This window comes from Homalodisca vitripennis, chromosome 7 (assembly GCF_021130785.1).
Source record: "Homalodisca vitripennis isolate AUS2020 chromosome 7, UT_GWSS_2.1, whole genome shotgun sequence".
Classification (NCBI taxonomy): domain Eukaryota; kingdom Metazoa; phylum Arthropoda; class Insecta; order Hemiptera; family Cicadellidae; genus Homalodisca; species Homalodisca vitripennis.
In genome coordinates this window covers 120,781,532-120,925,710 of record NC_060213.1, presented here as the reverse complement: position 1 = coordinate 120,925,710, position 144,179 = coordinate 120,781,532, and the positions used below count along the sequence as shown (strand labels likewise).

The 144,179-nt window shown below is 32.9% G+C and overlaps 2 protein-coding genes across 2 annotated transcripts; both read right to left on the bottom strand.

Annotated features, from left to right (window-relative positions):
* Positions 1-40,856: 40,856 nt before the first annotated feature.
* On the bottom strand, positions 40,857-41,465 carry LOC124366864. Its single transcript, XM_046823465.1, has one exon. The coding sequence runs from the start codon at positions 41,463-41,465 to the stop codon at positions 40,857-40,859; it is 609 nt and encodes a 202-aa protein (XP_046679421.1).
* A 40,894-nt stretch (positions 41,466-82,359) lies between these two features.
* On the bottom strand, positions 82,360-138,926 carry LOC124366863 (metabotropic glutamate receptor 2-like). The gene is given in 16 exon segments (XM_046823464.1): positions 82,360-82,680; positions 83,677-83,827; positions 84,354-84,505; positions 84,766-84,979; positions 85,466-85,628; positions 85,724-85,898; positions 86,044-86,194; positions 87,114-87,247; positions 92,882-93,036; positions 94,136-94,225; positions 99,617-99,803; positions 103,789-104,011; positions 104,013-104,041; positions 105,269-105,413; positions 107,405-107,604; positions 138,551-138,926. Coding segments are annotated over 16 exon segments (2,751 nt in total). The 3' UTR covers positions 82,360-82,474.
* Positions 138,927-144,179: the final 5,253 nt, after the last annotated feature.

Sequence of the window (144,179 nt, the reverse complement as noted above, 5' to 3'; positions counted from 1 at the left end):
GTTGATTGGAAGGTAGGGCCCACGATATTAACACTAAAACACCGTGCCGGTTCGTCGAGGGAGCGGGCAGCCCAGCTTTGATTTTAGAACTCCGACCACAGAAACTCTAAGACGTCCTCGCCCTACGGAAAGCCTGAAGAGAAGAGGGGCAAGAAACCTTAATTCCAGATATCTTAGAAAACCTGAAAAACTAAAACCAATCAAACAGGCAGAATTCCACAGGAAAACGTCTAGAAAGAGATAAACCATCAGGAAAAACAGACGACTCGACCAGCTGTAGGGAAACAGCTCCCGGCCCGTCCAAAGGCCAACAAAAATAAAGTGGCAAACGCCACAGGTGAATATAGTTACGTCATTGATTTCAGTTAGTGGACTTCATGATCGCGTGACAGAAACCGTCCTTATTACATTCATTATTGGTAATATGTTACTGTCAAGCTTCTTTCGGTTCTTCAAGTATAGAAAATATACAGTTAGATACGAGAAAAGAAATGGGTGTTTTATTATCTCTTGAAGTGATTATCGAGTGAAATGTTAAAGATAACGTTCTATTTGAGTGTCACTCGTTTCACAGTTTTCGTTTTATCTCTCCATAAAGATTGTAATGATTCTTTATGCCTCGTAACGTTTTACGCCGGTATTTGGCGAGTGCGGCAAGTGACGAGCTGGGAGTGATGTAGTGGGTTATGTATTATTTATAACAGTTGCATTCTAAATGTTTACGTTTCTTTAGATGTAACTGTCTTTTGGTTATAAATTGGCTTAAATGGACCGTTTTATCATCGCCCATCATCCGCACTCAGCTATAACCGCAGAGACATTGTTGTAAGTTATTGGGACTTCTTTATGTAATTTTATGTTAAGGGAATGTTTATATTTTCCAGACCAACAGTTTAAAGTTTATAGCTTCCTGAAGCATAATATTGAAGTTTTGCTAGGCAATTCTAGGAATCCTTCTTTATGTAATTGTTCATTTATATCTCACCTTTTAATAAAAAAACTTAGAATTTTTTAGGTTATTTTCCCTAACTCTAACACTAATGTTTAGACTTTACTGGCATAATATAATCATGTTTTCCCCTACTTTTATAAAACTCGTCGTACATAATTTTCGAGAGAGATGTTTGCACGAAACATATGTTTCCATTTCCACCCACGTTTGTCTTCTAGTCATTTACCATAGATCATTCCTTTATCATTCACATTCTAGCTCCAGTACATAATTTACCTACCATGAAATTCATCACCACTCCTACGTTTAAATAGTCGTTGGGGTAGATTTAAGGTTTGACATTGATTGTAAAAAGTTTTCAGAGGGAATCAATGTGCTGTTTGAGCAATGGAAAGGATTTGCAAGAGCAAATAGCGGTGTAGCCTACGAGAGTCTGTGAACTTTTTCTTTTAGCACGTTGCTGCCTGTGTTTCTGTAAAATTTTAAAAACAGAGTAAGTGATATTATGCAAGCAGTGAAAGTAATGATACATTTAATACTGTGATCAAAGTTAAAATGGCAAGACATTTCTCCAAGAAATTATCGCCATCGTAAGTGCGCATGATTGGATTTTATGAAAAAATAGATTATAAAAACATGGAAATAAAGAAGTACACTCGGATCCAAAAAGAAATTAAAACTAAATCAGACTCATGTGTGGTAAAGAAGAAGTAATGATGGTGCAAGAGGAAAAGTAATCTTCAAGAAAGTTCGAAACGTGACGGAAATTCTAAAAAAACTCGCTCCTAAATGTGTCAGTTGAAATAGGAATTTCGAGGCAAAGTTAATAGAATATAGTCAGTGGTGGATATCGGTTTGCGATCGTGTATTCTAACGTTTTAAATGCAGAATATATGACAATAAACTGCAAATTTCATGAAAAAGAGAACTTATTTGAGGAAAGTCGTGACAGGCGGAATTGAAAACTGAACTATGTGCTGTTACAAGGAGAAACAAAGGAAATTTTATAATAGCATGGCAGATATTGAGCAGGAAAATATCGACAGAAATAAAGTATAAACAAAAATGAAAAAGTAAAGTTACTAATCATATAATTGACAAAAAAAATAAAACACAGGATGAAGGAAAAAGTTAAAGAAAGTACGAAACTCTAAATATGACCTGAAATAAATTTCCATTATGAGGGGAGGGAAACACTTAGAGTACATTAGAAATATACTAGAACATATGAAATATAAAAGTTAATAAAACTCCATCGGAACAGATGTATTAAATTTGAATCTTGTCACATTCTTTGGGAAGAAATTATACAGATTCTTATTTTCTGCTAATCACTCCTATATGAAATATTAATTAGCCTTACTATTGTAAAGTATAAAATCTTTTAGATTGTAAACACCTAAGGCTACCACGTTTATTTAAAATATGTTTAAAAATTTTGAGATGTCATCCAGCATAAAAAGTAGTTTAACCAGAGTAACCGCTGAAACAAATGTAATGGATCGCAAGGAAGTATCTGAGTTTATGTCACTGGATTTTACTACAGCTTTTGATATTGTCAGCCATAAACTTTTACTGTCAATATTCGAGTCGTATAATTTTAGTTGAGGCAGTTGCACGTTTTAATGCCTCACTGAGTGGTAAGTATCAGTGATTAAACATGGCTGATTGTAAATTTAGTAGTAAATTGTATCTCCTGATTCTACTAGTTTTCATACATACATTACTACATTACAATACATATGTGATTTTACATTTTTTTATATTGAAGGAATAGAGGATGTCATAATGTTGCGGGAGCCAATACCTAACATGCATTGTATAAGCACACAACCTTTTCGTTATTGATGGAAGAATATCCACCATAATACAGGAAATGTATTTAGTATAATAGTGATTGAAAGTTGTCTTGTTATGGAAGTATAATATTATGACTATTATAAATTCATAGTACGGTGTTAATACTCATGCGACATCAAGTTAGCTGCATGGAGTAATATATAAGTCGAAAAGTTCGATCAGACAATCTCTTGACTTCGTTATGTTTTACTTTTAAGGCACACATAAGGCAATTATCCACCTAAAACTTAGATATATTGCAGATTTTGTATTACATTTTCTATTTATCTGCTATGTAATAGTCCATAAAATGATATTCCGTACACTATCATTTAGTTCCTCTAGTGTGGTGTTATTTTCAATTCTGAAGACCATAAACTACCGTAACGTTACGATAGAAAGAGTCGTTGCTTTACTGAACAAAAAGTTTATATTTTATATTTTAATCTTAAAACCTCCCTCAAAAATTCGCAAAGAAATGAGCATTTCTGGAGATATAAATAGTACTTCATTGTTTTGGTCTTTTTCTTTCAGTATTTTAATAAGTAGAAACTATAGCAAAAACATAATATGAAAGTTTAACAATAGTTCTAGCGTTGAAGTGATAGATTGTACCTTGTATGAGTTAGAATATAAGCATACTCTTTTACCCCTGTAAAGTTCAAAGCTTGTCATCTGGACTATAGGACAAGAATTTTCTAGCTTACCTAACACAAAACAATATTAAGGCTGTCATAGCTTCGTCAGTAAACAAGCACATGCAGCCATCTGAGTAACATGAATAAAAAACAATTTATTGTAACATAGTATTAAATGCCCCAATTGCATTCCAGAACAAAGCCCACGAGAATTTTTGTGACAAATTTTTAATGATTAGTGTAATTTTAAAATTAAATCCAGTGACATTCATTTCATTTTAGAAAACCTTTGAGTTCGTTAAGGTACATAACAGATTACAAAATGCTTTTGAAACATTTAATGTAGTAGGCAGTGATACTTTAGTAATTAGCAAGGGATTAGTATAAGTAGCTCTCTTCCACTAAAGAAGGCTCACAGTTAACATTTAATGGGAAGATGTAAAGGGCTCAATTATTTCTCATCGCTAATTATTTTACTTCGCTTTCAGAACACTATGAATTGGTCTAATTAAAACATTGTATCTCCGTAATAAACATCTTTCATTTCCTTTACAATGTTTTCATGTATAAAGTACTTTTAGGTACTAAGTTTACAAGTTCATAAAATATGGAAAAAGGTGTACTTTGTTCATACATTGCACCATTTCAATCTAATCAGTATGATACATTTTAATTGAATATTGTTCTTTATCTACATTAAAACTGAAGAATTCTTTTATGAGTCATCAATAAGTACGTAGTAAACTTGGATATCTCAATGAATAGAACAGCTCAATGAGAAACAAGCCACATACTATTACTTCGCTCACAATAATAAAAAATATGGTCTTAGTAACAGTTTAATAATTTCTCGATCAATAAAATATCTTATTGGTGCAATAATTCTTTTCCCTTGTTGTAGAATACCAAGGAATATCAGTAAATCAGTTCATTTTAAGGGTAGTAGAACCAGCATGGTTGGTGATGTCCGAAACGTAATACACATTAGCCTCCTTCATATGCCAACTGCACTAAGGAGGATTGAGCCTTGCTCTCTGTCATCACGTAGTATTTTCTTTGAAAATGTTGGATCTGGGATTTTTCCTTGCAAACCGTCAAACTCTTAGTTTGTATACTTAGGGGCCAGAAATGTTTCTTTTGAAATCATTTTTCTACTTCACTGTATTAATGTGCTCACCTTGAAACTCCTTAAGATAAATCTGATTTTATAAAATATAACAGACTGTGTACGACTTATAGTCCAAGGTCTGATGGAATAAAGTTTCCTATTCTTTGGGATGTCACGTTCTTTGTTTGCAGTTACGAAATTTTGAAACCATAAGACCTCTGTTGTCAGAATGTTCTAGGTTACATGTTTACACAGTTGACTTCTGCACTGGCGTTTTTACGTAGTATTCTCGTTAGACAATAAGAGGATATCTGTGGGAGGTCTCGGTTCAGTTAGAGAGGTAGATTCTCACAACGATGGGTACTTTTACTTTCCATTTGGAACTATTTGAGTTTACACCGTTACCTTATATCATACAAATCGGTGTAGCTTTTAAATCCGTGAATATTACGTCTACGAGGGATATAATACACATGTGACAACAGTACTTATATACATAACTTACGAGTATATAATATATACGTATGCAAGCGTAACAATGTACACACATTCATTCTGAAACATCATTCGATCAGCTATTTTTATTACTAATTCATAACCACAAGAAAACTAATTTAGTTTTCCAAGACAAAAGAATAGTGCAATTTTGAATTTCCGAATACAATCCAATTTTAAAACCAACATTTAGTGTTACGGTGTAATTTGGCTTTGTTACGTAAACATCACAAAGGGGACGGAGTTTAGATTAATAAATATTTATATATTCTTTTCTACAGTAAAATACTCGTATTATAACATTGTAAACTTTGTAAGAAACCAAACACTATAAAACTGTTTGAGGACCATTTATTATATTAATTGCTTAAAAGAAATCAACGATCCTGTTTAAAAATTTATTTTTATTTTGACTTCAACTGCTTAAAAAATAATTGATTTTAAACACCCATTTCTCTTGGCTGTCCACAAATTTTTGGCTATTTAGAATTCATGTGCGGAGTAAGTTGAATAAGTGTAAAAAAATTAAATTAACTATACTTAAAACCTTACTTTGGTGTAATGTAATATGGTATAATAATTAAATATTTTATCTTAAATTTCCAATGTGTTTGTATAGAGTTATATATCATAAATATAAAAAACACTTCAATAAATTACTCCTGACATAATCTATTTCAAGGTATATTCTAACAATGATTTTACAAAATAAATGAGATGAAACGACATAAAAGCGTTCAACATTGGCAAAAGAGAACCAATAAGTTTCCTCTCTATTTTAAATACTAATATGTTATTGCAATTTTCTCATTTATTGTTAAGTATTACAATTATCAATTTCAAATTAAAGTGGCTCATTAAGTTTAGTAACAGTTTAACCTCTCTATAATGCATGCTACCAATTATATTACTGTTTTATTATTATGGCAGAAATTTTAGATTTATAAATGTAGAACCAACCTAAGCTATGTTAAAATATTATTTCGACAGCTAAGATTGAAGTGGGGTCGGATGTAACGTCGAATGTATCGCTTCAAACAGCGGCGTTCAATGTAATATACAGTGCAACGACAGGATTGGTGGCCTGATGGATTGTTCGGTGGCCGCAGCCAATCACGTGGGGGATTAGTGGCGACCACACGTATGTCTGTCTGTCTGTACTCAGTTGATATCCCCGGATTTACTGTCAGAGCTAGACGTAGCGCATAGTTTATTCTTGTCCTGCAGTATTTATACCAGTTTCCAAGAATAACAGTAGTTCAGATTGGAATAAAAACAAATAGTGACAATACTAAAAAGTTTTAATTCTAAATTTGATAGCAAAATAAATGAAAAAGTTTCTGTCCAAAAATGTATATGACACTTAGTTTTAAAAGTTATTATATCTTATTATATGATCAATACAAATTAATAACCTTACTACCTTTTTATTGATATTCACTGCTGATGCTCCTATTGGATAAAATTGACAATTATTCTTATCCTTACCTCCATAACATAAAAAAACATTTTAATTGTTTCGGTCCCGATCTGCTGTTCGCCTTGTATATCTAAGCCTACAAATTGTAATATGTCTTTGTGCATTAAGTATATGTTGTATTATGTGTGCTGTGCGGTCTCAACTTCGAATTAGACGGATGTAATGTTAAGATATACTCTGGTGACAGAGTGTTATTTCCAAAACATGTAGCAGTTACCCGCTGCTTCTCATGCTTTTCTACTAAAATGACAGGGACATTATAGACATGCACTAGTTAAATGGCATACTAAACATTTATAAGTGATGGATATGAGTTTCGGAGAAATTAGAGAGAGCAAACAACACACAGTTTGTAAAAACACCAAGAATATAATTCCGATTCCTATGTAAAATTTCATTACATTTGATTAATTAACTCAAACGATATAAGTAACAAATAACAGTGGTGAATAATAGTCCTAATACGTAGTTTTCATATTGAAAGCACTTATGATTAAATGATGTAGTTCCATTGTAATTTGAAAATGAAATAGGCATATTTTATGTACACATTATTTTATTTCTGTGTTCATGAAAAACTTCAACTGAATATTACATATAAATTTTTAACTGTATGATTGAGATGGGGAGATCCCTCTATAATATTTAAGATTGAGTTTAATCCTTAAAAGGACGAATATGTCTGCATCGCTTTAATATATTTTACTAGAAACAATACTACTCCAATTTCTTTATTAATAAAACAACGTTAAATATTATAGCCTTGATATAGTAATAACTATTGGTGATATCGTCAACTTTTCTAAACATTCCTAATTATAATATTATTACTATTAATTGATATAATTTAATTTAAATGCTACTAAAAATTATGTTATTATAAATATCATTATGGTAATTTTTATATCCTCAGCTACATTATTGGCCAACAAATAGTGACTGTATCCTTATTTTCATAATTTTACATAGCATTTTAACTTTGTATGTGTGATTACACTATTTTTAGTTACTTAAAGTTATACAAAATACATTTATTGCACATTAAAAAATGTATTACGTATTATCATAGTTTTGTTACTGTAAACGACTTCTTATAATAATTATCGATGAGAGTCATTAATAATTAATAATTATCGTGCAATTTCTATGTGCAAGAAATAACATACTCGAAATTAACATGTACCTGGTCAGCCTATATATACGCAAAAGTCCATTATCTCTTGTGTACCATATGTTCTCTTACAGCAAAGATGTATGATGTGTTTGGTAACATTCTTGTATAATCTTTGTTTAAAGTTTGTTATTGACGATAGAAGGTTTGAAAGGATAATATCATTTCGGACGTTGGCCATCGTTATATGTTATAATTTGTGTAAGACAACTTATTGAGGATTAAAATCTATCCTCTTCATTTGGTGGGAAAGTAAATAATACGTTATAAAAGAAAGAAAAGAACAGAAGAAAAAGTGGTGAAACACACCGGAAACCTGTTTGGATTTTAAATAACTAAAAAACGTTTAATTAATAAAACAAACAAAATTCTTACAGTCACATAGGGCCGGAAATGGGTGCATTTACCCTTCCCTTCCCGAGTACTACCTTTTTGTATCACTGTTCCAGATCACAAGCCGTGATACTGCAGGAAATGCCACAATTTATTGTTAGTTAGTATTACACTTTCTATTCAGTTACTGTGACGTGTGATTGTGACTTATATCCTGAGCAGTGACAATGTTGCCTTCATATTCGCCCTTCTGGACTCCAATCAGGTTTCGGGGTTATATTACTACTTTTCCTTTTCTTTTTTTTTTCTGATAACGTATTAAGACCTTCCCACCTGATGAAGATGATAGGTTTTTCAATCCTCGTAACATTGTGTTACATATTTCGTAACACATAACGATAAGAAATGTCCAAAATCATACTAATCCTCTTAGTCTTGTATAGTTTTAAGTGTAAATAATATGACTTAAAATTATTAAGTCATTAAGACCTAATACAGAAGGTCAGGCTGGACGTGCACAAAGTCTATTATCTCCTGCGTATTCTCTTATAGCAAAGATGTATGACATGTTTTGTGATTGTTTATACTTTTACGTGTACGTGATATGACTTAATATTATTATGCATCTTATACAGAAGATTAGCCTGGATATAGATACAATTCGATTAAAGTAAATATGAAGACATGCTGTGTTCTTTGCTTGTTTTTTCCTCATAGGAAAGATATTTATAGATAATCTTCAGAATTAACATATTTTTAACTTAACGAGTAATGTTTTATATTTTCCATTGAGGATTAATTTAATATAAATGCTCCTAAAAATAAGAAAACACCCTTAAAAAATATATCTATATATATATATATATATATAAATATAAGTAGATATGAATATGCCGGTTCTAGACCACTTTTGGGACACACAGAAAATCAAGGGAAAATACTGTTTAAAGGACAATAAACGAATCTGTAAAATCAAACAGTAAGGGGTTTCCTAGACCACTTTTGGGACAGTCAGAAAATCAATGTAAAATACTGTCCATTGAAAACCATAAACAAATCTAAGAAATCTAACAGGAAAGCACGAATGTTAAATAACCGAATCTTTAGCTGTTTTACTGTTCAATGTTTGCTTCTACATTTATAAGCTGTTTTAATGAAAAAATCCAGAAATCTTAATAAAAAATCTTTATTCTACAAAGTTAATTGTAACACAGTCTTTATCTTTAATAGTCTTTTTTCCAGTAACAATCAAGTGTAATTTTTCATTTTTGTTTAATTCTTTAATCTTTTTCTCATCCAAAACAGTCAAAAATCTGTTCGGCAAGTGTACTTTACAATCTTCCAACTCGGCAATTATTGTAAACCCGAATTTATCTTTCATTTTCTCCAAATTCAAGATTCTATGTTTCTTCCTTTCTTCCAATTCATTCAACTTCTTATACTCTTTAAACTTACATTCTCCAATATCATTTAACTCTTTTCAAGAACTCCATTGAAATAGAAAAATTTTAAAGACGGAAAAAATGAAATTTGCTAACAATCACTCGAGAAGTCGGGGAGAATGTGAGTAAAAACCTCATTCTTTTCACGAGGTTCTTCGTTTAATTTCTCCAAATGTACTATAAAATCATCAAAGATTTCAGGCTTAAAATCGTAGACAAATTCAACATCCAGATAATGAAAAAATACAGGTAATATCTTTTCATAATAAACGTGTGTATCGATACCTACAAACCTAATGTATTCTTTGAAAAGGAAAATAATTTTGTCAATGGTTCCAAGAGATAAGTAAAAATTTTTATTCTGTTTTCTAAATTCTGTAACAAATTTTGTTTGCTTCTTGTCTCCATATTGCAATTTTGTAAGCAGGTTATTCAAATGTGTTAATTTATTTCGAAATTTCTTAGGTTTAGGTCTTTCGTACAAAATTAAATTACAATCTCTACAAACGAAATATTTTTTATCAATAATTTCTCCTCTATTAGAACACTTGTAACAGTTGGCATTATACTCTTCCATTTAAACAAAAAGATTTTTTTATAAATGGAGATTATGGAACTAAGTCTGCCGAGATATAAATTTTTCAGCGCAAATGTTTATGTTTACATTTCTACAACAGAGATAAATAGAAATAATTTCATTCTACTGTACAACTATTTAGGATATTTTGTCAAAGATTATTCCGGAAGAAATCGAGATTTTTCATCAGCGAAAGAGTATATTTTTGAAGTTTTAGAAGGAATGAAAGAGAATAATATGAACATCATCAATTATTGTTAAAGACATACAAAATGAGTGTTGTTAGTGTGCGTGTTTTTGCGATATCTACTTAACTTCTAAGAAATTGGGAATGGGAGAAGAAGAAAGGTATCATATATTTTATTTCAATCAACTGTAGATTTGTGACGTCTGCTGTGAGCGTTTGTACCACTAACGCTTGACCTCGAATCTCATTTTATTGAAACATGTGAGAGGCGTTTGTGTCACTAACGCTTGACCTTGCTTTGCACACGCCGTGTGTGGTACAAGGACAGTAGTGACACCAAACAATGACCTTGCTTTTCTCACGCCGTGTGAGACAATGAAATCACTGTAAAAACACTTAATTCTGTATTACAAATGAACACTTTACATCACTATTTTCACACAATGTTTTATCACAGTTTAGAATGTCTACACAAATTCACAATCTTCTTGCAATTTTTCCTTTTCTTCGAGTCCCAAATATAAAAGTAACTTATAAAATATAATAACACTATGAATGGCAACGCCCAGTGGAACACTTCACTTCACTTTTAACAAGAAACACAGAACATCACACAATCTTCTTACTTCATATAAAGTCTATATCTTCTTTCTTCAACTTGCAAATACATTAGAATCTTCTAATTGATGATATATCTTGTTTAAAATTTCGTTAAAAATAGAGGAGGATCAAGCATGACTGACTATACGTGTCCAACGCCCATGATGAAAATTTTTTCCGTGCGATATAAACGATTATGAATATCGAAGTTTTATCGATAATAAAAATCGATGGTTACAATCGATATTAGAACTGTTATAGTTTCCAATGTATATTAAATAAGTATATATCAATATTTCTTTCAAACCTTGTTGTTCAAAAACCACTCAACCGATTTTAATGAAATTTGGTACACATATAGTAAATACTTAACTCTTTCGACTTAACTTATCCATAAGGGTGAAATCATCCCCTATTTCTTAATATTCAAAGAAAAATAAAAAATTTTATCGGAAAAATCTGAAACTTCAAAAACAAGCGAGTTCAACTTAAAATTTCATGAAAATAACAAAATTTTCAAAATCTACCCCAATCATCCCTTATCTTTAAACTCTTATATCTCGAGAACTATTGGAGCTTTTTTGATGAAATTTGGTATATAGGATCAGTAAGTATTAAAGTATTTTTTTAAAATCAACACTTCCGGTCCATGACCTTGAAATAGTTTTTTTCCTAATATCATCCCTATTTTTCAAAATTTTTTAATGCAATTTAAAATGTAAACTTTTATCAATGTCTTTAACAATTCTGTAAAGTTTTAAAACTATACGACGAATAACGCGATTTTTACTGAATTTCTCTAATATCGTTCTTAATCACATCATAGGCTAAAAATTTCTCAGAAACCACAACCACATAACATGTCGAGTTTGTAACAGCTTTTTGAAAAATCCATATTGACAATTATATCGTTCTTTGAACCAGAAATATTTGTCAAACTCTTTGTTGTATCAATGACATAAATAGGTCTATTCGCTAAAAATTCTTTAGGATTGTAATACATTTCCTTATTATTACAGTAAACTTTCTTAAAATCTTGATACATCTGATACATGATTCTGAAAAGACCTCCGGAAATGTTTAAATTTTGTAATTCATCTGGATAATAAGAACCGTTCAATTTTACTCTGATATTTTTTACATCCAAACTATCAAACTTTGAAGGATTTTTTTCTTGATTATTCTGTCTATCTGTTTGAAAACCTATAATAACGAACTTGGGATTGAAGATATTTCTATAAATGTTTGTAATATCGAACGAATAAGTTGTTCCGGAAATACCTTTTTGTTCAATACATTGCCAATCTAGAAAATTAAACATAATGTTTTGACTTTTTGTAATTTCATCAATCAATCTAATTTTACTCGTGGTTTTATAATCAATCATTGGAACTCTAATAAAAAAATCTGTAATTGTTATTTTTCCATCAACAGGCATAACATTTCCAGTTGCAGTCTTCAGAATCACATCATCGTCTTCTGCTCTTATAAAACTTAGATAAAATCCTCCTTTATAGATCGGAATAGTAACATTTTCAAAAAAATCCTAATCCAAAATGAGATAAATTTCCAGCTGCTTCAAAAACACCAAATTTAAAATCTGATTCAAAGCCATTAGAAGTTTGAGAAATAACATCACTTTTTGAATACGAAATAGTTCCTTTAATTGTGCTTAATTGGCCACAGTTTTCGACTTCTTCTATCAATTTATTGTGTTTTCTTACTTCAATCTTAGAAAATAAAAACGGTATAAAATTATCGATTAATCTAACATTATCAGTTCCAAGATATGCTTGACCATCTTGTTTTGTTAAAGTTCCAGAAATATAAAACTGGAAGTTAGACGAGCAAAAGTTATCTCCAAAATCAATATTAAACTCAGTTCTTTTATTCGGTTCATTCAAATGTTGTTTACTAATTGGATAGAAATTTTTAAACTCCGCCCTTTCAATATCACTAGCATATTTTCTGTAGTCCGCCATTTAATAAGAGAAAATTTAGAAATTTTAAACATCGTGTATCATTTTTTCATCGATCTAATGTACGTTTTTATAAGAAAAGATATAAATTTTAGTAAAATAATTAAAAAGATTAGAGTCATTTTTAATGATCTACTTCGTCATATTCAGGATTCTCTTCCTTAAATTTTGCGATCTCGGTCACATATTTCAATAAAATCTGCACAGGATAGTAACCGCTATCTATAATATTATTCCAATCAACTGTATCTTTATTTTCATCCAAAAACTTTATACTCAAGTGTTGATAGAGACAAAGAACAGACATATGATCTTTTAATTGATAATGTATATTTTCTTGAATGAACTCTGATGATAAAGTTTGATATTTAGCAATGTTATACCAATTCAATTTGTTTACGTATAATCTCATCATATCTTCGGATAATTCATATTTTTGAGAATTATCATCCCAATGTTCTTTTTTCAAATCTCTTTCGTGTTGCATGATAAAAAGATCGAAAGCACTGTAATGTCCCGCCATCTCTATTTATTAAGAAAAAATTTCAAAATCAAGTTTTTATAAATTGACTCTTTTTTGAGTTACATTCAGCACATTTTCCAGATATTCTCTTAACTCCATTGATGTTTGCATAGTATTTTATATCATTTGTTTCAGTTTTTGCCTTACACCTCACACAGTATATGAGCGCCATTTATATAAGGAAAATTAGTCATCGTAACCACCTACTCCATTAAATCTGTTGTCGATATTTTCAAAAGTTTTATCGACATCTTCTTTAAATTTATTAAAGTTTTTCTTCTAGTTTATTTACTTTATCGAGATATAAAGAGTATCGATCATCTATACTTTTAAGTAATTCATTATTATGTGTTATTTGCTCATTTAAACGTGTACCAAAATCTTCAAAAAAGTTTATTTTCTCATTAAAACTTGAATCAAAATTTTTCAGAATTTTGTTAATTACTTCACCAACTAATACATTAACACTATTTTTATATGTATTAAAGTTTTCTTCTAGTTTATTTACTTTATCAAGTAATTCACCAACATCGTCTACTGATCTTCTATTTCTGGCTTCTAACTTGTCATAGACTTCTGTTGTAAAATCTTTAACATGCTGTTTATGATTCTCGTAATTTTTGTTTAGTTCATTAAACATTTTAATATGATCTTCTAATTGAATCATTACAACAACATCAAATGGATTAATTCCTTTACTAACACTGCTAATTCTTTTTCCTTTAAAATCTAAGGCATTTTTAAAATTCGGATCATGTAAATCAACAATATCGATGTTTTCTGATAATTTTAGAGGTTTTAAAATTTGTTCTTTAACAACAACATCATGTTTGTCAATACCAGGTCGAACACCGACAATTATTTTCTTATTAGCCAAACTAACATAATTCTTTTCAACTTTGATCGCTTCAGTAATTTTCATCAGCTTTTTCGATATGAGACATTAAATTGGTAAATAATTTTTTTACACCATCATCAACTTCTTTTTCCAATGTTTTTATTTTATCAGCAACTTCATTTGAACTCATGAAATTTGCAAGTTTGTTATCATATTCTGCTTTAAAATCTTCAATCTCGACAGCAAACATATCTGAATCTGGAAGGTTTTGTAATAAATTTTCTAACTTGTTATCAAACTCATTTCTCAAACTATCAAAATTCAAACTATTATCTACATTTTGAATAATTTGTGTTCCAAATACGTCAAAAATATTTTGTGAATCCATATTTATTAAGCAATAATTTGTTAACAACTTCTTTAAAATCTTTACCAGTACTCAGTTCATTCAAAACAAAAACACATAAATGACCACAAATTGGGGGATCTTTATAGTCTTGAATCTGAGAATCATTGTAGTAGACGCTTGATTTTTTCAAATATTGGATCAATTCTTTCGGTGGTTTGTCCTCAATTCTTCCATACGAATCAAAATAATATGCATTCTTATCATTTTTATAATAACAAATCCAATGTGTTCCACTTCCCATAATCGAGTCTAAATTCACAATTCCACATTCAAATTTCTTAACTTTTTCAGGTAATGTATCTCTCATGAAGATTCCTCTAAAATGTTTAATATTTTTGCAGATTTCTTCCAATTCCCCGAATGTTAAAGGTTTAAATTTTTTTTTCAATGTTTGATTTCACGTAATTCAAAGTTTTTTCATCTAATCCAGATCCTGTAACATCTTCCAACTCTTTATCTAACCAATTTAAAATGTTTCGAACAATAGGAATCACATCCTTTTTAACGATTGGAGCAGCTTTACGAACATAAGGAACAACATTTTTAACAACTGGAATATTTTCTCCAAAATCTAATAAATCTTTCAAAAGTCCACCATTTTTAAGTTCTTTCAACTGATTATAAGAAAATTCTTTTCTGGTTCCTTTATTGTTTTTCTTATGTTTTTCGAGTTTTATTGTATTGTCTATTTGTTAAAAAATATCTTATCTTCACCATTTTTTAGTTGATCTATTTTAAATTGAATACTAACGGGTATTTTCTTCTTAAAAGCGGATTTTATTTTTTCTTTCTGATTTTTGCTGAAATTTACATTCACCTCCATTTATATAGTTAAAATTTCAAGTTCTCTTCGATTCCCATTCCTAGTTTTCTCTTCAAAAACATTGCTCCAGCTGTTGGAAGCGCAACAAATCTTTCACCTAAACTAGCATCTTTTGATAAAAATCTATCCATTGCCTTATCTTGCAAAACTTTATCTGCGATATGTCTGGAATTTGTGTCTCTATGTTTTGCATAAAAAATATCGTGTTCCATAGCAGCTTGATCTAATTTATTTATACCAGGATCTCCTCTTTTTAGTCTTTTTTCGAGTTTTGTGCCAGGCCCCAGATACTGATAAGTTGGTACGTGTAATTCAAAAGGTAAATTGTTGATAAAATCATTCAAAAGTCCACTACCCTCAATCATAGATGAACTTATTGCCGGCAAAACTCGTTTTAAATATTTAATTCCATCAGGTTTTTTCAATCATTTCATCAAGTTTGTTCGAAATAAAATCTTTAATCGCTTTCTTTTCGTTCAAAAAATTGTTGTTTCCAGCCTTTTCTTGAGCATAAATATAATTAATAATTCCATCGAGTTTTGTCAAATCGTCGATATATCTGTATTCAATCTTATTATCACTGTATTTTCTTATACCAGATCCTTCGATTCGTTTTTCCCAAATTGGTTTAATCAAATTGAGATATTTTTTACCTTTACTTGACTTTGGTTTCTTAGTTGATGGATCATTATTTTTGTAAATTGAATCAGATTTCCATAAAATTTCAGTATACTTTTTCAAGTCTTCTTCAGAATATAAACCGTCTTTTGGAACATCAGTGCCTGTTAATAATCTCCATAAACCTTGAGTTCCTTCATATGTTTTTTCATTAATAATGATATCATTATGCTCAAAATTCACGGGCAAATTTCCAATCATAAAACTTTTCTTTTTTCTGTCCCAATACAAACCAAATTTATCATCCTTTGCTCTAGGAAGAAATTTTTTACCAATTTCACCAATTATTATATCCGTTGTTCCAGGACTTATTGGTTCAACTATGGTAGAGTCTTCAATGATTCGAGGTCTAAATGGTGTTGAAGATGGTAATTTTGGCAATGCAAACTCAGATTCTGGTATCGAAATATCAGCAAATTGTCGTACAACTGGAACCAAATTCATTAAATTTTGATTATCGCTTAAAACATTTTCAATTTTGCCCTCAACATTTTTTATTGCAGATGTTACAGGTTGATTAATTTTTTGAATAAATTCTTGTTCTTTTTCATCAATTCGAATCTGTTCTTTAAATTCTTTGATTAATTTCTTTTCTATTTGATCAAGTTTTTTTGCTTCTTCTGAAGTTACGTTCGCCATTTATTTAGGAAAATTTTGAAACGTAAACGTGGAACGTGGAAACGTGAACACGAAACGAGAACACGAAACGTGGAACGTAAAACGTGAACACGGAACGTAAAACGTGAACGTGGAACGTGGAAACGTGAACACGAAACGAGAACACGAAACGTGGAAACGTGAACACAAAACGTGAAAACGAGAACACGAAACGTGAACACGGAACGTAAAACGTGAACGTGGAACGTGGAAACGTGAACACGAAACGAGAACACGAAACGTGGAACGTAAAACGTGAACGTGAAACATGAACGTGAAACATGAACGTGAACGTGGAACAACGTGAACGTAAAAACATGAAAACAACTAGATTATCACACGTTTATATTGGAAAATTTATTCAAATATTTGCCATTTTTAGGCTTCAAAGTTAGATTAATAGTTAAAAATCCGTAGTCTTCCTTCCAAATTTTATCACATAACTCAATAAAGTGGTTTTTAAAACTCATATCAGATCCCACATAATTGTTATAAATCTTTCTCGAATAGTGATCATCTTGCTTAAAAATACACAACATATTCAGGTTATTTCTTATAACTTGTTTATCAACCTTTGAAAAGCATTGGGAAAGATAGATACAAGATATGTTTTTGTGACGAGACATTACGAAATATTCCTTAATAACGTCTTGATTTTCTAAAATACAGTCATCGAAAACGATTAAAGAATTTGGTTTACATTCACTTAATGGAACTATGTCCTCAGAGGCATTATAAAAATGTGATACCTTTTTGCTTAAGTTTTTCTCAATATTTTCAAATCTTTCTTGCATTTTTTGTATACGTCTTGTTCTAAAGATTTACTAAAAACATACAAATTGGAATAAGGAATCAACCTATTGTAGATAAAATTCAATAATAAAGTTGTTTTTCCACATCCACTTGAACCAACAATTAACAATCTGATTGGTTGATCTTTCTTATTTTCTTCAAACGTTTGAAGTTTTATCTGATCTTTTTGCTTTAAAAATTTCTCCATTTAAATAGAAGATTTTCATCTTGAAGCAACGCTTGCGAAAATGAAGCTGTTCAAGTTGACTTCAGAAAGCTCTAAATTAGTTTTAAACTTGGAACATCCTATTCATTTAGAGGAAGAATCAAATTATTTTATCGGTTTAAGCGGTTTTTATTCTGACAATTTTGTAATAAATATTAGTGAAAGTTCTCCTTATTGCATAGGATTTAGTGAGAAGAACATAACAAAATACTTTGGTTTAAACAAAGGATATTATACTTTCGATCAAATAAAAAATTCCCTTAAAAATTATCTGAAAACATTCAAACAATCAGATAAATCTTTAAACTTTGACGAAAACAAGTTTGAAATGCAAAAAAATTATCTCTCTAATAAAATTCAAATAAAATCACCAGTAAGAATAATGTTTTCAGCAATTATTGTAGAATTGTTAGGGTTTGTTCAAGAAAACTATTGAGCCAAATCAGGTATATTTAGGAAATAAAACGCCAAAATTTAGACCGTTTGATGTAATTGAAGTGCACTGCAATCTCGTTGAACCTAGTTTTGAAAATCATACCGAACATTTTACACAAAGAATCTGAAATTTTGTACACTTTTTTCCCAAATGTTGCTTATGGATCGAAAATCAGTGAAAAACCGAATGAAATCGATTATATTCCAATTAGAAAAAATATTAAAAGAATTCAAAAAATCGTTCTAACTATACAAGACTCTGAGGGAAATTTATTAAATAATGAGAGTAAAACAAACAATTTATTTAAGATTGATGAGAGGCGATTAGATTAAAATGACGATAATGACGAGAAAATAGCCCTTAAATGTATAAATCACTGGAGTCTATCCCATAGACCCCGAGAAAATATTCAAAAACATACGTTCTGACAAGGGTATCGAATCGCGACTCTTACAAACATTACATCCTAGTTCAATTTTTATTAATGAATCTGGACTTTACACTCAAATAATTGCTTGTTAAATTTTTTCTATCTAAATGGAGTCAGTCGTAGATCTAAGAAATAATCAACTAAAATTCAATAATAAAGAAATTTTAACAATTGTTGACGAAAATAATGAATTTTGGTTTAAGGCTAAAGATGTTGCAGAAATATTGGAATATAACAATACAGAAAAAGCGATTAGAAATAATGTCGATGAAGGTGACAAATCTCAATACTTTTATCTAAAAGATAAGGTAGCCCTCGAGGGCCACCTCGCAAATATTCACAAAGATACTATTTTCATTAATGAATCAGGACTTTATTCGTTAATTTTAAGATCTCATAAAATAGAAGCAAAAAGCTTTCAACAATGGGTTACGAGAGATGTTTTACCAAGCATTCGTAAATTTGGTGTGTACAAACTTGAAAACAAGATTAAATATTTAGAGGACAAAGTTAAGCACTTGCAAATTAAAGATGAAATAAAAACGGAAATAATTGCAAAACAAAGTGTAAAAATTGACTTAATGAAACCAGATCTTGTTTGTAAAGATTTTGATAAGAAAAAACACCATGTTTTTGTGTTAATTAAGAAGAATCACATGTGGGAATATCCTTATTACGTTATCAGAGCTCAAAAGAGAGAAATACCGAAAAGATTGAAAGAACTTGAAATTGATTACCCAGAAATGGAAATTTTATTAAGACAAGGAGATCCAAATAGTATAAATCTCTACAACCAAATGAAAGAATCTTTGAATATTTTATACAACGGAAATCATTTTACTACAAATATGGCAGAATCTCGACTGATTTATAGAATATCTAAATTACACGATGAAAATGTTTCTAAATTTTACTAAAAACTCTCGATTTATTATATTTTGTTTGTAAATGTTTAGCATAACTAGGTAACCATTGTAGAATTCTTTTTTCATATTCACAAGGCATTTCGTTTTTATAACTTTCGCTGAAAATTTTTTTAGCACAATCTTTGCAAAAAGCATCTTTTCTATCTTTACTATACTGCCAGTTATTAAATTCAGAAATATTTTTAATTTCTTTACAAAAGTAACACTTTTTTCTCTTCTAAAGTTAATTTGTTCATTTTAATCATATAATTCCTTACAATAACAGTCTTTTCTATTCTCTTCTTGACACTTTGTACATTTCTTTTGAGACTCCATTTATATAGAACAAATTATTACACGATGAAAATGTTAAACTCTTGAATTATGATATTTTGTTTGTAAATGTTTTTGATAATTATTTAACCATTTTATAGTTCTTCCACATTCACATTGAGTATCTTCATAATATAATCTATGGTGATTCTTCTTTACACAATCTTTACAATATGAGTCTTTCTTATCTCTACTATAGTGATCACTATTAAACTCTGAAATTTTTTTAGTTTCTTTACATTTAAGACATTCTTTCTCTTCCAAAGTTTAATTTTTCTATTTTATCATACAGCTCTTTATGATACTTCCTATAACAATCTTTACAATTATAAATAATTCCATCTTTTCTACTCTTATCTTTATAAAATTCTTCAAAACCTTTTAATTCTTTGCACATTGAACATTTCTTTTGGGCCTCCATTTATATAGAAAAAATCTTTGACTTTCTCAATTCATATTCATAAAACTTTCCGGTTATTTCTTCATTATTTAAATCTTTTATACTATAAGTTACAGGATCTGTGTTATTAATTTGATAAATCACAAAGATTTCTCTTGACCAATTGTTCTTATATTTGTTCGAAAATGTTTGTTTTTTACTAACAATTCTTACATGATCATTGACTTTAAATTTAGTTTTCGTGTGAATTTCTGGTGGAACATACTTAAAAACCGACTCTAATAACTCTTTTTCTGCATCTTTATCTACGTCTTTAGGCTTCATTTTGATTGTGCTATGAACAGTATCGTTATATTTCTTTACGATTTTTTGAAGAATATCGATCCATTTAAAGTTTTTTATTAATCTCAAAAATTACTTTCATTCTCTCATTTTGAGTTCTGTTATATCTCTCTACAATACTTGATTTCTCTTCGTTTTCAGTATGATAAATCTTAATGTTGTATTTTCTCAAAACATCGTTAAATTCTTTATTTTTAAACTCTAAACCCTTATCTGTATGAAGTAAGTTTGGAGGTTTGTGATTGATCCTTATGGCATCTTTTACTATATCTTCGAAAGCTTTTGAAATATCCTTGCCGTTTTTTCTTTTGATAGCTCTTGACCAAGCATATTTTGAGAAAGTATCAATAACATTTAACATATACTTAAATCCATCATTTTGATCTGAATAGTTAGACATTATAACTAAATCTGCTGCCCATAAATCGTCAATTCCTAATGTTATAATTTTTCTCTTTTTAAACTTTTTTCGTACCGGTGCATGAATTTCTCTAGCTTCAATCTCGATTTCTTCCTTATTCTTAGATTCTTTCTTTACTTGTTTTTCATTTGGATTCTTTATAAATTTACTCTTATTTGTCTTACATTTTGAACATTTTGCTGCAATTCTATACAACCCGTTTTGAGTTTGAACGATTTTAGAATCTATATTTTTCGTTTTTTTCTTGCATTTGTGGCAGTGAATCAAATCATCTTCCATTTACATGTCAAAGTTTCCAAGTTTATTTAACTCATCTAATATATCAGATTTTGCTTCATTTTTATAGCCATAAGGTACTGTATCGATCTTATTTTCTAGAACGATTCTCTTATCATCTTTAGCGTTCAGTGCCAGCTTGTTTATGGTAACTGTGTACAATTCATGTTTATAGCTTTTTATTACAGTCATCTCCCTAAATTCTTCTTTATCTTCGAACAAACATCTCCTCAAGTTTTAGATATTTATTGTTTTATTTACAACGCTTCTCTTAATTCCTTTACACCTAACTGGATTTTTGTCTAGATATTTGTACGAGTACATCTTTGATCTTAAACCACAAAATTCTTCTAAAACTTCGCTATTTAACTCATCTTTGAATTTCCCTATTACCTTCTTATTTTTAGTAGTGAAACATTCATGATCTTTTGGATAATCACTTGTATCAAAGTCATCTATATTTTCTTTAATAATTTTAAAAGGATCTCGTTTCAATTCTAGAAAATAACTGTCTGTATCCATGTAACACAGATTTAAATCTGGATCAAACTTCTTTAATTTGTTGTAATAAAACTCGTACATTAGCAATTTTGAGAGGTCGAGAACTGAAAATCCTATGTAAATCGGTTTGTTAAATTTAACCTTTTGTTTGTACATGTGACTCGCTATACAGTTGTCGTCAAAGATGTTAAAGCATTTGAAATTTGTTTTCTTAGCTTGTTTCATTGAAAATTCTTCATTTCCAAGCTTAATATCACATCTGTTTCTCACATTTTCCATAGATTTTCCAAAAACTGAGTTGTTCATCAGCTTATAAAAGTCCTTTTCAAAGTCGCTTGTAGCTTTGGTTCTCATGTTTGTGTTAAAATCAATGTATTCTTTCATAAAAGGCTTCTGATCGAATGCAATAACTCTATTCACATGTTTCAAAATCATACCTTGTTCCAAAATAGAACTTCAAATTTCTCGAATGAACAACGTATTCAGTTTTATCCAGTAGAGTTGTGCAAAGTTTGTTTTTATAATGTTCGGGAGCAAGAGGTAAATCCTTGTGATGTTCGTGTAAATTTGTTGGATATCCAAGATCGACTTCGAGAATATAACCATAATCTTCGTCGCCAGTGAGTTCTAAAATTGTTTCTTGCCACTCTTCTTTTGTATACGTTTTAGGATCCATCCACTTGATATCACTAAACGGCAGTTTTTGCATAAGTCCATACCCATAAAGGTTGTTTGCATCGAGATAGAGTAAATAGTTTTCGGGCTTTGTCTTATCAAAATCTTTTAAATATTTGTTATTTGCTTTCACGTATCGTTTAATACACTGAGAAATGCCTCCGCGAATACCTTTTTCGATCATCAAATACATATTATAATCACTAATTAATTGTAATTCTATCTTCGTTAATTTTAACATAGCATCCCATGCAAGACTGGGAGCTGTTAGATAGTGTGCTGGATCAAGCTTATAGCAATTCAAACAAATATTCCTAAAATTGTCAAAGATATCAGCGAGCAATAGAACATCTTGAATGTTATAGAGATCAGAGTAATTTCCTAGATTTTTCTCTTTTAATTTGTTCCAAACATTTACTTTGTAGAATAAAGATTTTTTATTAAGATTTTTTGATTTTTTCATTAAAACAGCTTATAAATGTAGAAGCAAACATTGAACAGTAAAACAGCTAAAGATTCGGTTATTTAACATTCGTGCTTTCCTGTTAGATTTTTATTAGATTTGTTTATGGTTCAATGGACAGTATTTTACATTGATTTTCTGTCTGTCCCAAAAGTGGTCTAGGAACCCCTTACTGTTTGATTTTACAGATTCGTTTATTGTCCTTTAAACAATATTTTCCCTTGATTTTCTGTGTGTCCCAAAAGTGGTCTAGAACCGGCATATTACTATCTACTAATATATTTTCATTTAAAAATTTACTTAAAAGTTGTTGTTGAAAGAAACACTATGAAAGAAAACAATCACTTGTATTTTAAAAAAAGAGAATCAATGAAACCAAATCAAAACAATGACAGTCTTCAGACACAGCAACAAACTGACAGAAAGAGAACAAAATATTAGTACTGTAACAGATATCAGTGGTGCCAACATAAACCTGAGTCAGATCACAAGCAATAACAAAAGTAGTATGTATGATGAAACACGGTTGACGCTGTTTCAAGTTTCAAAGATTTGCTATGCAGGCGCTTACTAAATAATTTATTAGATATAGTTATAATGGCCAGAATTCAATAAATTATACATAATATTAATCACAAAAGAACAAAGAATTTAAAAATACTTTTTACCTAACATTGAAAAAATTTTCGAAAAACGTCATCCGACTCCCCTAATGTTTTACATGTGACGATGTTACTCTTACTGTAGTGTAAAAAAAACACGCCAGTGCAAAACACATACAAAACTAACAAGTATCGTAGTAAGTAACAAGTGTCGTAGCTACATCTAAAATACAAGCGCAGGGCAACACGTGTTAGTTACATTACAATTGTGTCTAACTGACGAGAACTGCCCAACAACTAAAACTTTGTGACATTTACGTCAATGACACAATGGTGTGGTGACGTCACGTGTTATGTTTGTGGTGCTGATATTACGTTCTTACTCCTAATATCTGTATCGACCTAATACAAGTACAACAGTATAATAAATATCTTTCAATCTAGATTTTGGGTATATATGGGTTGTCAATAAAGTGTACAATCTAAAGTTAATTTAATTATATGGGTTAATAAACTGGTTATTTAGTTGGTAGAAACCATTCTAAATAGAAGGAAAAAGTTATGGGCTATCAAGGTTTTGTGTTTGTTTCAGATGGTGTAGTCGCAGGAAGACAGTGTGAACACGGAACCAATGGATTTAACCGGACAGTTCGTCCTAGTGTTGCTCTATCAGGGGACAGTTGTGGCAGATTTGTCTGAGCTGTCGCATCCACAAGCTCTCGCCAATTACGATAGTGGGGAAGCCACCGTCGACTTTGCTGTGGGCAACGGCTTTGGAATCACAGAACCGTCTGCGGTCTTTAATCTCAGCAGGTGGGATTTGGATTGTAACCCGCACCAAAATATTGATTTGTCCCTCAAAGCCTCTTCACCTTCTGACAGTGGGCCCCAGCTTAAGCCGGGTATTTTAGGGTCGATTAAAAATGAGGAAACTTATTCTCCTCGAGTGAATCGAATAAATATAGATGATACTGGAAAAGATATTTCAACTAGTAAATTACTAATTAATAGTACTAATATAGATAAATCGAGAAAATAATCAAAATACACTAATGGCTTACTAAAATCATTAGACCTAGTTCTAAATGAAATTCATTATTAAGAGTCTAGGCTAGATACAGAACATAGAAATCCAGGCTGATGTTTTAACGAGGCCCTTCAGTAAATCCACCATTAGTTCGAGAAATATTTAAATCTAGCCAGTCATCATTTAGTCTTTTAAAAAACGCTCTGCATAAAAGTGTGGTGTCAAAGGAAAACAAAACATCGGCGTTAGACCACTCGAGGCGCTTTCGTGAACCCACAAAAAGGAGGAAGTACTCTATGAACTTTGTAAAGAGGGAGAACATTAACGGCTCGAACAAGTTATTGACCTAACCGCATCTAACATTACTTATGGAATAAATGAGTTACAAGAAAATATATCTCTTGGTTTTATTAGAAACAGTAAAATTTCGTTCGTTGATATTTTTGAGATATCTTTCATAAATAATTACACAAATCTTTCTCAATAACAAACGGCCCATCAGTTTGACGATGAAGATCTACTTAAAACGTTACATTACTTTGGTTTCAAATAATAACGTGCTCCTCTGATGCATAATAATTCCCAGAACTATATTTTTAAAACATATACATAATTCTAATCCACCATAACACGTTTGAAAATTTCATGTTCCATAGATAGTTTAAATAAGACTCTTTCCTCTCCATTTTTTAATTATTTGAACTTATCTTCTAGGGCTGAAAAGCTCTAATCAAGCGATTAAAGAATCCACATTGTTGAGCATTGGCAGCACAACCAGAATCACTTTATACGGGCAGAATCACAAGGATACTCACGGGCTAGAAATTGCAGTTGACTTCATCAAGTGTGGTCAGCCTCTTCTTAAATTACTTTGAATATTCATTTTATTGTAATAAGTTTTATGAGAATATTTGTTTTTATTTAAAATGTTTTACGTAAGTATTATTTTGTGAATAATTTTTGTAAATATTAATTATTAACGTAAGTTATAAAAACAATTCAGTTTTGGAATTTTGGTGATTAAAGCCGGAATGGAATTGTCCATGTTTAATTCTTATAGTGAAACAGCTTTATTTCATTAGTTAATGCTTCGGTATGAAGCAAATTAAGTGGGGGTTGTCTTAGGTGGGTTCGTGGTAATCATCCTTACTTCGTGGTAGTAAGTGGTCACTATTCCGTGGTCACCAAGTTTCGCGGCATTCATTCTCACTTCGTGGAGCCAATATTATTGTCGTCCAGTTAAAAGGAAGTATACAAATACATATATATATATATTATATATATATATATATATATATATATATAGGGATTTTTGAGATGCCTAACAGGATTAGGAACCTAGGATCTTAGGTTTTCTAAAAACCTATGTAAATTTCACAAAGTTATTCAGCGGTAAAAGTTTTCCAAGACAAGAGATCAGTGCCGTAATCCACAGTGTAATATTAATTTTGCAGTGTCAGCATTGAAAGGCTATGATTTACTTATTAGTGTACAACTCTTTGTAGAAAGATATGAGTTATAACCGTCAACAGAAATGATCTTGAAGAATTCTTCTTGTTATTTACCGATGTCTAAAATACAAAACGTCTTTCTTACTTACTTCTAGGACTTAGTTACTCGTGTGAATAAGACATTAATTACGAAAATACCTCAATTAAACTCACCTTTCAACATAAAACAGCTTTTCAGAAACTAAATAATATAATTATCGTCGGTTTAATTAAAAAAATAGTTTACAATTGAGGTTAGTAGTAGGAAACGTACTTGTTTACGATAAAAACTAGCAGTCCCGTTTTATTACGTAAACTACACTTAAAACATCGTTTAAAACAACACGGTTGCCCCAGAAACCCTTGTTCTCGTCGACAAAATTATTTCGTATTTCACACTCATTATAAAATATTTGTAGAGCTTCGCTTTATTTAGAGGCAGTACTGAAATCGCCCTTGATTCAACTGTAGTATAATGCACCTTACATTCCATTTATTTTATTGAATAGCTCCAACGATTTTAGTAACACTGGAATTATTTTTATATACCAATGTGAAAAAGCCCCATGTGATGGAGTCAAAAATGGGCTCAATGTCCTTCAACGATTTTATGTAATTTAAAAATTCCATTTAGTATATGGTGTATTAATTTGTAATCCCACTTGCAGTAACCGTGGCCTCACACGTAATTTCTTAGCATTTTCACGTATACGAGCACTTCTGGTCCTAGTTAATTATATTTCCGTAGCCAATGTTGAGTTCACCCTGTTACCACGATGAAGAAAATCTGTCAAAAAGTGTATATTTTTGTTCATTGTAATTTTACTCCAGCCTTAGTATTATTTTGTTCCATGGTTGATTTTTGCCCTGTTTCCCAATCAAGAAAGTGCATATACGGTCTATAAATTTATAGATAATGTTTAATACTTAGTATTCGCTAAAAGTGTACAGTTAAAAGTATATTTCAAATAAAAATCTTATTTTTTGTTTACATATTTTATTACTCTGTGTTCAACATTGAAAAGGTAGAAATAAGACAGGTAGAAGTAAAGTTTCATTACCATCAATCTTACTCTTTGCTTTCACATGATAATTGTAAACATATTTAAAATACGGATTAAATTAATTTTAAATATTGTTATGCCGATATAATGCAACACCTTCATTTTAATTTCATCAATTTCATTAATGTAGCAATTAATTTTCATACGTGGACCTGTTTTTGTTTGTTAGACAAGTTGCTTGTAATAGTTGTAATCGTTTTTTTCAAAGTTGTTAGTATTTTAGGTTATACTTTTAACGAAATTTTATTTTTATTCTATCATACATTAATACAGCTTTTATGTAATTTTATGTAAATATAAGATAGAATTCTTCCCAGCACTCTGACCTGTAGCCTTGCTGGGAATTTTCCATACGAGTAACCTTTGTTTTCTTGTATATATTAAGTATGTGGAATATAAAGTTATTTGATTTGATTTGAATGTTTACAAAACTGTTGATTATATATAACAGGTTTTTTTAATGAATATTTCCCAACTGTAGAGATCAAAATGGTATCTTTCGCAACTTGTAATACCAGTAGGCATAGACTGAAGGGATTTTCGAAATAAGAATAGGCCTATATAAACGGGACCCAAAGAATGTCCAATTAAAATGTCAGTATAATCGGTTGAATAGTTCACGCTTGAAGCATAACAAGCTGACAAAGCCACTTTGGCTATTATTCAATTTTTGTATGTTTGCACTTACGTATAGGGAGGGATCTTCTGGTTGAAGTGAATTATATTCCTGACGCCAATGTTTACCTTGTATTTTTGCCACAATCAAGAAAATATGTTAAAATTGTATATTTATAGCAATTACAATTTATTCAGGTTCTTAGTATAATTTGTTTCATAGTTGATTTATCTAAGCTAATTAAATTACCTTTGTAATATTGTCTTTTAAATCTAATTTTTAATATTCGATAAACACTTCACAGTTAAAAGTACATTAACAATGACGCTATTTACGTGTTTGTTTTCTTTATAAACAGAAAAAATGTAGTGGGCTTAAGGATAAAAAAGAGGAATGATCACCGACATGACGAAAAGAGAAAATATTGCTTGAACCTTGTAAGGATTTTTCCACTCCCTCCCTTTATACAAAACGTAGATTGTATACGCAGTAAGTAGACACATTTTGACTAAAGTATGCTTCTTAGACCTATAACTAAACATATAAAATCCATACACCATTTATTGATTAACTGTTCACATTCTGTCCAGAACCAAGGTTTAGGACCATGAAATCTTGGCACAAGTATATTTTAGAAGTTATATAATAAACACTTGCCTCATGTCCTCAACAGATAAATAAAAGATTTAACATACAGATCAACGACCCATAGGGCCCTGAAATAGGGTTGCATTTCCTAGAAGAACTATATTATTTCAAACTTTTCACTGTCATAGAAAGGTAAATTGTCAGTGTCACGCGCCACTATGCTCTCAACAGACCACCGGCACCGAAATACCTTAGATCGCAAGCAGATTGCAATGGCCGGAAATGGTGGTTTCTTGCCCGAAGAAGTATACTGTAAACATCCCACTACATAACAAATTTCAGATTTGTATCGTTGTCTTAGAAGGTTTTATGAAGTGTATTTTAACAGGTGGCATTAAGGATGCATACAGGAGAATGAAAATAAACACTTACGATAATCAGTGGTTATTAATCTTGAATATAAGTGCAATGCTTACTAGACACAAGTTATAGGCAACAATAAAACTAATGTACAATTTTTCATCATCAATGTTGTGTAAAACTCTTTACGTAGAAATTATTAAAAACTATTTTGAACGTACTTCACTGCAGCCCACTCGCGCTCAAGTGAAGAGGGAGAAGATGGATGGAGACCACAACGTAAGCGATTGATGGATTCACTAATCTGCTGAGATCACCGCTATCGATTATTGGACGTCACTGCCATCAGATTGAGTTTTTACATTTACCCAACTGAAACTTTATGTTCAAGCCAATTCTCTTTTGGGGATGATGGGTTGTTTCCTTCTTGTAATGAACATAGAAAATCCAACCCCATATTTGTTTAAAAGTATATTTTGCTTAAAATATTTGCATCATTGCTATCAATGATAGCGATCAACGTTTAACTACAATCAACTATAATGATATTATTAACGCAACAGTTACAAACGAATTTAATCTAAATAAAGCGATAGATTGTATTATCGCAAGACCTGACGGAACGCAGCGAAAGAGAGAGCTTCCGAACGGACTTTAGACGTACTGACTGCCCTTTTACTGTTTAACCCTAAACTCAGTAGACATCTTTCCTTAGGGGAATGTGTAGGATTCAAGTCCATAAAAACCCCTTAAAAAAAATCTTTTAATTCAAAAGTGTGTATTATATTCAGCCCGTGAAAAAGAAGCTCTTGTGCAGTTGTGGTTGTAGACCATAGCTTGTTATAGCTATGTATAATATATTAGTCGTATCGGTAGTATTATGTACAAAACTCGTTTAAAAACTGTTTATAAAAATGACGCTATATCGAAGTCCAACAGCGATCACAGGAACTAAGCGACAAACCCCTGAGAAATATAACAATCCTGAGTTCCTGCAACTATTCCCGAAACATTGATACTTCAGCGTGCATTCCTTACCTTGCTTCTGTGATAATTATAGCATTTTAAAACTCTTTAATATATTGTATGCCTTTTTATAAATACAACACATAAATGTGTGTGTAGTTATATTCTGTGGGGTATAAATTTTATTACACGTGTTTGGTTCTACTAGCATAGATAAAGAAGTCCATATATGTAGTAGGTTGAGCCTCCTATGTGACCTTACTGAGGCAAGTCCTGACCATCCATGAAAGCATTTGAAGAGATTTAAGCAAGAAACGATAAACAGGAGAAAACGTATGAATGTTATTCACGCAAAAAATGCTGATATTATGAATCGTATTTCTGAACATAATTAAATAGATCCCAATCATAAGTTATAATCTTTTAAAGAAAAACCAATAAAATTACTTTACTTCTACGTACTTTATTATTTAAATTTCTAAAGTTTCATCCAAGTGTATCACAGAGAGACAAAATAAAGTTTAAAAGATCGGTACAAAAGGAACCGTGTTGGCGCCACAACGCGACGCATAAAAACATCGTAAAGTATGAACCTGTGTGTCCGGTGACCAAAACATTCTTCTCTCGTCCTCCACCCACTTTCCTCCACTGTCCTACTGTTTAGCTCATAACTTTTCCAGATTTGCCACATTCCTTTCTTTTCAGAACTGACAGGAAGTAGATACCTGTTCCCCACGTGTTGCAGTAAATAAATTTCTTTCCAAATTTTCTTCTTTGGACACAATGTAAATCTAGTTATTTCATGTAAATAAATTACGTTTATTAAAATGTACTGATATCCAAATCATCAGTATATATAATATATTACACAATGGAAAAATATTTATTTTAAATGTGGGGGGGGGGGGGGGTGGGGGGGGGGGGGGGTGGGGGGGGGGGGGGGTGGGGGGGGGGGGGGGTGGGGGGGGGGGGGGGTGGGGGGGGGGGGGGGTGGTATCTATGTTAGTACTATTAATTATTAAACTTACTAGTTGAAATATCTTTTCCAGTATCCTCTATATTTATTCGCTTCACTCGAGGAGAGTAAGTTTCCTCATTTTCAATCGTCCCAAAAATATCCGGCTCAAGCTGGGGCCAACTGGCAGAAGGTGAAGAGGCTTTGAGGGAGAAATTAATATTTTTGGTGCGGGTTATAATCCCAATCCCACCTGCTGACATGAAAGACCGCAGACAGTTCTGTGATTCCAAAGCCGTTGCTCACAGCAAAGTCGACGGTGGCTTCCCCAGTATCGTAATTGGCGAGAGGTTGTGGATGCGAAAGCTCAGACAAATCTGCCAAAATTTGCCCCCTGATAGAGCAACACTAGGACGAACTGTCCGGTTAAATCCATTGATTCCGTGTTCTCTCTTGTCTTCCTGCGACTACACCATCTGAAACAAAAATACAACCTTGAAAGCCTGCAACATTGTCCATTTATTTTGAATGGTTTCTATGAAATTAATAACCAGTTTATTAACTCATATACTTGAATTAACTTTTGGATTGTACGCATTATTGACAAACTATATATATACATATACACACACACACACACACATATATATATATATATATATATATATGTATGTGTGTGTGTGTGTGCGTGCGCGCGTGTGTGCGCGCGCGTGTGTGGTGCGTGAGTGAGTGAGTGAGTGTGTTGTGTTGTGTGTGTGTGTGTGTGTGTGTGTTTTGTCAATAATGCGTAACTTCAATAAACTTCAATTTCAACTTCAATAAATAGAATTAACTATTTAAAGCATAAGATATATAAAAAATAAATCAAATATCTCAAAGGAAGGAACTGGGTTCCAACATGAAACTATGTCCAATTTTATATAACTAAGTCTAATGCATTATCTAGATATTTCGTGTGCAGGTGTAATATAAATCCAGTTTTTCTGAGTTCAGTTCAGTAAGACCCCTATAAAGTCAGGAAATATCATTTAAATCCGATTATGTGAGAGGAAGGCCTAGCCAAGTCCACTGTATTGGCTAGATTATATATATTTAGTAAGCAGGTGTAATATAAATACAATCTTTTAGGACTTTTTAGTAAGCCCCTTATAACGGCTGGAAATGAAATACAAATCCGATATGTCAGAAGAAAGATCAAAGTGCCAATAGAACAAGCTGATGGAGTAGGAAAATTGTTCCTTTGCGATAGAGGGATGACATAATTTTCCAGGAATACTTCTAGGAAATATTAAACGTTTTGGATTTGAGAGATTTTCTCTGGGTTTTCTAATACCATAAGAAACGTGTGATGACTACGAAAATAAAATGTATTTGTATTTTTAATTTGGTTATATTATGCGTATATTTCTACCATTATTTTGTTGTATAATTTATTTACATTCACTTACTTTCTTTAATATATGTACTGTTATATGTATTTATTATCAATACTCATATGTATTATTTTATGTATATATTAAAAAGGCAATGAAGAAGGCCACTATTTGAACCAAAAATTATCCGACGGATTGTGAAAGCTATGGACACAAATCCTTAAACATCAGCCAACATAAAACTACGCGCAGAAGTTAAGAACAAACATGATTGTGTATGATAGGACTTGTTGGTCACTGAGTTGAAAGTTACTGATATTATATATATATCCAGATTTTGGATATATATCCAAAATATCGATTGAAAGATATTTATCACACTGCTGTATATTTAGGGGTCGAAACCGATATTAGGAGAAAAAACGTAATATCAGCACCAAAAAATAACTTGTGACGTCACCAGACCATTGTGTCATTGGCGGAAATGTCAAAAATTTTTAGTTTTCGGACAGTTCGCGTCAGTTGCCAAGTAACTAACAAGTGTCGCTTGTAGTTCACATTAATAACGACAGTAATACTGGTTATTTATGTATTTGTGTGCAATGGCGTGTGTGTACACTATGTAAAGTATGAAGTGTCATAGATTCCGAAGATAAGTCTTTCTTTGAAGAACAGGTGAAGCGATTTTTTAAATGAAATAAAATATTTTGTAAAGACGATTAATTTTTCATTAGTAGTTAAATTAGATTAATCCTTCATGTCAAATATAAACAAATACCAGTAACTAGAAAAAATTTTACTTTTGAATATTGTCAATAAATATATTCATCTTGCCTATAAGGAAAAAACGAGCAAAGAACACACAGGTTTTCATATTTGCTGTAATAGTCCTTATGTTTAAGTCCATGCTAACCTTCTGTATAAGGTAGGATAGTAATAAAAATAAAATAATATAAATGAAGATGATAATAAAAGTAAATTTAAAAAGATAAAAAATATATAACGCAACGCTACGAGGATCGAAATCTATTTTCTTCACCATTTGGGAAGATAATTTTATGAATGCATCATAAAAGAAAGAAAATGCGCACCTGTCGGGACATTAAGAAACGAAATTTCTGTGCAAGATTCCACGATATTTATTGATTAGCTTTAAGTGTTTAAGCAATACTTCGTCTATTTTAGGACAGCTGAAATTACGTAGAGGTTTGCAGGTAGCTTTCTTAGTAGGAGCATATAACATTTATTGAGCACTAACACGCTTTCTACACAGTAAAAGGCATTTCGTGTTTAATTCAAATTTAAAGACACTGAATACACACAGGAGCGTTTTTAAATTATTCCAACTGTCATATGTATAAAATTTATGATGACGTAAAATCGATAAAAGAACATATCTACCATACAGGACACCCGGCTCGCAATTCTCGTTTGCGTGAAACGCGGAAAACGTGATATAACACAATTTACATCCTTGTTTTTCAAAACACTGTACGCTGTTTTATCCTGTTTTCTCGGTTTATTAAGGAATCACATTGTGTGTGTGTGTGTGTGTGTGTGTGTGTGTGTGTGTGTGTGTGTTGTGTGTGTGTGTGTGTGTGTGGTGTGTGTGTGTGTGTGTGTGTGTGTGTGTGTGTGTGTGCAGATTTGTACTAAAACGTTGTATTAAAACAAGTACTCAAATTTTTTACGGATTTGTATTTTTAAAACGTAGCATTAAATAACTTTCAGGAAATTAACATAATGATAAAGAAAGCTGTTATTATCAAAACAGCAATTCAGCTGCTTTTAAATTACAGTGGTCACTTAAATAGATTTTAAAACCAGTTTGTGATCTTTAAAGGAGACAGTTATTAGAACGTGCTATATAAGGCAGTAGATAATATTTAAGTGAACGGCTCATAACGTATCACGTCACGCACTATCACGTACCTCCTTGAAGTTACGTCACTCGCCCAGGCACATGCTGTAGCTTACTTTACCACGTAGCGTTATAGCTAGCACAACATAACATTTGCATAAGCTATAGCACTATGTATACTGTACACTATAACGCATAATAATGCATAACTACAGTTTAACAGCGGGTACAGTAATGTACAGAACTATCATGGCAAGCTGTTTACAGATAAGTTACAGTTACCTAGTACCATTGCTACATATACGTTCAGGATATTTAATCTAATCGATAGTTAATCTGTTTACAGGAACGACTATTGACATTAGGAAGTTTGTACTAAGAAACTGTTTAAGTATTATGTATAACCTTAAACATTGATTTCGTAACACTCGTAACACTTATAAAGTAGCTGGAAAGGTATTAATCGTACTGATGATTTAAATTGAATATCGCAAATAAAAGATAGAGTTTCAGAAACCACAAATGAATAGGTCACCTGTCAGTGTCTTATCAATTTGCCACATTACCACACATTGCCGCACATCTCGACAGATTTTGTGTAAAAGTAATAATCAAACGTAAATAGTACTCCTTAAGGAACGCTAGTTGACAATTACTCCGTAGGGAGCTATATTTGGCTACTACTCCGTAAGGAGATAAAGTAGACTACTACTCCGTAAGGAGCTGAAGTTGGTTACTTCTCCGTAAGGAGCTCAAGTTGGTTACTTCTCCGTAAGCAGCTCAAGTTGAGTACTACTTCGTAAGAAGCAAAAGTTGGTTACTACTCTGTAAGGAGCTCAAATTGGCTACTTCTCCGTAAGGAGCTTAAGTTGGAAAATACTCCTTGAGGAGCTCAAGTTGGGTACTACTCCGTAATGAGCTCAAGTTTGCTACTTCTCTGTAAGGAGCTCTAGTTTGCAAATACTCCGTAAGGTGCTAAAGTTGGCTACTACTCCGTAAGGAGCTCAAGTTGGCTACTACTTCATAAGGGTCTCAAGTTGTCTGCTTAACCAAAAGGAGCTCTAGTTGGCAAATACTTCGTAAGAATCTCAAGTTGCCTACTTCTTCGTAAGGAGCTCTACTTGGCTACTACTCCGTAAGGAGCTCAAGTTGGTTACTTCTCCGTAAGAAGCTCAAGTTGGCTACTACTGCGTAAGGAGCTATAGTTGGCTACTACTAGAAGATGCATCACGTATGGGTTCATACTGCAATACTTATATACAAATATTGGTGGAGTTTTACATAATTCCATATTCCATACATAATTTTGAATGGAGTTTTTCTTTCTAACGTTCTTTACTGTTGATGTTGTAGCATGATTATATTGATAACTCTATTTTTGTACTCCTAGACTCAGTTTTCTTAGTTCTTTCTACTTATTAAGAATTTGTTTATGTTTTACGTGAATTAATTTTGTATGTCTATGATGCATTTAAATCTAAAACAGTTGAACTAATGGAGCGAAATATTTACAAAACAAAGTCATCCAAATTATTTTTTATTAGTTTTGTTTAGTGTCATTATGGTATTATTTTCGCCACGTGTATGGAGCAGAAAACTAGGGCGGGTATTACAACACAAAAGCTATCTCTTCATCGACGTTTAATATTAGCTTTACACTCCAATACCTTTTATTTTATACTCTATGTGTCATTACCACTAAATTTTCCTCCATCACAAGAAAAATGCGTAGAAGGTGATAAGGAAAATACAGAAAACAATTGATGATTGCAGAAAGCCAAAATATTAACATCAACCTTGAAAAGGACCTTACAACTAACGAGCTTACAGCAATCCCTCGGGAATTAACATAATGTGGCGGTGAACGAAAAATATATACCATAATTATCAGTAAAATGTAAAAATTGTAGAGGGTCTGAGATTTTATTTTCTAGGATTAAGGAATCAGTGAAAATGTGGTTGAAGTAACTTAAGGAAATTTTTTCAAAACATATACATGTTTTATACATATGACAATGTCAAGAGAACATGCAATAGATAAAATACCTTTGAGTTGTGGTAGTTAGGAATAATAAGTTCAACAAGTTTAAAATTATTTGTGATTAAATCTGTTTATAATTAGGTATATACAAGTAGGACTAAACTGTATATTGACTGTAAGTATAAGGAAAAACGATCTAAGCTAATTACATGTTTGCTATCAAATGTTTATGACACACAGTAGAGAACACGTTTTTTTCAACTTGTTTTTTATTTATCTAAAAGACGGAAATTTTGCTTCTTACACAATTACAAAACATTTTTACCCACGTACCCAATATAATGTAGCGGGAAATTGATTTGAAATTACCGAAACTGGAACACAATTTACAAGTAAATTTATCATATCAGGTAAAAACACTTTTATTTTTTAAATATATGTGTTTATATATATAGTTTCGACATTATAATTGGTATTAAATCGTTTTAAAAATTGATTCTGTAGTGTGACGTCAGAGTATTGTACGACAAAGTCACTGACAGAGATCTCAGACTACTTGTGCATTACTGATATATACATTAACTTTTGTGAAGTGTGGCAAGACTTCTCGTCGCTAGTCGACTTGTCTTTCTTGTAGACTTGTACCGTAGTTGTAATTATTTATTCTGAATCACGGTAGGAAGTAGGCTCTTTTGTTAACTAGAAGCGGTGCGTGGACATTGTTTGTTGGTTCGAGACAAGACATCAGCTGATCGAGATGACTACGGTGATACGTTCCGAGCCGGTTCCCGGTGAGAGGGGGACAAGTCTTGAAGTTTCGACGACAGGGTGCAGACCTCAGTAGAGAAGCAGTATTTCTTCCTCTAATCCTATAGTTTGGGATCTAATTCTTTTAATCGGGTGTAAATTCAAATCAAGTTTTAATTTTCTTTAGTGCGTTTTTAGTTTCCTATCAGCCTCCATAGTCTTCAAAGTAGTAAGTCCCGTACCAGCGTTTAGTTAATATCTTTTATTTTATACTGTTGTGATTAAATTTGTAAAATTTCCCATATTACAGTCTGAGAATTAATTCAATTTTTGAAGTATTGTGAATTAAATTTTGGTCGTAAAGTTAATATCACGTTTTGTGTTATTTTCATTTTGAATATTTTGAGAAGAGAACCTTTTATTTTATTTTGTTAATTTAAACCCTTTTGGAGAAGTATACATTTTTAGTTTCATTTTAATTTTAATTCTTTTTTTGATCAGACTCTTAATTAGATTTGATCGATTATGAGGATTTTTTTAAGAAAATCAAATCTAAAGTTTGTAAACTTTGTTAAAATTTTGGTAAACTCTAATTATAAGAATAAGAATAAGAATATTTTTATTCATAAAAGTATTCCGTACATATTTTTAAACAAGTACAAGAATTGTATACTAATAACTTAAGAAATCAATTTAACAATATGTAGTACTTAGCACACATTTAAATATACCACTTGCATGATGACTCTTACATCAAAATAAACTAAAAGTAAAAAAAGGAAACACTTCAGTTATATGATTATACTAACAAATATTTTAATGAAACATACTTTTATGAATATATAGGGCCTCTAAAGGCAAAGCCTGTGCAGAGGTTCCTTCATGCTAAATTAAATTCATGATAGCTCAGATAGAATGTTGACAATTAATTTTGATTAGAAAAACTCCTGTTTATCAAATATCTATGTTAATTCTAAATGTATACTTATGTGCAACTTTGATCCGAATAAAACTTTTTAACTTATGGTATGCAGAAGACAATTTATATTTTGTTTACTTAATAACCATAATTTCAATAGTTTTGAAAAAATATGTATATTTTTTGAATTACTTATATCTTTTGGTATTTTATTAAACATTTTAGGTCCTAAAAAACAATAGCTTTTTCTAAAAATAGTTAAATTAGGTTTTGGAACTGCTATTTTGTCTGTGTGCCTTAATTTATTTTTGTATATATTAATTAATACAGGCAAATTACCACTAGTGACATAAAATATTTTTAAAACCTTATACACAAACAAATATGTAATTGGAAAAATGTTTAAACTTATAAATAATGGATGAGATGGCTCGTACCTACATTTTCTTTTAACTAATCGAATGAATTTCTTTTGTTGCATTAAAAGAGGCTTTAAATTGGTTTCATAGGTTCCACCCCAGCAAAATATTCCGTATTCTAATCTACTATTTACTAATGAAAAATATAACATTCTCATAACTTCCTCTGTACACATATTTTGTAGAAAATAAAAGGTTCTTAAAATACCATTAAGTTTTTTCTTTACCATGTCTATGTGTTTTTTCCAGTTTATTTCCCTATCCAGCAAGATTCCCAGGTATTTCAAATTGTCAGCCTGAGACACAATTGCACACTCAGGACACTCTTTGTTTGTACACAAACAACTCACACAATTGTATAAAATTTGTTTGGTAAAATGTTGTGGATCTTTTTTCAGGCTAAAATTTAAGTACTTTGTTTTTTCGGGACTTAATAACATATTGTTCTTTGAGAACCACCATTGAAGGGCTTTTAAATCTATACTCATTGCTTCTTCTATATCATTCCAGTCATCCTTTATGTAAGTTAATGCTGTGTCGTCAGCAAATGATGTTATTCTACCATATAAATTTGAATTACAGAGATCATTAATATATACTATAAACAATATTGCACCTAATACTGACCCTTGGGGTACTCCACTTTTTATTATACCAAAGTCACTGAAAGTATTGCTAATTTTTACACATTGTCTCCTATTATTTAAGTAACTTGAAAACCAGGAAAGAACGTTTCCTCTGATACCGCAACAGTATAATTTATTTAAAAGAATGTCATGATCTACAGTATCGAAAGCTTTCTTTATGTCCAAAAATAATCCACTAACTTTGCGTCCTGAATTTATCGCTTCAAGTACGTCATCCATAAAGTTTTTTAACGCAGTTTCAGTACTCAAGCCCTCTCTGAAACCGAACTGATTTTTACTAAAGAAATGGGTTTGCTCAAGAAATTTAACTAATCTTTTTTTCATAATTTTTTTCAAAAATCTTTGCAAAAGTTGAGAGTAAAGATATCGGTCTGAAATTGTTGCAGTCATTATTCGGTCCACTCTTATGCAAAGGAATTACCACAGCGGTTTTTAAAATATCCGGAAATATGCCCTTTTCAAAACTTAAATTAATTAAATACAGTAAGACATTCACTATTTTTGGATACATCAATTTAATTAGAGATGAGCTAATGTTATCAATTCCAGGCGAGGTGTTATTTTTCAAATCTCTTATAACAGATACTAAATCATCTACCACTACTGGAGATAAAAACATGGAATTGCTTGAATTATATAACTTAAAAAATCTCTTATAACAACATAAGTCAAAGTTATCAGGTTTTAATTTTTTTATGTCTAGCTTATCTACAATAGACAAAAAAATGAATTAAACTCATTACAAATTTGTTTAATATCGCAGATTTCGTTACCATTAATATTCAAAGACTGTATGGGAGGTTCTTTTGACGTTTGTCCTGTTATTTCATTTATAACCTTCCACGTAGTCCTCGAATCTCCGTTACATTTATGAAAAGTATTCTCGTAATAAGAATTTTTTAAATTTCTGATTTCAAATTGTAGTTTATTCCTATAATTTTTATAACGCAATTTTAATTTTCCATTGTTTGGTTGATGCTTAACGAGTTTATAGAGTTTATTTTTTATTTTTATTTTTTTGCAAATACAATCACTCATCCAAGGTTTAATTTTAAAAACGCCGCTTGTTTTGGTTGATTGTTCAAATTTACTTTCAGAAATTATTTTTTGGATGGTATTATGAAAAGTATCAAACGCAGTTGACGGGTTTTTATCGTCGTAGACTTCTACCCATTTAACCTGTTCAAGTCGCGCAAGAAGCCCGTCGTAATCTACGCGATAGGAGGGAGGGGAGGGGCCGGCAGAATCAGCTGATGTCCGTCCCTCCGCCCCTCCCCCGCCAACGACCACCCGCACACACACAACAGCCATCCTGTGATCTGTAATATTCGCGTCTATTACCTTTACATCGACTTGAGTCTTGACTTTGTTTGCTAATCTAGCAAACACGTGATCGATGCATGAAACTGATTCTGTCGTTACTCTAGTTGGTTCTTTCAATAAACAATCGAATCCGTTTGAGTAAAGAAACGCATTGTAATTGTCAATTATCATACTATTTTCAAATAAATTTAAATTAGCGTCCCCGATGAAAAGAGCGTTCTTTTTTGTTTTAAAATTATTATTACGAAGAAAATACTCATTAATCTCAACTAGGAAATCGTCCTTGCTGAAGCTATGCAGCCTGTAAATTGCAAACAAACAAAACCTCTGTGAATTAAACTTAAATTCTAATATCATTAGATCTGCTGTTTTAAAGTTTATCGGTTCACATATAAACATTTCAACATCCAACTTTACAAAAATTGCTATACCTCCTGCCCTCTGATTTTCATTTGCATTTGAAAAACTTTTATAATTTGGAATTTTAAAAAACTGTAACTCTTCATTATCTATCCATATTTCTGTCAGTACAATTATTTCAGGAAACAAATGTCTACTACTTAATTCAGCAATGAATAAATCGAAGTTACTTCTCATACTACGAATGTTTTGATGCAATATTGTAAAATCCGACCATTGTTTAACGTTACACTGATTAGTCGTATCCATTATTTTACATTTTGAAATTTATTAACGGCTCTAGTAAAAAAATTTTAATTGAAACAGTTCTACTACTAAGTTGACTACCTTGAAAATAATTAAATCTAGCAGAATATTATTTACTTATTAAAAGAAATAAATAAATAACGCATTGTAAAAACCAAATATTTCTATTGTTTAAAACTATTTTTAACTTTAAAGAGAAATTAAAATTTAACTTATGTTTCCAGTAACAACAGTAATAAACAAAAACAAACCAAAATACGTAGCATATCTTATACGATGAAAGTATTACTGAAAGTGAAGTATATATATATTTACAGTTTAGTTTAGTCCAAGTCCTCCTCTCGTGTGATAACTCTGACTGGCGCCTTTTCTTCTTTCCTGAGGAAGATCTTGCCGTTTCTCACCCAGAGGAACTTGAAGTTTTTCTCGCGCTGATACTTCCTCGCCAGAGCGTACAGCGCCCGTCTCGCCGGTGATAGAGACTCGTTGACGTAGATGGGACGGTCATCAGTTGCACCGATGTGACGAGTTGAGAGGGTCCTCTTCACACGTCGCCTCTGTAGAAACTCCTCCTTGTCCAGTCGACGAACGAACTTCACAATAATCCCCGGCGGATTGTTTCCACTCTGCTTGGCACCAAGTCTATGGCACGCGTCCACCATAGTGTCAGATACGGTTAAGTCCAGTGCCTTGCCGACGTCCTTCACGATGGTCAACACATCTTCATTGGAAGTTACAGGGATTCCTTGAATCTCCACACAGTTACTGCGAGAGTACTGCTCTATGTTCTCCAGACGATCTTCCAGAGCTCTCACCTTCTTCTTCAGCTCCTTGTTCTCCGATGTGATAGACTCAATCAGCTGATAAAGTTTCTCATTCTGCTCCTGTTGTGCTTTAAGTGCCTTGGTGTTCTCTATGAGCTGTGAGTCCATTGATTCACAGGCCTTATTAAAACTTTTCTCATATTTTGCTTGGCTATCTCTTATATCGGTAAACCACTTTCATGATATCTTCGAGAGATAGTTTACCTTCATCTGCTGCAGACTCGAGTCTCATGCTTTTCCTCCTCGTGGATTGACAGTCCTTACACCTCCAAACTAGACCCTCTTCATTTAGGCAATCCACGTCAGCCTTGCTATATTTCAAACATGCCGCATGGAAATCTCGTTTACAGTCAAAACAGGTGAGTTTAGATTGATTAATTTTAATATTCTTGACGCATACACCACAGCTCGACATTTTTACAGAAAATAATTGTGTAAAACAAAAATCGCTGTGTAAAATAGCAATTAAACACTGTTGCACACGACTTGTAGAAACGTGAACTATATCAACGACCACTCGAAACACAGTAGCAGGAGCACGCACTGATAACGATGTTTACTCTCCGAGCGCCGACTCATATCTGAATTGGGAAATTGGGAATAAATCAAGTATTTCCGAAAAGTTGTTTTGATTTATAAAGTATTAGCTCCAAATTAACATAATATATGTGCTATAATTACGGTACAGACTGACACTGTGGTGTGAGGTCCCATGTCAGAGTATTGTACGACAAGGTCACTGACAGAGATCTCAGACTACTTGTGCATTATTGATATATACATTAACTTTTGTGAAGTGTGGCAAGACTTTTTGTCGCTAGTCGACTTGTCTTTCTAGTCGACTTCTCTTTAATTCGAGAGCTGACACCACAGTGTCGTACACAAGTGATTTTCCACTGTGATACTGAGAAAGTATTTATATTTTATTTTTAACCGTTCGTATACCAATTCATAAAAACTCTTCATCTACCCTCCCCTCTAAAATCAGCGCAACTGGAATTTCAATGTCTTTACTAAGGGAATTCCTCCGTAATTTAACGGAAATTTAATTGTAGAATTAAACACAAACACGTGTGTACTACCGTTTATATTGTATTTTTGTGAATTGACAGCGGGAACAAAACAAAGGCATTAATCACCTTATTTTAAACAATAATAATAATAGGTGGTAAGGTGGTAGGTGGTGCTTTAATAGGTGGTAAATTAAACTTAAGCTGTTATTTAATATTTTACATATTATTTATAATTAATCGATTTTTATTTTTATGTTGGTGTTTATTTATATGTATATTACGTTAAACTTTGGATATTTTAAAACATTGTTTTCTGTTATCTACAATTAAGAGTTGGTGATATTTATTTAGGTTTGTTAATATCTAGCATGCCATCTGTTACTTAGATATACATGATATGCACGAAATGGTTTACCGTTGACTCGATAAATAAATAAATAATGACCACATAACTTGGTATCCTAACATTCACACACACACACACACACACACACACACACACACACACACACACACACACACACACACACACACACACACACACACACTATGCTGCATCACCAGTATTACTACATAAGCTTATTTCAATATCGCACAGTACAAAATTTCACACATGGAATTTCAATTACAGTGGAGCTACATCATATGTCATGGACCGTGTTCTCATTTAAATAAAGAGGCAGTCAGAATTGCTTTAATGCTAGGCAATGATGCATTATAATCTCTTTAAAGAGGGATTGCTTTTGAAAATACATAACACACGCCATTCAATCTTTTTAAGTAACAAGTAAAAATGTTATATAATGATTAATGGCTTAAACATCAACATAAAAACATGGTAAGACGATTTATTCGTGACAGGTTACCAGAATATATACCAGGTTAAATAGATTGATGTTTATGTCTAAACAAACAGTAGCATGTAAAATAGTCTTAAATAATTCCATTATGCACATAGTTTAGTCTAAAAATGTTGTGAACATAATGGATATCAAGGTTGAACCGGAAGGATGAGGGAGACAAGGTTGAGCATAGAGGACGATTCAGATCAAGTCGGGCCTGGAGGATGTTAGAGGCCAAGAACAAGTCTGGATGATAATGGAGCTCAAGGTCGAGTCTGCAGGATGAGGATGGTCAAGGTTGACCGTGGAGGATGATAGCGATCATGTTCAAGTCTGGAGATTGATTGAGATCAAGGTTGAGAATACAGAATAAGGGAGATGGAGGTCGAGCTTGGAGGATAATGGAGCTGAAGGTCGAGTCTGCAGGATGAGGATGGTCAAGGTTGACCGTGGAGGATGATAGAGATCATGTTCGAGTCTGGAGATTGATTGAGATCAAGGTTGAGAATACAGAATAAGGGAGATGGAGGTCGAGCTTGGAGGATAATGGAGATTAAGGTCGAGCATGGAGGATTAAAAACTGGGTGCTGTAGTAAATATCTCCAAGTGCAGTAACGCTGTTTAAGTAGATCAAATTGAAACCTTAAAAATTAAATATAGGACCTAATTTTATTAATATTTTCAAACGTGCGGTGGACCAGAAGATAAAAGAAAGCTTAAGACGATATTATACACAATACTGCAGTCTATTACAAGAAAAATGAAAGTAATGTAAATTTAGTTACACAATGAACATAATTTACACATTAATTATTTATGTTTCTTGAAATTTATATTTTAGAAGTAACTAAACGTAGGTGAACTCGTAAGCTGAAACGGTGAATGGGTTAGTAATTGAACACATATGTCTGTCATTTATGAAATAACACAAAATAGGTGATTATTATATTGGGAAACCGAAAGTTTGTAAAAAGGGCAACATTAATGCAATTTAATATAAAACGCATGGTAGTTTCACCTGGGCTGGAATTGTATCGACATTTCCGCTACAATGGAATTCCAGCAGAACTGTCCACATTGTCAATGTAAAACAAGCTTTATATCCGCTGTGACGGATACACGCAGTACAGTTCTGGGTTGTCTTCACCAAAATATACCTCAGCTGTTAGAATGTTGCATGTTAATAAAGCAATTTAAATTAGTAGTGTTTTTTAAGTGAAAACTTCTTTATGCGCGTTGAGCGTTTTGGTAGAGGGTAAAATCCTCGGTTCGCGTCACCGACATGCTAATGATACTAACCTGCATGAAAAAGTCAGTCTCGCTGTGTTTTTTAACCGTAGACTTGGCCGCGGACTACTAACCTGCATGAAAAAGTCAGTCTCGCTGTGTTAAAACTGTCCCGGCGGAGTATGAAAACAGACTGCGAAAATCAGTGACCTTTACGGCTTCCTCTCGCGATTTAAAAGTGAAGCCAATGTCGTACAATTCTGTAAGATGCGTCAAATTAAAGCTCTTAATATTGGCAATCTATTGGTTACATTTTTAAATATTAAAAAAATTTCGATATAATTTTGATTATTGTTTACATTTTACATAGCGTTTACAATAACAAGAAAAAAGTAGTAAGCGAGGATTTTTTTTTATTTTTTGGTCAGACAAAATTTGTCAGCGAGAAAGTTGTGTGAAAGTAGATGAATATTTTTTTTGTAATTTATAATTTTTTAATTGGAAGTTTAGTTTAGCCTGTACTAGCGTATGAAGTGATGAGTGAACGTTTCTGCCGGAACTGTAGTTGGCGCATTGGCTCACTGATACCGTATTAACTCAATAAATTAGTTTATTGTGCAATAAAAATACCTTTACGAAAGAACCAAGTTAATTTAACTAATTTATTAGTTTTAAAAATATTGTGGGTTTAATTATTATTGCAATTATATACTTTATCCGTAGCAATAACTGTATTATTTACAACGGTGTTCAACTCACTTTTGTTCACTCGGTGTTTACTCACTTGTATTCTATGTTTAACTAACTATTAATATTGAGCAATTACAAGTATAATGATTGCATTGAACTTTTTTTCATTAAAATAATATTCTTTAATACTTACAGTACTTTTTTATTAAGATATTGTAAAGATAATTGTATATTATTTTTTCAACCACTTTGTATTTATATTTTGTTCATGATTTGTTTAACCCATCATATGTAACTAATAAATAAAACATAAAAAATTTCATACAATTTTTGCATATAGTTTTAATTACTCTCAACTTAATAGTTCCGTTTTCACTTCTATCGGCAGTCCCACGACTGCTACTGTTTTTTTTTATCATGAAACTGTTTTGCTTTCCTAAAAATATTATTTCGTTATTAAATTCCCATTACCGATTGCCAATAGCACAGTTTAGTGGCTATGGTATCTATCACGAGATAACCAAGTCAAGCAACATCAAGAGTCGCTGCTGCTTGAATGGCTGACCGCTGAGCGATCCTGTCCTAGCAAACAGCCCTAGGAAGTCATCTTTATGCAATGAGTCAACAGGTTATTCTTTTACCAATTAGTCTTAAATATTTATTTAAAGATCCTAATTATAACTGTACGATTTGTTACATGGGGTAGTAAAATTTAATAATAAATAATTATGGGATAAACTATTTACGAAAATATATTTAGAATAAAAGTTAATTTAGTCAAAAAATTTGTAAAATTTAAAAAAGTAATCAAACTGGAAATAGGATAAACGTAATATTTGTTTGGAATAAAATTACAAATGTTCATTTTATATAAATATGTGTTCTGTACTATTTAGATTTTAAATGAAGATTTTTTACTGAAATTTAATTTATTGTTTTTAAACAAGAAAACTTTTTCTTGGGAAATATTTTACAAAACAGTTAGTCGTATAAGTATTTGGTAATTAAATGTAACAATTTATAAATTAATAAAGTTTATTTTATTGAACGTCAATTTTAAAAATTTAGTTAATAAAAGGTTAATAATAGCACAAATTTTAAGTGGTTTGTAATTTATTCTCCTGTATATTCTCATTAACTAATACAATCAATTATAACTTAAACTGGAAACACAAGTGAATTTAAGATATTAAGAAAGTATATAAAGAGGCTTTGAAGGTTTTGCGAATCTCTGTACATGGAACTACCCCTCCGCTTGTTTATACTGCCACTTTATTACAGGTTAAAAAATAAATGTTTGCAGTAAGGTATACTGGAAAATATCATTATACTTTGAGGTGTGCGGATTTATTTCCGATAGGCGTTTATAACATGAACTGTTTGTAATTATGAATATAAAAAATTAAAAATTGAACCGTTCTAAAACAAACATGGAAAACTATGATAAGGTGTAATCTTATATGAACTTGCCTCGTAATTTACACTACCATATCATAGGTTTGAACGCGACTCACATGAAAACATTAATCAGGCCTTCATAATAATAATCCTTGTATTATATTGTGACTAATATCGTCAACTTTGATGTAGGATATATTATTTTGCACAATTTTTATTAAGGTTTAAGGAAAACTTTCCAAGTTAGGCAAACTCCACTGACAGGTTTCATTAGGGCTTATTAAGTTTTCTAGAGTGATTAAACAGTATTTTATGAAGTAGGATTTGGTATTGTCTAAAGCTTATATCAGGCCTTTTATCAAACTGTCAATCTGAACCTAAAATTAAAAAGTAGAAGAGGATTTATATCTCAGACTGTTGCTCTTTAGGCGCAAGATAATAACTCTTCGATCAGACCTGGAACTGCGTATGGCACTATTAGACTTAGCTATTTCGTGTTTATGTATTACTTGTCGATGACTATAATTGTTATTTTCTGGGATTTGTTTATTGATCATAACGATTTTGTTTCGTTTTCTTTAAAATTTATTAAATCCTATATTAAAAATGTGTCAAAAATAATTTTAGACACATTTCATGAGACGTTTAATGCGTGTATTAATTACTATTCCAATTGTAGTGAATTTAATCGTATGCACTGCAGGTAAAACATTGGGTCGTATCCCCTCAGTTCTTTTACACGACATTTTTCTCTTCTACTTACCACGGTCTTTGTAACAACTAAACAAAAGAACTATTTGTGATTTCATTCCCTCAAGACAATGTGCTTGGTAGGTAACCGCTCCTTCTAATGTCACTGATAAGAAATATCCATTACCCTCCTTTCATCAATGTGAAGAAGTTTTATTCGTATAAATAAAACTTTGTGAAAATACTATTTAAATTATAACGGCTTCATGCGTAGATCCATTTTTATACGTTCATTAAAATTAATAATATTTTATTTATTTGTTATGTTCCAGGCTGTAAAACCAAAAACACTATTTTACGTTTTCAAAAACAGTTTAGACACATTTATGTATATTATAGAGAAATTGAACAGCAGCTAATGTCCTTCTAAAGACAGAAACATTAAGATGGAAATAAATGAATGCACCCGCCTTTCGTTTACGACGTGATGGACATTCTGCCATTTATGACTAAATGACTTTAAGACAGGACACACACCTCGGTTACGTACATTACAGAGCTTCCACAGCTTCCTTGAGATCGTCTTTGATAGGGAATAGGGTTTCACATAATAGGATAACAAGTGCACTGAATATTCCATGAGTTACGTTTGTGTACCTCGTGTCATAAAATTACCTTTTATTAACCTTGCATTAGTATTTCATATTTTTATCCTCTAGTTCCAGTAAATGACTATGATAACAGCTGTATAACTGATAGTAAAATTTCAGATAGCTATCTTTCCTAATGTGTAAAACACTGCAAAATATATTGATTAAGTGCACATGCAAAATACAGCTTTCACTAAATTTCTCTTGTACAATATGTTTGCAAGTTAAGTTTATAATTATTTCATGATAAACAATGGCTAGTTTAATTTTTGTTTTTCTATAAATTAAGTATTCAAATATTGTGACCTACTGTATATTCATTATCCATATTTAAATATTTTAGTAAAACCCCCTTTCATTTAGAAGGAAAACGAAAGTCTAGATCAGAACGGTTGTGTTCTCTTACGAAAAGAAGCTGATAAATTGAATTTAGTTAAAAAAACAGGGGTTAACTTCCGAAATGACAGGATTTTCTGGATGGGCAAGATTGGGTGTGGTGGCAGCCATCTGTCAACATCAATGAGGAACGATTTTGGGTATTTATCTCTGACATGTGTCCTTTGAAGAAGAGGAGCCCAGCTCTGTACAAGTCTCTCCAGACAAAATAGGCAAGGATTGCACTCTTTTATTCCTAGACTAGCAACCACCTTTATCATTTAGGGAGCCCCACCATCTCAAAAATTCATTACTCGCAATAGACTAGACATATGAATCTACAACTTGCACCCTAATATCTTGATATTTGTAGTTAGGGTATAAAAACAATATGATGCCGAGACTTTAGTGACAAATCAGTATTTTTTGTACTTAGGGGAAGTTCAACTGGAAAGTAAACCAACTAGATGGGAACTTTCAGCACTTTAAAATATAACCCACTTTGACACAGATAAGCTCTTAAAATATAACCCACCTTGACACAGATAAGCTCTCACAATATAAACCTCCTGGAAAAAGATCAGCACTTAAAATGTAACCCTCCTTGACACAGATAAGCTCTCACAATGTAAACCTCCTGGACAAAGATCAGCACTTAAAATATACCCCTCCCTGACACAGAAAAGCTCTCACAATATAAAACTCCTGGACAAAGATCAGCACTTAAAATATAACCCTCCTTGACACAGATAAGCTCTTAAAATATAACCCTCCTTGACACAGATAAGCTCTCACAATGTAAACCTCCTGGACAAAGATAAGCACTTAAAATATAACCCTCCCTGACACGGATAAGCTCTCACAATATAAAACTCCTGGACAAAGATCAGCACTTAAAATATAACCCTCCTTGACACAGATAAGCTCTTAAAATATAACCCTCCTTGACACAGATAAGTTCTCACAATGTAAACCTCCTGGACAAAGATCAGCACATAAAATATAACCCTCCTAGACACAGATAAGCTCTCACAATATAAACCTCCTGGACAAGGATCAGCAGTTACCATGTATATAATTAACACTGTTGATCACACTAATCGGGTTTATCTTTTGGTTTAAACATAACATCTAAAGATAAAGTCATATTTTTACACTGACATTAAAAAATCAGTATTCCAAATAAATATATGTCGTTTTGAATAGGAAAATATTTTAGTAGAAATAGCGAGATTTATGTAAATGTTGTGGAAAAGTATAATTAAAATATAATAATTAAATTTATAAGATAAGCCAGTTGACTAAGCCAATGAACTTTGAGGGCAGTATCATTTCAGAGCCACGATTCGAGAAGAATTTTCCATTGCTGTTTAATCATCATAACACCCAGTCAAGGGTGAATTTCCTTGTTATTTTTATCCACAGTTACAGGCCAGGTCGCATATTAACGGTGCTGAATGAATTCCTATGGCTCTAACAACAATACTTCAACCTTACAATCCCACAATTATTGCTCTGGTGAACATTCCATCTGGATATTCTTTACACATTTAAGGATTTTAAAAATCCCTATCATATTTAAGCGCCTACAAAATTATGTTTTAAACTAATTTTTCTCAAACGAATCCTTGAATTATTATTAAATATAAAATTACGAGTTTCTACTTAAGTAGGGAAAATTTTACTGCGGAAGCTTAAGACAAATAATTTAATATTATTTCCGTAATTTAAGTTATATTTTAATTTTAAACATAACATTTAAAAGATTTAATATTTAGAAAAAAAGACACTAAATATAAATTTTGCACGTATAGTATTTTAAAAAAAAAAATAATACCTTTACAGCTCCATAACTGTGATTAATTGAACTAATAATTAAAAGTTTATATTCCTATACTAATCTAGCTTAAGTATGATGTCTCGTTTTATAGTCAATGCATATTACATAAATTATGACCTGAAATCAGAGCAATTTCTAAAATAGTTTGGTACAGAATTTGTTATAATTTCAGATTGATTAGTTAACAAGTTATCAATATTAAGTGGCAATTCATAACTTTGATATATGAGTGTAACAATTGAGTTTATTTCATTGGAATTCGCAAATTACCGCGGAAAGTGCGAAACGCGATATAGGGGTTGAAATAATAAAAAATATGAGAGATTGAGGAGTTCTCAGTGTGGTGGTCGGTGATTCCATGATCGACGCTGCAATCATGTCTGGAGGGAAGATATACACTACGGGGAACGATATTGATATTTTGCCGGAAGTTAGACAAAGATCTTCTGACCGGAAAAGATAAAAGAAACTTAACATCCCGAGCCGATATTTTTACATGAATTATGTCACCGGCGCGAAGGAGTACAATATGACTCCAACGGCATTTCCTTTTTAAGCAAAAAGCGAGTTCACCCTGCAGACTGTTCCAGAGAATTGTCAAATATATCTTGAGTTCTTTAATTTTTATATTTATGAAGAATTATTTATTTATTCCATACTATTTAATTTTTAGTTCAATTCAGCACGGACTGTGTTTGTATATGCTGTTTGATCATTATTGAAATATCATTAATAAGTGTAAAAGTAGCAAAAAAACATTAACAGAATGCGTGTACACTTTTACCAATTTAGCTTTAAAAAGCTTGTTTTGCTAATATCCATGTATCATTTTAATATATCTAAAAGGTGGATAATACTATGGGTTTGGTAGTATCTCCAATTATGAACTAAAAGTTAACGAACAAGAAAATTCTCGTTTTAATGGAGTTGCTGCTAATAAAAAAAAAGTTTCAAACAGATATTCTGTAAAATAAAGAAGCGAGTTCGTTACTTAAATTTATTTACATTATTTCAGTTTCAATCTTCCACTACGGTGTTTACTTCAGTCTTAAATTCGATAATATGAAAACTATTTACAAGCGACTGTTGAAAGCTTTTGTTTCGCCAGAAAACTCAAATATGCTATCAATAAATTACACTTGATTAATCACAAATACTGAATAATACCGGTCATAATATTAACACAATTAATTATTTCATCCATTTCTACATGAACATAAATTAACAGTAGGTGTAGGACTGAATAGTTTGTAAAAATGGTTTTTAATAAAACATTTTCATTATCTACAATATTACATGTAGACATTATAATCATAATTTATAACCTTTCTCAATAAGTTAAGAGAAAATCTCTTCTACGTCTTTCGGCTTTCTAAATATTGTGTCAAAACGTATCTGACGGTAAAAACATACTCATCTACTGTAACAAGAGTTCTTTTGTTACTTTGTTCAAAACAAAAGCAAATTTATCTGTAACTATAACTTTTTAAAGGCCATATCTACTTAACACACGTACCATCGAAACTGTGTGGAATATAAAAAAGAGATAATAATAATCTCTTTATTGCATTATTTTAACAATTTGTACATAGTATCGCAATCGTCAATATGTTGTCAATTTACACGATATTATCTACACATTCACACAACTTATACTCACAATTCATACAATCATTAAAGACACAATCGCACTGATCTCAGATCCAGCACTCTCAAATATCCCAGCGGCTTATCATGAATTCATCAACAGAGTAGAAAGCCTTGGACACCAAAAGGAGTTTGAGACGCGTTTTAAATTGATTTTGATTATTGGAAATTTTGATTTCTTCAGGGAGCCTGTTGATTAATCTGACACCGACTTCTTGCGGTAGATGTTGCGCTAATGACACGGATACACGGAGATGAACAGTGCCTAATGTGCGTCTAACCTTGTATGCTGATGGCTCTGGGCACATCCATTGATGAAGTAGAGTAAAGCTAATAGAGCACATACAGTCGAAACTGTGTAGAATATGGAGGTAGCAATGGATATACAGGTAGATGAACAGTGCCTAATGTGCGTGTAACCTTGTATGCTGATGGCTCTGAGCACGTCCATTGATGAAGTAGAGTAAAGCTAATAGAGCACATACAGTCGAAACTGTGTAGAATATGGAGGTAGTAATGGATATACAGGTAGATGAACAGTGCCTAATGTGCGTCTAACCTTGTATGCTGATGGCTCTGGGCACATCCATTGATGAAGTAGAGTAAAGCTGATAGAGCACATACAATCGAAACTGTGTAGAATATGGAGGTAGTAATGGATATACAGGTAGATGAACAGTGCCTAATGTGCGTCTAACCTTGAATGCTGATGGCCCTGGGCACATCCATTGATGAGTAGAGTAAAGCTGATAGAGCACATACAATCGAAACTGTGTAGAATATGGAGGTAGTAACGGATATACAGGTAGATGAACAGTGCCTAATGTGCGTCTAACCTTGTATGCTGATGAATCTGGGCACAAACATTAATTGAGAAGTTCTTAGTCTTGGTTTATAATGAGCATCCTAGCCAGATCTAAAGCATCCACTATCGAATAATGTAAAGATATAGATCTCCATTTGCCTATGCATTAAACTTAATTACCCTCTCAATTTCAGGCGCAAAGCTTAGTTAGTTCTCACTATATTTCCAATGGTAGATTTCTCTAGCGCTCCGTCCAATATCATTAAGGGCAACAAGAACCGTTATCAAACTTGATTTTCGTTTTATAAGAATAAAGCTTTGTACTAAATATAAAATCCGCATTCGATATTTACAACTGAAAATAGATAGCCATAAGGAGAGACAGGTAGAAGAATAATTGTAACAGCTGATTGAGCTGTAGTAAAAAATGCTAAGTTCCTGCGGAAACTGTTCCTGAAAATAGTCAAATCTTCTGAGAGACTAGTCAGCTTAAATACTTTAACCCCTTGATAGAATCTAACTCTACTTACTCTATTCTGAGGTCAACTTTATCTTCTGACCTTATGATGCTCAAGTGCAAGGCACGGCTAAGGCAGTCTTTGGGCACAAAACAAGTGCAGTAGTAAAGTACAGCGTTACTCTGCATAGTTCTAATTAGCTCATTACTTATTTAATTTAGTAGCTATATTTCTCATAAAATTCAATTGTTAAAATACTTTTGGTATTGAATCTATTAATAATTATAGTTTAGGAATTTATTTAATATCCATCGGCTTTTCAATTGGCGATTTAAGTGCTTTAGAATTTTATAAAATACAGATTTAATAATATTCCTTGAATATAACAGATCATCCTAAAATATGGACTAAATCCTGGTTATTACGTATGCTATTATACACCAACATTTACAGTGTATATTCTCAAATGCTGAAAATACTATTACATCTGTAATATTGGCATTATATTATAATTTAGAGAGTTGAAGAGTATTTAAATGTATCCCTCCATTTAATACTGTCAGTATTGTTTAATACCCTGCTTACTGTGCACGTCCTATTAGCTGATGATAATCACATTTAACGGTGAAATAGGGATTAAACAATAACGGATTAACAGATAATTCTTCAGTCGAGAGTTGTAAAAAGCGAAACTGCCAATAGTATTATCCACTACACAGCTGAGTTAAAGTTTAATGTACATGGACTGTACCGTGATTGACTGAAGCAAACATTACTATCACAAGAAAGCCTTACACAAGAAAGATAGAGAGAAATATCCATTAGAAGAGTTATCTGTGAGGTCGTACCGTGTTCAGTGTACAGTAGCCTACTCCCCGGGGCTCTGATGTGTGTGATGTATGTTGTAGCATACATGATGTATGGATGTTGTCATCCAACACTCTCCGATACATGAACAAGAGGTTATATCTTGCTGTCAGGTGGTAAGATCATCAGTTAATATGGTATTTCACACATAGTATTCTGGCCAATGTAACCCAAGAAAATGCATCTAACTGTTCAAACGACTTAATGTTTGATGTTATGAGAATTAAATTTTAATTTTGTTTTAATTAAATTAGGAAATTATTTTAAATATAATTTAGTTAGCATTTCAAATGGTTATTAAAGCCATGGCTTTCTTAAAATAATAAATATCGTAGTATGTCAAAACTTTACAATTTACACATAGGAAATAAAGAAAATGCTGAACATCACTAATGAAATAAATAAAATATCACCCAACTGCGGTGTGTAGAACGATCTCATTTGTTTTTAATGTATCTTACATCCATGTAGCCTCGGGCAGTTAGAACTTTGTGCAGTGCACTACACGCGTATTATACATCATCATCACATGTATTTCTGGGAATAATATTGGTTGAATATTATTACATAGACTTGTCATTAACTTATTTCTCAGTGTACCTTATGTATTTATCTACCTAAGTGTTTAATTCATTTCAAGTCTTGGCCCCAAAACGTCCTAATTTCCACTAATGATTAACTGATCGGTTGGTCCGCTCATTTAATATATGAAGCGTCGATTAATTACATTATAAAGAAATGATGAACCAGATATTTAAACAATGAACTTTGGCCTACAATTATGTGAAATTCTTTAGTCTTCACTTATTATAGTTCTAGTGTTCTTGTGTTTTCTTTTGTCCTAAAGTTTAATAGTCTTTTTTCTCATCCTTGCATTACTTGTTAAAACTGCATTTTAAAATGTAAATAACATTTTTTATTATTTTGTGCTTTTTTATTTTATTTTTCAAAGTATATGACAGTTTACGTTTGTATCGCATATGCTCCCAGATAAGACTGTAACGAGCTTTTCATTACACAATATTTGGAACAAAACAGTAGTACGCACATTTAGTGTTGCAATAAAAGAAGACCATAACGTTTCAACTACCCAAATAATATTAATTATTTTAGGTCAGCAAAAAAGTATCGAAGTGAACACATGGCGGTGAGCAAGTTAAAGAAAATAAAAGGATTTACACATACAAAATAAACATACATCAACCAACAGCACGTTACAGAAGCGCGCAATCATCTCTCATATATAGCGCTTAAACACTAAAACACGCAAATTGCTCTTGGAAATATTTAATGTATGAAATGAATATTTTGAGTCCTGAACACAGATGGATCAATCACGACGCGTCTCTATTCAATATAAGCAGATATCCCATTAGATTTATATATAATATAATACACAGTTATTTAAATTTGAATGTAATGGATATTTCGAATCCTTGAAGTAATCAAATAAAATTTATCTGTTCACTATACTCATATCTACCATTAGTTAACATGATATAATACATGGTTGTTTAAATTTGTATGCGATGAATTATTTCCAGTTCTAAAGTAATGAAATGATACTTATCTATTCAATATAAGCAGATATCCCATTAAAACGTATTAAATATACAATATAATACGCAGTTGTTTAACTTTGTATTCAATCAATGATTCCAGTTCTGGAGCTAATCAAAATGTCACTTCTATATACAATATACATATATATCCCATTAGTTTACAATATAATATAATACACAGTCGTTTCAACTTTGTATTCAATCAATGATTCCAGTTTCGAATCCTTAAAGCTAATGAACTGTCACTTATCTATATTCACTATAGGCATATATCATATTATTTTATACAATATAATACGCAGTCGTTTAACTTTGTATTCAATCAATGATTCCAGTTCTGAAGCTAATCAACTGTCACTTCTATATTCACTATACGCATATATCATATTATTTTATACAATATAATACAGGGTTGTTTAACTTTGTATGCAATCAAAGATTCCAGTTCTGAAGCTAAGTATTCGTCACTTCTCGATTCACTATACGCAGATATCACATTAGTCTATGCAATATAATATTCTTGTACAAGGCTCGAGACACAGAGTAAACACGAAGAGCTGTAAATTGATTCATTCATTTACCTAAGCCCTGCTCTGCTCATAGCAACGCCCTCTACACGCAGCTTCACTACCACACAGTATCTCGAAATAACACTTGTATACGAATAATATTTCAATATCTTCCTAAATTATATGTTTTGTATGTGACTCAAGACCTACAAGGAGTTATTTATTTCTTGAAACAAACATACCAAAGAAACCCATAAGCAAGTGACAACAGATTTATGAAGCAATGTAACCCCTCTAGCACTTTGTTTGCACAGCGTGGCCTGTTACTTACATTATTAAGCTTTTCTATTTTAGTCTACATATGTGTTGTTATTTAAATAAATAAGCTGTAAAAGATATTTAATAGACAATTTTTGCAAAAACCTTTTGGAAATAAATAAATAGGTTAACTGTTAACGACTAGACTAATGGGAACTTAGCGTGAGTTAGGAATTACATCGAAAACTCCACTGCAAATACTCCTTGTGATTCCTTATTTCCGGAGGTTTAAAGTACCTTTAATTAGTGAAGCTGGTAATAAACGTAACAACAGTGATCTGGATACAAATGTGTTTGTTTAATTAAATAACATTTTATGCCAAACATGTAGCGACATTATTTCAACTGATGCACTTGTTAACTTGCTTTTAACAAGCTTTTAGCTGAACTATGGCAATTTTATAAAGATCTAAATAAATAGTTCACAATTTTCACTTAAAGGTTGCTCTGAACAAAGCTTTGCATAAATTTTATTTTAAAACATTTTACGAACATCAATACCTTTCTTAAAATTGAGAAACATAATATAAAACAAGTAAGGAAGCAAAAGGAGAAAACACATAAGATTTCATAAGTAATTCCTCAGTGCGTATTATTTATTTATTTTATATTACCTTAGGGCATTAGTAGCTACTTGTAATTTCTACTACTGTTTTATACGCGAGTAGCTCATAATCATTGTTAACCCGTTATTGTTTAATCCCTATTTCACCGTTAAATGTGATTATCATCAGCTAATTTGACGTGAACAGTAAGCAGGGTATTAAACAATACTGACAGTATTAAATGGAGGGATACGTTTAAATACTCTTCAACTCTCTAAATTATTATATAATGTCAATATTACAGATGTAATAGTATTTTCATTATTTGAGAATATTCACTGTAAATGTTGGTGTATAATAGCATACATAATAATCAGGATTTAGTTCATATTTTAGGATGATCTGTTATATTCAAGGAATATTATTAAATCTGTATTTTATAACATTCTAAAGCACTTAAATCGCCAATTAAAAAGCCGATGGATATTGCATCAATTCCTAAACTATAATTATTAATAGATTCAATTAATGATGTGTTTTGGTTTCATTAACTGAAATATATTCATGTTTGGACATCAAATTATTGCACATATGCACATTTGGTAATCAAATTGTGAAATAAATTTAACAAACTATGCAGCACAAATATTTATACAGATTATTATATATATGTTTAACATAATCACTGTGAAACACATGTATTAATTAAGATATAGAGAAACAAATATTCAGTTAGTTAATAGATTTAAACCTAGCATATCATAGAATGAATCTGTGACTGGCTCGGTCTTCGAAATACAACTCGAACTCTACTTTTCGTATTATTGCATTCTATTTATTACAGTAAATACCTCCAGCTTTTTTACCTTATTCTTAATTTTACTGAACTCTGTGAAAATCCAAGTACGAGTATGTTGAATAGATTTTATTACATTTTGTGTGAAAAACGTTTTTAAGTTAGTAAACAATAAAAGATATCTTAAACTAGGAACTATTTATATCCTAAAAAGGTAACTTATTAATATTGTTCAATCATTTTTTAATTTGTAATTCTAATTATTGATTATGAAATTTCACCCGTAAATAGACAAAACTATAAGAATAGAAAAGAATTATTCTAAAAAAATCCATATTTATTTGTGTCGGGTGTCTTAAAATTCAATTGGGCGGAGGGCAATTATAATTAATAATCGATGTTTATTAATAATCGCTCCTGGCCTGAACTCTGATCCTCGCTGTAGGAAGGAAATGACGTGTTTCCTTACAATTACATAACTTTACTATACAGATAATTCAATTTACTATTCTTTCATATTTTCATTCAAATCTTGAGCTTAGCATTGGCAACTTAATTTGCGTTTTTTTATTATTAACATATTAACTCATCTGATACTCACCTGTGTATCTTTTGATTGATGTATCTAATTCTATTTACATATAAACTAAATTTAAATCTAATTTACACTGAAATCATTATTGACCCAAATGTTAATATGACGGTGAGTATTGCAAATAATGGCTTAATATGTATGCTACCATAAATATACTAATACTTAAAATTTTATAATTTTTAAATTTGGTAACAGAAAAAATATTTGTGATAAGGTTATATATACTCAATTTATTAAATAGTTAATTTTCCAAATACAGTATTAAGCTTAGCGCAACTTACGGAAAATGTTTATTTACAGTGATAGGGTTTCAATTTGCCTCGCCAGTATGTGTAAGTTTGTAACAAGCACTGATGTTGTTACTATTTCCAGAACACCCTCAAAATAAATGTAAATGAAACAAAGTACAATAATTTCCTTTTAGTACGATAGCAAACTCCCAATCTAAAACAATTTAGGTAATATTATGACCTCGCTTAATACGTTTATTATACTATGACTAAAAATAATATTTATGTAGTAAGATAACATAATATATTCAGAACTGAAATATCAAGTAATCACATTACAGTGCTGAATGAAGACAATGTATTTCTTCCTGTATCGTAAGCTCGAGAATTCCTACAGTTCTTACTGAATTATTTATTACTCGTTTAAGATTAGCCAAGCATGTGCTACACCCCAGCAAGTACCTCTTGCTTCAAATTTTTGAGTTTTCCCTGCTGCAAAGGCAAATATCCATATTATGAATTTGATAAGAAATTGTTGTATTATTTAATACACTTGAAGGCTTAGCAAAACGAAAATAAGATATATGAAAAATTTCGCTTCTATTTGACCTTAAAATAACTCGTCCTTCATAATATGAAACTACACGTTCTGGTTAGGAGCTATACAATGTATAGGAATCTTGGACCAGTAATAACTGTTATATTCTTAGGAGCCATAACTGAACACTTATTACACAATATTATTATACTAACACTAATGAAACTGTAATTCACCGAGGTATGTGTACACATTAAATTTAAATCGTTGTAGTGTTTGAGTTAGTAGACATTTAAATCATTGAGGTTAATAGTTTAGTACCTGACTAAAAAATTATAAAATGCATAGCAGTAGGCACTACTCTGTAACTTTCAAATACTTCGTATCACCCTGCAATCGTAGAGTGGTCATTTGGCGTTTTTAATTCTGGGGAAGATTTTCACTTGAATAAATGAACATGTACTACCTATAATATTTAGAGAATGTTAGTTCAGCTCGATTTCACCTTCTGCTAGGTGGAGCACACAAACCTGACGGCCACAGTCCTGATTTATGAAATTTTGGAGTCCACGTCCGTCTGAAGGGATAAAACATTCTGTGATGAAGACACTGAAAAATAACTGTTTACGTCGTTACTGTATTAGAGACACATAGAATACTTAGAGAACAATTAGTGGTTAAGTGGAAGAGAGGCCTTTTTAGTCATAACTCCACCTTTATAAATAAACACATTTTTAATTTGATTTCATATCATTTCAGTACAAAATTAGATATAATTTAGATGGAGAGCATTTCTTTTTATCTCATCAGATGCACAAATTAATTGTGTGCACTAAGATGTTTTAAACATGATTCCAAAGCACGGTGGAGTAACCGAGTATTCTACACGTTATGAAGGTACGGTGGGAAAAGTTGTAATATTTCCATTTCGTTTCAGCTACATTGTGCTGAGCAAATATAAACATTTATCTGCTTGTACAAGAAGTCAAATGACATTTCTGTTTGCTTAGTGTCCTTGCTTTTCTGCTCTGGAACATGTAATATTGTATACTAAGATTATACTGCCAGTAATCTAAGAAGAACTGACTTATGAAACGATTGAAATTACAGAATTCCAAACACGAAACAGACAGTTTACGTAATTCACACAGGTAAATGCGTGATCTTGATGTAGTTGAAAGAAACAAGCGTCAATGTACAATAGGAATCATGGCTGTGTAATTTTATCTTACTAAAAGTTTTATATTTTATTATGTCTGGTTTCCTGGCATATTATATATACACAGCAAATTTGGTGATCTTTTTTATTTCTTACTTAAATTATATTCTAAATGGGGAAACAGACAGTATGTAGCTTTCGAATTTCTATAATTGGGGTTGTTTTTAATTGATTTATAAATATAAGTTTTTTATTTTTATTGTTGAAGAAGTATGTTTTGTCTATGGCAACCACGTCGTACTTATTCTGCCGTATAACTGCTTAACATTTCTTACATTTATTTTTTTAATGTTTACACTTTCAGTGTCATTATATTATTCAATGTTTTATGTTAACGTTATAGGCGATTAAATTAGTGCCTGATTAATGGTAACAACTAGATAGAAATTAGGAGTGGTTCATGTAAGACATATGTATTATTAGTAAAATAAAATTCATAGAATAGATGTACAGATAGTTGCTGGAAAGGAAGTCTCGTATTGCAATTCGAGACAAACATCCTCCGGATGTAAGTAGATACGCACATCCGCCCAGACGCCGATGGTGAACAAACAGGAAATGCTTATTTGTAAAAACCGTGCGACAATGTAAGGGACAGCCATGCTGATATGGAAAATTGTTACTCACCAATTATGATGGAGAGATTTGGCAGAGGCGTGGTCAATGAGCTGGCGGGAGAAGAACATCAAAACTGAAGAACAAGGAGGAGAGGTGGAAGTCGAGGCCGGGAATTCGAAAAGTGAAGTTCGGGAGTGTTTGTGTTCGTGTGCGGAAAAATATCTCTAGGCGTAATAAGTGTGATGTGAAATAAAATGTAAGTAATTTTAAGAACTTAGTATATTTTAGGGTTCATTAATCATTTTCAATTCCATATCTATTTAAATGTTCACAATTTCGAAAATGTAAATTCATGTAAATGTTTAGCTATTTTAAAGAAAGTTTCTCATGTTAGTCCATGAACTCATTATTATTGCAACACTACAAAATTACTAGTAAATGTTATAATGAATTAAATTTAAAATAAATTGTAATGAATAATTTAATATCAAACATGTTTTCAAAGTATTAAGGTATTAAGGTTTGTGCTTAATATGTCGACTGACGCAATCAATTACCGTAATCAATTTAATGAAATGTTGTCAAAATAAAATATGTGTTGGCTCATTTGAGGGTATTTGTACTGCCAATCTAACCTATTATTAAATCCTCTCACAGCAACCCTTGCTCATAGTATGTCACAAGCTTAATCTTAAACTAAACCAACCCTACAAAACCTTACACTCGATTGGCATTCAAATTCCTCACATGGGCGAGCACATAGTTTCATAGGCTAGGTATAAATTAGAACTAAATAATATTTATAAGAAAGTATTTAACTAAAATAGCCTACTTCAGTGACAAACCACTCATTTACCTAAAAGATAAATTAAATTTCCAATAACTCAAAAATATTTTCAAACCCGTAATTAGAGTAACGCCAAGTAAACTAACGAGGTACGTCAATGGACATGTATAATTAAATGGAAACCATACTACATGAAGATTTAATACCATTAGACACATATAGGACTTCCAAAAGTGACATAATAAAAATATTAAATGAAAATGGAATTCTATCTAGAGACACAGACACTGTAGCAGACCTCAGACCTATCCTAGCGGCACTTAAGAACTTAACACGTATAAGCGCAAGTCACCCTAATATTAAAACCATATTTAATAATTTAACTACACGAAAAACTCACCTAAGTGAAGAGGACAGGGAAAACTATAAGGATCTAGCTACAATCGAGGATTTTCTAGTGCAGAGAACAAATTTATACGACATAGTACATAACCCTGAGGCGGACATCAAGACACAAGCACCCCCAACCTTAGCACAACATTACGAGCCACTCACACTACCTGACAGAACGAACACAGCAACCATGGGGGAAAACATACCGCTAATATCAGCTGGGACTTACACAGGTCTCCAGAGCGAAAATCCACAAGATTTTTTAGACAAATTCTTAGTTGCAGCAACTTCAAACAGATGGACAGATAACACTAAAGTTAATTTATTCCCAGCGCATTTATCAGGCACAGCACTAACTTGGTTCAAACACTACAGGCAAAAACAACGAGGGGAAGCCATACAATGGGATCAACTTGCTAAAAGTTTCATAGAGGCTTTCACTCCATTAGCACAAACCCAGAGTCTACAAATGATTTTAGAACACAAAATACAGGGAGAGAACGAGCCAACACTAAACTATTTTTTAGATATATTAACAACATGCCGAAGATATGACCCTACAATACAGGACAAGCAAATTATACATTTTATCATACAGGGACTAAAACCAGAAATCTGTGAACGAGTTATAGGCCTGAAAAACGACACCTTAAGTGATCTAGAGAATAATTTAAAAATTACAGAACAGCTAGTTCTAACACAAATAAAAAACAAAGAAAGGTACAATAGGGTTGCAGCAAACAGACCCTATAGTACACCCTTATATGAACAAAACATCATCCATAAACTACAAACAGAAGTTAACACCCTAACCAATTTAGTAGCTACCCTAACTACAAACCAAATTTCAAATCATAACCACAGGTACGAAAGGTCTCCATCCCCGTATGAAAACTCAAAATATAAGCCAAGATATGATAGAACACCTAGTCCTCACCAGAATAGATATATGGAAAGCTCAAACTACCCCAAACAAACCCAAAGGCCACCTATGATTAAACACGTTACTTTCAGTGATAGGAGAAGACAAAACCATTCCCAAATACAACCTGCTAGACAAAATAGGTATTGCACTATTTGCCGTAAAAACAACCATAATACTGAACAATGCTGGTTCAAGCAACGTTCATTAACTTCTCAAACCCAAAGTAACTGCTTGGCACCTAAAACCAACAATACACAAGAGCTGTTCTGTAGGTACTGCAAGCGAACAAACCACAATATCGAATCATGTTACAAGTCTAATTATTATAAACAAAATCATCAAAAAAACGGGAAATAGGGGGAGGTCACACTAACCCTTACCGAACTTCCCCCTTATCAAAAGCGAAAACAAATAACACCATAGATCTTAACCAAAGGAATCGACAAACTTACAAATGTATAAAGTCTATGACATTTACTCCAACTAACCCCAAAGTACTACCACTATCAACCCCTGGAAAGACCAGTTCAGAACTGATATTTAAAGCCATAGATTATAATCAAGAATTCCCACCCTTAAAGAAGATGCAAGAAATTGAACAACCTATTATGCAGAAGCCTATAGACACCATGAAACTTCAATCTGCGTTAAAACCAACCCCAACCCTAAGTGAACCAAACCCCTTGGGGACAACAAATATAAATAAACCCAGTTTTACAAGAAACCTTGCAGTCTCAGAAAATTTCACACGACAGATAAAACCTAGTGTATTAAAGGGGGTAGCGCACGTAAAACAGGACCCAGATTGTAGTATGGGGGAGGTAAACACACATACTGGATTGGAAGAAACCATTGAGATAGACACTATACAGATTTTAAATCACATAGAGCAACAGAAGAAACAGAATATGATAGATTGTACTAACTTGCAAGAAATAACGCAAGACAGGATACACAGACCGAGGAAAAATAAAACATTATTATTAGAGGATATTTATGAACTCATATTTAATTGCGAAAATAAAACCAAGAAGAAGATACCTGTCCTAACAATAGACGTAGCCTTGACCACAAACCCTCGACATCCAGTACCCTGCATTATAGATACAGGATGTAGTAACATAAACATTATTAGAGCAGACCTAGTTTGTGAAACAAAATTAAATACTAGCAACATACCCTCGTTGATATCGGCTAACGGTATACCATTAACAGTTTTGGGTTCAACAAAGATCGCCATAAAAATTGGCAAAGTAATACTTGAAGACACGTTTTATGTGACACCTGATCTAAACAGCCCTATATTGGTAGGAAACATATTCCTATTTCAGAACTGCGTGGAGTTAAACTATAAAAATAAAACAATAAAAATTACCAAATATCAGATTGAACATATAATACCTATGAATGAACAGTGGCAGTTAGACATCAAGAATTTTAAAAACACACAGGAATTAGAAGTACAGCAAGTAACAGAGGTAACAGCCCCACAAGACATAATTATAGCACCACATCAGCACATTAGGATTAGCTCTTTAAAAGGTATAGAGTCTCGAACAGCCATCGAAACAGATAGGAATCTAAGAATAAAAAAGAAATGTCATGCATATCTTACAGAAGGGGAAGATGGTACAGATACAATTGTAAATATTTATAACGCATCAAATTTCCCAAAAAGGATACCCGCACATACTACGATAGGACATATACATTACCCAACTCTCGAAGCACAGCCTACCCTGGAACACCATACCACTACAACTGACACAGGAAAAACAATATTGACAGATAAGGACGGCATAGTATTTGATATCTCACCACATTTAACCCTCCAAGAACACAAACAAGTCCTTGACGTTTTACAAAAATACAGACACATATTTACAACAAAGGTAATCGATTTAACTCCTGCAAACATACCTCCTGTTCAACTCGAATTAAAACCAAATACGAAACCTGTAAACTCACCACCGTATAGGCAGAGTAAAACAGAAAGGGAAAAATTAAACAAATTATTGGACGATTTAGTACAAGCAAAAATATTAGAGGAATGTCAGGATTACACAGAATATGCAAGCCCAGTATTTTTAGTGAAAAATAAAGATGGAAGCGACAGAATGGTAGCTGATCTCAGGAAGGTTAATGCACAGTTGAAAACAGATGCCCACCCCATTCCTTCAGTAAACCTGGTTTTAAGCTCTTTGAACAAAGCGCACACATTTACAAAATTAGACCTTAAAAATGCATTTTATTCCATGGAGGTTAGGAAAGAAGATAGGCACATCCTAGCCATAAAAACACCTGATAGACTTCTACAGTTTTGCCGACTGCCGATGGGACTTTCAACTTCAACCACATTATTTAGTAAAGCCTTGAATGCGATATTAAACCGTCACCTTTATAATAAAGTCATCTGTTACGTGGATGACCTAATTTGTTATGGTGACTCATTTGAAAATGACTTACATAATCTAGAAACTATATTAGAAGAACTAGAAAAAGCTAATTTGAAACTAAATACAAAAAAGTGTAAATTTCTCTACAAAAGTGTAAACATTTTAGGACACGAGGTATCACGGGAAGGCATTTTACCCCAAAAACAGTCAGTAGAAGCTATCACCGAATTTAAAAGACCAACTTGTGTAAGGCAAGTGAGACAATTTTTAGGATGCTCAGGATTCTTCCGCAGATTCATCCAAAATTATGCCAAAATAGCACAACCCCTTACTGAGATAATAAAAGATTCAAATAAAAACATGGCATTTAAATGGACGGATCTATGTGAACAGGCTTTTATAAAAATCAAACAAATTTTGACAAACCCACCATTACTATCACATTGGAAGGACAACAGGGAAGCACACATTTATGTAGATAGCAGTTTGATTGGATGCGGAGCAGCGTTAGTACAGTTAGATGAAGAAAATATCAAAAAAATATTCAAATACCCAAATGCGTTACAGTAATGCTGAACGTGAAATGCTAGCACTAACCTATGCTGTGAACTACTTCAGAGAATTCACGCTTGGTAGACAAACAACAGTTTATACGGACTGTGCCGCATTACAGTTTTATAAAAATTTTAAGCACACTTCCACTAGATTAAACAGATTAGCACTGTCATTAACAGACTACGACATTGTAGTAAAACATAAACGTGGCGCTACAAACGTGTTAGCAGATGCCTTAAGCAGAAATCCTTTAGAACAACCTTTGGATGAAGAATTTACGGACGTGTGTTTAACTGTCAATACTTTAATACAGACAAATCTACCCCTACTACAAGCTCAAGACAGTTATTTGAAACAAATACGCCTTGCGATGACCTCACCTGAGGCGGTAAATAAAAAAATCAGACGGGCTTCAAGACATTACGAAGAAATAGATGGATTGTTATATTTCAAAACTTTTAACGGACGAGAAACTAGAAACTTATTGGCTATACCCCAAAAACAAACACAAGAAATATTAAAAATATTCCATGACAACCCCTACACGGGTGGACACTTATCACATTACAAAACAGCTTCAAAAATAAAATTACGATATCACTGGCCGAATATGTACCGTGATATCCTCCAATATACAAAATCTTGTGAAGAATGTCAACTACGTAGGCCAAAAACGAACAAAAATTACGGCCTACTACAACCTATTCCACCCTCCATAAAACCCTTTGACAGAATAACAATAGACTTTGTAGGTAATATTACACAAAGTAATGGTTACAAATATATCCTAGTTGCAACCGATGCCTGCACTAGAATGGCATTTGCAACCCCTTGTAGAAATGCAGATGCGAACACAGTAGCGCAAAAATTATTAAATCTATTCTGCACATTTGGATTTCCTAGAATTATTAATCATGACAGAGGAACGCACTTTATGAATTCTGTAATTTCACAGTTACTAAATGCACTCGGGATTGAACAAAGGCCAGGCGCTGCTTATATGTCACAAGTACAAGGTGCGGTTGAAAAATACAACCACACGCTAATCAAGGCAATATCTCATTACGTTGTGGAAAAACCCCAAACTTGGTCAAAATACGTACAAATAGTTACCTTTGCCTACAACACGTCTGTAAACATTTCAACAGGCTACACACCGCACTACCTCATGTTTGGTTACGAAGCTAACTTACCGTCTGATTGTATATATTTACAGGTTAATCCCGAAAAAATGGTGTTGGAAAATATAGAAATTTTAGAGCAAATACGCAAAGATATGCCGAAAATCATGAAAAAAGCCCAGGAAGCGCAAAAGAAATACTTTGACCGTGACAAAACTCATTTGGATTTAAACCCCGGCGATGAAGTCTTGGTCCATTTCCCGAAAGACCACACAAAAAAATATAGTAAATTTCAAACACCATTTAGAGGTCCTTTCGTTGTCAAGAAAAAAATTAACGAAGTGACATATGCAGTAGAAATTTACCACAGGGGAAGGTTAACAGAACAACCAATACATGTTGCTAGAATGAAATTATTCTATAAGAGAATATAAAACAAATATGAAGGGACTTGAGCAATAATAAAATATTCAAGAATAAAATATACAATATTTCTCATGAACATCACTGTGCACTCACTGCCTTGTAGTAAAATTTGAAGAGAGTGAAAAGTATCTTCGCAATACTTTCATAATATATGAGGTTAAAAAGCTACCACATAGTCACGCAAGAATCGCTTTAAAGAATAGGTATTATACTCCAGGAGTTGAGAGACCGGTTAACTTGATTACGGTTTGAATGATTCATTATAACGTTATATAACCTTGAGAGTCACTGAAGTAAGTCTAACAGAAATAAAAATGTATATTAAAATCTCGATGTTGTGTCGGAAAACGATAGAGAATAAAGACATAAAAGTTTTAGAAAATTAAAACGCCTAACTTTGTATTTTAATGTGAGGTTTACTGTAATTTAGTGATTAAGTGATAGGTTACACGTACCAAAGATATTGGTATAGATAATCCCAATACACAGGACACTAACACAGCACACACGACACGACACGAGCAGAGCCTGTAACCCACGGTAACCGTACTTAGACTGGCTAGTAAGACTTGACCGTGACTCTGGTATGTCTCCCAGGCAGATAAGTTTTCTGCTAACTCAACTAACTTCCCACGCTATACTACACCGACTATGTTGTGACTATGACTAGGGGGCATTGCCTTGTACCAGCGGTCTGGGTCGCCAAGGGCCCTGGTGGTTCAGACAGCTTAGTATGCAAGTAATGTTTCCCACGTACTCGTTTACTGCAATAACAAAGCGTACTCTAACTTGACACAACGTACATATTATACTTACCTGAGGGATACGTGTATACATAGCCTAGTAATAAAGAATATAAAATATGATAAAGTATACTACATATATCATATTTATTTAAGTTAGTAGATAGCAGTGTTAACATAATATACCCTACAAGGACTCAATTTTCCTGAGATGCATCTCAAAGAAAGAGACATACATGTTCTATATTATATAATCCTAGGATAAACAAATACTTCAATATATGACATGTAAATGACTTATATAACATGTTTAATTATTACATAGCTAATCTAACATTGAAGGAAAGTAACATATATCTAAATAGCATGTATTAGCACGGCAATATTGCTCATAAACAGACTATACAGCCTTCATTTGGCAACATATATTATGATCATAATAATGACTATGGACAATAAGCACAAAGAAGGGACATTACATATTCCTCAGAAACAAAAGTGCGTAGTATCGTTAAAATTAACATAATATCGAACCTTATTTAAGAACACTAGAGACCAAGATGCTTAGTAAATATTATTACATAGACCTATGGAAATACGACACACCATCGAGAGGTCATTAAAAGATTTCTGTAAATAAAAACCTTAGGCATAAATGTGTATTAAGTATAAAATATTAACCTGAAATGTATATGTAACCTGTAGATATTTAGTTTTAGAATTTCGACACCAAAAAGCCAACTACAACCTGAGACACCAGTCTACAAGACACCAATCTACAAGACACCAGTCTACAGCACTCTAACCGATCCCGACCACCCACGAGACAAATGAAGTCTTCACAGCACTTCCTTCTACTACTCACAGCACTTGCCATGCCCCTCTCGACCACCTCTGCCAGCACATCAACCCCCAACATAGGAGAACCCAATAAGCCTCTAGTACAAATCTTCACAGGAGCGTACTTTACTCCAATGCCTCAGACACTACCTTATATCAGTTCCATACCTATCATATACAAAATTCCTTTCAACACACAGCAAAATTTACCTAAAAACGAACCCTCTTTAAATTTCTGCCCTAAAAACCTCAACAACTCACAAACCTATTGCAAGATACAGAATAACCTTTCCACATTACAAACCCTCATACATCAACAAATGGTAGCAGAACACCTCCCATTCATCCAAAGACAACAACCTGATAGAAACAGAAGATCGCTCACGTTCGTCGGAGATTTCTTCGAATGGTGTTGTGACATTGCGACAGAACACCAAATACATGACTTGGTAGACAACGAGAAAGAGATTACACAGCACACGAATGCACTTATAGATACAGTGGACACCGACCATCAAGACCTCCTACTTACTACAAACAATATAAAGAATTTCAGTGACGGAGTATCTATCCTAGCAGACAAGGTTCATAGCAGTTTAAAAATCATGGAAGAACAGATAGAGCTAATATCAAAAAACTCCACACCAAACAATCTCAAACAAACCTACGCCTTAGCACAGCAAACATGGAGTTATATATATTACAACTATTATCACGACAATATGAGGGAAATTCGCAGAAGTTGCCTTGATAACACATTACCAGAATTCCTAATACCCAAAAGTAACCTCACTAGTGACCTAAAAAACTTAACCATCCTCACACAACCACGAAACCTAACCCTAGCTATTCCAATTACAAAGTTATCCTTATACTACACCTTAAAAATCACTACCTGCACTATCACGCAACAATATATCCTTATAAAAATCAAAGTTCCCTTAAAACAGTCCACCCTCACATATAAGGTATTTCAGAACATACCCATCCCTCTCCATTGGCAAGACAAACTATGTTACATCACACATGAAAAATCCATCGTAATACGCACACAAGAATTCACCACAGCCATCCATCCAGAAGACAAGGGTTGTAACCAAAATACACTCCCACTTTGCTTGATTCCCAGGGCAACAGTCAACGGTGATCAGTCCTTAAGATGTCTACACAGCATTCTCAACACATCAACACTACCTACTCTCCGAGCTACCTGCGTATTCACCTGCTTCAACGAAACCCCGATGCCTTTAGTAACACAAGTCTCACCGAACAAATTTCTGGTAACAAACATCCAAACAAACCTGAAAGTAGTATGCTCACATCAGAAGACCCATCACTACATCCAAAAACCGAATAACACAGGAACTCTAGAAATCATCCTACCCTGTGAATGTTCTCTACACCAAGAAAATTTAACACTTATAAACACTGTAATACCATGTGGTTCCAAAAACCCTGACAACTATAAAATAACACATCTTCTTCCCATTTCTTGGTCAAAATTTCAATCTATAACTATATTACCCCTCGAATCAGAAACAAGACAAGAATTCCAACACCTACATGAAATCTTAGATGAAAACTGGACCTTATCGACACCCACCTACTTCGTTCACAATCTACAAAGACAACACCACTTCCAGCTAAAACACGACGACAAAAACATAGTAAACAACACGGAACTCATTTTATACATTTTATTAGCCTGGACTTCTATAATAACACTACTTCTTTTTATAGCCCTCTACTTCATCCACATTAATAACATCAAAATAAAATTTCTGAAGCCTACAGTACATGAACGTGACTACCCAATGGATAACCTTAATTAGACTATAAGTACGATTCGTAGGTAGAATCGTCATTAAGCCAGGGGAATGTAAGACATATGTATTATTAGTAAAATAAAATTCATAGAATAGATGTACAGATAGTTGCTGGAAAGGAAGTCTCGTATTGCAATTCGAGACAAACATCCTCCGGATGTAAGTAGATACGCACATCCGCCCAGACGCCGATGGTGAACAAACAGGAAATGCTTATTTGTAAAAACCGTGCGACAATGTAAGGGACAGCCATGCTGATATGGAAAATTGTTACTCACCAATTATGATGGAGAGATTTGGCAGAGGCGTGGTCAATGAGCTGGCGGGAGAAGAACATCAAAACTGAAGAACAAGGAGGAGAGGTGGAAGTCGAGGCCGGGAATTCGAAAAGTGAAGTTCGGGAGTGTTTGTGTTCGTGTGCGGAAAAATATCTCTAGGCGTAATAAGTGTGATGTGAAATAAAATGTAAGTAATTTTAAGAACTTAGTATATTTTAGGGTTCATTAATCATTTTCAATTCCATATCTATTTAAATGTTCACAATTTCGAAAATGTAAATTCATGTAAATGTTTAGCTATTTTAAAGAAAGTTTCTCATGTTAGTCCATGAACTCATTATTATTGCAACACTACAAAATTACTAGTAAATGTTATAATGAATTAAATTTAAAATAAATTGTAATGAATAATTTAATATCAAACATGTTTTCAAAGTATTAAGGTATTAAGGTTTGTGCTTAATATGTCGACTGACGCAATCAATTACCGTAATCAATTTAATGAAATGTTGTCAAAATAAAATATGTGTTGGCTCATTTGAGGGTATTTGTACTGCCAATCTAACCTATTATTAAATCCTCTCACAGCAACCCTTGCTCATAGTATGTCACAAGCTTAATCTTAAACTAAACCAACCCTACAAAACCTTACAAACTGATTTATAAATATAAGTTTTTTATTTTTATTGTTGAAGAAGTATGTTTTGTCTATGGCAACCACGTCGTACTTATTCTGCCGTATAACTGCTTAACATTTCTTACATTTATTTTTTTAATGTTTACACTTTCAGTGTCATTATATTATTCAATGTTTTATGTTAACGTTATAGGCGATTAAATTAGTGCCTGATTAATGGTAACAACTAGATAGAAATTAGGAGTGGTTCAGAACTTGGAAAGAAATGTTAGAACAAGCGCAACAAAAATACCTTCCCTTCTTAAAACAGTTCTGTTTGAAAAGGATAAAAATCTCGAGATCAGTTTAACACTACACAGCTATACATGTATTAATTCTAACGATGGTTTAAAAGTAATTAAACTTAGTTTAATGTATCCTTATGATGTAATTTATAATATAAAATAGGAGACGACTCGCGTAAAGTTTATTAATTACAACCGAGATTTGTTTTGCGTTTTCAGTCAGAAATTTATAACTTATTGGACTATTTTTTTATAAAAGTTTTCCAGCGAATGTAACTTCGGAAGTGGAGAGGCAGATGAGAGCACTAACAGACGAACAGATCAATGAGTGAGGTTATCTCATCCACACGTAAACTTCACTCATCGCTTCAGTGGTGCAGTAAACTCGCTTTAATTATTTGATTACTTCTGTGGGAAACTGACTTTTTGTAAGGGGTACTCGGAAGTGCAGGTTGCAATTAAAAAACGTGTGGACTCTGTTAAACGCAAATCACGAGGTCGGAGAGAATAAATATCCTCGACTTGACAGAGCTAACCTGCACAAATTTATGCACTGAAATGACCAGGTTTTGTAATTTAAGTTCTAATGATACAGATCTAAACAAATATAAGTCAACTCTTCATTGTAAAATTGGTGTAACTAATAACGGAATCCAGTTTAATGTAAAAGATAACATCAGTCGTGACATGTTGTGACACGTAGACCTACACAATATATCTTTCACAGTTTGACAGATAACGCGGAAACATCCTGACACATTTGTCAATAACAGAACTGACGTACTTAGATTGAACCCAAGACTTAGAACAGCTCTCAATATGTGAGGAGAGTGCAAGGAAATCTTGTTGAGTGCCTAGGGAAGAATATCTCCAGTCCTGAAGTATAATTACTATACTTGAATTTTACGTAAGTATAGGTAAAATATGGTATCAGCTTGTTCTATATTGATTTTTTTTTTAGAGCGTCAGTCCACTGTACCAGAGAAGACTTGATAAATGCCGGTCCTGCGACAGCTCGAATTTAGTAATAACAGTTTAGTAAATTTAGGACAGCTATAAAAGGCACTGACTTTAGAAGATACGGTCTATAAAAGCCAATCACAGATAAATAATCTAAAACAGCCAATCTAGGACAATGGTTCAAGAACAGCCATTCCCGACCAGTTAATCTAGGACAACCAGTCTACGAGTTTGACAGCCACTCTCGGACAGACGGTCCAGGACAGCCACTCTCAAAATATACTTAGTCTGAGCGCTTTTATTTAGATAACGAGCTTACCGATCCCTTTACATTAAATAATAGTAACTGTCTCGTTAATTAGTGAAGCCTTCTTTGCATCATGCTTAGAATGTTTACTTAGTATAAAACATATATTTAAAACTTTTACTTCACACGTTTAGCAACATCTAAATCAGCGTGTGTCTAACAGAGCTTTTGAAACATTATAATAATGGAAATAAAACTCTATACAGAGCCTATTCTAGTAAAATAAAGTTTTCAGAACACATTTATTTGTTGTCCTGAATCGATAGGTTAAGTTCAGATTCTTATAACTGAAGATACATAGATTATAAATAAATCACGTTAAAGGTGGCAACTAAATTATTAACATAAAAATTACTTAGAAACTATTATAAAAAGGCGTTTAATTCGGGTATAAAATCGATCTATATTTTTTTGTGTAAAAAAAATGGAAAGCTCGGGAAAACGTTATGGGTTTTGTGCTCATTAAATATTGTTAAACGTTATTTATATTTTTTTAATCAAGTAAAAATGGTAACCAAATTTATTTTCAATCTATCCAAGAATAGCAAATAGTAATATATTTGGTACCCAACCATGAAAACAGAAATTACTTTCACGATTTATAGCTTCAAAAATTAATCAGTTTGAACATCACTCTTGACGATTGAAAGATAAAGAGAATGCGGGAAGTTTACATTAACGGATTAATTAAGCCAGAGCTCTCAACAAGATTGTGTGACATTGTAACATTGTAACATGTAGACTTCATCTGGATATCTCATTTCCACCAACACAACTTGATCAATACTGGCTAATTAGATTTTCAAATGTACACGGTATATATTACGATAGTAACTTGCTATCTATTGATTACTATATTTAATATGCGCAGTTTAAGAATTGTTTTCTAATAATAAGCAACAATAATTGTAAATATCTTTATTCATGATTGTAAACTACAGAATACGGTGTTGTTTATATGAAATGGTCTTAGTTAAAAAAGCTTCTGGGACGAACTGTATACATAATGTACATAGACTCGTGAGAGATATTTATAAAAGAACTTAAGATGTATTTATAAATTTATACACGATTTAAAGCACAGTGGAGCAACCGAGTTTTCAACATATGACGTAGCTATTGTGAGAACTTTATATTTGACCTTGACAACCATCTAAACACTAGAAACAGTAATTGCTCATCTGTTCCATATGTTACTTATTATCCAAATTCCAACCAAAATGAAAAGAAACCCCTATTACTGTAAACGTGGGAAACTCGCTTAATATCTCTTTTTACTGTCTAGTGTATATATAAAAGACACCAGGAAACATATTCTTGAGCAAACATAGTTTTTCATGTCATCGATTATGAAAGTAGTTTTTATGTTCAAGAATAATAGAAAATATTAAACAATAGACGTTAAGAATTTCTGCGGAGAAGCAATTTTAAGGAAACAACAAGAAAAAGAATTAAATTCGACAACGAACTATCTGAACAGTACTGCTTCAGTAAGAATCAGTAAGGGGTTAATGATGAACTTATATGACTATGAACAAAGAATAAGGGGGAAATTACAAATATTCTATTTTATACAGATTATGTTCATAGACAAAGATATATCGTTGCTGGGTTCTGGTAAAATATGGTGCATAACACCTACTATATTCTGCAACTCTATTACAACTTCAAATGTTTCTTAGCGTTTTTATGTACATAGAGGATTCTCTCCCTTATTCCATCTAAATACGTATGAAAATCAGTCTACCTGTACTCTAGAGCTATTAAATTACAAACAAAGGTACATTCTAAATTTTAATGAATTACGGGTGTCACTGTAAAACGATATCGACGATATATATGGCGAGGCACTGTGCGACGACACACAAGTGCCGGCAATTCAGCTATTGGCCCAATATCACCGCACACCGTGACATTGACAAGGCTTCAAGCACACTTTCTTTTTGTTAATAATTCACCGATAAGTAAATTGGCAGTGAGCCCAGTGCACAAATCTTAAAAGGGAAGTGGCGCCCTTTTCAATATACAATAATACATTAATTATGACGGTAATGGTATACACTTATTATTTTTTTATTGAGATGTTAAGATTTCTCAATAATACTTAACTATAATACTAAGTTCCCTACAATATAAGCTGTGTCAGAAAGAAAAGAATAAAATACGGGAATACCAGAACAGATCAGGTAAGTTACTTGGGATCTACGTAAGGGTGCATTTCCCCAATCTGCGATTAAGGTTTTTCATTTTGCAATTTTCTGTATACAAAAAAAAGTATAATTTTATATTTATAATTTCAAATTTACAAAATATTTTATACATAATTTAATAAACTTGAGTCTTTTTGAGTCCATTTTCATTATTTGAAACTTCTTCTTTTCCTATTCACTACATGATATAGCTAGAAACATATTACATATTACTTATTAATTGGAAAGGACTATTCTTACATATTATTTTTCCGAATTCCTACTGTACTTGGTATTATTTAATCAAGTAATATAAAGTAGTGTTTAATAATTTGGGTACTTATATAAAATTGTGGTTATATGCTTGACAAATGAAAAGACCGTTAGTCCGGTTTTGATTTTGGGCCAAAGCCAGCCCTACAATACTTTCCTTGTCTGATATACGAGTACAGGCTTACAACATAATTGGTTTACTTTGTTCCCTTAGTGGATAAGTAATGGACGAATGGAAAGACCGTCAGTTTGATTCTGCTGTTGGGCCAAAGTCAGAGCTAAAATATTTTACTTGTCTGATATACGAGTACAGGCTTACAACATAATTGGTTTACTTTGTTCCCTTAGTGGTAAAGTAATGGACAAATGGAAAGACCGTCAGTTTGATTCTGCTGTTGGGCAAAAGTCAGAGCTAAAATACTTTCCCTTGTCTGATTTACAGGAACTGGCTGGCTTTGTTGGGGCAGGCGAGGGGAACAGGTTTAAACATTTAAGAAATTGCTTACCATATTCCTGACGTTTAAAGCACAAAGCCTGTGACACGATACAGTATCAAAGCAATGTCCACTTCAAAAGTAAGGTCAAAAGCATTCAAGAGTAAACAAGGAGATAAAAGTGGTAACTATATTACTTCTTTTAGAAACATGTTGTTACTTATACTGTCTATTTACATGATACACATAAATGTATCTTGTAAATAAATTAAAATCAATAAAAATATAACAATTATACCCTTTTAGGCCGAGTACTAAGTGTATGTAAATCTATTTATACACAATATTACTCTTCTAACATGGTCTAACATGGTCTAAATTTATTGGATATATTTTAAAAACAACTCAATAAATTTTTATTTTTTTTTAATAACATGGAATTTTTTTCTTATATTGTAACCTTTTCAGACATATATATATATATATATATATATATATATATATTTTGTTTAACGGTTACCTTAAAAAGAAAATTAATGTAAAAAGCATAAATAGCATAAATACTAGAAATCAAAGTTGAAAGTCCTAGAACAATAAAAGCCATGTAAATTTATAAATACGATAAAAAATTTTACGCAATAATTTTCAGGGGCCATACAATATTTAAAACTGCTTAACACATTTTAAAATCATCCCCCTTGAAAAATTGCATTATGTGTTTTCAAAATCCCTAAAAGAACTTTTTACAAAACCACTAATTCGAAGAACCTTGTGGTAAAATCCTAACTATTGATTAGCCAAATTCCAAATTCAGATGCAAATAAAAACTCTTTGGGTTGCCATTCTTGCGAAGGAAACCTTGTGCTACATATTAAACTAAAAGTCTTATTAAAACTTTTGCAAGTAGTACAACTAATAGAACTTCCTAATTTGAAATGACATTAACTGTAAATAAAAGAATTAAATTATCAGTTGTCTTTCAAGATTGTCCCTAAGAATACATCGGTTTAACTTCAAATATCTAACACACTAGTATTAATAACAACTGCATTCATTTTAAAGGCAAGTCGACAAATAGGTTTCACAACACGCATTGGGTTATAACTAAACATTTAATAACTGCGTTATTCATTAAATTGGATGTGTAAAGTACCAGAGTATATTCAATATTCTTCCAATTGGAAAATTCGGAACAAAGATATTGATTATTTACTAAGTCAAAATTATATTTGAGTTTGAATAAGAGATGATCTAACATGCATAGTGTCTGTTAACGTTACCGTTTAAAAATAAAATTGCTTCATCTGAGAATGAAATTTTGTTAAATATAATTGTATTATTATCAATATTATCGTTATTTTAAAAAATTCTACTCAACGATCAAAATTGTCCTCACTTAGCTCATGAACCAAACAAAATTTGTGCCTTTATAATCTCTGTCATGTTCAACTTTACAAACTTATGTTATAGATATACCTGATATTTGAGAAAAATTTCTTGCTGAGGTTTGAGGATCTTCCTACAACAGACCGTAAAACGTTAAGTGACAATATTTCGTTTCTAACATATTTGGTTATCCAGATTTGGGGCGGTATTTAACGCTGCCTGTTTCCGGGAAACGTTAGATTGTTTTTTAAACTCCTGATTCAGATACAGGGTTTCGATTTGGATAAGTGTCATTAAATAAAATACTTCATCATAAGTTCTCACCTGGTCTACGTAGCCATGCCTCATGAAGATCAAAATACACTCTTGTTCACTTAAACACTCCATTTCAAAGTAAAGTATCACAAAAATACATTTTAACTTTGTTAGATCCAACCAGAAACTGATCATGATACTGGACTTCCTCAGAACTGATAAGATAAGGGAGGCCTGCCTTGTAATAACTATAAAATAGGTTAGAGTTTGTAAGGGGAGTTATTTACCTTCAGAATGTGGATGTTCATGTTTTGCCTCAATAAATTTCGTATTTCTTTTAATGAGCTGCCATTTTGTACTGGGTTTGAGGTAGAAAGCTCTAGTTTTCACTGTTCTTCTTCTCTTAACAAGATCTTAATACATAATATATTACATATAAATACCATTTTAGGAAATGGCCAAAGTTGTATAAGTGAATAAAGAGGTCACTTTAATTTCCTATTAAAGGGTCCCGAGTTCCATCCCTCCATCTGTATCCAACAACACTAAACAGAGTGTATACATTTAACTCACGCTGTATCATTAGTGGGGCTTAATGGCATTTATTATAAGTTCTGAAAAATAAATATTTTATTTACTAGTGTACAACCCTATGACTACATAAAACAAAGAAAAATATAACTACTTAAGAAATAAACACTTATTAAATTCTCAACAGAAGCAAAGTTGCGCTTGACCCAAAATTACAAAATAATGATAGTTTTTCATATTAACTGCATTGCTTTTAGGCCAAATTGGTATTGTTCTGTGGAATATGCGCAAACATGGCCGAAGTCACAAGATATTAACGATACAAAATTAAATAAGATTTTATAGAAAACTAAACCTCCAGCTACAGGGTGTTTCGTAATTATCCGGGAATTAATATATATCTTGTATTTTCAATAACATATTTTATTTATTTATGGTGATAATTGTGACTGGCATAAAGAGAAAACTTAATTCATAATTTATCTTCCCTATAAATTATTAAACTACGGTTTAACATGTACTCTAGTGTTGCTAACACATTCCTCTAACCGCCGTCGGGAATCTGCCACCGAGACTTGCAGCATGTGTGCTGGAATGTTTATTGACACTACCTGCACTCTGTTTTCAAGTTACTGTTTACACTTCGTATTTGCCCCAACCCAACCAAAATATCACATGCAGTCTTATAAGGGCTTCAGGCTAGCCATTTATAAGGTCCACCTCTGCATATTCATTTGTTTTATAAACGCCTGTTTAGCCACCTTCTGACATCACCGTGCTAGTGAGTATGGACTCCATCATACAAGAACGACATGTTTCTTGCATTTTCCTACCAAGAAACTATTATTTGGACTGATTATATACGCTGACACAAAAATTGGGTCATTAAATATCCTGTAGGTTTTAAATGGCACTCAAAATAGTAATATTTTTATTGATATTTTAAATATTCACCAAAGCAGAGCTAATAGAAACTCTGGATAAGCTCATTATATTTTTTGGCGATTACTATTTTGACTTATTTACTAAAACTACAATGCTGTATCTCCATTTTTGCGTTATTATTTAAAAAATAAAATATAGGCAGACAAACGCTATATGGAGGAAAATATACCATATAATATTATAGGTAAATCATTGTTTACTTTCATATTTTTATTTAACCATTATTGTAAATGATTCCCACATTATTAAAATTTTTGTATATGAACTCTTAGATACCACCACATCTAAATACTTATTCTAGATAATACATCGTGTTTTAATGTTATAACTCAACTCTGGTTTAATGATTTGAGACATAAGCCAAAGAAATTCTTAGACCAACCATGGATTATGTTATTTGGTTAAATTTAATTAATAATGATGGATTTTTTGAATGGGTAGCTGGATCTAGGACATTTATCATCGTTTAAATCATTATCTTTTCTGGTATCAGGAAACATGTTCAAAAACGAATAATTATAATCATTTCAAGTTTTTGTAAAAGAATTTTCTCTAGTAAAAGTCCCAGAACTATGTTGTTAAAAGTTTGTCTCCACGAAACTCCCTTGGTAATGCACCCTTCCATATCTACTACCATATTTATATTAAGGGAGATGTACGCCCATAAGCCCGTAATGTTAAACATATGCTAATATATAACCCATTATCTCAGAAAGTATCAGAGTTATAAGATTGAAATTTTTACCCTAAAATAAACATAGTATTCTAAAGACACCCTACTAATTTCATTGAATTCCATTAACTTTTTGGCATTATTTTTATTTTTTAAATATTTGTAAATTTTTTTGCTTATAATTTTGGATTACTATTTTAAAATAATTTTTTATTGTTGAGCTAGAAGTTTAAATCTAGTAGGGGTTGTGTAAACAGACATTCTTAATAACCTGTAAAAATTTGAAATGAATTGGCCTTCTACTTTCTGAGATAATGGGACTTTTGTGTAAAAAAAATAGATTTTCGGGAAATCGCGAAAACATGATAAACATATATTTACTTACATTTCAAAACATTCCAGCTTCGTAATTCTGATCATTTTCCTTCTCAACATCAAGGAGTTTCTTCCTGATCATCCTGGTCCTTTTTCTGGCTAGCTTTGTCTTCTCTTCACATGCTATATCTGATTTTATCATCCGACCTCGATCAATTTCACTAAGGCACTTTGCACAATTTTTGCCAATTTTGACCCCAAGCCCTTTTAAGACTGCTAATCTCCCCTGACTGCCCTCATTAAAAGTAATAACTGCATCATATGTACCTAACTTTAGAGTTTGTAGTCCTACAAAGTTATTTTTTGGCACTCTGGACCAGAGAACAGAATTGAAGCTTTCGTTAATATTTTGAGTGCGGCCGTGCAGACTAACAACTCTAACAACTCAGTTTTTGCCAGGTCCCTGAATATAGGTTTTATCAGATCAATTATGGGCTGGTCCAGTGAATTTTTATGTTCATATGTTTTAGCATCCCGAATGGCTTGCTTATACCTACACCATGATATGTCGCAAAGCTGATGCTGTGGGTTGTCGTCCGTGGACGCTTTATGCAAGAAAAAAATATTATTTTTATATTATTTAGGATCCGTATATGCATGTATTATATATAATTTTAATCAGAACAAACTAAACAATACAAAAAAAATATAAAAAAAATAAATCAAAATTTTTAATTTTCGGGCGTACATCTCCCCTTAATTCTAAAAATTCCATAAAATAAACCATTCCAAATTTTAATTTTTTCCCTCCGAAAATGAGGCTTTGAGACTAGTACCTTAATTCACTGTTTCAAACTAGAGGTCTCCAGCACTAGGTCATATTTAAATTACATATTTAATTTTTTACATTGAGACCAATTTTAAATTAACAACGCCGAGTTTCGTAGAGATTGTTAATTATATATAATAATCCTTATGATAATTACAAACATAAAGGTTGTTATCTGTATGATAATGTTATCTTGTATGTATATGGCTCTCCTCCCTTAGTTTAAATAACGAATTTAGGCTTCGTATTTAAAACAAAAATGTTGTGTCAAATATGGTGGAGTTCGGAAACAAAATACGGCCAGTCAGTGTATTGTGATGGCTGATGGACAGTCAAGCTCTGACATGTTTCTCTGAATGTCGAGTGTCAGGATTCATACATGCTTGTTACAAACAGACAGAGAGAACTGATAAACATTGAAGGGATTTCGTCAAATGTTGAATGTTTATTTATTCAGTCAATTAATTTTAACGTATTTCGAATAATCTCAATTTAAGGCTAATATATAGACCAACTTTAAAAGATAAGGCTAAATAAAAGTTATTTACAACACTTTTTCAAATTTATTATGACCTGTATGAATGTAGTGTGGAAAATATCTGTATGGCCAATATATGTGCCGTTTGGAAGGCTGTTCTACGGCTTTGACTGATATTGGGCCATGGATCTAATAATGAAATCACTTCGACAATTTCAGTAAATGAGTCTGCCCACAGAAATGTATAATTGACAGTTTGTAACTTCACAAGATTTTTGTTATCGCGGGAAGGTTTCCAGGTAGTGATGGTAAAAAATTGAAAATTATATAGTTGGGATAATAATTATTCGTCCCTTGAAACTTGAAGAAATATAAGCATTCTTAATTTTCAAAATGCTTTAATATCTTTGTCATAAAAAATTCATTTTCAGTTGATGTTGAGAAATAGTCGACTTAATAATTATTTTGATAACGTGAGAACGACTACTACACTAACATTTGTATTAACTGGTACTGATTAAGAAACATATCCAAGGCATTTGAAAGAAAAACCGTGTTTATTTTGAACCAGTTAAAAATTAAGAAGTGACTTTTGAACAGGTATGAACACTTACATTTACACATTTCTATTTTTATTACTGTTTCAAGACGCTGCTTAAATATTCCGGAAGGATTGGTTTTCTCAACCATTATAAATCACAGGGGTAAAAGGAATTACTTAAGATTTTCTACTCGTACCTACATAATTTATAAAGCATTTTGTGCCCACAAATTCTTTTAAATCTTAGTGGTTCCTGGAGTATCTCTTTGCTGGGATAACTGAGGACAAAATGAAACAATTAAGTATAAAATCGCTTTTATTAGAATATGTACAGTGATCATACGACGACGGGGGTTCTGCTCTTGGGAATGATTTTGCGTCGACGGTGAGCCTTGCGCTGCGACTGCGGGGCGTGCTGCTAGAGGTTCAGCGGAGGCCCGTTCTCGACAAACGAGGAAATGTTGTTGACGACGTTGTTTACCTTAGCTAAAGTGGGAGACTTGTTGGTTATTGCTATTGGCGTCGTTGTCGTAGTTTGAGTCGACCTTGTCGATGTCTGGACTTTGTCCTTTTTGTGTTTCTTGGTGTCCTCATTGATCTCCAGAGCTATGCATTCTCTTTGACCTAAAACAGCAATGCGTATTTTAAAAAGAAGTACACCATTTCTTTAAAAAATGAACAAGAAATTAAAGTTGTTGTAGGGTCTGTTCTTGAACTATTATTAATTCTCAAGATTATCAAATCAATAGACGGGACATTGATGCCGTAACCATCGTGCGAATAAAACTGTAATTTCCCAGAAAATGTAATAAACCAATCTACAGTATTCTTATTATTGATCCCATAGTTTTCAATTGTATTTGAGTGAGATAAGTCAGCGTTTCATGGTTATTCACCCATATTGAGGTTAAGTGGTAGAGAGGACTTTGTAGTCCTAACTTAGCCTCCAATAAAGACATTTTTCATTTAATTTTGTTCACCCTTCAAGATAATATTATATTATAGTACTGACCTGGTTGTGATCAAACCATGACTACAGAATATGATCTTTCTGGACATACTGAATAATAGATTGTTAACTAAGTGTTGTGTCATTTTCCAAACCGTTATAAAAGTTTTGTTTCCAATTTTAATTGGCTTTAAAGTTTTATAAAAATTTTCTTTTTGCGAAAAAGTCATGATGTTCATAATTTGGACTACTTTAGTTACACTGATGCTGGACAGTAATAGACCACAGACATATATACAACGATTCGAAGCAAAATTTTGTTGTGTTTTGTTTATAACATTTATGAAATATTTATTAATACTATCTAAGACACACTCAAAACGCTCACTTCTCTATGTTATTTTGTTCAAAATTACAAGGTAGAGACTGTATATAAAAATTCATATTTATTTGAAATTATTTTGGCTTTCCTAAGTTTATCACTAATTTTATTCATGAAGAGATTGTAGATACTCGATATTTTTTTATTGATTATATAATGTGTGATATTTACATAAGCATGTACCTATACTTTTTAAATACACAATTATATACTTGTAATATTTGTAGAATGTAATAGTTAGGAATAAATGATGAGCAGTGAGTTACTCATATACATGAACAATGCGTACCAAGGACTTGAGCAAACGGTTGGTGAGTATGGGCCACTGGAGCTGCACCGACCATGACACTGGCTGCAGTGCCGGACTTGAACAGTCCGTGCCGACTTGGCATCATGGACTGGCGTACATTGCGCTCTGGTCGGACCAAGATGATGTATAACTGAAACATTGACTCTTGGTAATACTCACTTCTGTTACAGTATAACGTTCCATATTGTGTACAGCACAATTGACGTGCATCTGTATGATGATTAAAAATGTTCTAATAAAACATAAAACATTGTATAAAGACTTTGAACGCAGTTATTTTGTATGGAGGACTTACATACTTAGACCATTACAGAGTACTAAGGCAAAAAAGTAAGTCAAACAAAATTTTTGGGGCTGGTATGGCAGCGTTCAGAATCTAAATAAAAATATGTTTCTGTAAGATAGCATCTATTTTATTATCCGGTTATATTAAGGATCTAAATTACAAAGAAGAGATTACCGCGATGTTATCAAACAAGATTTAATGCACTTGAAGGTTTTTACGGAGCACATAAACGTGTCATAGAGATACATGCAGCCATTCACCATATGTTATATCTATTTGCCACATTACCTATCTATTTTTTGGAATGATTAAAAAAATAATAGTGACAGACTTTTTGCTGTACCTAGGGTTGCTACTTGTAAGTACTTACCTTAGGAGAGAAGAGGCAGACCAGAGTGACGCTGGCGGACATGCTGATAGTCACGGACATGGAGGTGATGCGGAGCGGCATGTGGTGACCAGTGCCGAAGTACAGAGGTACGAATGCCAGCCATATCACACAAGTAGTGTACATTGTGAACCCTAAGACAATAAATATCGTCACTATGTTTGCTATCCGTATGTTGGTATTCCTAGAACTGTAAACAGTTAATATTAAATGTTAAATGTTAAAAGTTAATATATCACCATCCATAACAGTGAATGGACTGTGATGGATATATTACTTTTTGGACATTTACCTTAGTTCAGTGTTACATGAAATCTGTAACATTACATTTCGTGATCTGCAATCTGGACTTTGTCGAAAGAAGATAGGTTTCACATGTTCACAAGATACTCACCTATGTGCTTACTCTCGTTGAATGCCTCAGGGATGTTCCGAGTGAGGACAGTGTACACGGTACAAACCAGGATGAGCAGTATGGGGTAGCCAAACGCTATCATGTATGAAGCATTGACATATGACGCGCAGACCAGCAGGTTATCCTCTCGTGTGGGGTAGTGGTGGATGGCCCGAGGGGGTGATACGATCATCCATATACCGTTGATTAAGACCTAGGTGACCACAATAGATGTTAGTGTTGTACTTTCTGAATTACAAACAAATTATTAATCTGTCCATCCTGGCTTACGCTATTTTTGCATTATTATCTGTTTTGGCTGCAAATCGTGGAATTTGTGAAATAGCAGAAGATTTCAGATGAAAAATACGTTATCTTTGAACAGGATGGATGTTTTAAGAACATAACTTTTTTTTGGAAACTGATACTCTATTTTGCCAAACATCTTACAGTAATGATTGCAAATTATTAAATTATTACATTTGGCTATTACTTTATGTAAAATTGTCTTTGTATTTTCAATACAATATTTGAAGGTAACTTAAAATGATAAATAAATGTTTAACCGTACATAAACACGATATAATGTTCTGATTGCTTTATGTCTCAAATGATATCTCCATACACAATAAAGCAATGAAAACAGTATAGTTGGGAACATTGTACTTCCCTCCCCTCCCCCCTTCATATATCCTGTTACCTGTACAGACACAAGACCGCTGCAGATGATCAGCTGAGACTTAGGGGAGATGAAGTTGGGCCGCTTTGTAGTCCGCTTGCCGGCGTTGAAGATACGGGCTATCCGGTTAGTCTTCGTGAGTAACGCTGCGTACACCACCGTGAAACAGAACCCTGTCCCGAACCTGGCCAACAACACAAATTATAGTACAGCTGAGTCTGACATCTGCACTGTAAACATCTAGAACGTGTCTGTAGCTGTGGACACGATGTTACCGACCTCTGGATGCCACAGACGACATTGCTGGGCCGCAGCACCAACGCGAAGGTGACGGAGTAACACAGCAGTATACCGGTGAGCAGGACATAACTCAGCTCCCGGCCCGCGGCCTTGACCACCGGGGTCGTGTTGTGTCGAAGAAACACCCCCACCACCAGGAGGGTTATTATGATACCTGCGAAAAAATCTTGATTTAGAAGTCACTGACACTAAAGTATGAGGTGGTGTTAGGATCTTATTTTAGTATTGTTGGCAATAGAGCAATTACTTCAAGCAATATAGTGGTGAGTGTGTATATATAGTATAAGAAGATGACCTACCTGTGGCAGACAGAGACATAGCTCCGATGGCCCAGGCACTCTCTGCCTTGAGGAACACCTCTGGAATATTCAGGCACTGTTGTTTGCTGGGGTCTGGTACTGTTCCCTCAGGACACATAACACACTGAGTCTCGTCCAGAGGGTGTCTTACCTACACAAACACAGGTTATTACAGCTTTGCGTCAGGGTGACTTGCTTGTGGTATAGAGTGACAGCTCCACTGGATATTTGGAAAACACCTCTGAAATGTCCAGAATCTGTTTACTGGATTCATTGTTGAGTTTCCAGAATTAGCTATAAAACATGAAACACTTTTGTGTTGACCTCATCTAAAACATTTATTCAGGAATCCGATGGTAATTTTAAAATTTTATCAAATCTAAATGTACCTACTAAACATTTCGCAAAATCATCGCAGTTTTGTGTGAATTCAAATGGTCAATTAAAGTGAACACTTTCTTACAGATCACCAAAGAAGATTGACTTTAAAAAGTCTAGTAAACACGTTCTGCGTGATCTTCGAAAGAAGATTTCGTAATGTGTCTGACAGTGGATATTTTATTCCCTTGATAATTTTGCGTTTTTGTCTAAGCCCGCTTTAGTTTATTATTCCCTTTTGATTGCTCAAGGAAAGTTAAGTACAAACAAATAAGTAATATTTGAGATCTATCAGCCGAATAAATTATATTATTTTAAAAATACGCAACATTTACTTTGTAGCCAAGAAAAATTCAAGGTGTGATAAAACCAGAGCATTCGTCTTTTAGTATTACAATATTAGATTAATTCCTATCTCAACATACATTTACACCTTGAATTGAAAACCAGGACTGTATAACTTGAAATAATCTTTACTGTATGTGTTGATTTTCAGTTAATAGTCTTCCGTAAGTTTATTTTTTGTCGCTGATTGGGTACACCTACTTGTATTTTGTTTATTTTTGTAATGTTGGAATTGGAGGAATAAACATTTCTCATTCATGATTTACTGCTTACAATTTTATATTATTTAAATTGTTATTTCTTCTTAGATTGGGCTGCAATGAACAGTGAGATACAAACAACTTTACCTGGTACTGTGTACAGTTGAAGCAGTGCCAACAACAGCTCTCTCCCTCCACGTACTGTTTGGCTTGTCCCAACTCGCACGGCAGACTACAGACAGACTCTGGGGGTTGTGACTGCCCCAGGCGGAACTGTACATCTGTCGGCACATACCAATCACTATGTTGAGTTTGTACTGTGACATCTGGTGACATCTATGATTGTAACTATAGTAATCTAATGTTTCGCCTAGTGTGTTACTGGATAATCTAATATGTTAATAAATAAAGCGTAAAGGAACGATATAATAGTTTGATTTATTTTAGAACAGCTAGAGTACCTACTATTAAGCTAAAATACAGGAAGTAATGAAATTAAAATGCAGAAGTTTATATTCTACCTATATCAAAAGAAAATGGGATTATAGAAATATCATATTATATAACAACAGTCTCAGAACAGAAAGTTACGAGCTTGCAATGTCATACAAAGATCCTTTGTAATCCAGTCCCTAAGGTTCATTATTGACATCAGAAGGCATACTAGTTGGCCGCGCATATATTACTCCATCAATGTTAACACAGGGATGAAGTAAAACTGAGTTTAAAATAGGAAATGATCTCAAATCTACAAACTTTTCATATCAGAAACTTATAATTAGTGTCTCTATCTATGCCAATGAACTGTCACAAGTCCAACTATGTGTTATTAATAATATTTTATAATTTATATTCAATATAGTATCTAATTAAAAAATGGAATATAAATTTAACAACAAAATATAATGATAATTTTTAATGTATGGTATGTATGGATGTGGGGTGTTGGGAGCTTTTAATAGTATGTAATGGTATTTTTTAATTAAGATACTAAAAGCCAACCTCTGGAGTGAAATATTTATATATTTAGATTGATAGACGGATTTTATTAGCGGAGCCTGAAATGAAAGGCCAGCAGTTTATTATTACATTTGACACAATTATATCTCCTGATAATAACGCACTAGCAGTTCCGCCTCGCAGTCGTAAACTCCCCGCATTAATGGACTTTCAATATGTGAATCCACTGAAACCGGAGTATGATATTTTGAAGCAAATTTAAATCCATTCTGAGAACTAAAAGAACATACCGATAAGATATAAATAATTTTGTAGTAAACATATGCCTACGAAAATATGATTTTAAACTGAAGGACAGTTTTCGGATAGATTTACTTATTTAATATTAAAATTTGTAGAAAGATTTGTTTCAGTAGTAAGTTCATTGAGAATGAAGTAATTACGGTAAGGGTAGTTAAAAAAGTCTGCATTCAGCCGGACATTGATTTAGGTATTTAGATAATCAGTGTTAAAAGGATTTTGCTTTATTGGCCACAGTTAAATTTATAAGTGAATTACAACTGATCCAATTCTTTGAATAATTTAGGATGTAAACGATTATTTCCTTTTTTTTAAATATGCATTAATAACATTCATTAATGTATTATAAATTAATAATGCCATGATTGGAATATCAAAATTTCCTTTACGTATAGATAGATATTTTACATAATTAAAGAATGTGTGTGTGCGTGTGTGTGTTTTTATTTAGGGTAACTTTATTTAGTGGATATTACTCCCACTTAACTAAGTTATGCTGGATTTATCTCATGGATTTCTATTTAAAACGGAATAATGTATTTATAATGTAGAAATAAATCTAAAGTATAAAGTTAGATAATGTTTTGGATTTAATTAGATGGATTCTTCTAAATTTCTTTGACAACAGGCATGACAAGTGAAAGATTCAGAACAAATTTCAGCCCTCTGTTTATAAGGACACATATATGTACACTATAATGTTTGTTTATTTTTGAAATTTTAAATTTAGTTTATAAGAATCCAAATATTTAAAGAACATTTAATAATGATTATAAATATGAAACACGAAGTGAAAACCTCTAAATATTTCAAATCCATAAAAGTAGGCTTCTTTAATAAAACCCGTGTTTATGGATATACTTATTTACAATATTCAACACCAATACGTGTTTATTAATTCTAATGTGTACTTTGTCAGAGTTAGCCTTACTACTTGTGCGCGAGTGTCTTTGTTAATGGGGTAGAATCGTCAGCAATACGTGTTTATGAGTTCTAATGTGTACTTTGTCAGAGTTAGCCTTACTACTTGTGCGCGAGTGTCTTTGTTTAATGGGGTAGAATCGTCAGCAATACGTGTTTATGAGTTCTAATGTGTACTTTGTCAGAGTTAGCCTTACTACTTGTGCGCGAGTGTCTTTGTTAATGGGGTAGAATCGTCAGCAATACGTGTTTATGAGTTCTAATGTGTACTTTGTCAGAGTTAGCCTTACTACTTGTGCGCGAGTGTCTTTGTTTAATGGGGTAGAATCGTCAGCAATACGTGTTTATGAGTTCTAATGTGTACTTTGTCAGAGTTAGCCTTACTACTTGTGCGCGAGTGTCTTTGTTAATGGGGTAGACTCGTCAGCAATACATGTTTATGAGTTCTAATGTGTACTTTGTCAGAGTTAGCCTTACTACTTGTGCGCGAGTGCCTTTGTTAATGGGGTAGAATCGTCAGCAATACGTGTATATGAGTTCTAATGTGTACTTTGTCAGAGTTAGCCTTACTACTTGTGCGCGAGTATCGTTGTTAATGGGGTAGAATCGTCAGCAATACGTGTTTATGAGTTTTTATGTGAAAGGTGTCAGAGTTGGTTTACCACTTGTGCGCGAGTATTGTTGTGAATGTGGTAGAATCGAATATCAATATGTGTGTTTAAAATTTGATCTGCGGTAATTGCGGTGTCGGTGGACAGCTACACATGAGTGTAATTAAGTCCTTTCTTGATTTAAGCATCAGTGTTTCCAAGTTAAAAATTAAAATCACAAAAAGTAAGACTAGACTTTGACTCCGGTCTTCTTTTATTTTCAATTTAAACAAAAGGCTATTCAATACTGTTCAATATAAAAATATCCCGACTCACTGGCTGTGATATAAAAAAAATGGTTTGGAAATCAATGTCTACATGGAACTAGTTCATGGATTCATATCTTTGTCGAAACAGACTTTGCAATCGAAATAAAAAAAACTAACTTTATTAGTTTCAACAAGAAAATGGAAGCGTACCCTTCGCTATAGTTAGATTCTTTTCTAAAAATTCTATTCTACTACATTCCTGGGAACGCACCTCGATAGAAAGTGTACGTGAAGTGATTTTATTGACGTGTTATCAAGAATTGAAAATGGTATGTGATAGGCGTAACCTGACAAATATTTTCCTTAAAATGTTATAAAAAATAGCCTATTTTGGTCTGGTATATCCACATTTTCACCATAAATTAAGATTGAAAAAGAAAGTTTGTTGACTAGCAGCTCATAATACGAATTTGAAAGAGGCTTTCGGTTCATAAGAAAATAGTCAAAATCATTACAAATTTAAAGTTTAGAGAGTAATGCAGTAATGCTATCGGGACTTTGGTATTATTGACTTTACTTTGCCTCTATATCCTGGAGGTGGCTCTGTAATGTGGATACAAATGTTAGTTGACAAAGGGCAGTTACGTCACGGATATAATACGTGTGGAAGGGACAACCTGATAATTCAATCTCACAGACTACTGGAGTGTATCAAAGCATTAGCAAGAAATAAGTTTCAAAGCTCTATAAAGAGATATTTTGGACTAAAATGAGTTTAATTCCTTTTATGAGTTAATGACAAATCACTGGAATCAACAAAATTTTTGTGTACATTTTAACAAAACTAATACATTTTTAATGTTGACAGTAGTCAAAAAGAGTGACACAATTTATGTATCTTGTGTAATATCAATGTTTTATTCTTAATATAAATACACAAAATCATACTATATAAAATTTATATGACTGACACTGTAAGTTTGAATTAGAGTTTCAAGTGTGAATGTGGCAGAGCTATCAGTATAGCCTGTGCGCGAGTTCTAATGTGAATATGTCAGCGTTCTCAGTAATACTTGTGTACAAGTTTTGATACGATTTTGTTTGAGTTTTGACCTGAATGTAGCAGAGTAAATTACCAAACCACACCTATGTATGAGTCATATTTAATTTGTTCAAATTAACATATTAAACTAAACATAATGAGTAAACTCAACATATCCCATTTGATCCTAATTTTATGCGTAATACGAAACTCAAGATAGATTTCTATTCCAAATTTGTTGTCAATAATGTACACTTTATATCTATAAAATATGTTTCTTTAACATAATAAAGAAACATATAAACATAATAATCACCACTTTTCACACTATTGCAATTGAGCAATATTGCATTATTGACTTCGGAAACACATCACTTTATTCCATGCTGAGGAATAATGAAGTGACAAAAATTAATAATAGTTTTATATGATCTGGACAATGACACTAGTAAAACACGACCACATAGATAAATGAGCGTTCACAGAACCTGGTGACTGGTGATTGGTGAGGGTACAAAGGTGAACGGCATATGGCTTGTACTTGTGTCAATGATTAGATAATGATAGTATCTCTTATGATACCCGAAATGTGTGTGTTACTGTGATTTAAACTGAAAAATAAAACTGAAGCACACGACGAATATCTGTGTTTAATATGTATATGATGTGCCTATGACGAATATTTATTTTATTATATAAACATGTGTTGTCGTTTATAACGTAAAATAGCATACCTATTAAGAATTACCTTTTTCTAAAACACATGGAGATTTAAACAACAAATATAAAAACCTTTACTCGGTTAAAGAGTTTAAAAAAGTATTACAACTTTACTAGAGTGCAAGTAATTTCCTAATAGGTTGACAAAATGGCTTTATGCAAAGAGCAGTCCTTATACTACTTATATGGAGTGAATTTTTCGAGATTTAACTTTAGTGGGTGTTTCAATTTATAAATGGAAATAACAAGGATATGATTATGGACATAAACATTTCTTTGATTAAAAATAAAGTAAAAAGCAGAACTAATAACTCATAAGTTCTTTTTGATTTAGTATGATAAAGTAAGAAAACAAAGTAAAAAAACATTACTACATTAATATGGATGGAACAACAGGATATATGAAAATGTAAAAAACAACGGATAAAAACAAAAATGTCAAGTGGAAGTGAATAGAAAAAAATATCGTGAATTAATTTAACTAAAACAGGTTTCGTACTTAAATTTTGTTTGGTAACACCGAAATGTTAATTTATTTTAAGACAGATTTAACTAATCCATTTTTATATAAATGTGACATACAACCTGTTATTACAAACCCACCTCTGTTCTTGATGCCATTACAATATATTCGTGATGGAGATCATGTGGCCTAACAATATTTCTTCACCAATTAATATTTATTAGAAGGTTATTGCTCACCTGGCATGTACAGAATCAACTCTCCGTCCAGATACTAGACCCACTGGTTGTTGCTGGAGGATATCTGTTTGAATTGAACGATATTGTAGGACTAACCTGACATGTTCAGAGTTAACTCCCCGTCCAGATACTCTCCGACTTTGACCCACCGGTAGTTGCCGGAGGACGTCTGTTTGAAGTGAATGATATTGTAGGACTAATCTGACATGTTCAGAGTCAATTCCCTGTCAAGATACTCTCCCACCTCGACTCACCGGTAGTTGCCGGAGGAAGTCTACTTGAAGTCAACGATATTGTAGGACTAACCTGACATGTTCAGAGTCAACTCTCCGTCAAGATACTCTCCCACCTTGACCCACCGGTAGTTGCCGGAGGAAGTCTACTTGAAGTAAACGATATTGTAGGACTAACCTGACATGTTCAGAGTCAACTCCTCGTCCAGATAGTCTCCGACCTTGACCCACCGGTAGTTGCCGGATGACATCTGCTTGAAGTGAATGATATTGTAACGCGCCGGCCCGTCACCGTTAGAGTCAAACTTGAACTTGTCTCCAGACAGGCTTACAGGCAGAGAAACGATAGATTGACTCAGAAAGGTGAAATTTCATGAATGGTTTTACAGTTTAGAGAGATCAGGATAATAATTCGGTTCATCTCTTTATCAGAATTTTACACAGTTTTTTTTTTTTGTGCGAACATAGCTAAACATCGGTTATTGCGTATACACCCTTAATTTTCAAACGTGTTTATATTTATCCATTTATAAAACAAAAAAGAATATCTTTAATTTTTCGTAAATATAATTATATTCTAATGTAACTGTCAAGTCTTCTTTTTGATTCAATAAACCTCATATTTTAAATGCAAATGTTTCATATACAGATTGATACATATGTGGACGTTCAGAAGTTGTAAAATGATCCAGGACATCATTTTCAACAAAGAATTCCTGTATTTACCCATTAACTTCTTAATACGTCAATAGTTATTTTGATTATTGTAATTGTCACTGGAAATGTTTTATAAATTATATAAATTCACATCCGTCTGTCTAGTTCCTTCTGTAATTATACACTACACAATACACAAGAATCGGTACTTAAGGTAAGATTAAAATACTTTCTCTTCACGCTTTATCGATGTGAAAATATTCACTGTTATTTAAGTGGAACCCATATTAAAACAGCTCTTTAATACAGTGACCTATTAACCTAAAAATGTATTACTTGATCCATACAAAAAAGTCGTGCAATTTAAACAGTTATGATCATTTGATCGGAAAATATATTTCGCTGTAAATAAAGTCACACAACGAAAAATGAAGTAACTCATTAAACAAACAAACGAAAGTGCATAACCCCTTTAATATTTACTTGAAATATGTTAATACAAAAAGGCTTTTATTTAAATATGACTTGGATCATATGAAAAACTATATATGACCATGTACGAACACTGAGGATTCTTTAACAATAATTTTGACCTTTTCTTAACAAATCCATTCTAAACCAATATTCGCCGTACTCGCCGGTAAACATGACATTATTGTTTTCAAAATAACTAATAATAAAAATATTACTAAATAATAGTTAACAGTACATTATAGTTTATAGTTGTTTTAGAAAGTGGGGTCAAGGTACACAAACCCCATTGACATTACCTTCAAAGTTGACTTTACGCAAATATTTGAGCAGTTCAGGACCTTTGGTGGGTCTCATGTGTTCACAGAGTCCTAGACTGCCATGACAGAGTTCCCTGTGCAGATGAAGATTAGGTTAGATTAACAAAAATCTATGTCATTTGGATATACAGGTTGGTTCCTTTAATATTCAACTATTATAATCTCGGAAACTATAAATCTGACAACATAATGAAATAAAATTATTATAAAATTTAAGTTATTAACAGAATAAATTAATTCAGAGTAAAAAGCGTGGGATGCTTGATATATTAAATATTACAATCATTCTATCGGTAATTATCTTTGAGAGGAGACTCATGAAATGTAGTAAAATGCACCCCACGCTTTTTTACTCTGAATTAATGTATTCTGTTAATAACTTACATTTTATTATAATTTTATTTTGAGGTGATTGAGAATGATTGATTGTTTTGCTTTCTACTACCATAATATAAACTCTTTGTAATTAAAAATTATTTTCTATTTTTTAGTTTGGTTAGCTATAAAAGCATGTTTTGTAGTTTTTTTAAAACTATTATTTATTTTAAATTTTTTAGTTCGATGTATCAATTAGTTTCTTGTGGAGATGTGGTATTTCTTACGAATCATTCCGCAATCTCATCATTTCATTTAAAGCTTCACTATTGCATGGGGTATTGTCCTGTTAACTTAGAGCAATCAAGTTCTTCAATCCGAATACCGTTTAAAGATCTTACACGACTAAGTGCTACATAGGCTTGTCCAGCATCAAACAATCGCGAGCCTAGATAAATGACTGCATGATCAACAGTACAACATTGCATCTTGTGAACGGTTGAAGCCCAACTTAGGATTAATGGCAACATTCGTCTCTCAGCAGTTCCATAGCTGTATTTTACTGGGAACTGTAGGATATCGGTTTAATCATGTGCACACCATCTGGTCCGAAATCAATACGGACTGACGGGATGTCTTCCGCGTATAGTTGGGCTCTGCGAAAATTTGGCCAGATAATTTCTGTGATAAAACGCATATTGCCATTCCCTAAACCTTTCGACACGTCAATGTTCGACCTTAACATCACTTTAGCTCCTACGAATATTTTCAGTACACTCGGAAGTCCTCCGGTGTTATTAATATCATTAGGTATCACAGAATCTAAGTCCTTGTTACCTAGATTTCGAGTAGTATCAATGAGTTGGTCTTGTGCTTTTATTGTATAATAATAACTGTCCCTTTACTCTCAAAACTCTGGAGAACTGTTTCGTTGTGTCTAGCAACTTGATCATTGGTTAGGTAGATTCTTAATGCTCTCTCAATCGAGAATTCATCAGTCGCATCTGTTGAAACCTTTTCAAGAAGGATTTCAAGATGCCTAGACGTCATTTTTCCAACTCTAAGGGCGTTAAGCACATCTATAAATGTCGTGTCTTCTTGTTGACGCATATTTTGTTTAAGTTCAACCAGACGAAACTTTCTCCACAAATGTGTAGCTGGCTTCATGCGTTCTGGTTGTTGAAAAACTAGATGTCCTCGAACAGGTGGTAACTGCATCAGATCACCAAAGAGTACCACATTTATGCCTCCAAAACAAGCGTCTGGACTTTTCAGCTGTCGCAATCGAGAGTCGATCATACAAAGCATCTCGTAGGGTACCATATAAATTTCGTCTATAAACAAAAACTCAACATTTTGCCATAATTGACGCATTCCTTACAAATAATTGCCAGTAAGAAGTGGCATACTTCATCTTTTTGTACTGGTAGTTTTGGCATACGGTTTAGCGTAGATCCACCGATCGACCGTGCTGCAACTCCAGTTAGAGCACCAATTTTTACCACCGGTTTGCCATAACATTGGTTCACTCGAATTTTCAATAGATTAAAGGGGAATGTTTTCCCGGTGCCTGCTCCACCAGTAACGAAAATTTTCTCTCGTTTAGTGTCACCATTGAGTTGGTTCTTGATACTCTATGTGATAAGAATGAACAATTGTCATTGATCAACATTCATATCATGTTGCGCTCTTTGGAATTGGCAATTGTTCATTTCTGTCTCTGGTAACTCTTCCTCTTCAGCTTCAGGATTTATAATCTCTGGCTGTTCCAAAATTTCGAATGAATGTATCTGGTTAAATGCATTTTCAAGCTGTTGGTCCCACTCTCGATGTTGGCACTTATGTCTACTTGTTTCCCTTAAACGACTTTCTCGAGCTAAGAAAGCTTCTTTTGCATTATCGAAGCCTTCAAGTAGTTCAGTTTCCGAGCGATATGGCATATGTTGAAGAAGTAAGCTGTAGAAAAAGTTTTTTGGGTCCGAAGCTGCTATAAAATATGGCACCCTGACAACTGCAGGAATATTTCTCACAACTATTTTACTATCATTCAACAGAGTGATGAGTGGACGACGCGTGTGTGATTGTTCTTCATAGGCATCATAATCAATGCTCTCCTCGGTATCATTTACCCCTTTCGAAAAGTGAGGTCCAAACAAAATAGCAAACTGAGAATACCGAGACGAATGGAGAATTGGGTTAGCGCAGATCGCGCGCTAGCTCGCGATCCACTACAGAGGATCTATAAAAGAATTTATTAATACTGGCGGTCCTTATAAGGATAATGGAAAACTATGATCAAATTATTGCATTGTCATCGGTTCTTGGTACGTATGCAACCTTTCAAATTAATCAGACTTGATTTCAAAATTGACGCGTTTGACAGCACTCATCATTCCACAATTCGATTAGTCGATTTACTTAGGTCATTTGACCTGGAGTTGCTAGTTAGAACTCCGACGAGAGTGACGGCTACAACACAATCTGCTATCGACAATATCATCACCAACCACTCAAGTGTCGCGGTGTCTGTAGTGAATACAGCTGTCTCAGACCACTATGGCCAAGAAGCCGTCATTAGTGGGGTACAACTCAAAAGGGAGCCCAAAATTAAACAAACAGTAAGAGACATAAGGCCAGAAAACATCGCTCACCTCAACATCGCTCCTCTTTCTAAAGAAAGATGGGATTTTCTAAATTCATTTCAACCTGTAGAGCAGCAGTTTAGATTGTTTAACGACACTCTAAATTTCCACATTAACATTTGCTGCCCTAAAAAAATTATCAATGTTTGCGAAAAAACTTCCAAAAATTACTGGATCAAAGTGGGTATCTTAGTTTCTAGAGAAAAACTAAAATTTTCCCAGAAATTTACAAAACCACTTCAAACGAACAATTTAAAACTTTTTTCAAGAATTACAAAAAAAACATACAGGAAAGTAATCCAAGCTGCAAAAGCATATGATGTCTCAAAATCTATTCTCTCTTACAACAATGTTTGAAAAACAACTTGGGCATCATTAATAATAAATCGAAAACTCATAAATCAGTCAAAATTAAAATTGGGTCAAGGCTTGTGGACGATGAAACGGAGATTGCCAATCAGTTTAATAACTTTTTTGCATCCGTTGCTGATGAGCGGGGTCCTCGGCCATCTGAACCTCAAGTACGCCCCTTGCAAAGACAGAGCCCCAAATCGTCAATGGTGTTGTCGCCCGTCGTTGAGGATGAGCTTCACCGAATTATTCAGCAGCTCCCAGCCAAAAAATCAAACGACCTCAATATAATGTCTCCATGGCTCATAAAAAAAATGCTGCAAGCATTTAGTGAGACACTTAACCCAATTAGTAAATTATTCATTCCAAAAAGGAGTGTTTCCCTCTCTCCTGAAAATTGCTAAAGTTATTCCTATTTTTAAGAAAGACGACCCAGCTTCAGTTACTAACTATCGGCCTGTCTCAATTTTGCCAGTGATAAGCAAAATTTTTGAAAAGCTATTTCTTATAAGAACGCTTCACTTTTTGGACAAATACAATCAGCTCTCAAATGAACAATTTGGTTTCAGAAAGGGCAATTCGACAACAGACGCAGTTGTGAGTCTTGTCGATATGATTGTAGAAGGAATTGAATGTCGAAACCACACAACGAGTGTATTTTTAGACCTGTCCAAAGCATTCGACTGCGTAGATCACGGTACACTGCTCGACAAACTTGAGTCCCACGGCATTCGAGGCGTGCCTCTTAAATGGCTTAGCTCCTTCCTAAGTCAGAGATCCCAAGTTGTCCAAATATCAAATAAATCATCCAAACCAATAGACTTGAGATATAGAGTCCCTCAAGGGTCTATCCTCAGTCCTGTGCTTTTCCTGCTTTACGTGAACGATATAAATCCATCGCTTCTGCATGGAAAATTAGTGCAGTTTGCCGATGATACGACTCTTTTTTTCAATGCAATGTCAAGCGAAGTTTTGGAAAAACAGGCTTTTGTTGACATCAACAACTTCCACAGCCTCAATCTAACAACAAACTCTTCAAAAACCAACGTTTTGAATTTTGCCTTGCGCACTGCGGGCAACCAGTGTGAGCCGGCCATTTTGTTAGATGACTCTACACTGGAAGAAGTCTACTCTTCAAAATTCCTAGGAATGCACCTCGATTGAAGGCTGACTTGGAATGAGCACATTGACCATGTTTGCGCAAATATCTGGTCAGAGGCATTTTTGTTTTGAGATCTTTAGCCAAATACTATCCGAGTCAGGTACTGATTACGGCGTATCACGGCTTTATTTACCCCCATCTTGCCTACGGAGTGGTCCTTTGGGGAGCGTGCGCAAACACTCAGTTTCAAAGAGAATTCAGACTCCAAAAAAAAACAATTAGAGTAATCGTAAAAATCTAATTTAGAGAGTCGTGCAGGGAAGCTTTCAAGAAATTGCAGCTGTTGACTCTGCCATGCCTCTAGATTTAGGAAACAACTTTGTTTTGTACGAGTAAATGTGCCTTAACCAGAGGCCAAGACATACACATGTATGAGACGCGTGGCAGAGCAAACTACTGGACTGGGAGACACAGAACGGTAGTTTATGAACGCCTACCCTCGCAAGCGGGTGTGCATTTTCCTCAACAGACTGCCCAATTCAATTAAACATGCCCCAACGCCTAAGGCGTTGAAGACTCGCCTCAAACGCTTCTTGGTGTCTCAGGCATTCTATAATGCGGGTGAGTTTTTGGCATTTGACTGGGAGACCGCCCAATTAGAAGACTGACTTTGCTGTGCTAAGTGGGCTGCATTGGCGAAGAATGAAAGAGGCGTGATTTTAAAATTGTAAGTATGAATGTGTATTGTGTGTATGAATGCCTGGAATTTTAGAAACCCCGTATTAACGTTTGCCATACAATGTATATACAATGTCGCTACAATAAAAAAGATTTCGATTTTGATTTTTGGAATTCTGGAAATTAGTGAAAATTATGCGCAAATATTCCGTTACATAGATACAACCGAAGCCTATAAAAGCGTGTTAAAAAATCAACTTTAAGGCATTTTTATACTAATGGAATCTCAAAGGGTTAACATTTCTTATCAAATTTTAGTAAGACGAGAATAACCGGTATGCACTCGTGTAGGATCAGGACGTGGATTCGACGTGTACCTGTGCATATCTCTGAGAGCAACAGCAAAGGCCATCTCAGCGTCACTGACGAACTGGAGTTGATTCTCGGACACTGTGTTGTCCACAGTGAGCTGTTCTCGGGAGGAGCACATCCGAGTGTGTCTCTGGTTGTAGGGGGTGCGAGGGCTGTTGGGGTAACGGCACTGGAAGTGGTGTTCCCAAAATTCTGTAGAACATATATAAATATGATTATTAATACTAAAATATGAAGCTTTTACTGTGGCAAGGCTATTCTATAGAATTCTCTTCCAAAGATCAATCTATAAAATTACTACCTAAAGTTTTGTAAAGTTCCTTCACTAACAAAGTTCTCAGAACAGTTTTGGTACTAACTTATTTCAAACAAAAGCTCTGCCCCTTTGTTTCAATTCCCTTTTCTTTATGAAAGAAGACGCTGATTGCAGTTAAGCGTTATTCTGCTCGTTCTCATGGGCCATTAGCCTAGGTAGTGCACCATTTAGTATAAGTATACTGACTAAAAACATAAGGGTGGCATATCTACATGAATTTGGATGAAATATGTTCAGTAAAAGAGATCTAAAGAGTAATTTGATTCTTTGTCTACAGCATTGGACTTCCTACCTCTTCTCATATTATATTACAATAAACACTAATGATCAACTCATGAATTTACAATGACAAGTGTACAAGCCAATATACAAAGCCAATATACAATAACTGCTGAAACAGTGTTTAGATCTCACGAGTCCAGTTAGGCCGAATGATGAACTTTAGTTGTATGCTCATAAGAGAAACATTTGCCCCACATTTAGACAGAAAATCCGTTGTTTGCAGTGTTCACAGACACGTACATAGAAAGTTTATGGTACAAGTAACGTGTTATGTTTTATTACACTTATAAACTTTTGTTATTTCTAGATTACTCTTTAGGTTACAATCTTTGAGGATATTTACGTAATATTAAACAATACGCTAATGCAATATGTTTTAAAAAGTTAACTGTAACAGATTACAACTAATAAAAGAATATTTAGTCCATTTGTATGAGTATTTTAATGTGTTCTAAATGTTGTTTGTGAATCGAAAAATGAGGACAGGCAAGGGAAATTGAGTTTTCATAACCAAAGTTGAACAACAGCTGGACCGGCAGCAGATGTTGGCACTGCGTTCAGATTTCACACGAATCGCTAAGCACTGGCTGGAGATGTTACATGTTTTCTCAATGTTTCCATAGTCAAATATGAGATCTAAGAGAGCTAAATATATTTAGATGGATTACATGGCTGGGTTCAGTCTAAAAGTGGATAGGTTAGTATCCGGTCATTCCTGTCATATCTCGGAAATATCCAGACTTATTTTCTCTAGATTAATATTGAATATTTGTTGACACCAGTTTCAAATGAAGTATAATCAAAGTTGAAGTAAATAATGACATCGAAATTGAAAGAATGAATATTTTAAGTACAAGTGATGTGACCAACAATTTAAATGACCCGGAGATGGCCGCATTTCGATTTTAATCTGCAGTTTATTTATTATACATACGTAGTTCCAAAATAATTTGTTTTGGACACTTATTTTAACTTATCCGACGTTTCTTTTCAGAATTAAAACACACCATATAAAAATGCACACTGGATTCCTAAATGTAGAATCTATTGATAGAATATAAGAGGCATTCAGGGCAATGTTTAATGTTTGTAGTCGGGATTGTAAGATTTTTTCATTACAGCTGATTCTTTACGATGATGTACAATTCAGTATAGCTTAACTATGAGCGTTGAGTTTAGGTCCAGTTTAGAAGAAGAACCTGACGCTACCACAGACTTCGCTCCTGCAATCTGGTGCCATGTTCGTCTGGAGTGATCCAAAAAAGCCTACGACGAACAAGCTCAAAATAAACACAACATAAGAGACACCAGACTACAATATATATCGTAAATTAGGTTAAGTATTGACAGCTTCGGAGTACAGGATTATTCAGGAAAGTGACCTGGAGCAAAATGACATTGAATTACCCCTTTCTCAGCATGTCTACTTTAGATTCGACATATAAATACAAAAGCGTACTTGTGTTATATTTGGTTACGTAGCCATAAAGTCTGTTTAGGATACATTACTAATGATAATGGTCGTTTGAGTATAAAATTTTTTTGTTGTAACAGTATTATCTGGACGATTCATTGTTAAGCTAGTCAATACTTTTGTTTTTGCTATGTTCAAAGATAATCTATGAGACAGCTTTTTCGTTTGCCGGTACAAAAATCCTGTTTACCGCGCTTTTCCTCAAACTCAGGTTTTAAAGGATACAAATATTTACTCTGAAAGTAAATCAAACCCGAGTCACAAAACACAATTATCTTTCTTTGCTGCACAGTGAAACGTGGCAGAGTAGCTCAATGTCGATGCTTTGACTTCTTGACTCTGATTCTCATATTTAGACGTAAGTGAGTAAAAGTTTATTAAACCTAAATTATACGTGAAGAAAATACTTTAAATGCACTGATATAATTCGTAAATGTTCGCCAATATTTTGTAACAGAAATGTTACTAATTCGAACTGAACGATTACGTCTATAAGTGAGGTCATGGTGGTAGCTATGGCAACCAGTTCAATGAATCTATATCGTAGTCTCATACAACAGCAATAGATATATAATTATTATCGTTTGAGTATAAAATTGTTTGTTATAGCAGAATTATCTAGACGATTCATTGTTATGCTACTCAATACTTTTGTTTTTGTTATGTTCAAAGATACTTTATAAGACAGCTTTTTCGTTTAACGGTACCACAATCCTGTTTACACAACGCTTTTTATTGAATACAGGTTTTAAAGGATACAAATATTTACTCTGAAAATAAATTTATATTGTATTACTAGGATACTCAACTTAACAATAGAACAGTTTTAAAGGTTTTGGTTGAAAGAAATTGTAAGATGAAATCAAATAAATCCGTATACGCAGCGTTACTCCTTTTTATTCAATAGTGGTGGCGAGTTGCGGCAGATTTTGTTATAGTTACTCGTTAATTTAGCAAGATTTCTTATTATTCTTATTTTCTCCATCTCCAATCCAATTAGTATGGTTTGTGTCTATGTAGTAACTATACACGCACCGGAGTCACAAAACACAATTAATCTTTCTCTACTGCACAGTGCCACGTGGCAGAGTAGCTCAATGTTGATGCTCTGAACTCTTGACTCTGATTCTCATATTTAGACGTCAGTAAGCAAAAAGTTACTAAATACAATTTATAAGTGATGAAAATACTTAAAATGCACTGATATAAATCGTAAAGGTTCGCCAATAATTTTGTAATAAATATGTTATTAGTTTGAACTGAACGATTACGTCTGTAAGTGATGTCATGGTGGTAGCTATGGCAACCAGCCCAATGAATCTATATCGTATTGTCATCCAACAGCAATAAATTCGTGATTTATTTCAAATAAAATCAGTTTAATTTTGCTTTGTAATATTTAAAAAGTTTTCAATATCGTTTCTGATGTCTAAATACAATATTTTTTCTAAAACAAGATTACTAAATGTTAGTTATTTAAAACCCATACACGTACGGAAGTATATTCGGAATTTAGCAATACTGGTTGTGGGTGTTTTTAAAAGTATATGGAGATACGTTAATTTTAGATACAATTCTCAATATAAGTTAATTAATACGAGATATATACGGCAATCAAAGTTTCAATTGCTGGTACTCACCCAATGCACTCAACCCCCCTCAACAACATAAACTAATGAGTAAGGACAGAAATGAAGCTAAAATAGGAAAAATCCTTTCTTTCTTAAAAACCTATATTCTATTTAGAAGAACCCAGTAAATATAAATGTATTCATGAAGTTCAGTTCAATAAACATTGAGACCTAATCTATTAGTGAAATAAATTTGTAACTTTGAAATTCAGAGAAGGTTTCAAGAACGAATATCTAAAGAATACATGTTTTAAAATGCATGAAAACTTCTTTTCCATTAGTTGTCAATGAGCCTTTGTCCGACTCATTTTAGTAACACTTTAATGATTTTTTACTTCTTAAAAATAAAAAAAATCAAAGTGGTAATTAATTATTAAAATAGTCTTTTTTAGTTTTTACAGAAATACTAGCACACTAAAGGTGTAAAAAGGCACATAAAACCTGTAATAACAAAGTAGAAAAGGATTGACTAACCTATAAACCACGGATTTCGGCGGTTATTTTCCACAGTCAGATTGAGGAAGTAACGGTCAAATCCGGCCACAGGGTTGGCCTGGGGCTGGACACTAAGAGTACCCTCCACCTCTCGCTCGTTGCCTTGCTACACCAGGCTGGGGGCTGACCATCCATCGCTGCCAATCCAAGAAAAGTTACCGGTGGCATTGCAGCGTCTTACTGCTCTCATCAACCCTGCCACCCTCCTGGTCCGATCCGAAGATAATGGCTCCTGGAACACCCAAGAGTTTAACCAACCCACCTCTCACTCGTTGCCTTAAAACACCAGCATGAGGGGTGACCATCCATCGCTGCCAAATTCACCTTGTGACTGTGGCGTCTAACTGGTTGTGTTAAGGTGTAACTTGTGTATTGATTATATTTCATAAAATTTTATTACCTAAAGTTATCATTTATATGACATATCCATATATAGTCCTGGCTCTATCTTTGACATCTGGAATGAAACACTATTTTATTTAATTTTTAAAATGCCATAGTACCAAATTATTTTAGCCTCACTGTGGCTAAACCTAAATGTCAATTAAACTACAGCTATGTCTATTGCAATCAAATTTTCCAAATTCCAGATAGAATTAAATTTATTTATGAGATGAATTTCCTATTTAAAAGTGCCAAATTGTTGCTATAAACTTTGGAATTGTAGAGATCATTTTGTACAGAGTATTTATCATTGATTGTAATAATTTATAGTTATTTAAAACCATGGTATTAAATTGTGACAAAATAATTCTTTAATAGGTCTAGATATATTAAAATTATAACCAGTATGAAACCTAGCAGGTTGAAATTCAGGTAATTGTTTTACAAATCTACTGAAGAGGCTCTGCTTACATTATAATGTGGTTAGTACGTAGGTAGGCAGACGGTTTCCTCTGGATTAATAAAGGACCTCAGTTTAGATATACACATGTATTACACCCGTGGTACGAGGCATGTATCTGTGCCCACGATTTTGGCGAGTGAGGTTGATGTGGCGAAGAATACCACGGGTTAGAACTGCGTGTGTTTCTAGAAACATAAAAAAGGCGCTGCCACAGCTTACTTTTTCTATATAGACAGACCGATGTTTTTACGCGTGACTGTACAACTTTGGCGTGCTCCATCTGCGAGCCCGATACACTCCTCCCACTGGATAAGCGGATATGAATGGTTGAAAGTTTCTGTTAAAACTTTTTGCCTAACACTGTAAATAGCGTAACACATAATAGAACTGTGAAAATTTCTCTTCACATTGCGTCTGAACAAGAAAACCTGATAACGTCAACTCTTGCAGTGATTTTCCTAATTAGCAGGAGTACGACCCATTCTTCCTTAAGTGTCTGTATTACTAGCAACAGTCAATGCACATAGTTCGTCGCGTATTTATTTATGCAGTTAAAGTCTCAGGTACGATATTATCTATCAGGCTTCTAGTTATGAATCGTGTGATACAGACCTCGAGCTCTCGGCTTGGTTAGAAGGCGGAGCACGATGGTGTCGTAAGCAGTCTCCTCAGCGACTTCCGAGTCCTTGACCAACTTCTCCTTTACTGCGATACATATCTCGTACTTGGATAGCAGGACCTCCAACTCCTCAAACGCCTGAGAAAAAGGCACAATCAACATTCCCAGCAGAACCTGCACTACAATCAATCGCTACTCATTACATGTCTCTTACTTTACCAGTAGGACCTCCATTTCCTCGAACGACTGAGAGCAGATACAATCAACATTCTCAGTAGTACTTTTACTACAATCAATCGCTACTCAGTACATGTCTCGTACTTGACTAGTAGGAACTCCATTTTCTCGAGCACTCGAGAGCAGTGGCAGCAACTAACATTCCCAGTAGAACCTGTACTACAATCAATAAGTACCCGATACAGATCTCGTAATTAAATAGCAGGACCTCCATTTCCTGGAACACCTGAGAGCAGTGGCTATCGTTATTTTCAGTGAGTCTTGCACTACAATCAGAACTATATAATAAAAGCTTTTATAAAAAAGTAAAGTTATTAAATTTTGAATAATTTTCTTCACTCAAGAAATATTATATGTTTTAGTGATATTTGATATTGTACGTAGTTACACCAAAAAGTTCTTCTTGTTCTTACATAAGTTTTTATGTTACATATAAATTTTCATAAATATTGAAAAATAAAACAATGTATCTACACAAAGAAAAATCAGTTAAATTACTTTATTAATTGCGACAGTCAGATATATATTTTTATCATCTGTATTTTTTTAATCTCTTTGAATGATTTCAATATCTTTATTTCACTATTTTCAATTTTTACACAATTAGCATTATAAATAATAAACAAGGTCTAATTTAATAGAACATAATCCTTATACATTCGTCCATAGGTGAAATTTGTTACTTTCTACGTGATAGCCTAACATCAAATATAATCAAAATTAAATATGTGATTTTCATTTTGATCCATTTTACTTTTTATCTTATACCTGCTTATTTCAAAGAAGTTCTTTGAAACATAGAAAATAATTATGATTATTGATAATTTCATATAGTTTGGTTTGTTAAATGCTTTACAATATATTAATAACTTGGGTCTAATTAACTCACTTTTAAAAAATTAGCATGATATTTTATGTATTACTTTTATATTTATTTAAACTTGTGATGTTTTTAAATCGTTATATTAACTTTTTAAATAATAATTCAAAAAATAAATTAAATAAATAATTTTAGTATATTTTTAATAAACTAGAATAGCTGTTTGAATGCTAGGTAAGAATGCTTAATGTTTTTAATGAATTTAGACTATTATGATTTAATTTACTGCTTTTCAAGCCTCAAATTCCTACTTTTTTTTAATAATAAACTTTCCCATTCCATAATTTTTCATTAATTTAATTGAATCAATACGCTAGAAGTTTGTTTGCATGCATTGATAGAAATGCCTAAAAAATGTGAATGGTTTGATCTAGATTATATCTAAATTGTTTTAAGAAAGTTGTACATTTAAAGATTTCCAACTTGATTAAAAATATTAATAAATTACACAAACGTTGGCTCGTAGTCATATTTTTACACTATGTCTTAAGTTACAAACGTATAAAAATGCCGTGGTTTACTCGTAAACATGTAGGCATTGGCGCCTATATTATGTATGTTATAAAAAACGTGATCCTTAACTATGAAGAAATTTTTTAAGCAAAAATAAGGAAAGTTTTACTTTTGACAGGGGAGTTTTACTTGTCACAGTCATAACTATGGCAGACTCCCATGAAGGCGGGTCGGGGTGAACAGTTTTTACACACGCCCTCCCCCCCCACAAAATTCATATCAGAGCACTCCTGAAGCTCGTTCACCTATTCCGAACAATGCTGGATCGAGGCCAATCTCTAAAATGAGTTATCGCGTAAAAGTTCAGGCCTTACACAGAGAGAGATGCAAACTCTGACTGTATAAAAGTGTACCTTGATATAAATACATCCCATTCAAATTATTAAATGTTTCAACCTTGCAGATAATCATTTTTCTTACAAATTATAATTTTTATAATAACGTATGTGTTCTCGTGATGTAGTTTCCTGACGTTAAATTATGATATAGGAATGCTGACCTTGATACCATAATTGGACTCCTCATAGATGATAGAGACGTAGCTCCAGCCGAGTCTACGGACGATCTCCACCATGGCCTTGACCCGATGATGGTCCGAGGGGATGGTGCGAGTGAAGTACTCGAACCTCTGCTTGTTGCTGAGCTCGGGGCTGGTAGAGAAGAAGGACACCTGGACAGAGATAAGGGTGATGGGAGCCGCTGAAACTTAGGACACTCAGGAAGATGTGAAGCTTGGACAGATATTGCAGGGAGAGTGTGAAACTAAAAAATATATCTAGAGTAGAAATGGCAGATAAAATCAAACCAGAAGGACGAACTATCCAAGACGACCTAGAAATAATGCAAAAAATAAAATTCAATTTAATATGTAGACTTATGTATATGAATAAGCAATCAGGAGTAGTGAGAATATTGTTAAATCGCTATAAGAAAAAGAATTGAGGTGTCGACATAATAATAAGCGTGAAAGTGTTAATAAAAAAAGTAACAACGAATAGTAAAGATGATTGAATAAGGAATAGGGAGGGACAAAGAAATTTAAAAAAGAGTATAAGTATGAAAATCTAAAACGCGACGTGCAAAGTTAACATAAATATTACAGAAAAATATTTGTTGGAATATATAAAGTTTTGATAAAGGTAAAACAATGCTCCAATGTTAGAATAATGTAATTTATTGTGATTTTTGACACTATCGTTCTTTAATAAAAATGTGTAAAAATACTTTGTTATGAAATGATACGAGAACTTGTTGTTACACGTTATCACAGATCTCATATAGATATGTAAATCTACCTCTAGACCAGCATCTACGTGTTCCCTCCCCACTCCTTATAGACTAAGCTGTCAAGTCCAAGCCAAACCCACATCTCCTTTGTTGAGACAATCGCCGCGACAGTTCTCTTTGTGGACACCATCTTAGTCGTTCCCCATTCATCGCTCCTCCTTTGTGTCTCAAAGGAGACGGTGAAATAAGAAAGTTTCAGCTAACTTAACTTTGTATGACCCCATAAGGGAATTTGTTCTACTTTGCATTTCAATTTCTTGTTTCATGCTTCTTTAAATAGAACAAATTTACGAACGCAGTTACAAACAGTAACCTTTTATTTTACATGTTCAAGATTTACTATAATTTTGTTATTTTACATTTTGTACAGTACATCTTTCTTACATAAGTAAACCTGTTGATTTTATATGTTGCTATATTATTTGGTTTATCTCTCTGGACGTTGCGTCTTTGATTGTTCCTTTGAAAATACTTTTAAAATTAGACTAGAGCATACCACGAGGTCACAAAAATATTTAAAATAAATATCTTCCTTGTATTTTATAGTATTTCCAGAGCTAATTTACAAAAAAATATTTATGGAAAAGTGGTATTGCCTTTTACTCTGTGTTTTTCCCGGTATAGTATAAAACAAATATTTATTAATAAATAATTTTGCTTATGAAATTAATTTTTGAGTGTTGCATATAAGTAAAATCTAGAATGCTGCATATAAGTAACTTACATCCAAGGATACAAACGGCAAAGAACCGGAAAGTGATTACATACACTGTATTAAATCCGAGGACACAAACGGTCAAGGATCGGAAAGTGAGGAAGTAAACTGTATTAAATCCGAGGACACAAACGGCCAAGGATCGGACATTGAGGAAGTACACTGTATTATATCCGAGGACACAAACGGCCAAGGATCGGACAGTGAGGGAGTACATTGTATTATATCCCAGGACACAAACGGCCATCATTGAAGGGTAGCACCGAGCAGCATGCACAAACTATCCCAGTCCTAAATACAGGGTTCCGTAAAAGCAAAGCGGTTAACTGGACATATCTGAAGACTTCGGCCTGAAATATCAAATTTCTTTGATGTATTTTTACAAAATCTTGTAGGAATTTAGCACATATTTTTAGGATGGCTCTCCGTTCTACCTGCCTCTTTAACCTTGTTTAAGTTGTAAATCGCTGGACGACTTTCTCTAAAACTTGGATAATTCTCCTAACACTTTTTCTAATGGACAATCCATTGATGTAGAAATGAATTGTGAAACACAAATTCGAATTGGTTTTTGAACAGAACGCCAATTAATTCTAGGCAAAATAAATCCAAACTAAACCTTAAATTAGACAAACAGCAGAAACTGTTGACATTCCTTCAACTCAACTCTTTAGTCTGATGTTGAGATAATACGTAGGAGAAAAATAAATGAAGGATATTATAATAATTATACTCAATGGAGTTTGAGAAAATCATTCAAATTTTAAGTAACGATTTGTAGAAGATTTGTGTGTTATTTGTTGGAGAAAAATAAAATGTTTGTAAATTTTAAACCTGAAGATCATACAATTATGCTCTTACTGATTAAGACCGTTTAAATTTTTTAAAGGAAACAGTGATATAATCTATCATAATTCAAAAAAGTACAACAAGTTTTATTCTTCTTTTATTTAACAAATGATTTTGACCCGTAGTATTAGATGTTTTGTAAGATTTCGAGATGGTGGCTGTACAAGTTATAAGAAGTATACAATTTCGGCAATAAAAGTGCACCAATTAATGCCAAATCTTCTCACTATTTTAGACCCAAAGTGGCATGAAAGTAGACTTTTTCACTATGTTTAAAAAAGACGTTTTAGGCAGCATCGTCGAATAGTGTAGCAATAGCAGCAACAAACTATTTTTATGTAGGTTATAACACAATATTCGCATTAATTTACTTTCAAAATGTCCATGATATTTCCTGCCATAATCACTATTTTAACTATACTTTTCTATATCTCTTTCCATTTTTCTATTTTATAACTGCATTAGTATTATGACCAGAGTGGAAACTTTATACATAGAATAATATAATGAGCGTCACCCAAAGCAGTAACCGTTGATCTGGCGTTTGGTTATATGCGACTAATACTTTAACTTTTATTTTTGTACAATATAATTGCAGGAAAATATTGTGGCCACAGTGGCAACAATTTACATAGAATAATATAATTAATATTACTCAAAGATGTAACCATTATAGTTGGACCAAACGAGAATAATAAATTGTATTCCATTGTTCCCTATCGTAATTATGAGAAAGTATTAAGTCTAAATTCTTTGGCTTGCACGGAAAGTGTTGCGATTAACGCAATATTTTTCTAGTTCCCACCGCCCCGAAACATTGGTTTTACAATTTAATTGTTCTGGTACGTCAGCTTTGAACAAGCTCAGAACAATCTTCAATCAACAGAAGTCAAACCAAAGCTGTTAGTAGTCAGCAGTCACCTGTAAGTTGGATTGGAGGGGCGGAGCTTTATCGGGTCTTAGCAGTGATTTTAAATTTGTAAAAATGTTCCACTTATTTCACACTTTTAGAAAAAAATGTCCTCACTATCTCATTCTTAATTCTACGATTACAAATAATCAAAAGCGTTGTGGAATAAAAATGTGCAAGTTATGTTGATTGACATATAAAATTAGATCTGGAAGGAATAAATTGGACTTTAGTGACCAATGAGATGTAGAAAAGTTTTTTTTTGTTTGACTTAAACATAAAAATAACTAAAGCAATGATTAATAACAATACTACATGTGCCATTAATAATTTTTAGTTTCATTTATTATTTATCATTTTTATCTAACTAGAGCTTTTCTTAAGTCAGAGAAACAAAGTACCAACCGAAGTAGGAGATGTTATACTTGGAAATACTCTCACTTCGTGACATATGGAACGATGTTAAGCTAATTAATTATCGATTGATCCAAAGAATGTAGCCAATTATTTAATTAATTACAGAGGAAATTTCTTGTTTTCTGCTAACTTCAACTGGACCAAGCTTTGCCCATTTATTTGAGTGAAAGCTGGAACAAAGCCAATTAATTGTATGGTGGATTGGTGAATGTCTGGTGATGGCGATGGGAGGGGTACTCTCTTGTTAGCGATCACTATCTCGGTCACGTGTGGTGTCTGTGTTTATCTTGGACGTGATCTCCATTATACTGACGGACTGATTTCAGTTTTCCTTCAAACATTTTATACTTCTTTACTCCAAACTGTACCACTGAAATGGTATCAAGGAAACTGTGTTTGCACTGTGAGCATATTACGATGTAAAAAAGTATTAGTTTTCCATTACCTCAACAGTTTTTATGAAGATTGACACATCTAGAAGTAACACATGTATTGAGAAATACATTTTAGTAATAAATATTCATTTGAATCGATATCAGTATTTCTTTATTTACTATTATGATAAATTAAAATTTTCTCAGTTGCCTTATTTGTTTTCTCATTCAATATTATATATGTATTTAAAATACGTTTATTTCTAATGTAAATGTTATCTCGATCAAAACTAGTCTAAGGTTTACTGAAAAATTGATTTTACTCTCATGGATTTGATATAATTTATAAGAATTTTGATTTATTGTGTTTGGTTTTCTATATTTTTATTTTAAATTTAGATAAATATAAATAAGCGTAACGATTATACCAGTGGAAATAAACACTTTTCTCCGTACAAAGTTTATATTACTTCTGTAGTCTAAAAATGCTTCTAAATAGATTTTGAACTTTGCAAACAGGTATAAATTAATCATAAATATGACTAAATGAGTAATGTAACACATTAGTGCAAAAGTTTATTAAGTTTCTTTACACCGTCTTGTATGGGCATCAGACAATGTGTGATTAATCCGGTCATCTTGAGTCATGCTAGCTGAGATTTAGTATGAAGAAATTCTCCTACGCTACCTTCCCAGTTTACGCTCGGTTTACGGCCTAGAGTACCAACCGCTCACTACTCACTACGTATTGCCTTGTGTAGTTTCGACTAGCAATGCGCCAACGTAGTCTTTTCCAACAATATTGCAACTTCGCTTAACAATTGTATTCCAAACGTCGTACTTGGGTATTGTTTGAATCCTGATCTTGGAGTTGAAAGGGGTGTAGGGCTCTAAACAATGTGATAGCGGCAGACGAGTTCTCATACGCGCAATAATTTTTACCGGCCAATGTACAGTCTAATATGCGCCTCCAAATGCACACTTCATACGCTACGCTGCCAAAGAGGCTAAAGTATATGAGGCCGATGCTACGTCCATCTCATGTACTCGAAAAATACACGAGTAGTGTTATTTTTTCAATCAAGGAAGGTATTTAAATGCTCGTTTATTATAATAATCACAATGAAAAATAAGGTTGAACAAGGTTTAATCCCGTATAGAAGGCTCAATTTAAAAAATGTAAATAATAAAATTAAATAAAGCTGTTGAACACTTCAATGTTAACATAAATTTGCTGTTTATAATTTATTTTCAATAAAACAGTATTTTTTTGGTAACAGTTTAAAAATATTTGCGTAACTGGTCTTTGTATAAATTACTGTCCAGTTCTATCATTTCATATATTTTCAGAAATACTATTACACTGACTCATCAAAATTGAATTTCCTGAACTTCAACTATGTAAATATATGAACATTAGTCTTGGTTTCACTCTAAACAATGGAAATATTGCACACATTGATAATTGACTTGATGCATTAAAAAGGTAAATTTACTGAAACATGTCTTACTTAGGTAACTTTTTACACTGCTGTACAAGTATTTACAGAAGTTAGAAAAATAAAGTACCAAGTGTTACTCTCATCTCTTAAGCAGCTTAGGCGCCAAGTCCTAAAATATCTCGAGGCCAGGAAGTTCCAAAGAAGCTTCCGACTTGATACAAAGCAAACTGCTTACCTTGGAGCGCTTGGTGGGCAGTCGGCAAATATTGCTTCGTTTTATTTTACTTTGTGGAGAGTTGGTGCTGACACCTCTTTACTTTAAGAGGGTCAGGTGTCAATTTAGAATAATGTGACAACTTTTTCTGTTTATATTTTTATAAATATACTCCCGTTTATTTTGATACTAAGGATATTAATACAACTAAAACTGTAGGGGTTTGATCTCACATGTCGTGGACACCAGAAAACCACAATCTCTACCCAACAGATCCTGACACCTGCTTAAACACAACAAATGATTGTTACTGAGTAGCCTTACGATCACAGTAAACATTTCCATTTACCTGTCTCTGTAATGTTTGAGATCAAGCTTATTTTCAAAGTCCTATAAAGTTTAGACCTTCTTCGTGGACCTTGCGTGGTGAAGGGACAAAGAAGTATGTATTAGCCCTTCCCACGCCGTAGACGGATATATTTTAATGGCATTCTTTGACCAAAGCTCCAATTACAGTAACACCGATATTATAAATAATATCTCTTGGAGAGATTTTTTAGTTTACAAAAGGCTTTTGAAATGCCCGCTGCACGCTCCTTGCTTATCGTGGTTGTCGAGGAAGTACAGTTTAAAACGACCTTCACTCAACGACAGTGGGACGGTAGCCCCCATTGTCTAAGTCCAACCGCCTGCTCGAAAGTTCTGCGTCTCATACAGAGCCATAACCAAACATATCCGTTGAGTGTATTACTGCTTTTTCGGTTGTCAGGAGCGCGCGCTTGCGGGCACCTCTACTACGTATCTCGTTATTATTCTGAATTGTGCAGTAATGTGATTAGTTTTAAAATATTTATCTTGTTTTATAGTAAAATGTAAGTTAACTTTAAATTTTACAAAGAAATTAAAATTTATTTGAAATAAACAGTATTGTAGATAGTTGATTTTTTTTTATTTGTGTCAATAATTACGGTAATTTTAGGTAAAACGTAATTTTTAAGCAGGTTATTTTCCGCTAGTCCTCATAAACCACTGGTTTGTGCGAGAGCCTTATAAAACAGAATAAAGAGACAGCCGGTTATGTCCAATAACGACAAAACTGTGCCGGTCTTAGACAATACAATACAACCTGGAGAACTTCTAACTCAACCCCAAAATCCGACGCCCAGACGCTCGGACGCTGATCCTCACTATGTACATTGAGTATAGTAGAACATTGTTTAGAATGAGAAAAGATTACTTTTGTGGGGTAAATCAGTTGAGGTAATGGGTTAGCGTATATAATAAATGTTATGGGAAAACGCACTACTAGGAAATCTCACTACTAACAAGATGCTGAGCGACTCTTGTTGGTATTTTATTTCGTTTAAACGCTAAATTTCATGCAAAGAGATTATCGGTGCTAATTAATAATTTATGAACATAGGAAACTAAATAAAGTGATGAAATCATTCATTGAAGGAATAATTAAATCCACTCAGAAACAATGGTTTAATGTTTTGTTCACTTTCTTCGATATTAAACACATTTCGTTTTCTATCAGCCTATAGTGAGATCGCTGGTAATGTAAAATTACATCGCTATTCTCAGAACCCTGGAAATAGAAACCCGGAGGACTGCATTTATCAGGGGAAGCGAAAGAAAAACATCGTTAATGGCTTTATCTTTATTTTGAAAACTCATTATTTCTAAGGTCGAGCATTTATATAATTATTTATCTGATTACGGGGATGTCCGAGACATGTCACATAAAAATGTGAAGCTGCGTGCTAAAAGTAAATCCGTACAGGATGACCAAAAGATACAGGATGATACATGCCCGAGATAAAGCCCCTGTTTGTGTTAGCATTAAATTAGCCGTCGTTAATTATCCCCCCTCACTCTCCTCGATCCTCTTCACAACAACTCCAGATCTGATGAATTATGGGACTTTAATCCCCAAGACCTCCACAAAAACCAGTTAATACTTTCTTGTTTGGACGAGTTGGTATCTCTGGCTAAACAATTTATGTTCGTGATTTAAAACTGATATTGTTATGAAAATGCAGGTCAAATAGATTAGTATTAGTTTACCCTCGTATGAGAAAATTATATATCAAAGATGGCAATCGTTGTAAATAAAATTTGCCTCTTAATAAGGTTAATATTATGAATAAATATTTATATGTACTATTAAGAAATAAAATTATATAATATTGATGATCCTTTTATGTAACCGTTCCCATTTGGATCTGCTATAGCACATCATTTCAAAATCTGATTCAACACGTCACTACTGATGGAATCAACTCCCATTTCAGACTAGTATTTGCATTCTGAGACTAATTGAAGGTAAATTTTAATATCCGTTATCATTGTAAACAGTCGTTCCATAACCAGGTACCTACACTCTACCAGATGAAACCTTAAATCAAAAGCTGTAAAAGATATCCTTTACTTTTAGGGAGATGAAAAATAGTTTTATAGGATTTGTGAGATTGGAATCACCAGAGGGCTAATAAACGATTAACGGATACCATGAACTCCTCACAACCCGACGTACATACAACAGGACTAGTTAGCTATACAGGAGTTGTTATCTAATGCCATGTCTCTTCAACAATCAACCGTGGCTAATACAGGTCCAGTTAGCGATACAGGAGTTGTTTTCTAATCCCATGACTCTCCCACAATCAGCCGTGCCTAATACAGGGACAGTTAGCATCACAGGAGTTATTTTCTGATGCCATGGCCAGCCTCAAAACCAGCTTCTTCGGTACGAAGAAGCTCAAAAGAACTCGTTACTACGTTTCAACTCAAGAAACACCTAGACCACAAGAAATATGTAATGTAACTCAATTGAGAGTTACCGAGTTTAAATACATTAATTAACAAGAACTAAATTTCCGTCATCTAGGCAGGGTGAAATTTAATTATTCAGAACATGGAACAACAACAAAAGATTATGTTACATACACAACACTGCGGTCAGTGAGGAACGTTGGTACAGAGTGGGAAATGAGTTCAGAGGCAGTTGTGACATACACAACACTGCGGTCAGTGAGGAACGTTGGTACAGAGTGGGAAATGAGTTCAGAGGCAGTTGTGACATACACAACACTGCGGTCAGTGAGGAACGTTGGTACAGAGTGGGAATCGAGTTCAGAGATTATTGTGACATACACAACAATTCGGTCAGTGAGGAACGTTGGTACAGAGTGGGAAATGAGTTCAGAGGCAGTTGTGACATACACAACAATTCGGTCAGCGAGGAATGTTATTACAGAGTGGGAGATCGAGTTCAGACATTATAGTGACATACACAACATTGTGGTCAGTAAGCAATGGTGTTACAGAGTGGGAGACGAGTTCAGAGGCAATTGTGACCTACATAACATTACGGTAAGCGAGGAACGGTATTACAGAGTGGGAGTCGAGTCCAGAGATGATTGTGACATACATAAAATTGTGGTCAGTGAGGAATAATGTTACTGAGTGAGATCAGGAAAATGCATTTATTTTTGAAACATTTTTATTGTGAGTTTTTAATGTATGAATGGATGAATTTAATTTGATAAAATGGTCCCAGAAAATTTATAGGTTGAACTATATGTTAAAAACAATATATAGACTAAATAATTCGCTAAGCATTAATTGTCCAAGCAACGCCACGCCCAGTTAATTATTTTATTTTTATGTAACAAAAAATATTTTATTAATACTTTAAGACTTTGCCAAACAGGTTTTTTAAAATTGCCATTAAAGAATTCGCTCTATAAACTTGTTTTACTTCAACTCACTTTGTCATATCTACGTACGTATCCTGAAGCTATGTCACCACGGTATTATTGAGCAAATTATCCATTATAGCAAGTCATTACGGGTGTAATAATCAGACTGTATGTTACTTTGAAGCAAACCTTGCAAATTGTGTTTACTCTACCGGGTATAAACAGTTTGCAATACAAGGTCAGAAATTTAAACACGGGACATTTATGGGTACTTCCCGTAAAAGAGCAAACTGCTCAACGGCACGTTTCTATTGTTATCGTTCACAAAAGGTCGAGAGCGAGACAACTTTCCGGTGTGGGTACTTGTCGACCACTACAAGATCTAGGGTGGCTTGCAGTAAACTAGCAGTTTTCAATATAAATGTACTGTAATTCATATAATATTAACCAAATTTATTCCCAATTATGAGTAGTAAATAAGCTTTAAATATGAGCAATTATGTAATAAATTTTCCTTTGCTATGTTTTACAATAAACGAATACCTCGAGCCTCTTCTTCGGGTTTACATACGTCCTAAGACATTAAAAGGTTAAAAAAGCGCAATGACTGTCACCCAAAGTTATAATAATTATAAAGTGATACCTTACGATATAGTGTAGGTTCCAGAAATCGACAACAATAAAATGATTAGTTTCTGTTTATCTTTTTATTTTTCTATTCTTTTCCTTTTTTATAGCTCTTAAAATAATGTTTCTTGCGCACTCTTTAAGCTCATCCCGTATGTTGTCTTACATCTTATAGCCATAACACTTCATATACTAAAATTTGTTGCATCTTTGTCATGTCGTTCCATTATCATAACTTATTAAATTATTACTTTTTACACTGCTTGAATTTAGTTAATATGCATACAAACAGAGTATGTTTACTATTAGTTATTTTTAGTTGTCTTTAAATCATACAATCTTAATTTTGTTCTAAAACTTACATTGTATAGTATTAGTATTAGTATTATTGTGATTGCAAACTCGAGTGAAGATGGACTCGGTTCTCACACACAGGCTTTTGCTATGTGGGTACCTTCTCGTGTATATTATTATCGCTATATTTGTATTATATGTAAATGAGATAAATAAATGAAAAATGAATGAATGAATGAAATATGAAGTCTAGACTGACCCATAATATGACACTCCACAGGGCACCAATATTCCCAATCCCAGAATAATATATATATATATATAAAATATATATATATATATATATATATATATATATATATATATAAAACAATAAAAAAGGAAATCTTATTACCACTATTCAACTACGTGGAAATAGCTTTCATTTAGTTAATTAATTGTATCCGTAAACTGATGTATTCTAAACAGCTAAGCTGGTCTGGTCTGGACTGTCTGTGTGGATTTATAGAGGAATATGACAAAATATGGCGATCTGAAATGTTAAATGTTAACCCTATAAAGTCTAGATGACGAGAAATTACAATTCATATTGACTGTATAGTGAAATCACAGTAAGTTAAATAGAGGGTATTACATTTTTTTACAAATATCCTACATTTCCTTTTAGCAATGTAGATACAATTGTGCATTCCTAAAAACATAGTGTCCCTACGTAAAAAAATATTTTACCAATTGATTTAATGTTTGTAATGTAAATTTAACATAAAAATAAAGCAAACTTTTGTATACTACATAAGAATGTAATTTGTATGAAAAATATTTTAAAAGTAACATATGTTGCATTGTACGATATTGCTTAAAATGAACCAAAGAAACAAAAATTGTAAACATGAAAGATATTCGCGTAATCAGTTACAAACATTACTGACACCGACCGAAACGTGGATAACATTACATAACGTTAAATTGTTATAAAGTGATAGAACGCGTTACGCTCGTTGTGTAAAACCCAAGCCGTTACAGCTATAACTAATTTATTATTGGTTATAAAATGGACCAAATCGCGACTCCAACTCAGGTTTTAATTGAGCCCGCAGCAATACCAATAAAATTTGCTTCCGTGTAATAACACATTACTACCTCTCATCAAACCACCCCCCACAATCCCGCGCCCACACGCCATATGAAGGAGCCAATACACGGCAGCAACTGTGTTGATCAAAGCTCTCGGACCGAGTGGGAGGTAGCTTATACTAGCTCTTCTAACTCTATAATGACAAATTTCAGATATTATTTAATAAAAATGAAATTGTATTTTGAAGTTTAATATTAAACAGTTCATGTTATAATAGAAAAACGTTAAGAATATAGCACTTTTGCACCATATGACATGATATTTTGCAATCACTGTTATTTTTGCCTTGTAAGAATATACAAAATATAAAATGTCAAAGTAAATGTTACGTAACTTTTAAACATGTAATAAATTATATTATTTGTCTCATTATTATGAGAAATATTTTCTCTTTCGGTTATTTAATTTAAAGTAGGCTGTAAAGAAAACTATATAGCAAAACACAGATCATGGATGACAATTGTTCCTAGGTGGCTATCGGTGGTACCTGCAGTACCTAAACTAATATAAACCAAACTAAACTAACCTAACCTAACCTAACTTAAACCAACCTAACCTAACATAAACAAACCTAACCTAATCTAACCTAACATAAAATATCCTATCCTAACAAAAACTAACCTAACCTAACCTAATCTAACCTAACACAAACTAACTTAACATAACATAACATAATCTAACATAAACTAACCTAATCTAATCTAACCTAACATAAACTAACTTTACCTAATCTAAGCTACATAAACTAACCATAACCTAACCTAACCTATCCTAAACTAGTGTCAGTGTATGAATACTTTATAACTTTAAAACTCTCTCACTGTTAGTATGGAGGTTGGTTGCCACATACTGTCTACAAACATGTAAAGAGCATTGTTGTCATATCGGCCAGTCTGTGCACAGCTACTTGAAAAATCAGCTTTCTATCTATGTACAAAAATGTTACTTAGTGGTAATTCCGATTTGTGTTAATTTGTATACACAAGTGGTTACTCAGTATCAGAAACAAGTATGTACAAATAATCCAGATAATTTCACTAGAATAATTTTATCCGCTAAAACACGATTTCAAACTGGGAAGTGTTCCTAATTTAATTTTAAAAGTCTTATTTTTCAAACGCATAATATGATTTCATTCATAAGAGTATCATCCTAATATGATATAGACAATTAAGTTATTAAATGCAGTTGTATTAAATTCAACCTTCTCAATCGTCTAAAGCTATCCAACACTATCCAATGGCAACACTAAATATTCCTAGAAGCTGTGGGCTTGGCATCCGATAGATTAGCGATCACTAACACTGGACAAATCATTCTGTTTCTGAAACATGTGCCCCCCAAAGTGTTATGTGTGGGTGGGATATTGCGTTTCATTACCAAAGTGTACTTCTGTACTCTTTACGTGTTAGATTTTAGGTGTTATATGTGATTACGACGATAAACAATTTAGGTAACCATGCACATTTCCGGCTAAAGCTAATTATTAGTATATCATTAATTTTTATAAAATAATAGAATAATATTTCGCTTTATAACAAAATAATAATAACATGCGTTGTTAAAAAATCTATCTAATGGCTACAATGAAAAATACAACAAATTGAATCCCCCAATGAACGTGAGCGTCTGATGGTAATCATTCCTCTTCAATAATGTTTACGATCGCAATCTCTCAAAACCAAAAAAACTACCCTATAAAGAACTAAATAAGAACGAGAAAAAAATATAGTCGTAGAGCGTAGTAACCACCATAAAAGATAAAATCAATAATTTAATGAATAATAATTTTGGAATTACTACAACCAATAAGGACGATTTTTAAATGAAAAAAATAATAAATAAAGTTTAATATAAAAGTCATTTTAGCTACCTAGTTAGTGATAACACCAAGACAGATACATCAAGTCCTGACTGCTCTTGTGTAAGTCTATACTGTAACAGATTGGCAGTCAATCCCCCGTTTTACAGGATATATATATATATATATATATATATACAGTATATATATATATATACTAATATTTCTCCGATTGTAATGGAATGAAGACGAATTATAACGATTTTATAATAAAATCATCATAAGTTTCATTTTTATTGGTATCATTATCCGAATAAAAGTAGGACAGGTTCAGCAGCATAACTGGAAAAATTGGGATCCAAGAACAATTTTGTGGAAGAACGAAGTATTGCCTTCAATACTACAAACCATACCACTTCCATCACTTGTACCTTCCAAGAATAAATGAATTATATAAAGCAACAACTGCATATGATTTCAACATGTGTAATAATATAAAGCTGAAACTAGAACATTATTTAAAGATGTAAATCGGAGTGAAAGGCTTATGAAGTTCAAACAATTTACAGCTATGTTTTAAAGAAAAAAACGTTTAAATGATAGTTTTAATTTTCAGTAGTCCTGGATAAAATTATTTTGAATACTTTAAATAACACTATTGTATTTCTAGAGTACGAGTATTTCTCAAACCCAACGCACAACAAATCTAAAATTGTAAAACTAGTCTAGGATGTTTGAAATGGTTTCTGTTATTACAATATTTCATTAATGTAATGAAATATTAATTACTGTGAAACAGGAAGGCCTAATTGTAATAAGAGACATGAAGTAAACCATAATCATTAATTATAAAATACAAATAATTTCTCCGCTATCTAATAGTTATGTTATTAACCGATGAGTTACGTGATATAATATAAAATATTAAGGGGTTTTAACGAACGTATTTAATGAATACAAATGCTGTATGTTGTATGTGGAAAGAAACTTAGTTTCTGCACAAGTGGAGAACGGTTATCTAGTTGCTGTTAGTTATGAAAAGAAAGGACGTGATAAATCTGGAAAAGTTGGGAGCTAAACGGGAGGACGGTGGAGGAAGCGGGTGGAGGGCGACCGAAGAATGTGTTGTCAACAGACACACCGGTTCATACTTTACGATGTTTTTATGCGTTGCTTTGTGGCAACAACACAGTCCTATTGTTCCGACCTTTCAACTTTATTTTGTCTCTCTGACTAGGATAAAATTTTAAAATTTAATATTATAGCAAATTTTTGTTAATTTACAAAAGCAATTTATCATCGGAAAATTGTTAATGGATGTGAGATAAAATATGGGAATTAATTGGTCAATTGAACTTACTTATACAGAAATTTTAAGTTTTATTATTGATCATACTGATGTTGCAGTTTTAGATATCTTGTGTCTTTAGTAAGTTTATTTTAAAGCAATTATTAAAAAAAACGTTACTATCTTTAGTTGTATTGTAACTGTTCTAAATATGAACTTATATTATGTTTTCTATTGTTGATGTTTAATTTCATACTGTGTAGGCCTACAGTTTTAAGATTTCTTTGGTTTATTATTCATGTTTCAAAATTAAGATTTGCATACATGTTGGATAACTTAAACTTAGAGTGTCAACCAAAACACGTCGTCCAAAGGACTATTGTTTTACTGTGCACTTGTAAAATGCATTTATAGCTATTCACACAATATAGGCACTTTTTTCTCTCCTTCTTTTCTTTCATCTGACGTACGATTCATAATGTCAGTAATGCCGCTTGGATATAAATGTCATGACACATGTGTGTTGTATGTTTGGTTTTTTGCCCTTATCTCTTACAATGATTTTATTCACAACAAGATGATCAGGACCTGCCTCAGTAAGATCACGAAGGAGGCTCAGTGTACTACATACATGGACGTCTATATCAAAGCTAGTAGGACCGAACACGTGTAGCAAAATATTATGCTGCACAGATAAACTAGAGATTAGGCTATAGTTGAAAAATTACAGACAATATAAATGTGGTGCGTTACAATGCTATGATTATCTCAGAAATGTAAAGGAACAAAGAGGAAAATGCATTTTGTAATGTCTTCGTACCGCGGGAATAGTCGTAGGATCACAAGATTGTTACATTCTCATTAGTTTGTCGATGACTATCTGTGCTCACTGCTGGACCTTGCTTTATCGTTATTTTCTTAATATTTTTAGGAGTATTCTACATAAACTAATAACAATAATACTAACATCTATTACATAATTATAACAAACAATTGTATACATCCTCAACTGCACAAGACCTTCTTCTCTTTCACGGAAATTGTGAGACTACACCAAGAAATTTTGAAGTATCAAGACCTCATAGATGACAGATATCTGGCTCCCATTCTGTGCATCATAACTATTGGTCGAGATAATCTATTACTGGACGCCAGATGTAAGCCCAAATTTGATTGAACGAAGATGAGAGAGTGGAGGGACTCAGATGACAATGATTGAAATTGAGAAATTGTGAATGCATTAAGAACAATAAATCCAGGCTCTGATAAAATTAAAACATTAAAGAGACAAAAATGATGTAAACATAAAGAGGATTAATGCAGACTCGCCGACATGGCTCTCTCCTCTCACACACGCGGCTCGTTTCGATCATACAACGTATCTTCCGGCAGGACTTCCATGGGGTCGATTCGGTATCCATGGTTAGGTGGACAGGTAAAAAACCACTGGCACGGGAATGACACGTGGTACAAAGAAAGTCACTTGTCTTGGGCCAACGAAAATTCCACCACAAACTAATGAGTTTTACATGGGGTTTAAAGATAGCTAAGGGTGGTTTTGAAATATACTACACCTTGATTAGAGAGACCACCCCATGGCGAAAGTTGAACACGTCAGTACATTTTAGAAGTCTCGGATCCACTGCACTGGCCGGTCAGTTTACCGAGCTATGCTATGCATATTAATCGGCCAATGGAAACAATCACCTAAAGCTGTGTAAATGCTACGATTATCATAGGAACAAGGTAAGGAATGCACGCTGAAGTGTTAGTTAAACCGCAGGAATAGTCGCAGGATCAAAGGATTTTTAAATACTCACTAGTTTATCAATTATTTTATGCGCCCGCTACCTAGACCTCGCTTTAGCGTGTTTTTATGAACATTTATACAATTTGTTTGCTTTAAAATAGTACCATACTACTAACACGTGTTATAAAAGGGTATTGTCTACATCTCCAACTGCACACGAGGTATTTCTCTTTCATGGACTTACTGTAATACACACTTTTGCAGAATATTTCTCCTGTCGTTAATATAGAATATGTTAATTCTTTTAAAGGTAACCATTGATAACAATGTTGCAAATATTTTAATGAGAATATAATTTAAAATTATATGGCTTACAGTTGTAATGGTTATGTTCAGTACAAACACTGAAAAACCAAATATCTCCAAAGGGAATTGCCTTCAAAATAAAGATTAAGTTGGATAAATTTAAAGACTATCTAATGGCAATGACGTCCAATAATCTATAGCGGTGATCTCAGCAGATTAGTGAATCCATCAATCGCTTACGTTCTGGTCTCCATCCATCTTCCCCTCTTCACTTGAGCGGGAGCGGGCTGCAGTGAAGTACGTTTTGATAGATAGGTTGAATACATACCGCATCTACGTAAAGTTTTACAAATCAATGGTGTTGAAAAATTGTACAATAGTTTTCAGTTTATTATTGCATATAATTTGTGTCTAGACAGTATTACACGCATATGCAAGATGACCTACCACCGACTATCCTACCTGTTTCATTTCACTCTCATGTGACCCTTATGCTACGCGTAATATACACTTAGTACAAACTTGTAAGAGAATGCTGCTACAAATATGAAATTCAGTATGTCATGGAATGTTTACAATATACATCTTCGGTCAAAAACCGGATAATACCAAAGTACTAGACATGGTATATGTGTTTCCTCGAGAGGCACGCTCGTTTACAAGATATTTTAACAACTGACGCTTAGAAATTAAAAGTAATTAATTATGAAATTATTAAACACAACACATTTCAATAGTTATTAATTACTAGGATTAGTGTGGTTAATGGAAACATCGTGATGGATTACCTGTTATTTTCCATTTTCTCTGAAAAACAGTATATTTGTTAAATACAGTAGACTGTTGAATCTATTTATTTCATTGTTTTAAAATGAAATTTCTCTTATACCTTAAATATTTAAAACAGAACAAAGTATACTTATACTTCCATTTTATTATGTTAAAAATTTAAATTAAATTTAACACGAATATAAACAATGGATCTGAATAAATTAATTTTTCGAACTGCTGAGGAATACGAACGCGATTGGAGGCCATAGCAGAACAAAGACATTCACCTATCTCTAAGCAAGGTGAGTGGAGAAGGGCTAAGAATGATTTCCCAGAGGGGATTTCTTCGCTGTGTAGGAAAGTTTTAGAACGGAAAGTAATCTCATTTCAGCAGTTTCTGTTGTGTGTTTATATCAAATCCATACTTTTTATACTCGCGTCGAAGTGCGTTTAAAATCTTTTCATTACCAAGATTAGAAAAATAATCTAAAAATGAATTTAGAATGTATCAATACTATAATAACTTCTACCAGTAGTAAACTAACAATTAGAAACAATACAATTTTAAAATCAATATTTATAAAAACTATTAACTACGTGTGTACGTGTGTGATGACCATGAATTTAATCGTTACGTCACACAATTTACCGGCCAATATTAAAAACAGAGTAAAAGAAATTTATGACAGTTAGACCCAATTGAGAATCACCGAGTTTAAATACTAGAACTATGTTTCCGAAATCTAGACAGAGCGAAATTGAATGACTGAGAACATGGAACAGCGAGAAAACTTTGACATACACAACATTACGGTCTTCAAGGAACGGTTTTATAGAGTGGGAAGCGAGTTCAGAGGCAATTGTGACATACAACATTGCGGTCAGTGAGGAACGGTTTTATAGAGTGGGAAGCGAGTTCAGAGGCAATTGTGATATACATAACATTACGGTCTTCGAGGAACGATTTTATAGAGTGGGAAGCGAGTTCACAGGCAATTGTGACATACATAACATTACGGTCAGCGAGGAACAGAGTTAGATAGTGAGAAGCGAGCTCAGAGGCGAGTTTTCAGAGATTTAGGGGTAACAAACTATCACAGAGTATTAAAATATATTGCTTAGGCTTAAGTGGTATAACTATATATAATATATAACTATACAAGTGGTATATGTGGTGTAAATCAATTAAGTTTAATATTTATTAAATATAATTGAATTTCAATGAGTATTTAACATATTATCCATTATTTCAAGTCTATAATGCTGTAGTGGTCAAGAATGGAATAACTTGTAAGCATCCCTTGCAGATGTATTTCCTCGACCCGTTATATAAAGTTTGCAATACAAGCTCCAAATTTAATCACGGTACACTTATGGGTATTTCACATAAAAGAGCAAACTGCTCCACGGTACGTTTCCATTGTTATCGTTCACAAAAGGTCGAGAGCGAGACAACTTTCCGGTGTGGGTGCTTGGCCGACCGCGACAAGATCTCTAGGGCTGCTTGGACTATCAAGGCACTATGCTTGCTGTGCTTGTAGCAAACAAAAAGTTAAAATAAAAAAAGTTAAATAAAATTTTTTTAAATCTAAATTTAGGTACTGTTTTTATATAATGATATCCACATTTATTAACGATTATTAGTAGTAAAAACTTTATATATAAGTAATAATACAACAAACTTTTTGATTTATATTGAAAGAAGAACTTTAGACATTTGACGTCGTTACATGTTACAATAAAGGAATAAAACTATTTTGAACATTAGGGTTGAACTTTAGCCTTCTCCTCAAGTATAAAAATTGTCCTAAGACCTTAAATATTTTTAAAAGGGGCAATTGCAGCTATAAAAAGTTCTATTACTTATAAAGAGGAACCTTACGAACATTATGAAGTTCAGACTGAAGAGAATGAAGCAAGCAATATTACTGCACAGGAGCCAATAGATAAAACACGTCACACCTGAACTAGCAAACATGAAGCAATGCCAAATAAACTGAGTTCTCTAAAGCTTAATGTAGTTCATTACGGGATTTTTTAAGGAGAGGCCGATCCCCTTTTAAGCCTTATTCTGTCCGCCCTCATGGGCCACTAGCCTGTGCGAGGATCTTATCAAACAGAATAAGGGGGAGAGTCGATACAGTACAAGGTCAATGGTACTGATAAAAGTGCAATGGTCGCAGACAGGATTTCAACCTGCGTTATCTCTAACTCAGGCCCAAAGTCCAACGACTTAGACCGCTTGGCCATCGGCACCCCCCGATGCACTAACCTAATATTTTGCACTTTACCAGTATTAATTACTCTGAAATAACGTACTAATTCTAATTTAAGAAAGCATGTGGGCAGTAGGATCTACATCCAAAAAAAAGATTAGCTCCTCTCCGGTCGACTATTTGCCTTGGAGATTATTTCGATATCTTGAATCTGTAACCTAAGTATTGTTAGTTAATAAGCTTCTTTAATGGACTATTCTTTTTACTTTTTTATTGAGGCAATATAGCTATAGCAATTTTAAGTTTTACAAAATAAATATTATGATTGGAAAATATTTTGAAACAACTTAAAAGATATTTTTTCTTCGAAATAGGTATTTTTATCATCACATAAAGTAGTTTGCATGTATTTTTGGCCTTTAAAACTATATAATCTTGCTGGGTCGAGATTTTCCTTGAACTTAACCTCAGAAAGTTCAACTCACTTATCCGGAATGACGGATTTAAAAATTAGTTTCTGACAATAGAAGAATAATTGTGCCGGAAACAGGAATTTTAATGTAATTGTCCAACCTTTACTGAAACAAACAATCTGTAACGCCACGTTTGAAGATAAACAATCTAATATCTTCCTCACGTGGGTGAGGAAGTTCTAAAAACATAACTAAAATCAAGGTTATATTTAACGAAATATTATTTTGGTTATGTATTGCATTTTCTCTTGGTTAATCTTAAGTTATGCATTGGGTCAGTCGTCTAAGTGAGGAAGAGATCAGATTGCGTATCTGGAATCTTAGTATTACTGAATTGTTCATCACTGGAAGATGGCAAAGATTTTTCATTAAGTCCTGTTAATTTAATATGACATATATTTTTTTATTAGATGTACCAAACCATATAAAAACGATTAGATTTGTATTCATGAAACAATTTCGTGTAATTTATACCATGTAAATAAGTTTTATAACACACGTAAGTTCATTGCATTAACCTTCTTTACGGGTATCCACGTAAATAATCAAATAATTTTGAACCTTAAAATATGATTTAATAAATTTGGGACCAATCGCTGTCATGTTTTGGCCTATTTATGGGAAAAAAGATATTTCTTTTCTGTTCATCAGCCACTTGAGTTTTAAATTATTAAACAGAAATTAATTTAATTTTCGGACTTGTTCCCGAAAATATATCATATTATGAGGGTAAACTCAAATTATAAAAAGAATTTAAATTTTCGTACCCTTACCTATTATTCTACTGAAATAATTTAAATGTACATTTTCAACTAATTACTTTTCCCCAAATGTAGGCTTGTCATCATGTTTTAGATGTAAAAAACACTCGCGATGCCCATTGGTTATATGTACGCAAATGCGTGGTCGACTTAAATTTTGATCTGAAAGGATTGTTATTAATTAGAATCTTCTTCATAGATTCACATATAACACGTGGACATATTTAATATTGCCAATCACGGAACAATAAATAGAAAAATGAAAAAAGAAATATTATTAGCCACTATTCAACAACGTGGAAATAGCTTTAATTTAGTTTAGTAATTATATCGGTTACCTGATGCGTTATAAACTTAGCTAAGCAGGTGTGGTCTGGACTGTCTGTAGGGGTTTAGAGATAAATATGACAAAATATGACGAGATGAAATTTTAGCCCTATAAAGTGTATTTGACGAGAAGTTAAAATCTATATTGACTGTATAGTGAAATCAGAGCAAGTCTTACACAGGGTTAATATAATACTATTATATTGCCTATGAATATCCTATATTTCCTATTAGCAATATAGATACAATTGTGCCTTGTCCTAATAACAAAGTCCCCATTTAAAAAAATATTTTTACAATTGCTTTAATAAATTCTAGATGCTCTTTTAGTATTGGAATTGTTAATAAATTTAAAAAACAAACACTCCAAATATACACTTTTGATTTTTTCAAGGCCTTTAATGTTTAAGGAACACATCGTCAGACCCACGTAACTGAATGAAAGTTATTTAGTTACCTCTTTTATTCAGTTGCGTGGGTCTGATGATGTGTCCCTTGAACTGCATAACAATAAATGTGTATTATTAGAGTGCTTGTTTTTAGATTAAATGATTAATTGTTTTTAATGAAACTTTTATGTCAGAAACGAGCAAACTTTTACATGCTACATAAGAATGTAATTTTATTTGAAATATTTTACAAGTAACAAGCGTTACACTATAGGGTATTTCATTTTTAATCAACCAAACAAACTGAAATAATGGTGTCAATAAAAATACTCCGATAGCAAATTAAAAACGTAACTGAAACCGAATGAGTACGTGGATAATTTACAAATTAATGTTTAATTTGAATCCTTTAACTCTAAATTAATTATATAAAGTGACAGAACACGTCACGCGCGTTGTGTAAATACCAGGCCACTACAGCTATAAATAATTAGTTATTGGTTTAAAAAGGGACCAAATCGCGACTAAAATTCAGGTTTTAATTACAAATTTAATTGAGCGCGCCGCAACAGCAATAACATTTGCTACCATGTGATAACATATCAACATCCCTCTTGACAACCCCTCCCCCCAACAGCTACCACGAGCCCACACACCATATCAACGAACCAATACACAATACAGCAACTGTGTCGATCATAGCTCTCGTCCCGAGAGGGAGGTTTCATATACTGGTTCTTCAAACCTGATACTGACAAATTTAGGTTTTCACTAAATAAACATGCAATTGTGCTTTGGAGTTCAATATTATACATTTCATAATATAATACAAAAACATTCCCATTACACGACTTATCTTATGATATAATATTTTGTTCTAAAATAAGTTATTACACTGTTATTTCTGCCTTGTAAATATTTACAGAAAATAAGAGATTCAAGTCAATGTTAAGTAACTATTCATCACGTACTAAATTATACTATTAACAATGTTTTATGTAAAAACAATTTCCTCCGTTTCAAGTAGGCCACATTGTTTCCGTAAAGAAAACTGTGTGGCATAACACAGATAATGGCTGACCTGGCAGGCTATCGTTGGTGTTTGCAGTACCTAACCTAACCTAACCTAACCTGACCTAATCAAACCTAATATAAACTAACTTAATCTAACCAAACCTAACCTTATATATCCAACCAATCCAAACGTAAACTAATCTAATCTTACGTAACCTAACCTAACACAAACTAACCTAACCTAAGCTAACATAATCTATTTTAAACTTACCTAACCTTATCTAACCCAACGTAAACTAACTTAACCTATTAGGTTATATACCACATCAACTGCATTAAATACGATATCAAATATTTTTCATGATAATGAATTTGATGTCTTACATTAATTAAAGTATAAAAAGTTACATTTTAATAATTAAGAAATGTAATTTTTGAATATAAGTATTCATAGAAATTAAATTAGGTAGTAAACAATATATAAGTTTGGTATTAAAACCTCCAGATCAACAATACAACAAATCAGTTAAAATGCAATTCTATAAATAGCTCAGCAATCTATGATGATTGGACTGTCAAGGAAGGTAATTGTTTTATTGTAAATTAAACAGAAAGTAACATTTATAATCTACAACATTAACAAAAAGTTAAACATTTTAGTTAATAGAACATTTTACATTCAAGACATTTTTGTAATAAGCGTAAGCCACTTTAAAGAATATTATACCTATCATTCATTAACTCTACAGTCCAGTATGTTATTGCTTGTTACGGGAGTGCTTTAAAGAGTAACTCATAATATTAGATAAGAGTGACTCAAATTCCTTTGTTACTTAGTTTTTGCATAAAATAACACGTTAAATATTTTAACAAAACAAATAAAATATTTTGTGAAAAGTAAAATATCATCTCCTATATTCAGCCAGGTTCATTAACCGATAAAGATTGCTTATAAACACGATGTATAAAATTGAATTGTAATTATATTAATAGTCCAGTCGTATTACCTGATTGAAAAAATAAATGTTTTCTTACAGCAAACTAATGGCACAATTTAGTCAAATACATCATAAATAAATAAAAAAAACCATTCCGAACCAAAATCGTCTATTAGGGGGTATATAGGAGGGGTGGTTTTTAGGGGTGAAAATGGTTTTTTGTGAGTAAACAATGCATCCTATTGAAAACAGTCAAATGTAAAAGTTGTTGGACATAAAACAATCTACAAATTATGTAGTAATCATTTTTGCCCTAACCTCAAAAATTTCCCAAAAAAATTCAATAAACAGTTTTTTTTGTTTTTAATTTTTTTCTTTTACAAAAATGGTTTGATTGAGCTGAAAGTTTGATCAAATATACATTGTGCTATTCTAAAAATACTGTATTTTTTCATTAAGAAATATTTAGCCGTTATAATAAAATTTCACTTTAAAAAAATATTTTGATAATTTTCAATCACCATTTTGAAAAATTTTTTTGATCAAAAAAGGTTCTCTGACGGCTCATTATTTTCGTTTTTTTGTCTATTTTGAAGAAATGAAATAAAAAGTATGTAGTTTAACTGAAAAAAAACTGCAGTAAAATTGAAAAAAAACAAAATGTTGACATTTTTCATTATACATTGTATTATTTACATGGAAAAATTGTTATTATTTATTTAAATTATATTTTTTTTTTAATTTTGAAGACTTTTAGAATATTTTGAAAAGTTTAGAAACATTTTTGAATGTGAAAGTTGGATTACAGATGTATATAGTACAGGTATATGTATTTGACTAAATTATGCCATTAGTTTGCTGTAAGAAAACATTTATTTATTTATTAGACTATTTTTAACTGCTATTTCTCCTGGAATATAAGGTGCTTGAATAATTAAAAGTAATGTGAATCGGATTGTGGGGAGATTGTGAACTACAAGGACTATTAAAGGAGTTTAAGAATTATTTCATCGAATCGTTGACGAAACGTATGCATCTTGCTACTTAAAGAATAAATATAATAAAAAATAAAATTTCTAACACAGAGAAACGGTAGAAGCAAATCCGATCGCAGTGTGTAGCATAACAATGTTTGGTATTCAGGGAGCTAGCTGTATGTTTCAAACTCAGATACACCAAAAGTTGCGAGAGCATCGTCTGCATCATCTGTTTGTGTTCTCATACTATTGATATTTTTTACCGCAGAATATTCTAAAAGGATTTGCAAATTCTTTTATATTTCTACAGAAAATAATTCATAACAGAAAAAATTGGAATCTTAGCAAGAGTTTCCAAATTATTTCAAAAAAAATGTTTAACATAATTGAGAGAAGAGAGATTTAATGTATGGCTGGTAGGCCTATCTCTAACTATCAAACGGAAGATTTAATATTAATTTTTTTGACGCTGATAGTTAACGTATTATCATAGACCTAGTTGGGAGAGAGAGGTTGCTCATATTGTGGTTATGTTATTGAACATATTTACTAACTTCACGGTAAGAAACTACTATACTCTTAGGTTTAGTCCCGAAATATGTAGGTGATTAAATATAAAATGTTTCTAGCATTATGTTATGTCTATAATACGCCTATTTAGCGAGTTAACAAAATCTGCAGATATATGTTTCATATCAAAAGAAACCTAAATCCTACAAAAGCTTAAGGATATTATTATCACAATCCAATAATTTAATGTTATAATCAACTGATTTAAACAGCTAAAATTGAAACAGTCGATTTTTGTGACTCGCTAGCAGTGGTTATACCTAATGACACTTGATATTGTTTAGCACTCCACTTTAAAAAACAATGTATCACCCTTTTTTATCAACCGATTTTCTTCAACTTGGTATCTTTGGGTTTGTAATTTCATTTTCTAACTAAAGTGCAACAACAGTTACTATTTTATCATCTGCTGTATTAAATGTATTTGAATATAAACTTTTCAAGAAGCCGCCATTTTAAAAATAAAGTTTGTAAAAATTTATGTTTTACTTTAAATAGGCCTAAATGTCAACTTATTCTCAGTGGCGAAAAAAATATAAAAAAACAGCTGTGGAGGCAATTATTGAGTTTTGAAAAGCTTAATATATCCAAAGAAACGTATTTAAAAACAAATCATACTTATATAGGATCGCTAACAGTGAAGTACAATTAGAGGCTGTAAAAATGTTTTTAAATATTTCTATTAATGTAAAAATTAAATACTATATTTTTCTAAACACACTTATCTACTACTATGAAGGTGTATTTTCCTAGTTTGGTCCTATGACATACGACTCATAATTTCAGTAATGCCCTTTGTAAAGAAATGTCCATGACACATGTGTGATGTATGTATTGTTTCTTGCTACAATCTCTTACAGTCATTTATTCATATGAAGATGTTCAGAACTTGCTTCAGTAAAGTCACATAGAAGGCTCAGTTTACTACATACTTGGACTTCTTTATCAAAGCTAGTAGGACCTGAACGTGTAATAAAATGTACGCTACACAGGTAAGCTATATATCTGACTATAGTTGAAAAATGACAAGACAATATAAATGTGGCGTGTTAAAATTCACGGTTATCTCAGAAACTTACAGGAACACGGTGGAAAATGCACGTTAAAGTGTCAGTCTTCGAACCGCGGGAATAGTCGCGGGACTGTTACAGGATTGTTACATTCTCACTGGTTTATCGGTTATCTTATGCCCTCCATCCATTGATATATGAATTTAATTCTGTCACGATGCACCACTACTTGAACTATTGGTATAGAGAAGCTATTACTGGACTCCAGATGTAAGCTCGTGTTGGATACGTGTGATTGAAGGAAGATGAAAGAGTTGAGGTAATGAAAGAGTCCGTACTCAGAAGAAATTAGTTAAAATTGAAAAAACCTAGGTACATTAAGAACAATCAAACCAGGCTCTTATAAAATTATAACAATTAAGAGAAACAGATAATCTAATGATAAAGAGGAATGGATTGATGCTGATTCACCGACTTAGGTTTTTCTCGCAAACGAGGAACGCAACGACTGACAAAAGTATTCTCTGTCGGGGCTCCCATGGGGTCGACTCGGTGCTCGAGGTTGGATGAACAGTTGGAAGATTATTTCACAAAATTCACGAGGAGGAAACGTGGTACAAAAAAATTTCCACCACAAATCTAATGAACTTTACAACATCTAAAGGAGGGAAAGAGTGGTTTCGAAATGTACCACACTTTGATGAGAGAGACCGCACTCTTACGAAAGAGACACGCGTCAGTACAGGTTGGAAGTCTCGTCACAGGGCGGCCAGTTTACCGAGGACGCTAAGCCGATCACGTGACCTCAGGCGATGACAATCGGCCAATAGGAGCAATCTCCTGAAGCTGTGTAAATGGTGCAATTATGACAGGAATAAGTAAGGAATGCACGCTGGTGTCACTGTTTAAATCGCGGGAGTAGTCGAAGGCCTAAAGGTTTTTTACATTTTCACCGGTTTAGCATCATCTTTATTTAAAACACAGTTTTAAAACATGTTATGAATAAAATACTACCCATACTTCTTACACGTGCTTATAATAACCTATTCCCTGAACTACACTTGAGCTAACTACAACACACAATTATAGAATATTTTCCCTGTCGTAAATACAGTATTTATAGATTTTTTAAAAGGTTCTATAGACTTGAATTCCACACATTCCTCTCGGTCCAATTAAATAATCCTTTGAGTATAGGATAAAAAAGTAAAGGCTCGGTCTGTCTGTCTGTCTGTCTGTCCGTTTGTGTGTCTTTAGTTGCGTTCTGTCAGGTCGCTCTATATTTCATGGTATGGCTTTATTTAGATGAACAAAGTTTGTGACTATTGTATTTATATTAAGATTATAATTTAATTTAGTGAAACACTGACCGTTATCATTGATAACATTGATGAAAATATTTTAACAAGAATTTGATTTAAAATTATATGGTTTGAAATTTTTACATTTATGTTCATTACAAACAAACATGCAAACAAACAGTACAAAACTCGATATCTACAAAGCGGATTGGCTTCAACATAAACTCTCAGTTGGACGGATGATCTGATGGCAATGACGTCCAATAATCGATAGCGGTGATCTCAGCAGATTAGTGAATCCATCAATCGCTTACGTTGTGGTCTCCATCCATCTTCTCCCTCTTCACTTGAGCGCTAGCGGCCTGCAGTGAAGTACGTTCAGAATAGTTTTAGTACTTACTGCGTCTACGTAAAGAGTTTTACACACAAAAAAACATTCTATTTGTGGTACAGAACTAATGTACGAAGGTTTCAGGTTTATATTTTATACAATTTATTTAAGACAGTATTGCACGCATATGCAAGATATAATATTTTATTTTTCGGTATAGGGCATGAGGCAAATGTTTTTATAGAGCTTTTAAACATATTTGGGCTAAATGTAATGGTCCTAACGCTTAAAGTTTTAGATGAAATGTGATCAGAAAAACAATCAATTCGTATGGATTTTATATTTTTAAATCTAGCTCTAGGAAACATTCTTTGCTCAAAACGTCTTTACTTTCTGCGCTTGCAATCTACTTTTTGTGTAAAGGAAAACATGGAAAATCCTTACTAGGTTCATACAACAGTAACATGAAAGTTTTGTTTGTTCGGACTGCAATCTGGGAAAGAATTGCACTTTGCGGTATGGCAGTGATTATTCCTCTGTTTTTCCTTACGCCATTGCAAAAGTTTCTTTTCAAAATGTCAAAAACATTGATCTGTTTTGAATATCTTGTGAGCAAACATTCGCAGCTTTATTCATTAATGTGGATTATATATTTTACTTTTAAATAATATTTTTTTTGCATTAAATAAATGGTTTCAATTAGTCACTGGCCAAAAAAGAATTGAACGCTAGAATGTAACTTCGTCCTCGCTAACTGCATTACACTAGGAATATAATATGCATAATGTTTTATAATATTTACATGCAAACAAATGTTTCATTCTCTTTCACAAAATTCAGCTGGAACAGTCAATCGCTGTGTTGTTTCGGGTAAATTTTGATCATACTTATTAATCTTTAGTATTATTTTCCCGAATTAAAAATAATTATTCCAAGAACCTCACCAACATAAATCTTCGTAAAAAGCTTCCTGAAACCAACGAATATAACCAATGTGCCGAATTGGTTCAGTAGTTTTCCAGATTAAGAGTTAGCGATTTATATTCATTTTTAAGATGTTTCATCTCAAAAGGTCGTTTTCTTTTCGAGACACTTTGCTTCCATATTGGAGAAAGATTTCAAGATCCGATAGTTACGTATTACAATGCAAATGCCTTGTAGGCCTATATATTGTTTTATACTGCTTTTTCGTGGGAAAGCGTAGATAAATTTGAAAACTAATACCATTTGTGCTTAAGAAACCAAATTTTATGCAAAGTATAACCTTAATTCACCGTTTACACTGCATCCAAATTTTTTCAACTCAAATTCTAGAAATATTTTGACTTTGGTATGTGGGGCCATGTTCAGTCGACTTTCTTAAAGTTCCACCTTACTGTACATCTATAGCATAAGCGGTATAATTATATACAAACTGTAGCTCCTCAGCTTGAAACTACACGCGTCTTATACACATCTTAATCCTAATCTTAATCCTTATTCTAATCCTAATATTAATCCTGATAATATTATAAATGTAAAAGTGCCATTGTTTGTTTGTTTAGTTTCACGCGTAAACATTCAACAGATTATACGGCAAGTTTACATGCACATAATTACGGTTTCAGGGATGAACATAGGTCTAAGCTTATTTTTAACATTCCTCCGTGTAACGCCCCACTGGTCTTTAAAGTAGCCAAAAACCCCATTTTGGTCTCTAAATTTGTAAAATATTAATTGAAAGACCATGTCAAATGGAAATTGACTGATCTGTGTAAATATTGCTTTATGAGGGGACAAACATATTTTTAATTAATTTAAACCCTATTTTCAATTTGTTTACATTTATAGTGTGAACACAGAAAGCAAGTTTGTTAGTAATAACAATACACTTTCTTATTTGTTCCTTTTCTGAAATATAAAAGACAAAGTTGCTATATATCATTCACTTTAAATTTATGGACTGTGTGTGAATATGAAGCCTATTTACTTGATCGAGAAACAAGGCAAATACATAAGACATCAGTTATGGGACAAAATGATACTAAGACCGGAGTAAATTACAATAGCCATTTTCTTGATCGTAACAACAAGGTACAGTCACTGTTGACGTCGGAAAGATAACACACCAAACACTAAATGTATTTTTTTTTATTAAACAATGTATTAATTTATGTGTCACAAATATTATGCTGACGAGAACTTGGGTTTCTAGAGTAATCATGATGTTTTAGCGATTTTTTAAGCGCAATTTGAGTACTAAATGGGATTTCTAAGGTTCATCGTCACAAGTACGTTTCCTACAATTAATATCAATTGTAAGCTATTTTTAATAACACATGATAATTGTAGTTGGTTTCCAAAATTAAGTTTTATACTTCTCACTGTGATTGCTAGATACATTTCTTAGAAATATGACTGTTTCGACTAATTTTATCACGAAATTCGTGGAAGATCATCTATATTGAAAAGTGTTTATGGAGGTGTTATCTTAATACCAAACTATATACGGTATACTTATATACTTTCAGAATACCTACCCGCAGTTCATGGCTATATAACAAGTGTTTTTAATCTTTATCTTACAGTATGCTCATGGGTTTTATTGTTTGTATATATACCGTATATCATATTTTCATAAATGTATATGTAAACTTAAATAATAACTTAAAAATTATATTGTTATAAATATAACTTAAATTAAAAGTTAATAAAAGAAGATTATGAGAACGTAATTGTGGTTAGTGGTAGGTAGGTTTGGTAGGAAAGCGCGTGCAGGAAGTGATACTTCTCACATCAGTCTGGCCTCCTTGACAATGACACTGGCTTTTATCATTCACACAAACACCAAATAAGCCATTAAATATAATTCTAAACACACATCTTAATCGTTCTTCAAAGTATCTGTGTTGGAAATTGTCCAATATTCTTTATTGTCATGTTCGAATTTCTGTTCAGTTAAGAAAAATGTTTTTACTAATACAAAATTGAGTATTAATAATGTTTAAATATACAAATTTGAGAAAACTAAGACTCGTACAATAGTTAAATCAATTAATACAATTCTTAAGGCCAAGCGTTTTATCCTTTAAACCTTTTAATCTTAAACTTTCTGAGCTAAATTGTGAGTTTATCTCCATTCCTCTTTTCGCTAAGTGCAGCTTGTGGAACCTGACACTGTAAGAGATTTGAATCCTCGAAATTCAGACACTGCACTGAGCGGAAGGCGAACTTGTCCTTAGCATCAATCTTTTCTACCTTTAAATCAACTTGATAAAACCTTTTTGTCTGCAATGTTAAATCATTAATCACTGTTATATACATAACGATGCACAATTCCTATATAGTTAAGCTCAAACCTAATTATTACAAAATCTGCAAACGGCCAAATTTGAAGTATAAAACAACTATGCTCATATAATCTATAACAATGAATGAATATTCAAAGAAATGTAAGAAGAGGCTGACTCACTCTTGATGAAGTCTACTGCCATTTTCAGCCCGTAGGTATCCTTGTCCCAGTCATCCAGTATGTGGGCTCCTAGGGTGAAGGGAGCATCAGGCATGTTGTTGACAACGTCCAAAGTGTACAGCATGGTCTCCAAGGCCTGGATACCACCCTGAGGCATGATGGGACCGCAGGTGACTGAGTCTTCTCGTTCGTGAACCATCATGAGTCCTCCGAGTATCAGATCACCTGGTATTTCCGCCGCGAGCTTCACCGGCCAAGGGTCCGAAGTAGAGGTGGGTTTTAAGGAGAAGAGTGTCGAAAGCGTAGGCCTTGGAAACGAAGTGGTTGTTAAGGGCATTGGAAGGACTCCAGGTACATGTATATTGTCTAGACCCATTGAAGATGACGATAAAGTGACTCTGGTTGTACCGCCATTGCTAAACAGGGTGGATTCTTTAGTCGGTGGATGAGAGCTTGTTGGCACTGGAAGATAACCCAAATATGTAAAAGTAGGAGAGGAAAGAGTTTTATTTGGACTAATTATGGAACTTGAATTTTTGAAACGTGACAAGGTGGATGCCTCTTTATTAAGTTCTATATTTGTATCCAATAGGTGGTTGTTGGAATTATTATTTATCATAGGAGCACGTTCTAGTTTGAAATCAGAATAGTTTAACGTGTTAAGAAGATCTTCATCGACAAACTGGTGTGCAGTTTGAGATTCAGAAGGATGTGTTTAATTGTTTATGGAAGACACTCCAAAAATATCAACGAACGGAATTTTACTGTTTCTTATAAAACCAAGAAATATATTTTCTTGTAACTCGGTTATTCCAAAAGTAATGTTGGATGCGGTTAGGTCGAAAGCGTTTTCCAAGCCGTTAATATTATCCCTCTTTACAAAGTTCATGGAGTACTTCCGCCTCTTTGTGAGTTCACGAAAGCGCCTCGAGTGGTCTAACGCCGATGTTCTGTTTTCCTTTGACACCATGCTTTTCTGCAGAGCGTTTTTCAAAAGACTAAATGATGACTGGCTAGTTTTAATATTTCTCGAACTAATGGGGGGATTACTGAAGGACCTCGTTAATACATCAGTAGGTGATGACTGAACGGCGCTTAACACTGTTGGGTTTCTATGTTCTGTATCTAGTCTAGATTCTTGATAATGAATTTCATTTAGAACTAGGTTTAATGATTTTAGTAAGCCATGAGTGTATTTTGGTTGTTTTCTTGATTTATCTATGTTAGTACTATTAATTATTAACTTACTAGTTGAAATATCTTTTCCAGTATCCTCTATATTTATTCGCTTCACTCGAGGAGAGTAAGTTTCCTCATTTTCAATCGTCCCAAAAATATCCGGCTCAAGCTGGGGCCAACTGGCAGAAGGTGAAGAGGCTTTGAGGGAGAAATTAATATTTTGGTGCGGGTTATAATCCCAATCCCACCTGCTGACATGAAAGACCGCAGACAGTTCTGTGATTCCAAAGCCGTTGCTCACAGCAAAGTCGACGGTGGCTTCCCCAGTATCGTAATTGGCGAGAGGTTGTGGATGCGAAAGCTCAGACAAATCTGCCAAAATTTGCCCCCTGATAGAGCAACACTAGGACGAACTGTCCGGTTAAATCCATTGATTCCGTGTTCACTCTTGTCTTCCTGCGACTACACCATCTGAAACAAAAATACAACCTTGAAAGCCTGCAACATTGTCCATTTATTTTGAATGGTTTCTATGAAATTAATAACCAGTTTATTAACTCATATACTTGAAATAACTTTTGGATTGTACGCATTATTGACAAACTACACACACACACACACACACACACACACACACACACACACACACACACACACACACACACACACACACACACACACACACACACACACACACACACACACACACACACACACACACACACACACACACACACACATATATATATATATATGCGCGCGTGTGTGTGGTGCGTGAGTGAGCGAGTGAGTGTGTGTGTGTGTGTTTGTGTGTGTGTGTGTGTGTTTGTGTGTGTGTGTGTGTGTGTGTGTGTGTGTGTGTGTGTGTGTGTGTGTGTGTGTGTGTGTGTGTGTGTGTGTGTGTGTGTGTGTGTGTGTGTGTGTGTGTGTGTGTGTGTGTGTGTGTGTGTGTGTGTGTGTTTTGTCAATAATGCGTAACTTCAATAAACTTCAATTTCAACTTCAATAAATAGAATTAACTATTTAAAGCATAAGATATAAAAAAATAAATCAAATATCTCAAAGGAAGGAACTGGGTTCCAACATGAAACTATGTCCAATTTTATATAACTAAGTCCAATGCATTATCTAGATATTTCGTGTGCAGGTGTAATATAAATCCAGTTTTTCTGAGTTCAGTTCAGTAAGACCCCTATAAAGTCAGGAAATATCATTTAAATCCGATATGTGAGAGGAAGGCCTAGCCAAGTCCACTGTATTGGCTAGATTATATATATTTAGTAAGCAGGTGTAATATAAATACAATCTTTTAGGACTTTTTAGTAAGCCCCTTATAACGGCTGGAAATGAAATACAAATCCGATATGTCAGAAGAAAGATCAAAGTGCCAATAGAACAAGCTGATGGAGTAGGAAAATTGTTCCTTTGCGATAGAGGATGACATAATTTCCAGGAATACTTCTAGGAAATATCAAACGTTTTGGATTTGAGAGATTTTCTCTGGGTTTTCTAATACCATAAGAAACGTGTGATGACTACGAAAATAAAATGTATTTGTATTTTTAATTTGGTTATATTATGCGTATATTTCTACCATTATTTTGTTGTATAATTTATTTACATTCACTTACTTTCTTTAATATATGTACTGTTATATGTATTTATTATTAATACTCATATGTATTATTTTATGTATATATTAAAAAGGCGATCAAGAAGGCCACTATTTGAACCAAAAATTATCCGACGGATTGTGAAAGCTATGGACAGAAATCCTTAAACATCAGCCAACATAAAACTACGCGCAGAAGTTAAGAACAAACATGATTGTGTATGATAGGACTTGTTGGTCACTGAGTTGAAAGTTACTGATATTATATATATATCCAGATTTTGGATATATATATCCAAAATATCGATTGAAAGATATTTATCACACTGCTGTATATTTAGGGGTCGAAACCGATATTAGGAGAAAAAACGTAATATCAGCACCAAAAAATAACTTGTGACGTCACCAGACCATTGTGTCATTGGCGGAAATGTCAGACATTTTTAGTTTTCGGACAGTTCGCGTCAGTTGCCAAGTAACTAACAAGTGTCGCTTGTATTTCACATTAATAACGACAATAATACTGGTTATTTATGTATTTGTGTGCAATGGCATGTGTGTACACTATGTAAAGTATGAAGTGTCATAGATTCCGAAGATAAGTCTTTCTTTGAAGAACAGGTGAAGCGATTTTTTAAATGAAATAAAATATTTTGTAAAGACGATTAATTTTTTATTAGTAGTTAAATTAGATTAATCCTTCATGTCAAATATAAACAAATACCAGTAACTAGAAAAAATTTTACTTTTGAATATTGTCAATAAATATATTCATCTTGCCTATAAGGAAAAACGAGCAAAGAACACACAGGTTTTCATATTTGCTGTAATAGTCTTGTGTTTAAGTCCATGCTAACCTTCTGTATAAGGTAGGATAGTAATAAAAATAAAATAATATAAATGAAGATGATAATAAAAGTAAATTTAAAAAAATAAAAAATATATAACGCAACGCTACGAGGATTGAAATCTATTTTCTTCACCATTTGGGAAGATAATTTTATGAATGCATCATAAAAGAAAGAAAATGCGCACCTGTCGGGACATTAAGAAACGAAATTTCTGTGCAAGATTCCACGATATTTATTGATTAGCTTTAAGTGTTTAAGCAATACTTCGTCTATTTTAGGACAGCTGAAATTACGTAGAGGTTTGCAGGTAGCTTTCTTAGTAAGAGCATATAACATTTATTGAGCACTAACACGCTTTCTACACAGTAAAAGGCATTTCGTGTTTAATTCAAATTTAAAGACACTGAATACACACAGGAGCTTTTTTAAATTATTCCAACTGTCATATGTTGTGACGTGTGCAGTTTATGGTGAGTTATGGTATAAATAATGTAGAACTGATCACTCTACATTATATAAATTTCAATTCATCATGTCGTAGCGCGCCGACATTGTACCAATTATACCAATGCCCGTACGTCACTCTTGCCTGTTCTGCATAAAAGAATAGCCCATTGAGTAACCTTTTATCTCCGGTGGACTGTTCACCGCACGACGAACGGACGACACGCTGCGGCAGGTGAACTGATAACAAACAGCTGGTGGATTGATTAGTGAGGAAGCTTGCGAGTGACTGGATTGCGTCGGTGCTGTGTGTGTCTACGAGCCCTTCAGCTTCGCTGGATTTTCGGGAGCCGACTAATAAATTGGCCAAGGTGAACTACTAACATATATTTTCCTTAGTTTCTCGTCACTCTTACGTGAATTCAATATACTAATTTTAAAGTTTAAAACACTACTCAAGATTATAGAATCACTCAACTGAGCCTTTGGAAAAAACTGTTAGGGTTTGAATTGAACGTGTAAAGCTAAAACGTGGCATTTACTTTTAATAGTTAATAATCTACATAATAATTGTTTAAAGTATTTGTTTCAAAACCAATTACGCTAACTATGTTGACAACATTTCTAAGAGAAAGAGGTAAACTTATAAATAGTACATATGTTGAGAATTAATGTCACAACTTGAACTGTTATAACTGCAATGTTTTAAATGTTTTAATCGAAGAAAATTTACCTCTTTTATAGTAAAGTAAGTATTTAATTATATAAATACATACAAGTCGCATAAAATACAACCATGATTGACATATATTTTGTAACAGACCGTGTACAGTCCTAATTTGATGTGTCACAGTTTCATGTTAGTACGATACAATAGTTTTTCAACGTTTCTTCTTAATGTATCAATGTTTATTTGTAATAAAAGTCAAGGTAAATTATTACCTCAAGCTATTAATAATTAGTCTTTGATATCACATTAAATTTATAAATTCAATTTTGTTATTATACTGCCTATTATGTTAAATCATATTGTGTACATGTAGGGTACTTTTAACTGTTTATTATTTTTCGACAGTGTTTATTAGCCTTTGATATGAACAGTCAAGCTTACAATTCTCATGATTTTATAGCGAGAAGTTGCATAAATACAGGTGGATTCATTAACCTTAGAGTATTGATGCTTAATCAGCTGGAGAGACATTCTAGCATAATATCTTGTCTTTGCTTTGAAACGAACTAAAACCGAATGTGTTTATTTTTTAAATGTTTTCATTGTTGTTTTTCATTTGTATGTAAAATGTCCATTTCAATTGCTACTGAGAAACTGTTGTTATCTGATGTTCTCTGTTGGTTGAACATATTAGTCAGGGCTTTTTGGGATTTGGTATGGGTACACTTCTGGACTGCGCCCGGAGCCTGGTGGACTTATTGCCGAGCCGCTAGTGGGTACTCCAGCTTGCACTACCACCCTGACACTGGGATCTGCTCCTAACCGTGCCGCCTTACACCTACCACTCCCGCACCGCGGATCCGCTCTCGCCGC

What these genes read in the sequence shown, in the direction of transcription:
- LOC124366864 (XM_046823465.1), bottom strand. Translation starts at nt 41,465, where the DNA reads ATGGACTCACAGCTCATAGAGAACACCAAGGCACTTAAAGCACAACAG.